The 128,747-nt window shown below is 46.5% G+C and overlaps 6 protein-coding genes across 10 annotated transcripts; 3 read left to right on the top strand and 3 right to left on the bottom strand.

Annotated features, from left to right (window-relative positions):
• Nucleotides 1–2,708: 2,708 nt before the first annotated feature.
• PRPF31 (pre-mRNA processing factor 31) lies at nucleotides 2,709–16,240 on the bottom strand. The gene is made up of 14 exons (XM_053604465.1): nucleotides 16,104–16,240; nucleotides 15,272–15,456; nucleotides 15,091–15,151; nucleotides 13,775–13,858; nucleotides 13,143–13,240; nucleotides 12,309–12,415; nucleotides 11,609–11,778; nucleotides 9,415–9,572; nucleotides 6,110–6,199; nucleotides 4,789–4,916; nucleotides 4,629–4,701; nucleotides 3,902–4,030; nucleotides 3,727–3,825; nucleotides 2,709–3,145 (listed from the first exon to the last, which is right to left on the bottom strand). Exons 2-14 carry the CDS (start codon nucleotides 15,446–15,448, stop codon nucleotides 3,020–3,022), a joined length of 1,500 nt encoding a protein of 499 aa, XP_053460440.1. The 5' UTR covers nucleotides 15,449–15,456; nucleotides 16,104–16,240; the 3' UTR covers nucleotides 2,709–3,019.
• Nucleotides 16,241–16,285: 45 nt separating this feature from the next.
• TFPT (TCF3 fusion partner) lies at nucleotides 16,286–24,731 on the top strand. Of its 2 annotated transcripts, XM_053604482.1 has the most exons (7): nucleotides 16,286–16,685; nucleotides 16,816–16,902; nucleotides 17,128–17,386; nucleotides 19,808–19,878; nucleotides 23,780–23,849; nucleotides 23,932–24,150; nucleotides 24,592–24,731. In XM_053604482.1, the coding sequence occupies exons 3-7, from the start codon at nucleotides 17,132–17,134 to the stop codon at nucleotides 24,709–24,711; spliced, it is 735 nt and encodes a 244-aa protein (XP_053460457.1). In that variant the 5' UTR covers nucleotides 16,286–16,685; nucleotides 16,816–16,902; nucleotides 17,128–17,131; the 3' UTR covers nucleotides 24,712–24,731. The 2 variants fall into 2 exon arrangements, with proteins under 2 accessions (XP_053460457.1, XP_053460456.1); XM_053604481.1 differs by lacking the exon at nucleotides 16,816–16,902 and having other exon boundaries at nucleotides 16,288–16,685.
• A 58-nt stretch (nucleotides 24,732–24,789) lies between these two features.
• NDUFA3 (NADH:ubiquinone oxidoreductase subunit A3) lies at nucleotides 24,790–27,474 on the bottom strand. Its single transcript, XM_053604490.1, has 4 exons — nucleotides 27,443–27,474; nucleotides 27,149–27,223; nucleotides 25,715–25,792; nucleotides 24,790–24,947 (listed from the first exon to the last, which is right to left on the bottom strand). The coding sequence occupies exons 1-4, from the start codon at nucleotides 27,450–27,452 to the stop codon at nucleotides 24,856–24,858; spliced, it is 255 nt and encodes an 84-aa protein (XP_053460465.1). The 5' UTR covers nucleotides 27,453–27,474; the 3' UTR covers nucleotides 24,790–24,855.
• Nucleotides 27,475–27,698: 224 nt separating this feature from the next.
• OSCAR (osteoclast associated Ig-like receptor) lies at nucleotides 27,699–66,489 on the top strand. 2 transcript variants are annotated; one of them, XR_008382969.1, is made up of 7 exons: nucleotides 27,699–27,738; nucleotides 28,217–28,312; nucleotides 29,557–29,589; nucleotides 33,444–33,743; nucleotides 34,660–34,941; nucleotides 64,534–64,630; nucleotides 66,380–66,489. XR_008382969.1 is itself a non-coding variant. In XM_053604480.1 (6 exons), the coding sequence occupies exons 2-6, from the start codon at nucleotides 28,276–28,278 to the stop codon at nucleotides 35,376–35,378; spliced, it is 789 nt and encodes a 262-aa protein (XP_053460455.1). In that variant the 5' UTR covers nucleotides 27,699–27,738; nucleotides 28,217–28,275; the 3' UTR covers nucleotides 35,379–35,763. The 2 variants fall into 2 exon arrangements, 1 of the variants encoding a protein (XP_053460455.1); XM_053604480.1 differs by lacking the exons at nucleotides 64,534–64,630; nucleotides 66,380–66,489 and adding an exon at nucleotides 35,242–35,763.
• Nucleotides 66,490–81,527: 15,038 nt separating this feature from the next.
• Nucleotides 81,528–92,652, top strand: VSTM1 (V-set and transmembrane domain containing 1). The gene is made up of 10 exons (XM_053604470.1): nucleotides 81,528–81,767; nucleotides 84,185–84,217; nucleotides 84,352–84,639; nucleotides 85,379–85,672; nucleotides 88,828–88,866; nucleotides 90,595–90,687; nucleotides 90,768–90,795; nucleotides 91,012–91,049; nucleotides 91,151–91,182; nucleotides 92,432–92,652. Exons 1-10 carry the CDS (start codon nucleotides 81,734–81,736, stop codon nucleotides 92,528–92,530), a joined length of 978 nt encoding a protein of 325 aa, XP_053460445.1. The 5' UTR covers nucleotides 81,528–81,733; the 3' UTR covers nucleotides 92,531–92,652.
• A 12,921-nt stretch (nucleotides 92,653–105,573) lies between these two features.
• On the bottom strand, nucleotides 105,574–125,783 carry CACNG6 (calcium voltage-gated channel auxiliary subunit gamma 6). 3 transcript variants are annotated; one of them, XM_053608136.1, is made up of 5 exons: nucleotides 125,761–125,783; nucleotides 124,419–125,105; nucleotides 119,488–119,562; nucleotides 117,417–117,554; nucleotides 105,574–106,189 (listed from the first exon to the last, which is right to left on the bottom strand). In XM_053608136.1, the coding sequence occupies exons 2-5, from the start codon at nucleotides 124,750–124,752 to the stop codon at nucleotides 105,951–105,953; spliced, it is 786 nt and encodes a 261-aa protein (XP_053464111.1). In that variant the 5' UTR covers nucleotides 124,753–125,105; nucleotides 125,761–125,783; the 3' UTR covers nucleotides 105,574–105,950. The 3 variants fall into 3 exon arrangements, with proteins under 3 accessions (XP_053464111.1, XP_053464110.1, XP_053464112.1); XM_053608135.1 differs by lacking the exon at nucleotides 125,761–125,783 and having other exon boundaries at nucleotides 124,419–125,294; XM_053608137.1 differs by lacking the exons at nucleotides 119,488–119,562; nucleotides 125,761–125,783 and having other exon boundaries at nucleotides 124,419–125,294.
• Nucleotides 125,784–128,747: the final 2,964 nt, after the last annotated feature.

A 128,747-nucleotide genomic window follows, 5' to 3' on the forward strand; every position in this document is an offset into this window, starting at 1 on the left:
CATTGGGGTGAAGCCTAGAAATCTGTATTTTTAAATTTTGTTTTTATTTATTTAGAGACAGGGTCTCAAGCTGTTGCCCTGTGTAGAGTACTGTGAATCATAGCTTACAGCAATCTCCAACTCTTGGGCTCAAGTGATTCTCTTGCCTCAGTTTTTCTATGTTTTAGTAGAGACAGGGTCTCACTTTTGCTCAGGCTGGTCTTGAACTCGTGAGCTCAAGCTATCCACCCGCCTCGGCCTCCCAGAGTGCTAGGATTACAGGCGTGAGCCACCGTGCCCAGCCTGTACTATTATATATTTTTTTATTTTGGGGGATTCATTGAGGGTACAAAGAACCAGGTTACATTGATTGCATTTGTTAAAGACTCTCCTATAATTGTGTCCTGCCCCAAAAGGTGTGCCCCACACTGTGACCCCTCCCACCACTAGGTCATTAATTGTCCTCATATCAGAATTGAGGACATAGGATTCTTGCTTCTCCATTCTTGTGATCTTTACTAAGAAGAATGTGTTCCACCTCCATCCAGGTTAATACAAAAGATGTAAAGTCTCCATCTTTTTTAGTGGCGGAATAGTATTCCATACTATACATATACCACAGCTTGTTAATCCATTCCTGGGTTGGTAGGCATTTAGGTTGTTTCCACATTTTGGTGATTTCGGTCTGTATTTTTAAACTTTGAAGGCGATCCTTGGTGTTCATTAGCATTTGAGAAATATTGAATAGTGTTCTCAACCTTCCTAATGCCACGACCCTTTACTACAGTTCCTGTGGGTCACGACCCACAGGTTGAGAACTGCTGATCTAGAGCTTTGCTATGCTGTTAAAATGCAGGTTCTGCTCTCATGTGAGGCTGCAGGTCGACAGTTCACGAGCATCAGGGATCCAGATTAGTGGTTCTCAAATTTGGCTGTACATTAGAATCACGTGGGGGAGGCTGGGCATGGCAGCCAGGAATTTAAGACAGCCTTAGCAACATAGGTAGACTGTGTCTCTACCAAAAGTAAAAGAAAAAATAGCTGGGTGTAGTGGTGGGTGCCTATAGTCCCACCTACTTGGAGGATGAGGGGGGAGAATCACTTGAGCCCAGGAGTTTATGGTTGCAGTGAGCTGTGATTGTGCCATTGCATTCCAGCCTTGGCAACAGAGTGAGACCCCGTCTCAAACAAACAAAAAACTATAAAAAAAACCACACCTGGTGAACTTGAAAAAAAAAAAAATCCAGATACCTAGGCTTGCACTAGACCAGCTAAATCAATTTCCAAGGGTGAAAGCCCAACATCAGTGATTTTTGAAACTCTGAGATGATTCCAATGTGCAGCTTATCTAAGAGTCACTTACAGACTTTTGCAGAGCAGTTCTCCAAATGTGGTCTTGGATGACAGCATAAACAATCATCTGGGAACTTGTTTAAAATGCACATTTCTGAGCCCCACCCTTGACTAATAGAACTCTGGGCCTAGCAACTATGTTTAAATAAGCCCTCCAGGTAATTTGGAAGCACATTAAATATTGAGAATTGCTGTTCTAAGAGTATGTATAATTGTAGTAGAGTCAGGTGACCTAGATTCCTTTCCTGAGATTCACACCTTCATGCCCTGTACCCCACCACCCACTGGCAGATGCCAGATACACTCTGGCCAGGGTAATGGGGGATTCTGAACAGAGTTGTTCACAAAGGGTTCTTTCCCGACAGACTATTATGAGATCAGCAAAGGTGGCCACTTTCAAAGAAAGCCGATTTAAAGGCTTGGGGATAAAACTGCAGAAACAGTTATGCAACCTCGGGTAGTTTGGTCATTAAAAGGAACCTCCCAGCTGTGTAGATTTGTTGACCTGAAGTAGGAGACTTAGAAACCGCCACCAAAGTTCAGAGACAGGGTTGAAGGAGGGATTGGGATCCAGAGACACAGAATGGTGATGGGGGAAGCCCAAAGGTGGGAACAGAAGGAGCAATCGCAAAGATAGTACCCAGGAAGCCAGAGAGACCCAGGGAGAAAGTGTGAGCCGTGCAGACTTGAAGACATCATCCTCCCATGACCAGTTCTTGTCTTTGCAGCATCTCTCTTGGGGAACGGAGAGAAGCCCTGGCCTTGCAGCCCTGGAATTGCTCTTCCTTAACCTACCAGGGAATTCACAGTTTCATGCCACCCTGCTGGGACTGCCCACTGTTCCCTCACCTGGAAGGCCTTATCCCCACCTGTCTGCAGGCCACATCCCCCAAGCCAAGTGAGGGCACCCCTGGCTGAACCTCAATTGCGAAGACAGGGGAGGTGGGGGAGGGAAGTAGCAACTGTTACAGCAATTAGTTCCCACCAAGCCAGGGGGCCTCCCTGCCTCATCCCTCGTTGGGCTTGGCACAGCCACTCCACAAACACTGGGTAAAAATAACAATAAGACCAGTTGTTTGGCCCCTACAGTGAACTCCTGGTGGAGGACTGGAAAGGTGAGGCCACTGCTTGAAGTACCAAACCATTGGGGTTGGCCTGCATTGAGAGCTGGGGCATTCCATGGCCACATTACTTGGGATGTTCTCCCAAGAGTAGAGAGGATTCTTCTCTTCTTGGGATCCCATGATGAGGAAGTGATAGGGCAAGGACTGGGCCTGGACAACACCTAGACTGGAAGCCCAAGCTCTTCCCCCCAAACCCCACAGCTTTGACTCCTCCAGCTGCCCTGGCACTTGAAAAATGATCACTCCCCAAGGACAGATCTTGATGATGTGGTTTTAATTGAACTCTTCTCTCCCCCACCTCCCAAAGCATCTCCTTTTCCAGTTAAAAAAGACAAGGCATGATGAAACCTTCTCTGTTCCCTCAATGGGGGGACAGTGATCTTGGTGCTGGGGGAGGCTTTCTGGGCTTCTTCCCAGGCCTTCCTCGATGGTGCCAGCACTGGGTGGGGCACACAGTGGAGCAAGGCAGGTTGTCCCCGCCAAACCTCCTGGCCCAATCTCTTCAGAAAGGCTGGGCCTCTGTTTCCCTTTAGTGGGCAGCCACCCTGGATGTGCACAGCCACTCAGGTGGACATGATGCCACTCTTCTCACCCTTGACCTTAAGGAACTCAGCCATGCTGGAGAAGTACTTCTGGTTGGCCTCAGCCACCTTTTTCTCTGCTGCTTGTGGATTCACAATCTCCAGGCCCTGTGATATGGGGGAGAGGGGATTCCCATCCAGTCTGAGAATCATTACAGTTTAGGAGTAATGCACCCCAGAAGTAAATCCTGACAGTCCCAGGCTTCTGGTGGGCATGAAAACAGTCGGTCCCCAGAACTTCCCTGCCTTGCGAGGTTCTGATTCACTGGGGCTAGGGGTAGCGGTGGAGGGGACCACAGGATCTGGACCTTTTACAAATTGCCAGGTGATTGTAAAAACACCAACATTTGAGAACAGATGATCCTGCCCAGTTTCTGGACAAGGAAACTGAGTCCCTGAGGGAAGTGGCTAATCTGGGGTGCCAGTGCAAATCACACCAGTCTTGGGCCTGACTCTCAAGCCAGTCCATGCTCACCAGAACTGTTCACTGCTCTTGCTGCTGCCAAGCTTGTGCCACTTCCCCTGTGCCAGAACCTGCCTCATCCCTTGTGGACACAACATCCTTGACACTTCTGAGGGGGCATCTACCTCAGCCCTGCTTCATAGGGAGAGGGGAAAGAGCTTTGCCAGGGCCACCTGGAGGGCCAGGGAGCAGAACCAGACTCCAGCAGTGCCAGGCTACACTGTACCTGGAGTGGGGTGAAGGCCACACTGGAGGCTGTCCCCGAGGAACGGTCTCGGATGGTGGACTTCCCGCCGTACACCACGCTCTGCTTCTGCAGGGTACGCTGCAGGAGGGGACAGAGCTGTGATCTGGGCTCACCTGGCCCCGGTGTCCCTCAGGCCCCCAGCCCTGGCTCGTACCTGCAGTGTCTTAGAGATCCTGGCCTTGGTGGCCTCGTTCACCTGTGTCTGCCGCACACGCCCACTCCCTGACTTGCCTAGGTGGCCCAGACTGAAGCCCAGGTCCTCCTGGTAGGCATCCTCCTCAATCTGGGGGAAAGACAAGGCATCCCACAGTTACACTGCTAGGTCCCGTCAGCCACTCAGGTACCCACTTAAGCTGGCTAAGGCCCAGGGCATAACCATACATGGGTGATGCTGGGGACCCCAGAGTCAAGTCCCTGAGCTCAGAGTCGAGAGGCCATTTCTCTCTTAGCATATGTGTTGAGGGATGTCAAGAACTGGAACATTTCACTGAAATGTCAGGTCAGGTGGAACTGAGCTACATCTTGCAGGACCAGCTGGATGATACTTGGAGTGTAACAGACCAGAGGTGAGACTGCGGAGGGTTGTGGGCAGGGCAGGACCAGCCTGGGGCTGCAGGGCCTGGCCAAGAGCTTGGGTCATGGGAAGCTATAGACTCTGAGCTTGGATATGAGCCTGAGCAACAGGCTCTGAAGGACACAAAGTTCACTTTGGGGCTGGATGGAAGGGGAGGGGAGAGAGCAGAGGCCAGAGGACCAGGGAGGAGGCTAGGGCCACAGGATCGAAAGGAGTGAATGCAGCAGGAGGCAGAGGGGCAGGACTTGGTGGGTCCCTGCCTGTGGGAGTGGGGAAGAGGGCAGAGCTGGCCAGGTGCAGGTCTAACCTCTCCGAAGCTCATGCGATTGGCCTGCTTCCGGATCTCTGTCAGCCCCAGCCGCTCCTTCATCTTGCGGTACCTGGAGAGGGGAAGACAGAGGCACCAGGGAGGGTGCTGGCCTCTACCTTTCCTGGCCCCAACCCCTGCAGACCCCTGGGTCTCTTACCTGCGGCCACCTCGCTTCTTTCGCTGGCCATCCAGGGGCGCAGGCAATGGCTTCACCTGCTTCACGGGCGGCGGCTCCTGCCACTTGTCAAATTTGCGCTCTATCTCATCCTTCAGTTCGTAGCCCACCTGGGGAGGGTGAGTCGAGGAGGTGGGTCCTGTAGTCACTCATGAGGGCAGCCCACCTAGGCCTCCTCTGCCCACCCAGCCCACTCTTTCCGTCTTAAGTCCTGGAAGATCTCATTCACTCTCTGGTTTTAAGTTCCATCTACGACCTGATGCCCCCCAAACTTGTGTCTCAGGCTCGGCAGCCTATAAACAACTGTCTCCTTGACAGGCCATGCACGCATAAGAGAGCCAGCAGAGCCCCTCTGCTTTGCCCCAGTCTGAAAATGGCTTGTGATCAGCCTTTCCTTCCCTCGCCACAGCCTCCAATAGGCACTTCCTTCAGAACAAACCCAAGTTGGTCCCCTAATTTCTTCTCTTTTGGGCCCCAAAGTTCTCCCCAGGGGGCAGAAGACTCCACCAAGGCCTCCTCTCTCCCCAGGGGCCTGCTGCACTGCAGCCTCCAAACCTCAGAGCAGACCATTCCCTCTGATTGGAATGCTCCTCCCCAAGGGGCCGTGTGACTCACTCCCTAACTCCCACCATGGTCTATGTGAAAACTTCTCATGGGAGCCGCCCTGACATTCCAGGCAAATCTGCATCTAACCTCTTGTTTACCCTCTCCTCATGCCATGGGGCCCTTGTTCCTGCTACTCACCACTGTACCCCCTGCACCCAGACAGCAGGGAGAGGAGATGGGAAAGAGATGAAGAGACAGAAAGGGAGAGAGATAGAGAGAGACAGGAGAGATGGAGAGAGACTGAACATCTGAATACTTGGAAAACTCCTTGGAAAACAAGTAAGATGAATAAGATAAGAATGAATAATAAGATATTCATTCATAAGATATGGCTACTTTCCTAAATATGTCTATTCAGGAGTTAACTGAACTGGGCTTGCAGCCAAAAGACTTAGGGTCAGCCTTCCCTAGAGCCCCTGAAGGAACACAACCTGCTGACACCCTGACAAGCCCAGTGAGTCTCATTTTGGACTGACTTTTAGAGCCATGACAAACCTGAGTTTTCACTGTTTGTACTCACTTGTTTCAGCAGCCCTAGAAACTAACGCACTGGTTAGGGAGCACCTGATCTCAGCAGAGTCATAGACACTCTACCTCTGCCCATTTAGGACAGCACTCATGGAGTAGGTTCCCTGCTGATAGAGCTTCCCTAAGATAGACCCTAGACTCACAGGGACTGACTCCTGGCCCCCCTCACCTTTCCTTCCGTGCTTTCATGGAAACTGTCCACACGGGCCGCCAACGTACACTTGGCGGCCACCAGCCTGGCTGCTTTCCGCCGGAGATCCTGGAGCAATGGAGAACAGGCGCAGTCTGTATGAGCTGGACAGACACTCAGCAGCAAAGACAGCCAAAGCAGCCACCTCTCATAAGGGGCTAGGACCCTTCCTGGGTCCCAAGAAGGGGGCTTTACACACAGGGGCTCATCTCCTCAACAGGCCTGAAAGGTGCACACTCTTAGCCCCCATTCCACAGGAGCAGAGCCACCTTCCCAGGACACCTTGGCCCATAAGTGGCTGAGCCCAGGTAAGGATGACTGTAAAACATACTGAGGATAAGGATAGCTGCAATCACAGAGTCACCAGCAGGCAATGGTCCCATGCATGTCCTGGATGCCGGCCCCTGCTAAGTGTGCCCTGCAGAGCATTTCATCAAATACTCAAACATCAGGCTGGTATGATCACTGTCCCCACTTTACAGATGTAGAATATGAGGCTCCAGGTCACATGACCAGGGAGATAAAGGCAGTAAGTGACAGAGCCAGGCTTCTATTCTAAGCTGTACCACACTCAGCTGACTACTCTTTTTGTTTTTTTCAGACCTAGTCTCACTTTATTGCCCTCAGTAGAGTGCCGTGGCATCACAGCTCACAGAAACCGCCAACTCCTGGGCTTAGGCAATTTTCTTGCCTCTGCCTCCCAAGTAGCTGGGACTACAGGTGCCCGCCAGAACGCCCAGCTACTTTTTGTTGCAGTTTGGCCAGGGCCAGATTCAAACCCGCTACCCTAGGCCGGCACCCTACCCACTGAGCCACAGGTGCTGCCTGACTTTTCCATTTTTATAGAGATGGAGCCCTTTTGCTTGGGCTGGTATCGAATTCCTAGTTTCAAGCAATCCTCCCACCTCAACCCAAATGAGTGCTGAGATTACAGGTGAGTCACCACACCCAGCCATACCAAATTTTCATCAATATTTTCTCTTAATTTACTTTTTTTTTTTTTTTTTTTGTAGAGACAGAATCTCACTGTACCGCCCTTGGGTAGAGTGCCGTGGTGTCACACGGCTCACAGCAACCTCTAACTCTTGGGCTTACGCGATTCTCTTGCCTCAGCCTCCCGAGCAGCTGGGACTACAGGCGCCCGCCACAACACCCGGCTATTTTTTTGTTGCTGTTTGGCCGGGGCTGGGTTTGAACCCGCCACCCTCGGCATATGGGGCCGGCGCCCTACTCACTGAGCCACAGGCGCCGCCCTCTCTTAATTTACTTTTAAAGACTGGAAATTCATTTAAATAAACCACTCAATTTCATTACCCTAAATGGGACATTATTAGATAATAAACACTTAAGTATGCAGTGATTAAAATAAACATTCATGGCGGTGCCCGTAGCTCAATGAGTAGGGTGCTGGCCACATTCATCGAGGCTGGTGGGTTCGAACCCAGCCTGGGCCACCTAAAACAATGACAACTGCCATAAAAAAATATAGCCAAGCATTGTGGCAGACGCCTCTAGTACCAGCTAATTGGGAGGCTGAGGCAAGAAAATCCCTTGAGCCCAGGAGTTTGAGTTGCTGTGACCTGTGACACCATGGCACTCTACCCAGGGAGACAGCTTGAGACTGTCTCTAAATAAATAAGTAAATAAATAAAATAAACATTCATCAGCTGGGCGCAATGACTTACACCTGTGGTCCTAGCATTTTGGGGGGCTGGGGTGGGCGCATCAGGACCAGCCTGGGTGACATAGCAGGACCCCATCTCTAAAAATAAAAAATAAAAAATAGCTGGGCATGGTGGTGCATGCCTGTGATCCCAGCTACTTGGGGGCCTGAGGCAGGAGGGTTGCTTGAGCCTGGGGGGTTTCAGGTTGCAGTGAGCTATGATCTCACCACTGCACTCTAGCCTGGGTGACAAAGTGCCACTTTGTCTTTAATTAAAAAAAAAAAAAAAATCCACTTTTGTGCCACTGAAATCCATGGTCTGTGCCCTTTAAGGGAGGTGGCCCATATTCTAGGAAACACCAAGAGGATGCATATAAAGCCCATACGCACAAGACTCAATTACTAATAATAATGAAGACAACAATAAAAATAATAAAACTAGCTGCAGCCACATTGCCCAAGAAGAGGCACAGCTGTTGCCCTGAGCATCAAAGTGGTGGTCTTTGTTGGCCTGGGGCCCTAAGCTGGCCAGATGGTCACAAGGTGGTTTAGTGTATGTGGGGCCAGGAAAGACCTGGCACACAAATAGGCAGGGGCCTGTGTCATGGGACGTCAGCTGACCAAAGGCTGAAATCAGCTGCACAGGCACCCACGTCGACATGGTCAAACCCCAGTGAGGACTCTGAACACTGAGGCCTGGGTGAGCGTCCCCAGCTGCCTGGCATTGATGCTGGGAGGGGACAGTGACCTGACTGTGGGGAGAAACTCCAACTGGTAACTTCTCATGGACTCTCCTATGTGTCACTTCTCCTGGCTGACATTAATCTGTCCTTTTTTTTTTTTTTTTTTTTGTAGAGACAGAGTCTCACTGTACCGCCCTCGGGTAGAGTGCCGTGGCGTCACACGGCTCACAGCAACCTCTTAACCCTTGGGCTTACGCGATTCTCTTGCCTCAGCCTCCCGAGCAGCTGGGACTACAGGCGCCCGCCACAACGCCCGGCTATTTTTTGGTTGCAGTTTGGCCGGGGCTGGGTTTGAACCCGCCACCCTCGGCATATGGGGCTGGCGCCCTACTCACTGAGCCACAGGCGCCGCCCATTAATCTGTCCTTATAACAAACTGTGACCCCAAGCACAGCAACTCTCAGTGAATTCTGAGCCATTATTTTTCTTTTTTTTTTTGGAGACAGAGTCTCACTATGTCGCCCATAAATTACCAAGCTTAAGGGTGCTTTGGGAACCCTGGACTCACAAGCTAACCCTGTGTCACTTGTGCTATGCTCAGCCTAAGGGGTGAATATTCGGTGTACATGAAGCCTCATCCCAAGCCTATGAAACAGATACTCTTTTCCCCATTTCACAGAGGAGAAGACTGAGGAGTGAGCTCTCTCACACCTCTTGCCTGAGGTCACCTGATTGGTGAATGTTGCTTCCAGAACCCCAGCCCAAGTGCTTGCCTGCTCTAGTGCCCTGGCTGTCGCTCCCCATGCTACCCTGTCTTCTCTTGACCATCGCTGTCAGCTGTGCCAGGGAGAGACGGTGGAAGGTGGGGGTGACCTATTTTGAGAAGAGCAGCGGTTCCACAGGAGCTGGGAGCCTGAGGAGACCCATGTCAGGCTCACCGGGGGCAGCGACTGCACGATGTCACTGTGGTAGATGTAGCCGGTGTGGGGCAGCACAGAGGTAGATGAGAAGCCAGACAGTGTCTTGCGCTGGGCGCCAAGAAGCATGATGTTGCAGGCAGGCATCTTGGAGAGATTGGTGAGGCCGCCAGCCACACCTACAGCCAGGGGAGGGGAGAGGTCAGCAGAAATGCCAGGGGACACTGGGAGGGAGTGTGGCATGGGTTGTGAACCTTTATGTGAGGTTCTGGCTGAATTCCTTTGATGGCCCTACCAAGGAGGGACAACATGTATCATTCCACTGAGGGGGACTGGAAGGAAGCTCAGAGAGGGGAGGCAACTTGCTTAAGGGCACACAGTGAGGCAGCCACCCAATGGGAGGCTGATCCTGGAGCCTATGCTGAGCCCCAAGCCGTGTTCTGGGAGTCATGTCTGTGTGTTTGGGACTGTTTTCACCCCCACCAGGGGCTCCTAATGGTAGGCCTTGGTCGTGATGCACCTTTAGGTTTCCAGTGAGCTTGTTTGTGGCTGGCACAGGGGAGAGGAAGAGGAGCCACGGGTAAGTGTCACTGCCACTGAGGGGTTGGCTAGGCATGAACCACCTCAGACAAATGAATCGCTAAAGTATCCAAATAGGCAGAGGAACATCCCCCAACTATGCACACATCCGAGTCCCAGAACCTGCCAATATGGAGCCTTACATGGCCAAAGACTTTGCAGATAGGATTAAGTTAGGACCCTGGGATGTGGAAGAGTGTCCTGGGTTACCTGGGTGGACCCAGTGCAAGCACAGGGGTCCTTAGTGGGAGAGACAGAAGGACTAGGGGCAGAGTGACTCTTGAGAAGACTTTAAGATGGTGGAAGAGGCCATGAGCCAAGGAATGCAGGCTCCTCTAAGAGCTAGAAAAAGCAAGGAAATGGACTCTCCTAGAACCTCTATGAGCAAACATGGCCTGCTGACGCCTTGACTTTAGCCCAGTGAACACCAAACATCTGACCTCCAGAACCACAGGAAAACATGTTATCATCTAAGCCACTATACATGTAAAAATCTGTTCCTGCAGCAACAGAAAATGAGTACTCCCCCATCCCCACTAGGGAAACTGAGGCTTGTGAAATCACTGCCCAAGAATGTGAGGTCAGAAGGGGAAGGCAGGGTCAGGATACACTCCCAGGTTCGTCCTGCCTCCAAACCACCACTTCTTTCTTCTATGCAACTTAGCACACACCTTCCCCTTCAAGTAGTTGTTATGGGCTGAACTGTGTCACTTCACAATTCATATGCTGATGTCCTATCACCCCACACCTCAGAATATAACTATATTTGGGAAAAGATCTTTAAAGAAGTGATTAAGTTAAAATGAGGGCCTTGGCAAGACATGATTGCAAGAGGGACTTTGCCTAACAATTGCAATCAGTGTAACCTGGCTTATTGTACCCTCAATGAATCCCCAACAATAAAAAAAAAAAAAATACTTAAAAAAAAAAAATGAGGGCCTTGGGGCCTGTTCTCCTGGTGTCCTTACATGAAGAGATTAGGACACAGCCGTACACATAGGGATGTGATGACACAGAGAGAAGATGCCACCTACAAGCCCAGGTTAGAGGCCTCAGGAGAAAACCAGCCCTCCTGACACCTTGATCGCAGACTTCCAGCCTCTATAATTTTGAGAAAATGTATCTCTGTTGTTCAAACTGTCCCATCTATGGTGCTTTGCTGTGGCAGCCCCAGCAGATGCATGCATGGAAAGTCTTCTTGGTTGCAGGGGAGGAACCCAAGGGGCACCTGGGAAGGAGGGGACCCATCTTTTAATCCCAACACAGTGCCAGGGTTAGGCCCCTATCTTGCAGAGAAAGTTGAGCCTCAAAGAGCTGATGTTACTGCACCCAGCCTGCCTCCTGGGTCTGCAGTATAGCTGGGAGCTGCCGGGGCCTATCAGCCTTTCCTCAGGGCCTGGTGCCTCGCTCCTTTACTGCCAGCATGGCCCTGATGCTGCAAGGACTTAGGGACAGGGACTAAGGATTTCCCCTCCCTCTATATCTGTGCCAGGCCGGTAACCCCTGTGGTCTCCCAGCGGATGGGGTGGGGGGCCCAGGATCCAAACTCCCATTCTATAGGAAAGGGCCATGGCTTTCCCGAGGTCACACAGCATGTCAAGACCCCAGCCTATGGGACCCAGCCCTGGAGCCTCACCCATGATCTTAGCAGCCGTGGATGCCCCGATGATGATGGACAGGTTGGGCGCAATGAAGGACATGCGGGACTCCACGTACTCATAGATGCGGTGCTTAGAGGCATTCAGCTCCAGCGCCATGTCACAGGCCTCCTCCAGCCGCTCCAGCTCCTCTTCTGACAGCTGCTGCCTGCAGGGGTAGGCAGGCGCTGACTGCCTGGTGCCAGCTGTTGCTCACTTAGCTCTGTGTGTACATGTTTTTGTGCATATGTATATGTGTGTGTGCACGTGTGTGCAGCTTTGAGGCAAGCCCAAGTCCCATCAGCCCCAGGGGCCTAGATGCAGGGGCTGCTGGGAACTTTGGCTCTCAGCCTGCACTGCCTCAGACAGACCATTCTGGCCTCTGTTTTTTTGTAGAGACAGAGTTTCACTTTATCACCCTCAGTAGAGTACCATGGCGTCACACTGCTCACAGCAACCTCCAACTCCTGGGCTTAGGTGATTCTCTTGCCTCAGCCTCCCAAGTAGCTGGGACTACAGGTGCCTGCCACAACGCCCAGCTATTTTTTTGTTGCAGTTTGGCTGGGGCTGGGTTTGAACCCACCACCCTCGGTATATGGGGCCAGCGCCCTGATCGCTAAGCCATAGGCGCCACCCCCATTCTGGCCTCTGTTAGACAGACCTAAGGCAGGCCTTGCACCTCCCCCGTGGGCTATGTACCCCTGAGTGGTGGAGGCAGTGACGCTGACAACCATGATGGTGGCATTGGTCAGGATCTGCTGTAGGTTCTCGTTGTTCTTGCATTTGTCCAGGCTATTGCCCAGCTCCTGGGGGTGAGAATGAAAGGGAGGGGAGGTCAAAACTCAGGAAGGTTCTGCCTAGAACCTCTCCTCCCCTAGCATCCATGTGTATCTCTAGGAAGTCATGGTCTGCATGCTGCAGGCCTTTCCTGCCTCCTAGCTGATCCAAAAACATCCCTGCCCAAAGCACGAACATCATCTTCCCTATTCTGGCTGACTCAGAAACAGAGCCTGAACATAAGCCTTGCTTCCCTGCAGGGGCCTCTCCAGCCACCATCCTAATTTCCTGTTTTCCTGGACACATGCAAAGACCTCCTCCTCTCCTTGTCTTTACTTGTACTTGACCCCCCCCCCACCACCACCACCACTTTCCCATAAAGTCCACAGCCTTAAAGGGTCCATGTGCTCTGAACTCTTCACTTCCCCCTCCTCCCACTGCTCAATTCCTCCTAGCTCCTTCCATCTCAGCCCTCAGATCTCAACTGGAATGCCACCTGCTCCAACCACAGGGGGGCAGCTCAGGTCAGCACAGCAGGGAAGTCACCTCAGGAGCCTGAGGTCAAGCAGGGGCCATAAGAAAGTCTTTTCCAGCCCCACCCTCAATGCTGAGTGGGTGGGAGCTGCTGAGCCTCTGTAAAGGCCTCTCCGTTTTCTCCTTGAGGGTTTTGGAATGGAGGTCTGAGGGCAAGACTTGCCTCCTCCTTCACACTGATGGGCAGTCAGTCAAGAAGCCCCAGTTCTTTCTTACGCTCACCTTGACCGTGCGGATGTAATCCAGTGCATTGGGGACCAAGGACTCCAGCTCAGGAAATCTCTTCGAGTACTTATCCCGAATAAACTTATGGATAATGTCTAGGGAGGACAAGAAGGGCAAATGTCCAGGGAGATGGGAGGCAGACTCTGATGGTTGTCCACAGTATCCACTTCCCCTTCCTTTAGAAACCAACCCCAGAGTTGTAGCTTGACACTTGGACACCTAGCACAGAGGCTACATTTCTTAGCTGCTGGTCGTGGCCATGTGAGTTAGTTCTGGTCTACAAGATGTTGAGTTGGAGTGACATCTTCTTAAAACAAAGAACTATGCCCTCCCCCTGCTGGCAAGGATGTGGAAGTGATGGCTGAAGACAGGGTGGTCACCTTGCATCATGAAAATGATGGCAGATCAACAAGATCAACAACCGCTCCCTCAGACTGTTACACAGAAAGAAAATGTGCTTCCTTCTTATTTCAGCCACTCTGTATGGCAGCTGAACCTGGACTTGAACTAATACAAAAGCATTATCATGAGGGCTTGGGGGCGGGACTCCTGGAAGGTCCTCTGGGAAAGGTGGAAGAAGGTGTGAGAACACCCACAGGCTGCCCCCACCTACCCCTTCCAGCACTCACTCAGCTCATTCTCGATCTCCACGGTCAGGTTGTTGGCATCCACAATGACCCGGTACTCAGGGGCTGCCTCCACTGGCCCCATCACTGTGTGGATGAGAAACAGCCCAGGTGTGAGGCTGTTTCTTTTTCTTTTTTTTTTTTTGTAGAAACAGAGTCTCACTTTATGGCCCTCAGTAGAGTGCTGTGGCCTCACACAGCTCACAGCAACCTCCAACTCCTGGGCTTAAGCAATTCTCTTGCCTCAGCCTCCCGAGTAGCTGGGACTACAGGCGCCCGCCACAACGCCCGGCTATTTTTTGGTTGCAGTTTGGCCGGGGCCGGGTTTGAACCCGCCACCCTCGGTATATGGGGCCGGCGCCTTACAGACTGAGCCACAGGCGCCGCCCCAGTGAGGCTGTTTCTAAACACCTATCACCTCCTGAGTCCCACAGGTGGAGGAGACTACACCACTCCTTTGCCCATGGCTTCCTGTTGCCAGTGGATTCCACTCAAGAATTGGAGTGGTAACAGGACTGCCCTCTTAAGAGTCAGTCTGAGGGGTGGCACCTGTGGCTCAGTGAGTAGGGTGCCAGCCCCATATACCGAGGGTGGCAGGTTCGAACCTGGCCCCAGCCAAACTGCAACAAAAAATAGCCAGGCATTGTGGCGGGTGCCTGTAGTCCCAGCTACTTGGGAGGCTGAGGCAAGAGAATCCCCTAAGCCCAAGAGCTGAAGGTTGCTGTGAGCTGTGACAGAGCACAGCACTCTACCGAAGGCGACAGAGTAAGACACTGTGTCTAAAAAAAAGAGTCAGTCTGAGTATTCGAGCAATAACCCAGCAGTTCCCAAGGCTGGAAGTGAGAAAAGATTATGGGTGATACTTTAATAATTACATAATTATTTTATATTGACTTGGTCTTTACCAAATGATACCAGTTTCCCATTCACAGTGGCAACTCCCTTACTTCTTAATTTGAGTAAAAAATGATCTGTGATTCAAATAAGTGATATACAAATAAGACAAGTGGTTTACAGATATGACAAAAACCCTATAAGAAGTGGTCATATAAATTACTGAAATTTGGGAAAACCTGAGATAAAATCTATCACAATTAGTACATATAAGAACTCAAAACAGTGTAAGAACTTAAATAGCATAGCTTTATAATGCAACATATTTGTTGGAGGAAGGGGGCTGGCTGGGACAGAAGAAAAAAAGAGGGCGCTGGAAAAGGCTGGGGGGTAATGATGTCCAACTTTGGAAGCCACAAGCAGCAAAGAGCCAAAAGGCCCCATAGAGGAGCACAGACAGGAAGGGAGGGGGAGAGGAGATGTACCTTCTGAAGCTTTGGCTTGCTTGCTGATATATTCCTCAATCTTCATCATAATCTCGGCAAACTGTTAGGGAAGGAGAGTAAAGTAAGAGCCCAGAGCTGTTCAAAAAAGAAGAGTTGTTGTCCATACCACTCTCTTCTAGGAGCTTCCATTTATAGCCCTGTGTGCATTATGTCCTCTTACCATCTTGCTGTCCCATAGCTTTGCGATGCTCTTGACTGAATCCCCAGAAAGATCCAGTTGTGTCTCTTCCTGAACATCCTCAATCGCTGGCTCCTCTTCTTCCTCCCCATAGCTTCCTCCTTCTTCCTCTTCTGCTGCCTCTTCTAGGTCAGCTAAGAGCTCGTCTGCCAGAGACATCCCAAGGCCTGTGGGAGGGACAGCAGGGTTCCCTAAAACCTTCCCCTAACCAAGTCCCTCCTTGTTACAGGGAGAGGCTTCTTGTTCTTCTTCATGAAGCCCACTAGTATGCAGGCTCCACATGGACAGGTACGTTGCTTTGTTCACTGAGATATCTCCAGCTTCTACCCATGCAAGACACACCACACCGCTCTAACCACCACCTTGCTAAGACTTACCAACCTCTTCCCACTTCCAGATCTTCGTGCAACCACTCCCCTCTCCTTAAAATGCCTCTTCCCCTCACTGTTTAGTAGCCCAACACCTTCTCAGCCTTCAGCTCTCATGTTCCACCTCCTTGACCTACACACCCAACTCCAGGCCAGAAGGAGTTGCTCTGTGATACACACTCCGCACGCCTGTGTGTCAACCCTAGGGCACTTCACATGTTTGTGGCTAAGTAATTTATTTTATTAGGCCTGTCTCCAGGCGTCAAAGCTCTGAGAGCGCAGGGGGACAACTTTTGTTCCTGACATAACCCCATGTCCACACCATAGTCGGAGCATATAAACCCCTTGGGGTGATTAATCTACGTGGTCCGCCTTTCTCTTACAAACTTCCTCCCTAGACCCAGGGCTCTGGTCTCCCGGCCCCCTCTCCTCTCCATCACACTCACCTCTTCTCTACCCGCACGACTGTTTCTAGGAAATAGGCTCCCAAGAACGGGCGTCGCTTACCGATGACGTCTCACATTCGCGCCGTTGTTGAGACAATGCTGCTCTTTGATTGGCCGACGCCCTGTGCGCTCTAAGCCGCGTTTGGAACAACAACTTTATTGGTACCTGCCTTTTGGCAGGGAAGCGGTGAGCAGGAAAGAGGAGCGGCGGCTTATTGAATTGACGGCCTTCGGTGGACTGAGCCTACTAAGCGAAGAATCTCAGTGGCTGGACGACGGGGTGATGAGACAATCATAAAATCGGTGGCAACTCAGACAGCTGGTGGTGGCGTTAAAAGAGAAAACAAGCCTTTAAGCAGGGACTGGGGTAGAAAGGGGGAGGTGGAAGGAAACGAAGGCGGAAATAGGAAACCACAACTCCCAGGAGGCCTAGCGCCGAGTCTCGGCGTCCTCGGCGGCGAAGCCGGATGAGAAGAGTAGTAGTTTTGCTTCCAACAGCTTAACCCAAAGTTAAGAGGTTGGAAGTTCTGAGGCCTGGTGCGTCCGGAGTAGGAGAGAGATGGAACTAGAGCAGAGAGAGGGGTAAGTGGCCGGCCTTTGTGAAAAATTGCGAATCCTGAAAAAGACACTGCAACTGTGTAATGTGCAGCCATCTGAGCTTTTACCTGAGGGGCTGATGGGGATTGTAGTTCATGCAACTGCTTTCTCTTAGAACCCTTGAGCGATAGAGGTCTGCACTGAAGTTTCCTGCGGGAAGAAAAGGCTAGGGCTCTGATTCCGGGATCTGACGGACGAAGAGGTTGAAAGCAGGGGCTCTTGGGTCTGAGGGAGAGGCTTAAATCCCCTACGTTATTGGTGATGAATGGTCTGGAGGTCTTGTCTCCAGGATCCTGAGAGAAGAGCTTCAGGGTTCGAACTCTTGTGGGGACTGGGAAGGAAGGGCTGGGGGTTTGACCCTGAGTCTGGAGCAGGAGGGGGCCTTGGGGCCAGGAATCCAGAATCTGTGATGCTTTCTCCGCCACAGGACCATGGCAGCCGTAGGCTTTGACGAGTTCTCAGCACCGCCAGGCTCAGAGCTGGCGCTGCCTCCCCTTTTTGGCGGTCACATTCTGGAGAGTGAGCTAGAGACAGAAGTGGAGTTTGTGTCTGGCGGTTTGGGTGGCCCAGGGCTTCGGGAGCGAGATGAAGAGGAAGAGGCAGCCCGGGGTCGGAGGCGGCGCCAGCGGGAACTAAATCGCAGAAAGTACCAAGCTCTAGGTCGCCGCTGCCGGGAGATCGAGCAGGTAGGTGAGTTCGGAGTTCCCCGGACTAAATTACTTCTCCCCCATATCTGCCTGTCCACATGCCCAGCACTCCTTGGCTAGCTGAATAAATCTTTCGTTTTTATTCACTATTCATTTATTTAGCATCCATTATGCATCTGGCCCTATGCCAGGCCCCTGGAGAGCCAAGTCCTCTGGAGCTTCCCTGACTGCCCAGGTCAGCAAACTGACTGATGGCCACAGGTGCCTCATGCACATCAGGATCACAGATTAAAGCCCAAACTCTTCGAATCTCCGTGTCCCTACCTTGAATCACTCTATGCTAGGCCTTTCTGCCTCTTGAATCTACCTTGGACCTTTCTCCAACTTCAGATCTCCATAGCTGCTGCCCTCAACTCAGACTGGGCTGAATCTTCGCGTTAGCCTCCTTGGTGAGAACAAGGGTGGAACAGTAGGTAGGATCCAGATTGTGGCAGGCCAGGAATACCAGGGTAGGAAGTCTGGATTTTTTTTTGGGGGGGGGTGGGGGGAGTTTCCTTTGAGAGTGAGGGGGAGCCACTGAAGGTTTTCAAGAAGGAAGGATCCGGTCTGGATGCTTGAAAGAGTCTCTGGAGATACTTGTATCAGTTTGCCAGGGCCTCTGTAACAAAGTACCACCAATTGGGTGGCCTAACAACAGAAATCTATGGTCTTGTAGTTCCGGAGGCTGGAAGTCCAAGATCAAGGTATTGGCAGAATGAGTTCCTTCTGAGGGTTGTGAGAATGTGCTCCAGGCTCTCCCCTGGCTCCTGATGGTTTGCTGGCAGTCTTTGGCGTGTAGAAACATCACCCTAACCTCTGCCTTCTTCACCTGGCATTCTACTTGTGGGTCCTAATTTCTTTCTTATAAGGGCCCTCCCCAGTGATCCAGCGATCTTGTTTTAACTTGGTAATCTTTGCAAAGACCCTCCTCCAAATCATGTCCTGCTCTGAGATACCAGGGTTTTGGACCCCAACATATGGCTTTGAGGGGGACCCAGTTCAACCCATAACAGTGGTGTTGGGGTATTCTGGAAGGTTGCAGGCTGAAGTCCAGAAGACTGGGGATATATTCCAAACCCTATTTAACAGGTGGACACCAAGGCCCAAAGGAACTCATTTTAAGTGTATGCTCAGGGGTCCTCAAACTGCGGCCCGCAGGCCACATGAGGCGGTGTGATTGTATTTGTTCCCGTTTTGTTTTTTTACTTCAAAATAAGATATGTGCAGTGTGCATAGGAATTTGTTCGTAGTTTTTTTTTTTTTTTTTAATTATAGTCCGGCCCTCCAATGGTCTGAAGGACAATGAACTGGCCCTCTGCTTAAAAAGTTTGAGGACTCCTGAAGCCCACCACCCTATGAATAGATTATCCACGTTTTGTGAATGCAGAAACTCACTGTTCAGAGAGGTGAAGTAATTTGCCCAAGCTCACACAGTTAAGTGGCAGAGCTGAAATCTGAAACCATGTTTTTCTGACCTGGGGATTTCATAAGGTTCAGCCACTGTCCTAGACTCCCTCTCTCGCATGTCTAGACTGGGGTCCTTAGAGACTGTGTGTGCAGGGGCTGTCTCCTCAGCCTCACTTGCTTTCCTTCTGGCTGTCACTCATTGTCTGCTTCTCATCATTCAGGCCTCAGTCCACAGAGAAGATCTGTAATCCCTAACTAAAGAAGCCACCTCCTCCCCGAATCTCTAGGATGCCCCATTTGGTGTCCTCTGAGCATTTCTTAGTATGCAAAGTTGCTCATTCAGCAGGTACCCATTGAGGATCTATGTGCCCAGTTCCAGTCAAGGAACTGTGGATACAGGCCCAAGCCAGTGTCCCTATGGAGCTCATGCTCTGCCTAGGGGGTTGACAATCAGCAAAATAAGCAAACAGGCTGTATCATATCTTGGGAGAGGAGCATTAAGAGAAAAATAAAGCTGAGGAGAAGGGATGGATGGGCAGGCTTACAGCAGGGGAATTGGGGTAGGGGTGCTGCCCCTTAGCAGGAGGTCAGGTGGCTCCCTGAGCAGGAGGTAAGACCTGAGGGAGCAGGGCAGCAAGTTCTGCAGACCGCTCAGGGAGAATGGCCCAAACCAAGGGAATAGCATGTGGAAAGCCTGGGACCAAGGGTATTGAGGGTTCAGGCCTCAGCCTGAGGTCCAGCATGATTGAAGGGCATGGGAAGTTGGGAAGGAGTAGACTAGGCAGGGCCTCAGGTCATGGGGTGGTCTTGGCCAGTTTCCCCAGAGCTTAGTACGGATAAAGCGCTGCATTAATTATCTGCTAAATTAGCAATTCCCAACCTGTGGGTCACAACTCACAGGAACTGTATTAAAGGATCGCGGCATTAGGAAGGCTGAGAACCACTGTGCTAAACAAATGAACAGGAGAGTGAAAGGCCACCTGCTGACGTCTGTTTTCTTCCCCCTCCCTACAGGTGAACGAGCGGGTCTTGAACAGGCTCCACCAAGTGCAAAGGATAACTCGGAGACTTCAGCAGGAGCGGAGGTACCCCTCCACACCCACTCCCCTGAGCCTCTGCTCCCAAACATTCCCACCACCTCTCGCCATCTTTACTGTCCACCCCGTCCCCATAGGTCATGAGGAGAGACGGAAGATGAGGGCATGGGGCTGAGGCAAGTGGGGAAGAGGAGTGGAATTGGATCTTGAAGAAGAGAGCAGACCCCCAGGACTGGGGCAAGGGCCGGGTGGAGTGGGTTGCTCCCTTTGAGAGGAGAGGACAGCAGAGGGGCAGGAGCATAAGCCTTAAGAGTCACAGACCTAGCTTTAAACATTTTTCATTTTCTATAGAGACAGGGTCTTGCTGTGTTGCCCAGGCTGGTCTCAATCCCCTGGGCTCAAATTGTCCCCCTTGCCTCAGCCTCCTGAGTAACTGGGATTACTGATGTGAGCCACTGTGCCCAGCCTGTAAACATCTTATTTTTGGCTAATGCGGCCCTGAGCAAGCACTGTCTTCTCTCTGAGCCAGTTTCCTGCCATCTAAGAGTGACATCATCACAAGGCTGCCGTGAGTGAAATTGGAGCTCAGAGGTGAGGAGCTTGGCACTCAGTTGCCCACTGTGTGCCTTGTGTTACTGCAACCACAAGGGGTAGGTCCTGCAGCCAGCCCTCCCTAGATGGGATGCTGACCCCAGCACTTATGTGTCCCCATCCCTGTGAAATGGAAACAGGCTCCAGGAACCCTTAAACCCGCAGCTCCCCAGGGCTTGGCCTCTGAACTTCTTCTGCCCGTACCTACGCTGTGCAGCCACAGCTGGAGACTTACATTTAAGTTTAATTAACTGAAATTAACATTTTTAAATCATTAAATTTTAAGTCATTAAAATGAACTTAAAAATTTAGTTCCGGGCGGCACCTGTGGCTCAGTGAGTAGGGTGCTGGCCCCATATGCCGAGCAAACCCAGCCCCAGCCAAACTGCAACAAAAAAATAGCCGGGTGTTATGGCGGGCGCCTGTAGTCCCAGCTGTTTGGGAGGCTCAGGCAAGAGAATCGCGTAAGCCCAAGAGCTGGAGGTTGCTGTGAACTGTGTGACGTCATGGCACTCTATCGAGGGCGGTACAGTGAGACTCTGTCTCTACCAAAAAAAAAAAAAATCTAGTTCCAATACAGTTTACAGTGAAATCAATTAAAGCAAAGTGAAATTAAAAATTCAGTTCCTGTCTCAGCACCTGTATGTAGCTCAGTGGCTAGGGCACTGGCCATATACATTGGCAGGTTCGAACCTGGCCATGCCTGCCAAACAAAGACAACTACAACCAGAAAATAGCTTGGTGTTGTGGCAGGCGCCTGTAGACCCAGCTACTTGGGAGGCTGAGGCAAGAGAATGGCTTAAGCCCACAAGTTTGAGGTTGCTGTGAGCTATGATGCCACATAGTTACTGTCTAAAAAAAAAAAAAAAATTCAGGCTCGGCGCCCGTAGCTCAATGGTTATGGTGCCAATCATATACACCGAGGGTGGCAGGTTCAAACCCGGCCTGGGCCAGCTAAACAACAACGACAACTGCAACAAAAAATAGCTGGATGTTGTGGCGGGCGCCTGTAGTCCCAGCTACTTGGGAGGCTGAGGCAAGAGAATCTCTTAAGCCCAAGGTTTGAGGTTGCTGTGAGCTGTGATGCCATGGCATTCTACCCAGGCTGACATAATGAGACTCTGCCTCAAAAAATAATAATAATAATAATTCAGTTCTGGAGTAGCACAAGCCATATTTCATGTTTTTTGTAGGCACAGGTGGCAATTTCCATCCACTTCAGTTAATGTGAAGTAAGTGTAATGGTTCATTCCTGTAACCCCAGCACTTTGGAAAGCAGAGGTAGGACTGCTTGAGACCAGTAGTTTGAGATCAGCCTGGGCAACATAGTGAGACCCTATACCTACAAAAATAAAAAAAAATTAGCTGGACACGGTGGCAGGCATCTGTGGTCCCAGCCACTCAGGAGGCTGCGGAAGGAGGATCGCTTGAGCCCTGGAGTTCAAAGCTACAGTGAGCTATGATGGCACTACTACATGCAGCCTGGTGACAGAGCAAGAGCAAGACCCTGTTTCTAAAAAAATTAAATGAAGAGCTCAGCTTGTCAACCTTGCCACAGTCACGTAATAGCCACAGGTGGCCGGTGGCTGCCGATTTGAACACCAGATACAGAATACACCATCCTTGTCACAAGTTCACCTGGACCATGCTGGGCAACCTCCTGGTCCCCTGTCACCTCCAAGCAGCTGACTTTCGAATTCTGTCCACAACTCTCCCCTGAACTCTGCATTCCTTTGGTCGTCTGCCTGCTGGGCAGTGGCTCATTATCTGAGAGGCATCCAAAACTGACCTTGATCTTCACCCAGACTTGCTCTGTGTCTCACTTCCTGTCTAGTTGCTTGGGACCTTTTGCTTGTTTCTCTAATCACACATCAAATCCATTGGAACTGAGCCCCATATGTCCTCACAATTCCATTGTCACCAGCCTAGGACAAAAGACACAGCCTCTCGCTGCATCACTGCTGTCACTGGTCTCCCTGCCTCTCCCTTATCCAGTCTCTGCTTAAAACAGCCTTGGTGACCCCTTCCCCTGCTTTGTTGCTTATTTGTACCTTTAGCCAAGATTTTATTTTCCAGAAGGATCAGGAGGGTTCATGAAAGGGACCAGTGGCCTCTGTGGCTGACACATCAAAAAGCTGAGAAATATGTGTATGCAGTAACCATCCCTAATACCTAGGACCGGTTGGTCAGGATGGTGATGCTTTCTGAGCTCTTTCCCCAGAGCCAAGCCCAGTGGTTCTCTAAGTGTGGCTTCTGGACCTGGGGGCTTATGGCAAAAGTAAGTTTTCAGGCCCTGCCTCCTCAGACCTGCTGTATCCGAAATTTAGGACTAGTCCTTCTACAATGTCCAGACTAAGTCACTCCTCTGCTCAGAACCCTGTGGCATCTCCCAGTGGACTGAGTAAAAGTGAAGGTCCTCACAGCAGCCAGCAGGCCCTATGTGATATGGCCCATCATCCCGGTTCCTTTCTTTACCAAGCAGTGGGGCCCCCCACTAAGGGCCCCTGCATCTGCCAGAGTGTCCCTCCTTCTGCCACCCTGTCATCCTCCCTAAGGCCTCCCCAACCATGCAGACCCCAAGTATCTTTGGCTTTCTTTCCACTTCCTGACTTGTTATGTTTGGTTGATTTGCTTATTGTCTCTCTCTCAGAAACCCTGAGTTCCATATGCACAGGAACCTTTGTTTTATCCCCTAACTTGTCCTCAGCACCTGGAAGAGAGCCTGTTGCAGGGAAGGTACTCAGAACATATTTGTGGAATGAGAGATTGTAAAATGCCCACCTAGGCTGTGGTATAGGAAGTACTCAACCAATCAGAACTTTATAAAAAAGAAACAAGAAGCAGAGATGGGGAAGAGAAGACAGTGTTAGTAGTGAGATCACCATGGGAACATTCTGCATGCACTGCTCACTTTGTAGCTGTCAACAAAAATCATCACTCATGTTTGAATGTTTACTAATGCTGATACTCCATCAAGTAAGGTGATTTCAGAGAAATCATCTAAGTGACATGTCACTACAGCAGCACCCAGCCCAGTCAAGGTGGTCATCTCTGATTACTTAGCACGAAAGTAAGGCTCAGGGCGGTGCCTATGGCTCAAAGGGGTAGGGTGCTGGCTCCATATGCCAGAGGTGGCAGGTTCAAACCCAGCCCTGGCAAAAAAAAGAAGAAGAAAGGCTCAGAAAGGTCACTTGGTCTAGCTAGTCACATACTTAGCATCCAGGCCTCTCCAACTACACAGCTCTTTGAACCACTTGGGTTGGGAACAGCTTTGGCTTCAGGTGGAGAAGAGCTGGGCTTCATTATTGTCCCTTTCCCCCAGCCTCTAGAAGAGAATTGATATCATTTCTCTGAGCAGGTTCCTCATGAGAGTGTTGGACTCCTATGGGGATGATTACCGGGCCAGCCAGTTCACCATCATGCTGGAGGTGAGTGCTGGGTGTCCAGGCAGATCAGGGGATGGGCAATCTGGGGCATGACCATCATCTGCCTCTTCCTCCACCCCACCAGGATGAGGGCAGCCAAGGCACAGATGCCCCCATCCAAGGCAATGCTGAGAATGAACCCCCAGAGAAAGAGGGGCTGTCCCCACCCAGAAGGACTCCGGTACCCCCAGAACCCAGCAGCCCAGCCCCAGGTGAGGGGCCCAGTGGGCGGAAGAGGCGGCGAGCACCACGGGATGGACGCCGAGCAGGAGCTGCACTGACTCCAGAGCTGGCCCCAGTACAGGTGGGAGGGGGAAGTCTAGGGCTCTGGGTTTTGGTGCTATGCCACAAAGGGCCCAGAGCTGGGGATAGTGTGCTAGAGAAAGCAGGTGAAGCAGAAGTCTGGGGTGGGAGAAGGCCTGGATTAAGGTACAGAAGGAGAACGGTTGAAGAAGTCAAAGGCTTGGGTAGTAAAGGAGGCAAAGTTGGAAACAGAAAGAAGGCCTGCAGGAAGAGAAATAAAACTGGAAGAGGTTGGGAATAGAGGAGGAGGAAGAAGAATCAAAGAAAATGGTGTGGAAAAGGAGGGCAAGGGGAAAAGTTGAAGGACCTTTGGACTTAGGAACACTGGGATCACTTCTGTGGTGCACAAAGGTAGTGGTTTGGCCTGGGAAAGCAAGAATAGCAAGGCCAATGAGCACTTTTCTAGATCCCAGGCCTACTCCTTGTTTCTTATCTCCTCCAGATTAAGGTTGAGGAAGACTTTACCTTCGAAGCCGACGAGGCTCTGGATTCCAGTTGGGTTTCTCGGGGGCCAGATAAACTGCTGCCCTACCCTACCCTAGCCAGCCCACCCTTTGACTGAACCACCAATAAACTGACCCCCGCACTTCATATTGCTTACTGTTCCCACCTCTAATCACACACAGCTCAGATTCTGGGGTTGGTTTTCACATTTTTATTGGGGGCCATGAGGGAGGGGGAGCCTCTTCCCTGTGGATGAAGATGCTCACAGTTTCTTCAGCCACTCCAAGCTTGGGCCCTGGGGGTCCTGGGGATGGCTGGGCACATCAGGCATGTTCCCATCATCTCGGACAGGCACTGTGGGACAGGAGGGTGGGCCACTGAGATCGGCAGATCTCTAGGGCCCTGTGAAGAGGTGGTCTGTCCATTTATATTCAGAGAGGGTAGCAGGACCACAGGGAGAGATGAGAGGAAAGGTCAGAAAATCATAGGCACAAAGAGAAGCAGGGAGGTTCAGAGACCTAGAGACAGGGAGGAACAGCAGGAGGGTGAGCACACCACCTACAGAGAACAGAGACTGGAGAAAAGGAGATCCAGATAGCAACAGAGATGGGAACCCACACAAGCATAGAGATCTGCAAAGATAATAGAAACTCAAAGCAAAAACAAGAATGATATGTGGATTATCTCTCAATCAAAATACTGGGCAGAGGGCCAGGCATGGTAGCTCATGTCTGTAATCTCAACACTCTGGGAGGCCGAGGTGGGTGGATTGTCTGAACTCACAGGTTCAAGACCAGCCTGAGGAAGAGTGAGACCCTGTCTCTAAAAATAGCCAGGCATTGTGGCAGGCACCTGTAGTCCCAGCTACTCGGGAGGCTGAGAGGAGAATCGCTTTAGCCCAAGAGTTTGAGGTTGCCATGAGCTATGATGTCACAGAACTCTACCAAGGGTGACAAAGTGAGACTCTGTCTCCAAAATATACAAATGAATATTGGGCAGGGAAAACGTCCAAATGCTGGTACTGAATCTCTGATCCCTGCTTAGGGAAAAGCCTGCCCATTACTGGCCCTCCCCAGCACAGGGTGGCCTATTCCAGCCAGCCCTGCCTGGCCCCTGCTCACCTGGATAGTTGTAGGGCGTGGCCTTGTTGATCATGCTAGAGTACTTGGTGTAGGGGCTGAGCACCGGCATAATTATAGCTGTGGAGAGACATGGGGGGAGGGGAGGTGAAGCCCAAGAGGAAGGTGGCTGAGTTGGGGGAAAAGATAGGCAGGTGCTGAGGTCAAGTGTGTTAGGGGGTGGGAGCAAGGAAGTAAAGCATATCTAGAATCCTTTGCTCTGGGAGGCCCCTTCATACTCTGGGATCCCTATTTGTAGGCAGAAGGGTTTAAAACTTTTGGGGGGTTCCTGGAGATGGGGTGGAGCCCAGCATGCACAGGTACATCTGGCCTGTGGGCAGAGAGGATGGAGCAAGTGGTGGTAGTGGAATGACTGCATTTGAGTTAGGGGTTGTCATGGAGCATGCAGTGGTGGAGTGTTTTGGGAACGTTCCGAACAATCAATACCGTTACAAATTAGGGGAGAGATGGTTGTACAAAGAACAGTCACTGATGAGTTATTTGGTTCTTATGGCCCATCTACGATGGGAGCAAGGAGTCACGGGGGTTAGGTAGGGTGCATAAAAAGGAATGTTCCCACATGTGGAATTTTATATCTTCTAATTAGCCACATTAATTTTACAAAGCATAAACTAGTATATTCAAAATCTTATTTTGACATGATCAACAAAAAATTGATAGCTTACATACTTTTTGTCACAGGAAGTCTTTAAAGTCTGGTGTCTTACATGACTTCAATTTGTACTGGTCCCCCCTTCAAGTACTCAGTGGCCAGGTGTGGCTACCACAGTGGACGACAGTGTTCTAGAACCTTAGCCAGTGCATGGCCACCAGAGTGGCAGTACTGACAAGACATGGGAACTTTTTAGAAATGCAGACTCCCAGGCCCCATCCTAGACCTGAGAATCAGAACCAACATTTTATTATTTATCCCAAGGGACTCCAGTGCACATTAAAGTTGGAGCAGCAGGTTCCTGAACAGAGGTTATCAATCAGGACGGCACATTAATATCAGTGGGAGCTTCTCACAAGATGCGGATTCCCCAACCCACCTCCAACCCAATAAATTCAATTCAATATGTAGGGGCTGGGGGACGATGAAAGGGGAGGATATGGGACGTTATTTTAGTTTTAGCACTCAAGTGTTTATGATGAACAAGTAGGATTGAGAACCTCTCCTTTAGAGGGATTAAGGGTGCCTTGGGTAGGTGTGCATGAGGCGGTGGTGGTGGTAGAGGGATTACAACGCTGGGGATGGGGGTAGGCAAGGGGACGTCGTGAGGCTGCTGACACACTAGTAGGGGGCGGTATGTCGAGAGCTGCGACAGGGCTCTGCGGGTACCGGGTGGGGCGAAGGTTGGGGCTGATGGAATGTTGGTGAGGGGCGATGGGACCTTGTTGGGGGCGGAGATGGAAGAGCCTGGGACACTCACGCACCGAGGCCCCCAACGGTGAAGGACACGACCAGCACTGGCTCGTTGGCCCAAGCATTCTTGAGGAAGGCGGCGAGTCCTGGAAGAGTGGGCGACAAGCGTCACTCCTGCAGGGGCTGCCCCCAGTGACCTCTAGCCTTCGTGCTAGCCTCGCCCTGTGGGAGCCCCTTCAAGGCTTTTGCATCCCCCCACCACCTCCACGAATTTTCCGCTGCGCCTTAGCCCGGGGACCACCCGGGGTGGGGTGGGTGTTCCCAGAACTACCCGAGTTCCGCGCGCCAGCGCTGCCTGCACTTACTAGCGGCCATCTTGGTCTCGGCGGCGGCAGCGGCGGCAGCGGCGGCAGCGGCGGCAGCAGCGGCAGCAGCGGCGAGAACGCCAAGCGCCCTGGAAGTTGTGGTACCTGCGCAAGAAGCGCGGCTCCCGGGGTTGCGCGTGCGCCCTGGAGCACGGGTGCTGAGGCGGACGCGAGGACTCGGAGAACTCTGGGAGCTGTGGTTCCTGCGCACGAGACTCCGCTGTTTGAGTCTGCGCGTGCGCATGGACGCAGAACCGAAGTCTCAGGCAGCCGCTAGAAGTCAGGCAACGTGCAAGGTTGGCTTTGCATAGCGGCCCTGATCCTGAAAGTCGCGCGGGAGGAGCAAATTGTAGTGCTCCTGCTGCTGCCCACCTAAGGCAGAATAAAATAGTCCTTGTTTTATAGTTTATATATGAAAGCCCAGTTTACCCTTAAAGAAACTGAGGCCCAGAGAAGGCGAAAGACTGACCTATCGAGAGCGCCCTATGTTACCGCCATTATACCTCAGATCCCTTAAAAGAAAAAAAAAGTCACCTGACGTCGTCTGACTCAAACTGGTGACTGCTTGAAGGCAATAAGGGGGTTCTCTCTGTGCCACCAGCATCACCCAGCAGGGATTGGGCACATAATGGGTGCTATTTTTTTTAACTGACGATGTCCACCACAGGTTATGACTACCCTCACTCCCAACTTTTTCCACAGCACCATAGGGCTATGACACAGTTCTCTTCCCTAAACAAGGCTCGGGCCTTCTGATGTTGCTTCATTTCCTAGGAGGGGAGAGGGCAAGTGAGCCCTGGTCCTACTCCAGCTCCAGCCGAGATCTGCCCACTATGGCCCTGGTGCTGACCCTCCAGCTGCTGACCCTCTGTGAGCTGCCCCTCCTTTCTTCTTGGGTCCCTGGCTGGGCTGGGAGCTGAGAGAGGCACTTTGGGGACCCAGACACCCTACCACTAGCTGGGGGTTTGGAATTTTAGTTTCAAATAAGGAGACAGGACTGGGGCCCTGAACCCTGGGCCCTAAAGCAAGAGAAGGACTCCTGAAAGAGAAAGGTGTTGGGGACAGATTCTCTGGATCTTGAGGTAGGAGGGGGTAGAAACCTGAATTTTGAGGCCAAGGAGGATAGACTTCTGGATTCTGATGTCGAAGGGGGGTGGAAATAAGAGTCTTGAATTCCTGGAGGAGGAGCGGGAGCTCAGGCTCTTGAACCAGATTATTAATGCTACTGCACTCTACTGAGGGCACAAAGTGAGACTCTGTCTCAAAAAAAAAGACTCTGTCTTCAAGAAAGGTGGAGCCTAAGGGCAGTGTAGAGCAGTATTTGTGACAGGCTCTTAGGTGTGCCTTAAAAACTTTTAAGGATCTCTAAAGACCTTCTTCAGACTCTGTTAGGTGAGAATTTCTGAGTCTGTGTTACTCTTTGAAATAAAACTTTTACCGTCCTTTTGTGCCCCCCTCCCCCTAAAAAACTTTTAAGGATCATTAATTCAATTATTTCAGAAGTTCAAAGAGCAGTAAGTATATTCTTTCTTTTACTCTTTTTTTCTCATCAACATGATTTTTTTTTAATTAATTTATTTTTTTATTGTTGGGGATTCGTTGAGGATACAATAAGCCAGGTTACACTGATTGCAATTGTTAAAGTCCCTCTTGCAATCATGTCTTGCCCCATAAAGTGTGACACACACCAAGGCCCCACCCCCCACCCTCCGTCCCTCTTTCTGCTTTTCCTCCCCCCCCATAACCTTAATTGTCATTAATTGTCCTCATATCAAAATTGAGTACATAGGATTCATGCTTCTCCACTCTTGTCATCAACATAATTTAAGTGTGTTGTGGAAGTTTAACTATAGGTTCAAGTGTACCATGAGATAAAATAAAGATTGAAAAACACTAGTGTAGAGGCAAGAAGGGTCTAGGTCTAGACTTCTGGCTTCTTAAGTAGATGGGGAGCAGAGTCTGGGTTTCTGGCTACTGGGAGAGGAGGAAGTAGGAATAGCATTTTTGTTTCCCAGAGGAAAGGGGAGACGGGGACTTACTTTCCTGGGTTCCCCACAAGATGGGACTGGTAGGCAAAAGGCTTTGAAAAAAACTAACCCCTCAACTATCTACAGGGTCTCTGTGTCATGCAGACATCACTCCATCTGGTGAGTAACATGCTCCATCCATCTCTTTTATGTTGCTGACACCCTGTTTCCAACTACCCAGATTTTTATTTTGGTAAACAACCACACCCCAAATTTCCTTACTGCTCTTTCTTCCTTTCTTCCTGCTCTCCCTTTCTTTTTTCCTCCCTCTCTTCCTTCCCATTTTACTTCCTCAGTCCTTTTAGTGACTACTATAGGTGAGTAGTGAAGATGGTAAACTTTTGAACTAAAGATTCCTAAGCTAGAACAGCCGTTTCACTATCTTATCATATGATCTGAACAGATAACAGCTTCCTAAGACTTCATTTCTTTCCTATAAAATGGGTTGTTTTGAGGATTTAAAAAAAATCACACGTGGGCGGCGCCTGTGGCTCAGTGAGCAGGGCGCCGGCCCCATATACCGAGGGTGGTGGATTCAAACCCAGCCCCGGCCAAACTGCAACAAAAAAATAGCCGGGCGCTGTGGCAGGCACCTGTAGTCCCAGCTGCTCAGAAGGCTGAGGCAAGAGAATCACATAAGCCCAAGAGCTGGAAGTTGCCGTGAGCCGTGTGACGCCACAGCACTCTACCAAGGGCAGTAAAGTGAAACTCTGTCTCTACAAAAAAAAAAAAATCACACGTGTAAATCCCTCATCTCACAGCTTGGCACAGTGCAGAGCTTTAGAGATAGGCACTTCTGCAATTATAATTAGTTCCCCAACTTTCCCCTTTTGGAACCTACTTTCTACAAAGTAGGGTCTCCCACCTTAGGATAGTTCCAGGTTTCTTCCTATGTTTTTTGATGAGTGATACCTTTCCTTTCTCTCAAACATCTCACTGCAACTTCAAATAAGAATCACCGGTGCATATCTTACAAGGGTATATGTGAAACTTGGTAAACAGTCTGTGAAGCTAGTGAATGATGCCCCATGAATATATCAATGTACACAGCTATGATTTAGTAAAAAAAAAAAAAGAATTACCCAAGCAACCATTAATACCTTAGAAATCAATTTATTTTATTTTATTTATCACAGGTTCTCGCTGTGTCTTCCAGGGTAGAGTAAGTGGCATGATCATACTTCACTGCAGCCTCAAACTCCATGGTTTAAGTGATTCTCCCACCTCAGCCTTCTGAGTAGCTGGGACTGTAGGCATATGCCACCATGCCTGGCTAATTTTTTTGTAGAGATGGGGTCTCACTAAGTTGCCAAAGCTGGTCTTGAACTCCTGAGCTTAGCTATTTTCCCATCTTGGCCTGCTGAAATGCTGGGCTTACAGGCAGGAGCCACAGTACCCAGCCTTATCCATTCATTTAAAATTAGCTTTTAAAAAATTGATAAAGCTAGTAAATACTAACATATATTCATGGTTTTTAAAATTTAGTCCTTACCTAAGGACGTATAACAGCCTCCTCCTTCCCCATGTCCCTTCTGAATCCTTACAAAGAATTTCTATGCATTTACACACTCACACACCTACTTACATACTTCATTTTTTTCTTGCCAATGCAAGATTGTTATGTTGTGAATCACACTACGCCACATCTGACATTTTTCACTTTATAACTTCTCTTGGAGATATTTCCATGTCACTATAGCTAGTTCTATTTTTTTTTTTTTTTTTTGAGACAAAGTCTCACTTCGTTGCCTTTGGTAGAGTGCGGTAGCATCATAACTCACAGCAACCTCAAACTCTTGGATTCAAGTGATCCTCTTGCCTCAGCCTCTCAAGCAGCTGGGACTACAGGCACCTGCTATAATGCCCGGTTAGTTTTTAGAGACAGGCTGCTCTTACTCAGGCGATCCACCTGCTTCAACCTCCCAAAATGCTAGGATTACCAGCATGAGCCACCGCAATGGCCCTATTTTTTTAAATTACTGACTAGCTTTTGCAACTATATGGCGGGATTTTAGTTTTTTTGGCTATTCCTCTCTTCATGTACATTTAAGTTGTTTTCATCCTCACAATCAATGCTACAAGTCCCTGTCTACAGGGTGTGCATCTGTCTAGGGTAGACTGGTGGAATGACTGGGTCCTTGGTCATGCTTTTTGTGTATCTTGCTAGAAACCTGGCAGACTGCCTTCTCAAAAGGTGAACCTCAAGTGCTTCTGGGTGCCTGTTTCACCATGAAAATGGAATAGGAAACATGGTTTTAATTTTTGATAACTTGATAGGCAAAAATATCTTAGTGCTCTGTTTTTGTTATTTTTAAAAATGATTATTATTAGCAAGGCACAGTGGCTCATGCTTGTAAGCCTAGCAGTCTAGAAGGCCAAGGTGAGAGGATCCTTGAGCTCAGGAGTTCAAGACCAGCCTGAGCAAGAGTGAGACCCTGTCTTTACTAAAAATAGAAAAACTAGCTGGGTGTCATGGTGGGTGCCTGTAGTCCCAGCTACGGAGGAGGCTGAAGCAAGAGGATTGCTTGAGCCCCAGATTTTGAGATTGCTGTGAGCTACGATGACACCATGGCACTCTACCCAGAGGAATGGAGTGAAACTGTTTCCAAAAAAAAAAAAAAAAAGATTACTACTAGCTGGCATCTGTAGCTCAAGCAGCTAAGGCACCAGCCACATACACCAGAGCTAGAGGGTTCAAATCCAGCCTGGGCCTACCAAACAACAATGACAACTACAACCAAAAAATAGCCAGGCGTTGTGGTGGACATCTGTAGTCCCAGCTACTTGGGAAGCTGAGGCAAGAGAATTGCTTAAGCCCAGGAGTTGGAGGTTGCTGTGAGCTGTGATGCCACGGCATTCTACCTAAGGTGACAGCTCTGTCTCAAAAAAAAAAAAAAATTATTATTACTAAGATTGAGTAATTTTTTCTTTGAAAATTGTGAATTGCCTCTTTTGTGAATTGCCTAATTATGTTTTGCCCAACTTTCTATTGGGTAGGTCCCAGGATTTTTTTCTGCACTCTCAATATATATGATTTATAAAGACGTGATGTCTGCCAGTACTGTCCTTCTCTTCTAGTTTCATTTGTTTATCTTTTAGCATACAAAACTTAAACATTTTCAAGTGGTCAAGTTAACCTTCTATAAGTATATGAAATTTGTTTAAGTTTTGTATGCTAAAAGATAAACAAATGAAATTTTAGCAAGTTTTCCCTACTCCAATACAAATATATTTTCTTATAGTTACTTCTGATTATTTTATAGTTAAAAAACAAAACACATGGCCAGGCATGTACCTATAACCCAAGTACTCTGGGAGCCCAAGGCAAGAGGATTGCTTGAGCTCAGGATTTTAGGACGAGCTTGAGCAAGAGTGAGACCCCATCTCTACTAAAAATAAAAGAACTATCCAGGCATTTTGGCGGGCACTTGTAGTCCCAGCTACTCAGGAGGCTGAGGCAAGAGGATCACTTCAGCCCAAGAGTTTGGGGTTGCTGTGAGCCTAGACGACATGGCACTTTACCCAGGGTGACAGAGTGAGACCCTGTCTCAAAAACAAAACAAAACAAACAAAAACACATGTAGGTGTTTAATTAGTCTGAAATTTGGGGGAGCGGAATGAAATAGGGTTCCAACATTATTTCCTCCCCAAATAGATAGCAAGTGTTTTGGCAATCCTGAAATGTTAAATATGTTGCAGTTATTCTGGAAAGCTATTTAAAATTACAGTGTTCTGGGATCCCACCCTTTGAAACTATGCTTAAAACCTATAGAGAAAACTTCAGAAGTTTATGTTCTGCTCCTCCAGTTTGCAACCTTGATTCTAGTCCAGTCCCTCTCTGATTTGACAAACAGGGAGCTGGAGCTGAAAAAGGGGCAGTAATCCCCCATGGTGATTTTCTTCCTTCCCCCATTTCCCCTTCACTCTGTTGGGCTCCCAGGAGGCCTGAGAACCCAGGAAGCCCCTTTATTCAGTTCCCCCAGCTTCATACCCCAAGCCATGGCTGGGGGCTGAGCCAGCTGCAGTTGTGACTCCTGGAGTCAATGTGACCTTGAGATGCCGGGCGCCTCAACTTGCCTGGAGGTTTGCACTTTTCAAGCCTGGAGAGATGGGCCCCCTACTCTTCCGGGACGTGTCCTCGGAACTGGCAGAGTTCTTCTTGGAGGAGGTGACTCCAGCCCAGGGGGGCAGTTACCGCTGCTGCTACCGAAGGCCAGACTGGAGGCCAGGTGTCTGGTCCCAGCCCAGTGATGACCTGGAACTGTTGGTGACAGGTGAGGTCCTGGGGCAGAGGAGGAGACAGGGCACAGGTTTGGTATAAGGGAAGGAAGGGAGAGAAGGGACAGAGAGAAACTGGCAGACAGAGAGGCAGTGAAACAGATTGTAGAGCTGAGAGTATTTCATACAGATAGATTCACAGAGACAGGTGCTCGGGCAGAAGGGACAGAGAGATGGGGGGGGAGAGACAGAGCTAGGGAGGCAGACAGATTCATAGATACATGGGAGAGAAGAAAGAGATACAGGGAGGGACAGAGACAGGCTTATACAGTGACACAGAGGGGGAAAGAAACAACGTGGAGATAGGGAGAGACTCCCAGGAAACAAGTGGGTCTCAGTGAGGGGCAGGTGCGCCCCCCAGGTGCTCTCTGTCAATATATGGAAACATTTTTAGTTTTCACACCTGGGAAGGGAGTGCGACTGGTATCTATGGACGAGAACCTGCGATGCTGTTCAATGCCCTGCCACACACGGGACAAGGGCCGCCTGCGATAGACTTCTCCAAAATGTCACCAGCTCTGAAGCTGGGAAACCCAGGGAAAGGCACAGAAACAGAATGGCAGGGTAAAAATCAGAAAGGCAACCAGCATCTGAGACCCTGGGGAGTGAAACACGATGGAAAGACAGAAAATTTAGTGAAAGACAGAGAATTTAGTTAGGCACAGACTGAGGGCAAGAGGCGTGCGATCCGAGGGGGACTTGCAGAGAAAGGCGTGTTTGGAGACAGACGCAGACGGCAGGAGGACGGAGGTGAACAGACGCAGAGACGGCACGGAGAAACTGGGAGAGACACTGGCTGAGATAGGACAGAGACGAGGAGACAGAGTAGCAGGCAGTGGCGGGAGGCAGAGAGGACGGGGATGGCGGCGGTGGCGCCCAGCGCTCAAGGGCCCCCTCGGTCCCTCCGCTCAGACCAGCTGCCGCGGCCGTCTCTGGTGGCGCTGCCCGGGCCGGTGGTGGCGCGCGGCGCCAACGTGAGCCTGCGCTGCGCGGGCCGCGTGCGGGGCATGAGCTTCGCGCTGTACCGCGTGGGCGCGGCGGCCCCACTGCAGTTCCAGGACTCCGAGCAGCGCTGGGCCGACTTCCCGTTGTCCGGCTCCCGCGCCCCCGGCACCTACAGCTGCTACTATCACACGCCATCTGCGCCCTACGTGCTGTCTCAGCGCAGCGAGCCGCTGGTCATCAGTGCGGAAGGTGAGAGGACCTTGCAGCCTGACCCCCAGAATCCCCCTTGAACCGGGGGTTTTGTCCCCAGCCCCTCACACCCAGGGGTCCAGGCCCCTTTCCCCCCCAACCCCCAGACTCAGGGGTCCAAGCCCCCATCCCCTCCTCCCTCGGACCTGAGGGTCCAGCCCCAGCCCTCCCTCGGACCTAGGAGTTGAAGCCCTCCTCAACTTGCCCTCAACTTTGGGGAGTCCGGTTCCCAACTGCACCTGGAGTGGAGGCTCAGACTTCGGGCCGGAACACTGACTGCCTCTCCGTCTCTGCCCGCAGACACTGGCTCCTCCGACTACACCTTGGGGAACCTCCTCCGCCTGGGGCTGGCGGGCCTGATCCTTATTTCCTTGGGTGCATTAGTCGCCTTCGATTGGCACAGCCAGACCCGCGGCCCTTGTGGTGTTGGGCCCTGAGCCCGGGGGGCTGGGTGTAGACAACCAGACACCTGCAAGGGAGAGGGGACATGCCTTCCCGAAGAGTGGAGGAGGAAAAGCTGGGATCCCTGCTGTTGGGCTGTCCTTTCCCTGAGCCCCACAGCCCTACTGGCTAAGCCCAGCTTAACCATCCTGCAAGACTCTGCGGTCCGGGGAAGCCTGGCTGAGTGAGAGGCGTAGTGCGTGGTTAAGGTGTCCAAGGCGGAAGGCCTGTGTTCTGATCCCAGTGCTGCTGCTCTCCTTGGGACATTTGGGAAGCGACCTTTCCCAAGCCTTGGTTGCCTTGACGGTAACGTGGGTGCCCAGATAATACCTTCTTCATAGAATTGTTGTAGGATTAAGTGCATAATACAAATAAGATGTTTAAAACAGTGACAGCCTGTAGAAAATGCTTAATAAATGTTACCTATTGTGTAACACCAATTTTGTGCTTTTGTTTTTGTTTTGTTTTCTTTGTTTTTTTTTTTTTTTTTTTTTTTTTGAGACAGAGTCTTACTCTGTTGCCCTGGGTAGAGTACCATGGCATGGTCCGAGCTCACTGCAACCTCAAACTCTCGGCCTTAGGTAATCTCAGCCACCTAAGTAGCTGAGACTATAGGCACCTGCCACAATGCCTGGCTGGTTTTTCTATTTTTAGTAGAGATGGGTCTCTTGCTCAGGCTGATCTCGAACTCATAAGCTCAAGGATCTTCCCACCTGGGCCCCCCCGGAGTGCTGGGGTTACAAGGATGAACCACTGCTCCCAGCAGGAATCAAACCCTTGAATACCCAGTTAGTATCTGCAGGGAACTTGGGAATGGCTTGGTGTGGGGGAGAAAACTCCATATAGCTGGTGTCAGAAGTATTGTGGGTGGAGAAACAGTTTTTCCTTTACTTCCTCATCTCCCTGGAAGGCTGACATGAGACAGTTTGTCATTGCTTCCTGGATTCTGATAAGGTGTGAAGCTTTGCACCCTGCCCATCAGATCAGAGCTGCAGAATATAAAAATGCTTAGCTGCAGTCTAGAAATGGAGGCACCTCAGAACTGGGGGGCTCCATATCCCTGGTGACAGCTGTTTGGCTGCTTTGTTTTATTGTCTTCCTTTTTTGTGGGATAGGGGTTCATAGGGAGCTGTGACTTCTTTTTGCTCTCCTTAAAAGTAATAGTCTGTCTGGATTTTTTGTTTGTTTGTTTATTTGAGACAGTCTCATTATGTCACCCTCGGTAGAGTGCTGTGGTGTCACAGCTCACAGCAACCTCCAACTCTTGGGCTCAAGTGATTCTTTGCCTCAGCCTCCCAAGTAGCTGGGACTATAGGCACCTGCCACAATGCCCAGCTATTTTTTGTTGCAGTTGTCATTGTTGGTTAGCTGGCCCAGACCGGGTTCAAACCTGCCACCTTTGGTGTATGTGGCTGGAGCTGTAACCACTGTGCTATGGGCGCCGAGCCTGGATTTTTTTTTTTTTTTTTTTTTTTTGAGACAGGGTTTCACTCTATCCCCCTGGATAGAGTGCTGTGACATCATTGCTCACAGCGACCTCAAACTCCTGGGCTTGAGCTATCCTCCTGCCTCAACCTCCTGAGTAGCTGGGACTACAGGCACCTGCCACAACACCCAGCTAATCTTTTTTCTGTTTTTAGTAGAGATGGAAGTCTGGCTTTTGCTCAGATTGATCTCAAACTTCTGAGCTCAAGCAATCCATCCACCTAGGCCTCTCAGAGTCCTAAGAATACAGGCATGAGCCGCCACGCCCAGCCTTAATAGTGACTCATTTTATCTTCCGTGGTTGAGTCAGTCAGCCCTGACTTTGGCTCATCTTGTGTGAGTGCAAGAGCTATGGTGTATGTCTGTATTGCGCTGTTATCAACTAACATCCTACTAATCTATTTCCTGCTTCCTAACGGTGAAATTAAGCTTTACGGGCGGCGCCTGTGGCTCAGCGGGTAGGGCGCCGGTCCCATATGCCGGAGGTGGCGGGTTCAAACCCAGCCCTGGCCAAATTAAAAAAAAAAAAAAAAAAAAAAAAGCTTTACAAGCCTTATTTGCGCTTTTAAGGCAGACTAAGAAAACTCTGGAGTTTAGCCTGAAAAATTGAAGTCTTTCTAATTAACCAAAAAGAGTTTAAGAAACAATTTTTTTTTTTTTTTTTTGAGACAGAGCCTCAAGCTGTCACCCTGGGTAGAGTGCTGTGGCATCACAGCTCACAGCAATCTTCAACTCCTGGGCTCACGCGAGTCTCCTGCCTCCACCTCCCAAGTAGCTGGGACTATAGGCACCCGCCACAACGCCTGGCTATTTTCTGGGTGCAGCCATCATTGTTGTTTGGCAGGCCCAGGCTGGATTCGAACCCGCCACCTCAGGTGTATGTGGCTGGCGCCTTAGCCTCTTGAGGCACCAAGCCAATAAACAATTTAAGAAGGTGTTGTCTCTTCTTTGCAGCTACAGGGAGGAAAAGAATGGGGAGGAAGGAAAAAACTGGGGAAGGAGGGGAAAGAGATGTTATTCAGTGCCATAAAATGAATTAAAGAATGTAATTTGATAAGGTAATAAGCTGAGAAAATTCAAAGGACTATAAATGTGTTTTGTAGTCCTGTGTAGTATAGGGATGTATGGATTTTTATTACAGTTGCCAGTGTGTTCTGTTCTCTGGTCCTATAAATCTTTGAGGTATAATTTTCACAAAAAAAACATGTTGGAGTCCAAAGGCATTAGGAATTATTGCCAGTATTTCAATAAGAATTTTCTAGGAGAAACCTTGTTGCTTATTGGTGGTTTTACTTGATATTTTGTTGCCTTAGTAACAATGTTATCAGTGGCATCTGAATTCCCCAGCAGAATAAATACTACATCAGTTCTGTTAAATCAGAGGCTGATAACTGGCCTGTGTCTCAGTTTGTTTTCTGTTGTTTAAAACAATACCTGAAAGTGGGTAATTTATAAAGAAAGGGAATTTATTTCTTACAGTTATAGATGCTGATGAGCCCATGTCTGATGGGGACTTTCTACAGAAAGAGGTTGCACAGGGCATCATATGGGAATGCCTCTTCTTAAAAAACCACCGGTCCCTTGGGCGGCACCTGTGGCTCAGTGAGTAGAGTGCTGGCCCCATATACCCAGGGTGGCGGGTTCAAACCTGGCCCCAGCCAAACTGCAACAAAAAAATAGCCGGGCATCGTGGTGGGTGCCTGCAGTCCCAGCTACTTAGGAGGCTGAGGCAAGAGAATCGCCTTAGCCCAAGAGCTGGAAGTTGCTGTGTGCTGTGATGCCACGACACTCTACCAAGGGTGACAAAGTGAGACTCTGTGTCTTAAAAAAAAAAAAAAAAAAACACCGTTCCTACCCCCTTATAACCTGTTAATCCATTAATTCATGAGCAAATTAATGCATTATAAGGGCAGAGCTCTTATCCCCCAGTCACTTCTGAAAGGCCCCACTTCTCAATACTGCCACATTGGGGATTAAATTTCAGTGTGCATTTGGAGGAGACAAATATTCAAACCATAGTACCATATTAAGATGTTTTTCTCCCACATTTATGATGAGGGAAAAAACCCAAAAGCCTAAAACTCTGCTATATTTCTTACTTTAATAAGACTTTGAGAGTCTTACTTCATTTTAGTTGAAGAATTGATTAATAGTTGTGATTTTGGCTATTGTGAATAATACGAGGCAAAGATATTAAAAAGACACAGTTACACAACTGATTAGTTCATTGCTGCTGTGGGGTCAGTGCTATTAAGTATTTGGGGGGACATTCAAGGGAGTCCTTGCTAATAAAAGGATTTTTTTTTTTTTTGAGACAGAGTCTCACTATGTCACCCTGGGTAAAGTGCCATGGCTTCACAGCAAACTCAAACTCTTAGGCTTGAGCGGTTCTCTTGCCTCAGCCTCCTAAGTAGCTGGGACTACAGTCATGTACCACCATGTCTGGCTAGTTTTTTTTATTTTTATTTTTAGTATATATGGGGGTCTCTCTCTTCCTTAGGGTGGTCTTGAACTCCTGAGCTCAAGCAATCCACCTGCCTCAGCCTCCCAGAGTGCTAGAATTATCGATGTGAGGGCGGCACCTGTGGCTCAGTCGGTAAGGCGCTGGCCCCATATGCCGAGGGTGGCGGGTTCAAACCCAGCCCCGGCCAAACTGCAACAAAAAATAAAAATAGCCGGGCGTTGTGGCGGGCGCCTGTAGTCCCAGCTACTCGGGAGGCTGAGGCAAGAGAATCGCTTAAGCCCAGGAGTTGGAGGTTGCTGTGAGCTGTGTGAGGCCATGGCACTCTACCGAGGGCCATAAAGTGAGACTCTGTCTCTACAAAAAAAAAGAATTATCAATGTGAGCCACCATCCCTGTACCAATGAAAGTTTCTGAGGGAAACAGTAAAAACAGTAAAAAGTAGCCAAGCAAAATTAGGAGAAAAATGCCAGACACAGGAAACAGCATGTCACAGGGCCTGAGATGGGAAAGACATTGTATATTCCAATCCACTGGTTCTCAAATAGTGCTATACATGAAAATCTCCCAGAAGTGGTTAAAATGTAGCATCCAGCCTTTATCCTATACCCATTACAAAATTTAAAATCTCTGGGTGTGGGATTCAGGCATTTAGTAAATACACATGTACATTTTTTCCATCAAATATAAATGGACTAAGACACATGCCAATGAGCTCATATTACACATGGGGTGGATTAAAGATGGCTCCCAATTCCTTGTCACTGTCCCTACAGAAAAGGAGAATTTATTTTCTTTCTTTGAATCTGGCCTTCCCTTCTGACTATAGAAGAAGGGCCATTGTACCAATTTCAGATTTAGCCTGTAAAGGGACTAACAGATTCTGGCTTCTCAATTTCAGGAAGTTTTTTTGGGACATCCTCTTTTTAAATCCAGATGCCATACTCTGAGAAGTCTAAACCAAATAGGCCATTTGTAGGCCTACCAATCAAAAGTCCTAAATAGCTCTCAGACAACATCTAGCATCAACTACTTGCCATTTGAGTGTACCACCTTGGAAATTCTGGCCCAATTGAATCCCCATGACTAAAGCCCCAGAAGACATTATGTTGAGCAGAAGAACCACCTTGCTGAGCCAAGTCAGTCCACAGAATCAGAAATAATTTTTAAAAATGATCATTACGGGCGGCGCCTGTGGCTCAGTGAGTAGGGCGTCGGCCCCATATGCCGAGGGTGGCGGGTTCAAACCCAGCCCCGGCCAAACTGCAACAAAAAAATAGCCGGGCGTTGTGGCGGGCGCCTGTAGTCCCAGCTACTCGGGAGGCTGAGGCAAGAGAATCGCGTAAGCCCAAGAGCTAGAGGTTGCTGTGAGCCGTGTGACGCCACGGCACTCTACCAAGGGCGGTACAGTGAGACTCTGTCTCTACAAAAAAAAAAAAAAAAAAAATGATCATTACTTTAAGGGCTGGGCCTGGTGGCTCACATCTGTAATCCTAGGAGATAGAGGTGGGAGGATTGCTTGAGGTCAGAAGTCTGAGACAAGACTGGGCAACATCACAAGACTCCTGTCTCTACAAAACACATTAAAAAATAGCCAGATGTGGTGGTGTGCACCTGTAGTCCCAGCTATTCAGCAGGCAGAAGGATCCCTTGAGCCCAGGAGTTGGAGGCTGCAGTGAGCTAACTGTACTCTAACCTGGGTGACAGAGGCAGGAAAGAAGGAGATTATTACTTTAAATCACTCAGTTTTTAAGTGGCTTGTTACATAGCAACAGATAACCTAAACAAAAGACAAACCTAAATAATGATGACTTAAAAACAATGCCAATTTATTTATTCCCCCATAAAAATAAATCTGGAGGTGAGCAGTGCAGGGCTAGCACAAAGGTTCCAATGGTCATCATGTCTTAAGTGACTTATGTCTCACCTACTACCATCCCTGGAATATAGCCTTCATTTTCATGGTCCAAGATGCCTCCTGGAGTACCAGTCATCACATCCATATTCTAGGCAGCTAAGTGAAGAAATGTGTGTTGTCAAAAGATGCTCTTGGGGGTGGGGCACGGTGGCTCATGCCTATAATCCCAGCACTCTGGGAGGGCAAGGCAGGAGGATTGCTTGAGCTCAGGAATTTGAGACCAGCCTAAACAAGCACGAGAGCCTGTCTCTACTAAAAATAGAAAAATTAGCCAGGTATGGTAGCAGGCACCTGTAGTCTCAGCTACAGGGGAGAATGAGACAGGAGAACCACTTGAGCCTAAAGAATCTGAGGTTGCAGGGGGCAGGTGGGTAGAGGGAAGGGGTTGGTGGGATTACACCAGTGGTGCATCTTACAAGGGCATATGTGAAACTTGGTAAATGTGGAATGTAAGTGTCTTGGCACAGTAACTGAGAGAATGCCAGGAAGGCTATGTCAACCAGCGTGATAAAGTGTGTCAAACAGTCTGTGAAGCTAGTGAATGATGCCCCATGATCATATCAATGTACACAGCTATGATTTAATTAAAAACAACAACAAAAAAAAAAAACAAAAAAAAAAAACAGCCCCGGCCAAAAACTGCAGGAAAAAAAAAGAATCTGAGGTTGCAGTGAGCTAGGCTGACACCACTGCACTCTAGCCCAAGTGACAGACCAAGACTCCCCCCAAAAAAAAAAAAAAAAAAGAAAAGAAAAAAGACACTTTTGGAAGCAGTCCACAGTATTTATGCTTGTATATCATTGTCCTAGATAAAGATAATGGCTATATCTACCTGCAAGTAAGGTTGGTGGCAATGGTCCCAGCTAAAAATCAGAATTCTCAGCAGCAAACAGAATGTTTTGAGATAATCATGTAGATTATCTACAGATACCTGCAGATAATTCCTGCACTCTCTTGCCCATTTTTAATTTTTTTTTTCTGGAGTCATTTAAAGTCAATCCCAGACATGATATTATTTCATCAACAAGAATATTTTATTTTGGTAATGTATCCATAAGGTTAAGTGTGATAAACATCTAACAAAAGGAACAGTAATTTACCACAATCATCTAAAACCCAGTCCCAGTTATCTAAAAACATGTTATTAAGCTATCCTTCAACAAAAGCTATTTAAACAAAATTACAGTATGTCTTGATGTTAAGATGATTTGTGATGCCTCTTTTTACTAATAAGAAGTGATTTTTTTTAGAGTGGCAAATAATAAGCATTTAATAAATATGAGCGAGTATATCATTATTAATTAAGTAATTTAACTCTTAATCAATGGAGTTAAAGAACAATGTTATTGGAAGAGTATTTCTATATGCACTAGGTTGGAAATGATTCTAATGTATATAATTATTTATCTTGTCTTCTCTAAAAATATTCTAATCAAAACAGTTCAGCCCACTCTATGTTATGTACTAGAATTACAATGTTGTACAATATTGATTTAGTAGTGTAAATGTAATTAAATGTAAAAGTGCAAATGTAAATTAAAAACAATTTTTTCTTTCTCATCTTAACCTGTAACACACGAAAACGAAGTGGCCTTAGGTCCTAGTCTAATAGAAGTGATTTTGATGATGTTCCTGAATCTGCAGTGCTCATTTGCTTTGTTATTATCTTCCATGACACTTGCAAAAAGACTTTATTAACATATATGGATAGTTGGGGCCACCTAATGGGAAGAGAAGAGACAAACACTTAGTAAGGTGAGGACATAGTGGGAGCCTGGTGGTACCTAGGACACAGGCAACTCCTAGCAGCAATGCCTCCCTGGTGATGCGTGATTGTAGGGGACAGTGTCTGAAGAAGTGGGCTTCCTATTCTAGAAGCATAATAGATCCTGTCTTCAGATCCATTGCGGGTTTTTCTTTTTTTGTTGTTTGTTTGTTGGATTTTTTTTTTTTTTTGAGACAGAGTTTCACTGTCACTTTTTTTTTTTTTTTTTTGAGACAGAGCCTCAAGCTGTGGCCCTGGGTAGAGTGCGACTGCAAGCACCCGTCACAATACCCAGCTATTTTTTGGTTGCAGCCATCATTGTTGTTTGGCAGGCCTAGGCTGGATTTGAACCCACCAGCTCAGGTGTATGTGGCTGGCGCCTTAGCTGCTTGAGCCACAGGCACCGAGCCCACTGTCAGTCTTGGTAGAATATCATGGCATCATAGCTCACAGCAACCTCAAACTCCTGGGCTCAAGTGATCCTCCTGCCTCAGCCTCCCAAGTAGCTGGGACTACAGGCACCCACCACAACACCTGGCTAGTTTTTCTAATTTTAGTAGAGATGGGGTCTTGCTCTTGCTCAGGCTGGTCTTGAACTCCTGAGTCAAAAGATCCTCCCATCTCAGTCTCCCAGAGTGCTGGGATTGGATTATAGGCATGAGCCACTGTGCCCAGCCCAGATCCATTCTTACATAGATATCTAAGTTTGGAGTGTTTGTATACATATAACCTGGATGTGGCAGTGGTCAGTGCAACTGAGCCAGAGGTTTCTCAGCAATTATAAAATACTATATGTAATTATAAAACACAATTATATGGCAGGTCTCAGTCTCCTCATATTTACAATGAGTGAGCTTAATGGCAGCTACTACTGGTTCTGACAACAAAGTGAGTTAATGTGTGTAGTTGCATAGAATGAGGACTTGGCGTATGGATGAAAGATTATTGCTCTTCATTCCCTATTTCACTGTTATTAAATCAAATCCAGTTTAGTCGTTCCTGCATTTCTACCATTGAAATGGAACTTTAACAGACCTTGACTCTTTGATTAATGAAATTCCAGAGCCTAGTTTTAAAATGCATATTTATGTAGTTAGCAAAAGATATGTCAGGAAGAGATGGACAAAATGTTCTCTTTGTCCTGATGCTACATAAGGAGGAATATTTTTTTTCTGAGTCATAAAACTAAATTAAGGAATCTGATCTGATAAAGTGTTGACTTGAGAAGATTCCCAAGAATATCAATCTTGTTTTCTGGTACAATATGGAGAATTACATGAATATTCATGACTGTTACTAAATTGTTTTTTGTCTGTTGAAGTTAAGGCTATACCAGAACTGTATTTGAACAAAAGGGTCGTGTAAGAATCTCAGGCCTTTAAAAATCATTGCAACATCTTATGAAAATAACTCTCAAAAAAAATCTATAATTAGAATTGTTTTTACTTGTTGGGTAATTTTTTGCCTAGTTGATTTTCCTGTGTTCCTAAATGATAAGACAAGTAAGCTCCATCAGGACAAAAATGCCTCAGGGCATTTTGATCTTCTTCCAAATGCATGATGAAAAAAATAATTAAAACCTATGCCTCTTAATACTTTGAAACAAAAAAACAAGAACAACAACAACCCCCAAACCCCTAAGACTTGCTTGATTTCTTAGTTTAACAAAGAGATGGAGAATTTTGTCTATTTAAATGAGCATATTTATGAATGCAGTTTGTGGGCTTTATTTGGATCCTGATAAAAATAAAAACTGATTAAGAGAAAATTTTTGTCTGGGCATAGTGGCTTGTGCCTATAATACCAGCACTCTGGGAGGCTGAAGTGGAAGGATTCCTGAGTTCAGGGGTTCAAGACCAGACTAAGCAAGACCCCATCTCTACTAAAAATAGAAAAGTTAGCCAGGCTTGGTGGAGAGTGCCTGTAGTTCTAGCTCCTCAGGAGACCGAAACAGGAGGATCCATTGAGCCCAGGAGTTTGAGATTGCTGTGAGTTATGATGCCAGGGCACTCTCCCCACGTTGCTCAGGTAAGACTCTGTCTCAAGAAAAAAAAAAATACAGCACTATATTGACTAATTTAAGGCATTCTAGGAAATTATTGAACCTGAGGGGGTAGTGGGAACTCCCACATTTTTAGATAATTGTTCAGAAGTACAGGTGGCCAATGGGCAAGGTGGTTCACACCTATAATCCCAGCACTCTGAGAGGCCAAGGCAGGAGGGTTCCTTGAGCTCAGGAGTTAGAGACCAGCCTGAGCAAGATTGAAACCCCATCTCTACTAAAAATAGAAAAATGAGGGGCAGCACCTGTGGCTCAGTGAATAGGGTGCCGGCCCCATATACCAAGGGTGGCAGGTTGGAACCCAGCCCCGGCAAAACTGCAACAACAACAAAAATATCTGGGCATTGTGGTAGGGCCTGTAGTCCCAGTTACTCAGGAGGCTGAGGCAAGAGAATTACCTAAGCCTAGGAGTTAGAGATGCTGTAAGCTGTGACACCACATCACTCTATTGAGGGCGACAAAGTGAGACTCTGTCTCTAAAAAAAAAAAGAAAGAAAGAAAATAAATAAATAAATAAAAATAGAAAAATGAACCAAGCTTGGTGGCGGATGTGTGTAGTCCCAGATGCTCAGGAGGCTGAGGCAAGAAGATCTCTTGAACACAGAGTTTTGAGGTTACTGTAGGGCATGACACTATAGCACTCTACACACGGTGACAAAGTGGGATGCTGTCTCAAAATAAAACAAAAAGTACAGGTGGCTTGGGAATATCTGAACTTGAAGCTGGAAGCTAAAGTGAGGGCAGGCTTGTGGGTCTCCATGCAACATGTGCAGGACGCTAACTCCAGGTAATTAGTGTCAGCATCACACTGCAGATTGGAATTTAATCCTTTCCCAAATGAGCTTTCAGATTAGACTCCAACTCTGGCCAATATCTTTTTTTTTTTTTTTTTTTTGAGACAGAGTCTCACTATGTTGCCCTTGGTACAGTGCCGTGGTGTCACAGCTCATAGCAACCTCAAACTCCTGGGCTTAAGCGATTCTCTTGCCTCAGCCTCCCAAGTAGCTGGGAATGCAGGTGCCTGCCAGAATGCCCCAGCTATTTTTTGGTTGTAGTTGTCATTGTTGTTTAGCAAGCCCAGGCTGGGTTCAAACCCGCCAGCCTGGGCATATGTGGGCAACGCCCTACCCACTGAGCTACGGCCGCTGCCCTCTGGCCAACATCTTGACTGCAACTCCTATAAGCTTCTACTAATGAGCATGGATTCTTGGCCCACAGAAACTGTGAGATAAATTAATGTGTGTTACTTAGCCACTATGTTTGTGTTGATACTGTTACATGGCAATATATAATTAGTACATTCACTTGGAGTCTTTTATGTACCTTTCCACTGAATGATGCCTGAGGCAAGGATGTACTTTTACCTCTGCAGGCTGAGATGAGGAGAGATTTAAGGAATTCTTTGGAAGAGAATGGCTTTTGCAACAGCTAGAGCTGAGTTCGGATTTCTGCTCTTTCTTCTCCCATTTCTGTGTCCTTTATTCAGCAAGGAAATCTACCCTGTTGTGCCTTAGTTCACACATCCCCGGTTAACTTGACCCAAATAATTTTTTGTTTGTTTGTTTGTTTTTGAGACAGAGTCTTACTATGTTGCCCTTGGTGGAGTGCGCGACATCACAGCTCACAGCAACCTCAGACTCTTGGGCTTCCACAATTCTTTTTTGCCTCAGCCTCCCAAGTAGCTGGGACTACAGGTGTCCACCCAACGTCCGGCTATTTTTTGGTTGTAGTTGTCATTGTTGTTTGGCAGGCCTGGGATGGATTCAAACCCGCCAGCTCCGGTATATGTGGCTGGCGCCCTAGCTGCTTGAACCACAGGTGCTGAGCCCCAAATAATTTTTTACCAAATAAAATTTGGCAGGAGGCACACTGGTTCCTTTGGGTGGTGAACTTGGCAAATTGGTCAACATTTAGGTAAATTGGAACTTACACTTTTAAGTTGCAGAGACACAAATATTTTTCTTCCTGAAAAATCATTGATAGTGATTCAGAAAGCTGATACAGAGGAAAAAGAAATAGAAACTTGCAGGTTTCAGCTTTCTAATAATCTTATTTTTGAGACCCACTGGCTAAAAGCCTACAATTTACATAGAAAATGTCTGGGAGACTAAAATATTTTAGATACAGTCACTGCAAATCCCAAAGAATTTGGCATAGTTAGACCGGATGAGGTGGCTCATGCCAGTAATCCCAGCACTCTGGGAGGACAAGGCAGGTGGGTTGCTTGAGGTCAGGAGTTTGAAACCAGCCTGAGCAAGAGCTAGATCCTGTCTCTAAAAATAGCTGGGCGTTGTGATGGGCATCTGTAGTCCCAGCTAGTTGGGAGGCTGAGGCAAGAGAATCACTTGAGCCCAGGAGTTTGAGATTTCTGTGAGCTGTGACTCCAAGACACTCTACTGATGGTGACAAAGTGAGACTCTGTCTGAAAAAGAAAAAAATTTTTTGGCATAGTTGTTCAAGGACTGTACTGTGAGGGTTCATTCCTGTAGGAAGTGATCTGTTCTACTTTGCTGACCTAAAAACGTACCCACAGGATACTGATCCCAGGTCATGGAATGAAACATGCTGATTAATAGTGTTATTTTGTATCCATGGGTGCTAAGCATTCTGGGAAGATTTTTTTTTTTTTTTTACGGCTTTCCAGCATTATTTATTGGTTACAGGGAGAGTGAAAATGTGTTACACTTAGTGAGAACCCCAGAGGGCTCTGCTGTTGGGATGGTAGTGCAGCAAGAATGTCAGGTGACCTTCCCAGTATAAGAAGCCCCAGCCACAGAGCCGCTTCCTGTTCTGAGTTGTTTTGTGGGCATGGTAATGGCTCCTGATTGTAAGAGACAGCACGCCCACACAGCCCTCAGGAAGAGGAGGAAATTGCAGCTCATTCCTGGTGTCTCAGGATCCTTTTTTGCTGGGAAGCATATCCTTACTTTAGTGCTATATGATTGCTATATTATATTCTTTTCTTATAATAACACTGTAGATTTGCCCCTATGGCCATTTTGGATTCTTTTTTAAAATGGCATCTTTGAATTATTTTTTTTTTTTAGCATCTTTGAGTCTTCAGTTTTTTTTGAGTCAAATGGTAGTATATGAGTCAACTTTTTTCTTTGTTCTTTAATAAATAGGTAAAAATCATTTTGATTCCAGGTGCCCATGTTATGTATGAAAAGCTACAGGGAAGATTTTTTTTTTTTTTTTTTGAGACAGAGTCTCACTTTGTCACCCTTGATAGAGTACCGTGGCATCACAGCTCACAGCAACCTCCAACTCTTGGGCTTAAGCAATTCTCTTGCCTCAGCCTCCCAAGTAGCTGGGACTACAGGCACCTGCCACAATACCCAGCTATTTTTAGAGATGGAGGTCTCACTTTTGCTTAGGCTCAAACTCCTGAGCTCTGGCAATCCACCTGCCTTGGCTTCCCAAGTGCTGGGATTACAGATGTGAGCCACTGTGCCTAGCCAGGGAAAATGATTTTTTTTTTTTTTTTGTAGAGACAGAGTCTCACTGTACCGCCCTCGGGTAGAGTGCCGTGGCGTCACACAGCTCACAGCAACCTCTAACTCTTGGGCTTATGCGATTCTCTTGCCTCAGCCTCCCAAACAGCTGGGACTACAGGCGCCCGCCATAACGCCCGGCTATTTTTCGTTGCAGTTTGGCCGGGGCTGGGTTTGAACCCGCCACCCTCGGCATATGGGGCTGGCGCCCTACTCACTGAGCCACAGGCGCCGCCCGGGAAAATGATTTTTGAAGTTAAAAAATCTGTTTGCTTTTAAGCTAATATTGGTTAAATATTCACTTTCCCATTTTATTTGCCATTTTGTTTCTTAAGAATTTACTTAGAAAATTCTCCTAATCATGAGAGAAATGCAAATCAAAACCAGTCTGAGGGGCGGCGCCTGTGGCTCAGTGAGTAGGGCGCCGGCCCCATATGCCGAGGGTGGCGGGTTCAAACCCAGCCCCGGCCAAACTGCAACAAAAAAATAGCCGGGCGTTGTGGCGGGCGCCTGTAGTCCCTGCTGCTTGGGAGGCTGAGGCAAGAGAATCGCATAAGCCCAAGAGTTAGAGGTTGCTGTGAGCCGTGTGACGTCAGGGCACTCTACCCAAGGGCGGTACAGTGAGACTCTGTCTCTACAAAAAAAAAAAAAAAAATACAGTCTGAGATATCACCTAACCACAGTGAGAATAGCCCACATCACAAAGTCCCAAAGCTGAAGATGCTGGTGCAGATGTGGAGAGAAGGGAACACTTTTACACTGTTGATGGGACTGCAAACTAATACAGCCTCTATGGAAAGAAGTACTGAGAATACTCAAAGAACTCAAAATAGACCTTCCATTTGATCCCACAATCCAGTTACTAGGCATATACCCAGAAGGAAAAAAAAAATCATTTTATCATAAGGACATTTGTACAAGATTATTTTGTGCAGCTTAATTGGCAATCCCCAAGATGTGGAAACACCTAAATTCCCATCAACACAGGAATGGATTAACAAACTGTGGTATATGTATACCATGGAATACTATTCAGCCATAAAAAAGATGGTGACTTTACATCTTTTGTATTAACCTGGATGGAAGTGAAACACATTCTTCTTAGCAAAGCATCACAAGAATGGAAAAGCAAGTATCCAATGAACTCAATACTAATATGAAACCAGTAGATGAACGAATACGTGCCCACACAAGAGAAAAAAATTCAACAAGTGGGGAGGAGGGGGACTGGGGGGAGAGGAGGGAAGGAAGGTGGGGGATGGTGTGCTCCCACTTAATGGGCTCAATGAAAGGATATATGGCATACCTCCTGGGTGCGGGACACAACTACAACAGGGACTTTACATAACAAGTGCAAACATTGCAACCTAATCATTTGTACCCTCATATTCATATTAATCTGAAATTTTAAAAAAGAAAATTTTGTCATTAAACATATGAAAAAATGCTCAACACCACCAATCCATCAGGGAAATCAAAATTAAAACCATAATGAGATGTCACTTTATCCCTGTTAGAATGGCTTTCATTTAAAAGTCCAAAAACAATAGATGCTGGCATGGATATAAAGAAAAAGAAAGACTTACACTCTGTTGGTGGGACCGCAAATCATTATGGAAAACAGCATGGAGATTCCTCAAAGAACTAAAAGGAGACCTACCATTCAATCCAGCAATCCCACTACTGGTGTATCTACCCAAAGGAAAAGAAATCTTTTAATGAAAAAGACACCTGCACTCAAATGCTTATTACAGCACAATTCACAGTTGCTAAGAGGTGGAATCAATTCATAAGTGAATTAATAAAATGTGGTATATTTACACCATGGAGTACTACTCAGTACATCCTCATAAAAAGGATGACTTAATGCCTTTTGCAACAATTTGCAGAAAACTAGAGACCATTCTCCTAAGTCAATTATCTAAAGAATGGAAAAGTAAAAAGCACATGTACTCGGGCGGCGCCTGTGGCTCAGTTGGTAAGGCGCCGGCCCCATATGCCGAGGGTGGCGGGTTCAAACCCGGCCCCGGCTGAACTGCAACCAAAAAAAAAAAAAAAAAAAATTGCCGGGCGTTGTGGTGGGCGCCTGTAGTCCCAGCTACTCGGGAGGCTGAGGCAAGAGAATCGCTTAAGCCTGGGAGTTGGAGGTTGCTGTGAGCTGTGTGAGGCCACGGCACTCTACTGAGGGCCATAAAGTGAGACTCTGTCTCTACAAAAAAAAAAAAAAAAAAAAAAAAGCACATGTACTCACTGTTGGGAACTAACTGATGAGCCCACATATGCACAGAAGAATGTAAAATTCGGTGGAAATCTGCTGGGTGTGGTGGTTCAGGCCTGTAATCCCAGCACTGAAGGAGGCTGAACTGGGAGGATCCCTTGAGCTCAGGAGTTCCAAACCAGCCTGAGCAAGAGTGAGACCCAGTTTCTATTAAAAATAGAAAAACTAGCTGGGCATTTTGGCAGGTGCTTGTAGTCCCAGCTACTCAGGAGGCTGAGGCAGAAGAATCTCTTAAGCCCAGGAGTTTGAGGTTGCTGTGAACTAAGGTGCCGCAGCACTCTAGGCAAGGTGACAAAGTGAGACTCGGTCTCAAAAAAAAAACATTTTTTTTTTTTTCAGTGGAAATGAAGCAGAGGGGAAAGAGGAAAAAGGGAGGGTCAAAAACCTACCTAAGGGATACAACGAACACTACCTGGGTGATGGTACACCTATAGCCAGGACTCAAATGTTACAAAAGCTATTCGTGTAACCAAAAACATTTATTTATTTATTTATTTTATTGTTAAATCATAGCTGTGTACATTAATGCAATCAAGGGGTACAATGTGCTGGTTTCATATACAATCTGAAATATTCTCATCAAACTGTTCAATGTAGCCTTCATGGCATTTTCTTAGTTATTGTGTGTAGACATTTGTATTCTGCCTTTAGTAAGTTTCTCCTGTACCCTTTCTAAGATGAACCATAGGTGTGGCCCCACCCGTTATCCTCCCTCCACCCAAACCTCCCCCCTCCCTTCCCCTTCCTTGACCCTTTCCCCATAGTCTTGTGCTATAGTTGAGTTATAGCCTTCATGTGAAAGCTATAATTTAGCTTCATAGTAGGCCTGAGTACATTGGATACCTTTTCTTATATCTCCTAAATATTTTGAAATTTAAAAAATTTACTAACAGGGGTGGCACCTGTGGCTCAAGGAGTAGGGCGCCGGTCCCATATGCCAGAGGTGGCGGGTTCAAACCTAGCCCTGGCCAAAAACTACAAAAAAAAAAAAAATTTACTTAGAAAACTCCACTTTCATGGAAATTTAACAAGTTTTTGCTCAGCCTGTGAATCTTTTTTACTAAGGCTCACCAACAATCATTTCTAATTTAAGCCACAATTCTCACTTCCATATAAACTCTTCTCTCCTTAAATATGAAGACATTTTCATCTTAACACAGCCAAGCCATTGTGGTTAGATCTAATATGCACTATTTTAAAATTATAAAATACTCAGGGATTTATTTTATGAAACAATGTTTTTCTTAAGCCCATATTTATGTTAAAGACAATTCTTTTGTTTCATGGAAACGGAATGATTCTACGTTAAAATATGTATAAATATTCAGAAAATAAATATTTTGGAGTTTTTAGTGTCAGTTACTATAAATTGGACAGTATATAGATTTGATGTGTTTCACAGTTTATCCTCCCTTATCAAGGAAAGATACTTAAGATAATGTTGAGGATTTTCTACTGAAGCAAGAAAGTTTCTACTAAAAAACTAGCTGGGTATTGTGGTGGGCGCCTGTAGTCCCAGCCACTCAGGAGACTGAGGCAAGAGGATCACTTGAGCCCAAGTGTTTGAGCTTGCTGTGAGCTGTGATGCCATAGCACTCTACCCAGGGTGACAGACTGAGACTCTGTTTCTAAAATAAATAGATGGATGGATGGATAGATAGACAGACAGACAGATAGATAAAGAAGAAGGAAACAATGTTGAGTGGTACCCTTGGAGAATCTCTAGATGCATCTTTATTCTGACTTCAGTAATAACTTTTTTTTTTTTTTTTTTTTTTGAGACAGAGCCTCAAGCTGTCACCCTGGGTAGAGTGCTGTGGCATCACAGCTCATAGCAACCTCCAACTCCTGGGCTCAAGTGATTCTCCTGCCTCTGCCTCCCAAATAGCTGGGACTACAGGCACCTGCCACAATGCCCGGCTATTTTTTGGTTGCAGCCGTCATTGTTGTTTGGCGGCCCAGGCTGGATTGTAACCCGCCAGCTCAGGTGTATGTGGCTGGCGCCTTAGCTGCTTGAGCCACAGGCGCTGAGCCCAGTAATAACTTTTAAAAATAATTTCAAATTACCTTTTCAGGTAGAATTTCAAGTGAATAAATTTAATTTAAAAAAAAAACAAAAACACCAAGGGCGGTGCCCGTAGCTCAGTGGGTAGGGCGCTGGCCATATATATATATATATATACACACTGAGGCTGGCAAGTTTGAACCCAGGCCAGGGCAGCTAAAACAACAACAAAAAATAGCCGGGCATTGTGGCAGGTGCCTGTAGTCCCAGCTACTTGGGAGACTGAGGCAAGAGAATTGCTTAAGCCCAAGAGTTTGAGGTTGCTGTGAGCTATGATGCCACAGCACTCTACCCAGAGCAACAGCTTGAGACTCTATCTCACACACACACACAAAAAAAAAAACCCACCAAGACAAAGACATCTCAAAAACAAGTCCAGTCTTTACTTCCTGAAGTCATGGATGTGGACTGTGGGTGAAACGTCACTTAGGATCTGTGCATCTTCCTTAGCAAAGGAACCCTGACCACAAACTCTGTTGAGCCAATGTCTAGTGACCTTAGTGTCTGCCCAGGGGGTTCTAGTACTCTTAAGAACGATGGTGCTTTCACTCCCTCGGCCGGAACCTTTCAGGCCCAAGTCTAAACCATTTTGGGGGGTTATCTGTTTAATGCCTGAAATTAGACTGAGGGTTTTCTGTGAGTCAAGCCCTTAAAGACCATGTCTGAGGAACATGTTGCAATCAGCAACATCAACAGGTTTGCTGAAGGTTGACGTGGGAAGAGGGAACTGAAAGGCAGGGGCTAAGCCGTTGTTGCCCACACACTGGGGTCGGGGAGGCAGACAGTGGACTGCCACGACTTTGGCTTTTCTCCCTTCGGTGGACTGCAAAACCCAAGAAGGACTCCAGGACTGGCTGAAGAGCCAGCATGATCCCTAAGCTGCTGGGCTCTTCACCGAGTTGGGGGAAATCCTGTGATGGGTGAGATATGTGGGCTAGGGATGAAAGAGGGATGATAACAGCAGCTTTGGCTTACTGAGGGTGTAGGAAGAATCAGAAATCTTGCTGAATGCATTACAGGCGTCACCGTGGAGCCAGCCCTTTGAACCCCTCTGCTCTTCTCACTTCAACTTTGCGATTTTTGCTGGGTGCCTCCACCACCTGACATCACCAGCTTAGCGTTTTTCTTAGTATCAACTCAGGCTTTTTCACTTAAGCAAAAGTATTGAATATAGAAACTCTATATCAATACCGTAAATAAAAATCCAGGGTCAAATACAAGGTAACCATAAAGTAAATCTAATGAAACAGAAATAATGTTAGAAGATTCTAACTATAGGGCGGCACCTGTGGCTCAGTGAGTAGGGCGCTGGCCCCATATGCCGAGAGTGGCGGGTTCAAACCCCAGCCCCGGCCAAACCGCAACAAAATAATAGCTGGGTGTTGTGGCAGGTGCCTGTAGTCCCAGCTGCTTGGGAGGCTGAGGCAAGAGAATCGCGTAAGCCCAAGAGTTAGAGGTTGCTGTGAGCCGTGTGAAGTCATGGCACTCTACCCGAGGGCGGTACAGTGAGACTCCGTCTCTACATAAAAAAAAAAAAAAAAAAAAAGAAGATTCTAACTATATACTGTTGCAAAACAAGATTTGGAACCTGAAACCTACTATTTCTTTTCTATGAAGGCAGTTGGTCATGACATCATGATGGAGATATATCAGAGACTAGGTTAAATAGACTTTCTTCTTATAATCAAAAGCACTATCAGATATGATAAAAGCTAATAATTTACTTATGCTGTGATTCAATGCCCGCCCCCTTTTTGAGAGGGCACCTCACTCTGTCACCCTAGGTAGAATGCCATGAGTCATAGCTCACAGCCACCTCAAACTCCTGGGTTTGAGCGATCCTCAGCCTCCGCATAACTGGGACAACTGTACCCACCACAATGCCCGATTTTTTTTCCATTTTTAGTAAGGATGGGGTCTCACTCTTGCTTAGCCTGGTCTCAAACTTCTGAGCTCAAGTAATCCACCTGCCTTGGCCTCCCAGAGTGCTAGGATTATAGGCGCAAGCCACCTCACCCAGCCTGCACCTAAAATCATTGTGCATAACACTAGGGGATGTATCCTGTGCCTGCGAAATTCCACTCTGATCCTTAAAGACAAACAAACAAAAAAAACCCACAGGAGGAAAATTAGGTCCATTTTTTATGGGTTAGGAATCAAATCTTAGTCTGCAAAGGAAAGTGACTTGCTTTGGATTGCACAGATGGTGTGCTGGGAAGCCAAATTTCAACCTAGGACCATCTAGCTCCAAAAACATGGCTATCTCCACTTGGCAGTGATGGTAATTTAAAAGGGACATAAATATGGGGTCTTTGGTATGGAAGCATCCTGAGGGTGTTTGAAGAGATATGGGATTGGAAAAGCCTGAGGAGGTTAAAAGTGGATCAGAATGTTCCCAGCTGTGAAGCCAGTTTGCAAATCAAAATGAATATATTTAGATGCAAATAAAGCTGGATATCCACAGAAGACTCAGGGAAGAAAGAGGTGACATGATGTCATTTGCACTTGGCTCTTTCCCATCACCATAATTCCATAGCCCCAAGACGTTAGGTTGCCTTCCTTCCTTCAGAGGCCTGTCTTAGGAAGAGATGTCAAGTTGTATTTTGGGAGGAAATTGTAGGTATATAGGGAAAACAGCACATTTCTGGAAGCACTAGTTGTGGAGTTTTACGAAAGGTGTCAATATTTAAAACTCAATATTTCCTCTTTTAGGGTTAACCTAACAATGAGGTTCACGTATGCATAATATGAGGCATGTAGGCAATGCTCCAAAAATGATATTTTTTATGTTTATCATTCCTTGCCTGTCTTGGTTAAGCACTGATTTTATTACCAATTCCTTTTAGGGATCTTCCTTGGGTGTCTGTATGAAGATTTCCTTCTTTTTTATGGCTGTAGGTACAGAACATATTTTATTTATCTGTCCATCTGTTGGTGGACACACACGGATGTTTCCATCTTCCCTCTCTCCAATGAGAAGATTAGCTCTTTCCTTTTCATTTTACCTTTGAGAGGCAGCAAGTCTTTCTTTCTTTTTTTCTTTTTTTAGAGACAGAGTCTCACTTTATCGCCCTCGGTAGAGTGCTATGGCGTCACACAGCTCACAGCAACCTCCAACTTCTGGGCTTAGGCGATTCTCTTGCCTCAGCCTCCCAAGTAGCTGGGACTACAGGCGCCCTCTACAACGCCCAGCTATTTTAAGTTGCAGTTTGGCCGGGGCTGGGTTTCAACCCACCACCCTTGGTATATGGGGCCTGCGCCCTACTCACTGAGCCACAGGCAGCGCCGCCCAGAGAGGCAGCAAGTCTTTCTTAATAAGCTCCCTAGCTAGGTGCAGTGGCTTACGCCTGTAATCCTAACACTCTGGGAGGCCAAAGTGGGTGAATCGCTTGTAGGAGTTTGAGACCACCCTGAGCAAGAGCGAGACTCCATCTCTTTTAAAAATAGAAAAACTAGCTGGGCATTGAACAGGCACTTGTAGTCCCAGCTCCTTGGGAGGCTGAGGGAAAAGGATCACTCAAACCCAGATATTTGAGGTTGCTGTGAGCTATGATGCAACAGTGCTCTGCCCAGGGTGACAGAGTGAGACAGACAGACAAGAAAGAAAGAAAGAAAGAAAGAAAGAAAGAAAGAAAGAAAGAAAGAAAGAAAGAAAGAAAGAAAGAAAGAAAGAAAGAAAGAAAGAAAGAAAGAAGAAGGAAGGAAGGAAGGAAGGAAGGAAGGAAGGAAGGAAGGAAGGAAGGAAGGAAGGAAGGAAGGAAGGAAGGAAGGAAGGAAGGAAGGAAGGAAGGAAGGAAGGAAGGAAGGAAGGAAGGAAGGAAGGAAGGAAGGAAGGAAGGAAGGAAGGAAGGAAGGAAGGAAGGAAGGAAGGAAGGAAGGAAGGAAGAAAGAAAGAAAGAAAGAAAGAAAGAAAGAAAGAAAGAAAGAAAAGAAAGAAAGAAAGAAAGAAAGAAAGAAAGAAAGAAAGAAAGAAAGAAAGAAAGAAAGAAAGAAAAGAGAGAGAGAGAGAGAAAGAAGAAAGAAAGAAAGAAAGAAAGAAAGAAAGAAAGAAAGAAAGAAAGAAAGAAAGAAAGAAAGAAAGAAAGAAAGAAAGAAAGAAAAGAAAGAAAAGAAAAATAAAATATATAAGTTCCCTGTTGCTCCTTCAGGAAATGAGGCCTCTAAGGCTCTAAGTGTTTCCTGTTGTCTTTCACACATGTCCTGCTGAAGACAGGGATCGATGAGGTGACAACTTGTGAGGCTGGGGAGCATATGATAAAAGCCACACCACCCAGGGCTGTGTCTGACCACCAACCACCTCCTGCCAAGCTCCCCAAGGCCCTGAAACCCCACAGGGCTGACAGAGCATGGGAGGCCACTGAAGAGACACCTGTCTTTCCTCCTGGGCATTTGGGATCTAGAGAAGGGGCCAGGATTGTGAAGGCTTTGAATCTTTGTAGATCCAAGAACATTCTACGAGGCAGGAGAGAATATATCCTGACTTCTGAGTCAGAATAACAACTCTCTTGTGATTGTTGTATGGCGTCCAGAACTTATTCATTTTCTTTGACTTTGTTTCAGTCAGATTGGGCTCCTCTGTCTCTCTTTTTTCTTTTCTTTTCTTTTTTCTTGTGACAGAGTCTCACCCTGTTTCCCCAGGCTAGAGTGCCATGGGCTCAGCTTAGCTCACAGCAATTTCCAACTCCTGGGCTCAAGCAATCCTCCTGCCTCAGCCTCCCGAGTAGTGGACTCCGACTCTCTTGGGGAAACTTGCACATCCCATAAACTTTCTAAGTCTTTAGGACTCTATAATCTCGGGCGAGGCGCGGTTGCTGACATCTGTAATTCTTGCACTCTGGGAGGCCAAGGCTAGTGGATTGCCTGAGCTCAGGAGTTCAAGACCAGCCTGAGTAACAGCGAGACCCGTTTCTAAAAAAAAAAAATAGCTAGGTATTGTGGCAGCACCTGTAGTCCCAGCTACTTGGGAGGCTGAGGCAAAAGGATGGCTTGAGCCCAAGAGTTTGAGGTTGCTATGAGCTCTGACGCCATGGCATTCTACCACGAGTGACAAAGTGAGACTCTGTCTCCAAAAAAAAAAAAAAAGACTCTACAATGTCTCACAGAGAAGCTTGAGTTCCTGCCATCCCCTTTGCTCTTTATCATGATGTGAAGCTAATGTGTACCCATGTGTGCAGAATGGCAGTTACAGGTGTGGGGTGAGATCAGGTGTGTACAGGTGTCTGTTCTCTCTCTCTAGCCTTTTTCCATTCCCTGTGGATTCACTGACTATAAGACAGAGTTTTCAACATCTCTAAACATACACATTCCTTTCCTTTCTTATTGTAGTAAAACATGCATCACATTCTAGTCATCATTTTTTTTTTTTTTTTTTTTGTAGAGACAGAGTCTCACTGTACCACCCTTGGGTGGAGTGCCTTGGCGTCACACGGCTCACAGCAACCTCTAACTCTTGGGCTTATGCGATTCTCTTGCCTCGGCCTCCCGAGCAGCTGGGACTACAGGCACCTGCCACAACGCCCGGCTATTTTTTTTGTTGCGGTTTGGCCGGGGCTGGGTTTGAACCCGCCACCCTCGGCATATGGGGCTGGCGCCCTACTCACTGAGCCACAGGCGCTGCCCCTCTAGTCATCATTTTAACCATTCGTAGTGTACAGTGCAGGGGCAGTAAGTTACATTCTTAATGCTGCAGAACCACCACTTCTGTCTATACCCAAACCTTTGCCTTCTTCCCTGTGTTAGTTCAGGTTCTCCAGAGAGACAGAACCAATAAGACATATGCCTATGCATCCATATCTTACGGATACAGACATACAGATAGAGGTATACGTCTAGAATGAGATTTAGTCTAAGGAATTGGCTCATGCAGTTACAGAGGTTGAGAAACCCCATGAGCTGCCATCTGTAAGCACAGGGAAGCCAGGGCATAAATTCCAGTCCAAGGCCAGAAGAAGACCAACTTCCCAGCTCAAGCAATCAGGAAGAAAGAGAGAAATTAATGCTCCTCCACCTTCAGTTCTGTCTAGCCCTCAACAGAAGGCCCACCGGCATCAGAGAGGGCAGTTTGCTTTATTTAGGCCACTAATTCAAATGTTGATCCCTCAGGAAACGCCTTCACAGACACACCCAGAAATTGTGTTTAACCAAATACCTGGGCATCCTGTGGCCTGGTCAAGTTGACACATAAAATTAACAGTCACAACCTCCAACATAAACTTTGTGCCCCTTAACCAACGACATCCCTTTCCCCCCTTTTCTATCAGCCCCTGGTAACCTCTATCCTACTTTCTACCTATGAATTTGTCTATTCCAGGTACTTTATATGAGTGGAATTGTACGTTTGTCCTCTTGCGTCTGTAAAATAATTACAGAGGATAATATCTTCTTAGCCTATGTCAGAATTTTCTTCTCTTTTATGGCTGAACAATATCATGATATATGCATAGATCACATTTTGTTTATTTATTCATCCATTGATGAATACTTTGGTTGTTCTATCTTTTGGCTATTCATTACTTTCTTTTTCAAAACATAAAATGTCCTTTTTTTTATCGATTTGGGCATGTAATACTAGCACCAAGGTCTAGCAACTTCCCTTTTTTACTACTAAGACAAAAAACTATTTACTCCCTACAGGGGAAAAAGAGGAAATCTCTTAGGAAGATGGCTGTAACCCACCTTCTCTGAGGTAGAGCAATCTCTGTATTATGGTGATGTTCATACTTGGGCTTAATGTTAATTTTAAAGAGATCTTAGCAACTCAGGTAAAACAAGTACCCACTACATGTGGGAATTTATGGCAGGGTGGCCATGAATGGGCACTTAGAGGTTTCTTAGAAAATTGATTTTGAATATTTATGCTGCATTCTTGAGACTGGGTGGGCAAGGTGGTGATGTGGCCCCAGGCAGATGCTTGGAGCTCATGAAGGATTTTCTTGCAGGGCTATGTGCTAGCCAAAGAGACACAAGGGGAGATGCTGAGTGTTTCTTCAATTAAACCCTCCTTGATCCTTCACCCCAAATCCCCCCTTCCCTTCTCTTTCTTTAAATGGGCTTCTTGGGAGCAGGTGAATGAGTCAGACCCAGCCCTGGGCTCTGCATCCTTCCAGGGTCACTGCCTGGCCCAGCTGGGTGCTACCTGCCCAAAGTAATGTGATCCTGCGATGCTGGACTCCTCCCAGGGGTGTGGACTTCATTCTCAGAAAGGGAGGAACTATATACAATTTGGAATGCTTTTGATTTCTTTCCCTCTGTTTGTGTGCCTTGATCTGTGTCTTTTTCCCATTGGAAGCTCAGTCAGGTGCCAGCTTGCCTGTGGCTATCCATTTGTACCTCTGTCTGAGGCACAAAACGCTATTGGGCTTGTAACTGCACCTCACTATATTATTATTATTATTATTATTATTGAGACAGAGCCTCTAGCTGTCTTCCTGGGTAGAATGCTATGGTATCACAGCTCACAGCAACCTCCAACTCCTGGGCTCAAGTGATTCTCCTGCCTCCGCCTCCCAAGTAGCTGGGACTACAGGTGCCTGCCACAACGCCCGGCTATTTTTTGGTTGCAACCACCATTGTTGTTTGGCAGGCCCGGGCTGGATTGGAACCCGCCGGCTCAAGTGTATGTGGCTGACACTTGAGCCACAGGCGCCAAGCCTGTTTGTTTGTTTTTTTAATCAGAGATGGTCGTTTTGTTATTCTGTGATTCTCGTTTCTTTTTTTTTATTATTTCAAAATATTCAGGGTGTACAAACATTTTTGGTTTCATGGATCACTTTTGTAATGCTTGGGTCACAGCTGTAAGTGTGCCCATCACCCATTAGTGTACCTTGTACCCATGAAGTAGGTTTTTGCCCTTCCTCTCCTCCCCATTCTGCCCTGCCTGATTTGCAATGAGCTTTACTGCCCTCTGTGCACATGTGTGCTCATTGGTGAGTTCTAATTTAACAGCGAGCACATGTGGTGTTTGTGTTTTCATTCTTAGGAGAATGGTCTCCAGTTCCATCCAAATTGTTGCAAAAGGCATTGAGTCATCCTTTTTTGGCTGAGTAGTTATCCATGGTGTACATATTCCACATTTTATTACGTGTAATCCACTCATGAATTGATGGGCACTTCAGTTGATTCTGTATCTTTGTGACTGTGAATTGTGCCACAATAAACATTTGGGTGCAGGTGTCTTTTTTATTAAAAGATTTCTTTTCCTTTTGGTAGACACCAGTAGTGGGATTGCTGAATTGAATGGTAGGTCTCCTTTTAGTTCTTTGAGGAATCTCCATGCTGTTTTCCATAAAGGTCTTACAAATTCACAGTCCCACCAACAGTGTATAAGCATTCCTTTTTCTCTGCATGCATGCCAGCATCTATTGTTTTTGGAGTTTTTAGTAAAAGCCATTCTAACAGGGGTTAGATGATCTCTCATTATCTTTTTAATTTTCATTTCCCTGATGATTAGTGATGTCAAGCATTTTTCATATGCTTATTGGCCATTTGTCTATCTTTGTTTTTGTTTTGTTTTGTCTGTCTTTTTTGAAAAGGTTCTGTTTATGTCTTTTACCTACTTTCTTTCTTTTTTTTTTTTATTGTTGGGCATTCATTGAGGATACAATAAGCCAGGTTACACTGATCTTTTACCTACTTTCTAATGAAGCTGTTTGTTTTTCTCGTGCTGAGTTGCTTGCGTTCTTTGTAGATTCTAGATATTAGCCCTGTATCAGACGTATAGTTTGCAAATATTTTCTTCCATTCTATATGTTGCCTGTTTGCTCTGTTGATGATTTCCTTAGGTATACAGAGGTTTTTTAGTTTAATCAGGTCCCATTTATTTTTTATTGTTGCTGTAATTGCCCAGGGGGTCTTATTCATAAATTCCTTGCCTAGTCTGATATGTTAGAAGTGTTTTTGCTACATTTTCTTCTAGAATTCTTATGGTTTCATGCCTTACCTTTAAGTCTTTTATCCATCTTGAATTAATTTTTTGTGAGTGGTGCGAGATGGGGGTCCTGTGTCATTCTTCTGCACGTGGCTCTCGGTTTTCCCAGTATCATGTATTGATGAGAGCTTCTTCTCCCTGGTGTGTGTTGTCATCTGCTTTGTCAAATATTGGTTGTGATTCTCATTTCTTCATCATTTGCACTATCATCTCTCTTGAAAAATCTTCCTTTTCATGATTTCCCCTACCTTTTTTGCTGTTGTTCTACATCCTCGGATAATTTCTATACTTCAAAATGATGACTCCCAGACTGGGCTTGGTGGCTCACTCCTGTAATGATAGCACTCACAGAGGCCGAGGTGGGTAGATTGCTTGAGCTCAGGAGGTGGAGACCAGCCTGCGCAAGAGTGAGACCCTCATCTCTAAACAAAAATGAAAGAACTAACCAGGCATTGTGGCAGGTGCCTGTAGTCCTGGCTATTTGGGAGGCTGAGATCACTTGAGCCCAAGAGTTTGAGGTTGCTTTGAGCTATGAGGTCATAGCACTCTACCCAGGGTGACAAAGTGAGACTCAAACAACAACAACAACAACAAAAATCCTGCTACCATCAGAATTCCTTCTACCATTCTCTGCATCTCTTACAGTTTTGATTTTTCTTGGTGCTAGAGATTTCTCTCCCAATAATTCTTTCTTATTTGTAGACCACGGTGTTTCACAGCCTCCTGCTTTGGTGTTGTGGCTGTGCCATCTACTCCTGTTTCCCTGTGCTTACTGCTAGAGTTCTTGTAAAATGACCTTGTGGTGCCTTCCCAGAGTTCTACCTCAAGACCGTGGTGCACATTCTTTTTGCTCAGCTTTGTAAACTTTCCTTTAAGCTGCTGAGGGTCCCCAGAGGGTCCAACTGTTTTATAGGAAGAAATGAAGGTCTGTCTGGTCCATGCTGAGAGGTGGAGAGAGCTTCCCTTTGCTTCACTTTCCTCCAGTAGAGGCATAATTACATATCTTTCCCTGTGGATTTTGCCTGCAGGGAGCACTGTTGTTTCTGGGTTTAGAGATGAACTTGGTGCTAATTGGTATGTCTGAGATGGAACGATACAAATGCCAGATTCCCTTAAGGAACTGGGGCCAATGCCAAGGTGCAGGGATGCTGAGATACACAGTGACCCTGGTGCTTAGCTCACCTAGATGCAAAGTGGCTTAAACTCACTGCCTGAACAGCATTTTGCACTGCAAGGAGGATGCTGGTCCAGCCACTGCATTTCAGTGTTCTGTGAAGCTCTGTGCTTGTTTGTGTTACTCCTAAGGCTAATTCCTAACACATGGACGGAAAAGGAAATGAGGAAATGAGAAGGCCAAATAAAATAAAAGAAGAGAGGTAGGGCAGAGTGAATATAAAGGAAAGGAGATACGCTGTGTATTCCACGCATTGTATCTATTAAATGGAATTAACCATATGTACCGTTATATATAATCTGAAATACGGCAGTGCTCATAGCTCAGTGGGTAGGGCACTGGCCACATACACCGAGGCTGGCGGGTTCGAACCCGGCCAGGGCCAGCTAAAACAACAATGACAGCTGCAACAACAAAAAAATAGCTGGGCGTTGTGGCAGGTGCCTGTGATCCCAGCTACTTGGGAAGCTGAAGCAAGTGAATCACTTATGCCCAAGAGTTTGAGGTTACTGTGAGCTGTGACACCACAGCACTCTACCCAGGGTGACAGCTTGAGACTCTGTCTCAAAAATAATGATAATAATAATAATAAATAAAATATATTAATCTGAAATAATAAAGAATTCAAGTAGCAAATATATAATTATGAAATTTAAACATGTTATCATATTTAATAAAAAAATCACCACAATTTTTCTTTCAAAATAAAAAAGATAAAGAAACATTCACTACAACTCTCATTAAAATATTTTGTTTTTGTGGATTGAAACTTTAAACTTTAGGCTGGGTGATGTGGCTCATACCTATAATCCCAGCACTCTGGGAGGCCGAGGCGGGAGGATTCCTTGAGCTAAGGAGTTTGAGAACATCCTGAGGAAGAGTGAGACCCTGTCTCTACTAAAAATAGGAAAATTAGCCTGGCATTGTGGCGGGTACCTATAGTTCTAGCTACTATGAGGCTGAGGCAACAGGATTGCTTGGGCCCAAGAGTTTGAGGTTGCTGTGAGCTATGATGACACCATGGCACTCTATCCAGGGTGACAGTGAGATTCAATCTCAAGAAAAGATAAAAACCTTTAAACTGTAAATTAAATTAAAGTTGAAACTTTATTTACTTATTTATTTATTTTTGAGACAGAGTCTCACTTTGTCCCCTTGAGTTGAGTACTATGGCATCATAGCTCACAGCAACTTCAAACACCTGGGCTCAAAAGATCTTGCCTCAGCCTCCTGTGTAGTTGGAACTATAGGTGCCCACCACAACGCTCAGCTATATTTATTTTTTTAGAGATGGGGGTCTCGTTCTTGCTCAGGCTTGGTCTCAAGCTCAGGCGATCCACCTGCCTAGTCCTCCCAGAGTGCGAGGATTACAGGTGTCAGCCACCGTGCCCAGCTCCAAGTTAAAACTTTAAAGTATAGTTTTGATTGGCCGGGAAATGCAAATGGGTGTGAGAGTCAGCTTTGGCAGATATATTTGGAAAGGAGAGGCATCCTTTACAGCCAGTGCTAATGCCCTTCTCTAGGTTTCCCTAGGTACGAACTCAAGTAACTCTTCCAGCGGCCCCTCCAGAGGCTCCTCCAGTGATTCCTCCACTGACTCCTCCAGAGACTACACCCCGGGTAACCTGATCTGACTGAGCTGGGCGCCCTACTCATGGTTATTATGGGAGCTCTCCTGTTTGAAGCCTGGTATAGCCCGAAGGAGTCTCCAAGTGGATCTAGCTAACATAACTGAGCACTTCTCTTTTTTATGGGCTGTTGTAGATATATGGGGCTCTCCCAAGTATAATGAAATATAATCAACAAATAAAAACTAAACTGTATTTGTGTATAATGTGATATAGTGATATATCCAATTTTTATTTGTCAATTATACCTTAATAAACCTCGGGGAAGGGGAACCTTCCTACTAAGTAAGTCAATAATTGTGTACCAAGTAAGTTCAGTTCACTAATTTTTTTATCCTTAGTTCAAACCTGCGTTTTATTGTCTATTTTCTTTTTTTTTTTTTAGACAGAGTCGCACACTGTTGCCCTGGGTAGAGTGCTATGGCGTCACAGCTCGCAGCAACCTCAAACTCTTGGGATTAAGTGATTCTCTTGCCTCAGCCTCCCAAGTAGCTGGGACTACAGGCACCCGCCACAACACCTGCTATTTTTGTTATTGTTGTCATTGTTGTTTAGTTGGCCTGGGCTGGGTTCAAACCCTCCAGCCTTGGTATATGTGGCTGGCGCCGAGCCTTTTATCTTTTGTTGTTGTTGTTGCAGGTTAATTGAGGGTAAAAAGAATTAGTTTACGCTGTTTGCATTTGTTAGGTAAAGTCCCTCTTATAATGTGTCCTGCCCCCAAGGGGTGTGCCGTACACCATAACATTATGCACCTGAAGTGGGAACAAGCCCATCCTGCACCCTCCTCCCCTCTCCCCACTCCCTTGTTCTCCTGTCCCCCCCCCGAATTGATTTGACTCTTTCTCTTTTGTGGGTACGTAGTATCAGAACATCTCCTGCCTTCATATTAGAATTGACTACGTTGGGTTCTTGCTTCTCCATTCTTGTGATACTTCACTAAGAAGAATGTGTTCCAACTTGACTAATTGTTAAATGATTGCCTCACACCAGCTAATGAACTTATCCATTTCAGGTCTATCTTCTTAGCACTTTTTTCTTTTTTGAGACAGAATCTCACTCTGTCACCCAGGCTAGAAGTGTGATGGCATCAGCCGAGCTCACAGCAACCTCAGACTCCTGGGTTCAAGTGATCCTTCTAAGTTGTTGGGGCTACAGGTTCCCACCACCATGCTGGGCTAGTTTTTCTATTTTTAGTAGAGACAGGGTCTTGCTCTTGCTCAGGCTGGTCTGGAACTCCTGAGCTCAAGGGGTCCTCCCACCTCAGCCTCCCAGAGTGCTGGGATTACATGCACGAGCCCCATGCCTGGCCTGCCTTCTTAGCACATTTTAACTACCCAATGAGGCCTTGTTAACTATAGTCACCACGCTGGCCACTTGATAAATACGGAGTTCTTTAAACACCAAATTCTACCATAGGGACTTCCTATGATCTCAACAGGGGCACAAATGATATTTTTAGGCGGGATATTTCTTCTTCACATGGGACTATTCATTACAGGAACATTTAGCAACTGTAAATTGCAAACATTTCCTTTCCCACTGAGCAACAGTGAAAGCCCCAATCATTGTGGAACAAGAAGAAAAAGCAACCACTATCACTCCTTTCCAACATCCCTACCGGGGGGATGGGAAGTCAGGGTGATGCTCCCCCTGGTATAGGACATGTGTTTGGAGGAGAGAGAAATGATAATCCTCCTCCTCTTCCCTTCCCTAAATTCAGTCTGTCCTTATATGCCCACAGGTCCCCCCAGGTCCTGCAGCCCGCCAGGGGACTGACCAAGTTCTGATCAAGTTAGATCAGCTGATCTGGTCTAACTGTGCTGTCTTCACTCCCCGCTCCATCAGGATTCAGCCCAGGAGAGGATGATGGCTTCTTCTCCCTGTACTCCTCACCCAGGACAGACTGAGTTTGGGGTGGGTGCAAAGACTCAATACATTTTTTGATGACTTGAATAAATACCTAAAACTTCAGAGTTGAGCTGGGTAGCAGGTCCACTCTCAGCTGTTGGGTGCTCTTTCTTCACTTAAAAGAGCATTCTATATAATATTTATTATCGCTGCCCTCCATTCTCTCTATTTTGTGCTTTTTTGGGGGGTCGGGGGTAGAGTGCATGGTGGCATCACAGCTTGCAGCAACCTCAAACTCTTGGGCTCAAGAGATCCTCTTGCCACAGCCTCCCAGGTAGCTGGGACTACAAGCACCTGCTACAGTGCCCAGCTAGTTCTATTTTGTGCTTGGACCAGCATTTACTCAAATACTGGAATATATATGTATAATACATGTTTTTTTACATTTTATTTCATATGTTTTCCACACTTTATCTAATTTTGGTGGGGGTGGGTGGAATTTCAGCCCATTCTGTGGCATTCATTTGCTTTTGACTGGTATCCAGTATTCCTGGTGCAGTTATAAAATGTCATCAGCTATATTTACATTCACTTATTTATTTGTACTTCAGAATATCAGGGGGCACATACATTTTTGGATACCTAGTTTGCTTTTGCATATTTTAATCAAAGTTATAAGTGTGCCCTTCACCCAGAAAGTGTGCAATGTACCCATTAGATGTGAATTTACCCATTCCCTTCTCCCTCCCACCTATTTTCCATATGGGCACGTAAGTGTTGATCAAATCGTTCCAGTTTAGTATTGAGTACATGTGGAGTTTGTTTCTCCATTCTTGTACTTCACTTAGGAGAACAGTCTCCAATTCCACCCAGGTTATTACAAAAGATACTAGGTCACCATTTTTTATGTCTGAGCAGTATTCCATGGTGTACATACACCACATTTTATTAATCCGTTCCTGCATTGTTGGGCACTTGGGTTGATTCCACATCTATGCGGTGTGAGTTGTGCTGCTGTAAACATTCAACTGCAATTATCTTTATGATAAAATGTTATTTTTCTTTTTGGGTAAATATCCAGTAGTTCGATTGCTGAATTAAATGGTAGGTCCACTTTTAGTTCTTTGAGGCATCTCCATAGTACTTTCCACAGAGGTTGTACTAGTTTGCTGTCCCACCAGCAGTGTATGAGTGCTCCTTTCTCTCCACATCTGTTGCTTTGGGACTTTTTGATAAAAGCCATTCTCCCTTGAGTAAGGTGATATTTCATTGTGGTTTTGATTTGCATTACTCTGATTATTAGAGATGTTGAGCACCATTTATTTACTTATTTTAAATTGGCTATTTCAAGTCTTTGAATCAACCTAAGTGTTCATCCACCAACAAATGAATAAAGAATATGTGGTCTACAATGGAATACTATTTACCCATCAAAAAAAAAATAAAATCCTGTCCTCTGCAGCAACATGGTGGAACTGGAGGTCATTATGTTGAGTGAAATAAGCCAAACCCTGAAAGACAAACATTGTATGTTTTCATTCATATGTGGGAGCTAAAAAAGTGGATTTTGTGAAGAGAGAGGGATGAAGACAAGTTGATTAATGGATACACAGATACGTTCTGACAAAGAAGTAAGACCTAGTGTTAGCTGGATCAGTAGGTGACTCCAGTTTACAATAATCTATTGCATATTCAAAATAGCTAAAGGAGAAGAATTCACATAGTTCTAGCATTAAGCAAAGACAAATATTTAAGGTGACAAATGTCTCAAATACGCTGATTTGATCTTTACAAATTATATGAATGTATTCAACTATCACATGTGCTCTAAAACTATGTACATCTAATATGCATCAGTGAAAAAAGAAAGAAGATGTGATATATATACACGAAGGAATACTATCAGCCTTTAAAAAGAGGAAAATCATGTTATTTGCAGCAACATGGATGAACCCAGAGTACATCATGCTAAGTGAAACACACCAGTCACAGGAAGTTATATTTCCATTTTAAAAATCTGTTGTGGTTTCTTGATAACAATATATCTCTTTTTCATACATACTCATTCTTACTTTGAAACTATTTTTCCTCTCTTATACCTCTGAGAATATGCTTATTAAAATTAAGTTCTGGTCAGAGCAGCGCCTGTGGCTCAAAGGAGTGGCCCCATAAACCAGAGGTGGCGGGTTCAAACTCGGCCCCGGCCAAAAACTGTAAAAAAAAAATTGAGTTCTGGGGGCTCTGGCCTCATATGCTGAAGGTGGTGGGTTCAAACCCAGCCCTGGCCAAAAACTGCAAAAAAAAAAATTCAGTTCTGGTCATAATATACACGATTCTCTTAGACACAAGTCCTCTTGTTGTGTTGGATTGTTGGGTCTTGTTTCTTCTCACATCATTACGGTTGGGTTCTCCCTTTTGTAACCACCAACCTATTCTCTATCTTCATGAGATCCACTTTTTAATCTCCCACATATGAGTAAGAATGTATGACATTTGTCATTCAGTCCTTGGCTTATGTCACTTAGTCTAAATAACAACCTCTGCTTCCATCATGTTGCTGGAAATGACAAGATTTCATCCTTCTTTATGGGTAACTAGTATTCCATTCTAGACTTCTAGTGCATTTTCTTTATCCTTTCATTGGCTGATGGAGACTCAGGTTGATTCAATAACTGAAAATAGCCAATTGAAAATAAATAAATAAATGCAAATATGAGTGATGACAATTTATACCTGTACTGAAAATACTGGGTATCACTTGAGAGCAAATGGATGCCACATGATGGACTGGAAATCTACCCAAAACTATGTAAAACATTAGAAAAATGTGAAATAAAATTTACAACATGTGTACGATATGTGCACAAATTCCAATATTTGACTAATGGCTTGTCCAGAATCACAAAGTAGGGAGAATGGAGGGGAAACAACATAAATATTATGTAGGAAGCAATATTTCCTCCACTTTCAAATGCAGGCAGAGTTCACATAGCTGAGATTGGACCTGCTACCAAGGCCAACTCTGAAGTTTTTAATATTTATTCAAGTGCACAAAAACATACCATGGTGGTCTTGTGTCCAGTTCTTCCCTCTGTCCCAGGCAAGAAGTACAGGATGAAGAAAGTTTTCACTTTCTGGAGCTGGGAATGCAGGTTACACATAAAAGTGAGAAGGGTCAGCCAGTCTAACTCATCACTCCCTGGGGGCTGTGAGGTCTCTTGGTAGAGGGGGACAGAGCTGGGGGCAGGGGAATGAGAGAGGGGAGCAACACTGTTTCTCCTGCCTCCAAAGACAGGTTCTTGACCAAGTGAAGTGCTGCCCCAACTTCCCACCCCTCCATCTAGGGACATTTGACTTGCTATTTTTCTTGTTCCAAATGATTGGGCTTTTAACCGATGTTTAAAGGGAAGGCAAAATATGTGTTCAAAGTTCCTAAGTTGAACAGGATGGTCTCATGTAGCAAAGAAGATCCTTCCTCAAATGCTATTTGTGCCCATGTTGAGAAACACAGGAAGTCCCCAAGGTAGAGTCTATTGTTTATAGAAATCCACCTCACGATAGCTGCCCACTGGAAAGAGAAGTGCTTACATTCACGACAGCCAAGACACGGAATCCACGTTAAGTGTCCACCCGCGGATGAATGGATAAAGAAATTGGAGTTCATGTACAAACAGGATATTATACAGCACAAAAAGAATAGTATCTTCCATTTTGCAACAACATGGATGGAACTAGAGAATATTATGTTTAGTGAAATGAGCCAAGTGCAGAAAGAAAATTCTCATGTGTTCTCACTCATATGTGGGAGCTAAATTTTTTTTTTTTTTGTAGAGACAGAGTCTTACCTTATCGCCCTTGGTAGACTGCCGTGGAGTCTCAGCTCACAGCAACCTCCAACTCCAGGGCTTAGGCGATTCTCTTGCCTCAGCCTCCCTAGTAGCTGGGACTACAGGCACCTGCCACAATGCCTGGCTGTTTTTTTGTTTTGTTTTGTTTTGTTTTTGACTAATGGCATCAAAAAAGTCTCACTTTATAGTCCTCGGTAGAGTGCCGTGGCCTCACACAGCTCACAGCAACCTCCAAGTCCTGGGCTTAAGCGATTCTCTTGCCTCAGCCTCCCGAGTAGCTGGGACTACAGGCGCCCGCCACAACACCCGGCTATTTTTTGGTTGCAGTTTGGCCGGGGCCGGGTTTGAACCCACCACCCTCAGTATATGGGGCCGGCGCCCTACCGACTGAGCCACAGGCGCCACCCAGAGCTAAATATTTTTTAAAAATTGATCTCATAGGCTTGGCGCCTGTAGTTCAGAGGCTAGGGTGCCAGCCACATACACTGGAGCTGGCGGGTACGAATCCAGTCCAGGCCTGCCAAACAACAATGACAACTACAACCAAAAAATAGCCGGGCATTGAGGTGGGCGCCTGTAGTCCCAGCTACTTGGGAGGCTGAGGCAAGAGAATCACTAAGCCCAGGAGTCAGAGGTTGCTGTGAGCTGTGATGCCATAGCACTCTACCCAGGGCAACATAGTAAGACTGTGTCTCAAAAAAAAATGTTTTTTATCTCATGGAGACAGAGTAGAATGATGGTTACCAGAGGCTGGGAAGGGTAGTGAGGAAGGGGGAGATAAGTGAGAATGGTTAATGGGTGGAAAAATATAATTAGATAATTAGGATAAACAATGTTTGACACACAACAAAATGACTATAATCAATATTAAGTTAGGATAGACTTTAAAATAAATAATAATTGGAATAAATAGGAATTGAAACACTTCCTAACAGAAAGAAATGTTAAATGCCTGAGGTGATGGATACTCCCATTACCCTGATTTGATTAATTCACATTGTATATCTGTGTCTAAACATCACACGTACTCTATAAAGATATACAGCTATGTACCCACAATAATTAAAAATCAAAAGAAAATAGATGCTCGCAGTTGTTTTATGCTGATCTATTTGGAGACTCCTGGCTGTGCCAGGCTTCAGCCAGGAAAGCTCCCATAGTGACCATGACTAGGGCAGCCAGACCCAGACGGTTGAGGTTCCCTGTGGTGTAATCGCCTGGAGAAAAGGAAAGAGAGAAGGGCTTGAGCATTGACCACAAAAGATAACCCCCCCTTCTCAGCTGATCTTCCAAGTCTGACTCTCACATGCCCACTTGAATGTCCTGGCCAGTTGTCAGCTGCCCCTTCATTGAAGTTTTGTGAGAGTTGATTGGCTTGTCTATCATCTTTCCTTTGATGTTCACTTTACCTCATCTCTATTCTCTCATTTAATGGCTTCTCATCTCCTGTTGGTGTGGCTTGAGGACTCAAATGAATAACACCTACTCAGTCCATTGCAATGAACTGAGCGACCCAGGGAGGCCAACACCAGCAAGCCCTCCACAACGAGATACAAAGGTGCAGCCCCCTCCAATGTTCCTCACTGGCTTTTATTGAAGTCTCCGACCTGAAAAAATACAGCACAGTGGAAAGCTCTAAAGAGAGTCAGGGTTAAAAAAACAAATAATTTTCCTTTAGCTGTGTGATTAAACTCCCAACACATCTTGTTTACTGCATTCCTTTCTTTTTTTTTTTTTTTTGTAGAGACAGAGTCTCACCTTATCGCCCTCGGTAGAGTGCCGTGGCATCACACAGCTCACAGCAACCTCCAAATCCTTGGGCTTAGGAGATTCTCTTGACTCAGCCTCCCAAGTAGCTGGGACTACAGGCGCCTGCCACAACGCCCGGCTATTTTTTTTGTTGTTGTTGCAGTTTGGCCGGGGCTGGGTTTGAACCCGCCACCCTCAGCATATGGGGCCCATGCCCTACCCGCTGAGCCACAGGTGCCGCCCTACTGCATTCCTTTCTTTTCTTTCTTTCCTCACTGCTAAAATATGGCTTAGGGTTGGGACAGTATGCTGTGTCTAGCAATTATTGTTTTCAGTACTCATGGCCAGGAGTGATCCTTTTTTCCAAGATTATTCTGTCCCTAGTGCCTAGCACTTTTAACCCTCCTACAATCTCCCTTCCACCTTCCCACATTTCCTTTTCCCGTTTTCCCTCTGTATACTTGGAATAGGGCTTGGGAACAACACAGAAGGCCTAAGGCACTCCCCAGAACACTGAAGTTCCATGGCTGGACCAGCAACCTCTTCACAGTATGAGATGTAACTTCTTGCATGCAACAAGCTTTAAAAAGAGTTTGAGGTTGAGTGTGGTGGCTCACACCTGTAATCCTAGCACTCTGAGAGGCTGAGGCAGGTAGATTGCTTGAGCTCATGAGTCTAAGAACAGCCTGAGCCAGAGTGAGACCCTGTCTCTAAAAAATAGTCAGGTGCTTGGGGGTGGGAGCTGTAGTCCCAGCTACTTGGGAGGCTGAGGCAAGAGAATCACTTGAGCCTGAGAGTTTGAGGTTGCTGTGAGCTATGACATTACAACACTCTACAGAGGGTGACAAAGTGAGACTCTGTCTCAAAAAAAACAAAAATTAAATGAAATAAAAAGAATTTGAGCTTTGCGGCTCAGCATTTGGACCACTGTGTATCTCAGCCCCACTCAAGAAGAGCTGGAGGTTGGCACAGGTCCTGGTCCCTCAGGAGGAGCCTGTGCTTCTCTCCTCCCACCTGGGGGTATACCAGTTTGTGCAAAGTTCATCTCTGAACCCCAAAACTACAGTGTTTCCAGCAAATAAGGCCCATCGGGAAAAATACTTAATGTCCCCTCATTCTTAGGAAGCCCTCTGCACCTCTCAATACTGACCAGACACAATGTCATTCTAATTACAGAATAGTCACAGGACGAATCAATGACCAGCAATGTGGATTTACCAAGCGGAGAAAGTAGAGTGTCTTGCATACATTGGCAGAGAATTCTGGCAGGAAACAGCAGGTAATTTGGGAGGAAGATTCTAGCAGTAAGTACCACAAGACATGAGGAGACAGCACGGCTGTGGCAGAGAAGCAGGAGTCTGTGAAGACATCATATCCTGAGACTAAGAAAGAGTTCTTGGGAATAAAAATCACTACTGCTAAGATGAGCCAAAACTTTAAGAGATGCAGAGAACAGTTGAAGGGATTCTGCGGATGGAGAATTGATAATTTTTATTTTATTTTATTTTTTTATTAAATCATAGCTGTGTACATCAATATGATCATGGGGCACCATATACTTGGTTCATAGACCATTTGACACATTTTCATCACATTAGTTGACATAGCCCTCCTGGCATTTTCTTAGTTACTTTGCTAAGACATTTACATTCCACATTTACCAAGCCTCACATATACCCTTGTAAGATGCACCACAGGTGTGATCCTTTCAATGCCCCTCCCTCTACCCACCTCCCACCTCCCTTCCCTCCCTTTCCCCCTTCCCCCTATTCTTAGGTTGTAACTGGGTTATAGCTCTCATGTGAAGGCCCTAAATTAGTTTCATAGGAGAATTGATAATTTTGAAGAACGACATGAGAAATTATCCAGGATGTACAGCAAGGAAGGTAAATGTAGAAATTGTGGAAGGAAAGATTTAGAAAGAGGTGACAGGGAAAGTTTGGAGAACTGAGATTCAGAGAATGACTGAAGTAATGCTCCCCCATTTAAAAAAAAAAAAAAACACGGGCGACGCCTGTGGCTCAAGGAGTAGGGCGCCGGTCCCATATGCCGGAGGTGGCGGGTTCAAACCCAGCCCCGGCCAAAAAAACACACACACACACAAAAAAAAAACAACACTTCCCCTAAATCATGCAAAACCTTACCTGTCACCCAGACCTCAAGATGATTGCTTGGCTATAAGGCCAGAAAAGGCGGACTTGACTGGTAGTACACACAGCTGTAGCTGCCAGTGCTGCCCACTGTCACGTTCTGGAGGGAGAACTCAACCCCGTTCTCTTCTGGCCCCCTCAGCTGGAGGGGGTTGGAAGTTCCTGTCTTCAGCAGAGCAAACATCACAGGCTGAACAGGGGGGTCCGGCTTCTGGCACTGAAAAGTCAAGTATCCTCTTGCAGATACTTTATGATTTTGGTGGATTTTGAGGGAAGGTTTAGGTAAATATCCTGTGAGAGAAGTTAAGCTCTGAGGTCATGAGTAGAAGCTTCCCATCCCCCACTCAACCCTTCCCCCTCCCTCCCTGCAGGAGGTCCCTGTGCAGTGTGGAGGCTACAGACCCCTGATCTCTCCCTCTGTCCACTCTGGCTCCAGGAAAGAGATTTTTCCTCCTCCTATGAGTCTTGGATGAAACCAAGCTATTCAATTCTTGTCTCTGTTCCTGTCTCTGTCCCTCTCCCCCACCCTCAATTACTCTGGAGATGGAACTCCTTTTGTCCATCCTCTCATCCCTTTCAAGGATCACCGTATGTCATTCTAAGGTGCCCCTCTTTACCTGTAACCAACAGCAGAAGGACATCACTGCGCTGGGAATTTATGTCAGGGGACCCTTTTCTGTAGTATTCACAGGTGTACTCTCCAGCATGGCTGCCTTTGAAACCATTGAGGTGAAATTCAGCTGGGCCCTCTGTAGACTCATGTGACTGCAGGGCGACAGACTAGTTTCTCCTTGTCTGAGAATGAAGTCCACACCCCTGGGAGGAGTCCAGCATTGCAGGGTCACATTGCTCTGGGCAGGTAGCACCGAGCTGGGCCAGGCAGTGAGAGAGGGCTTGGGCAGTGACCCTGGAAGGATGCAGAGCCCAGGGCTGGGTCTGACTCACTCATCTGCTCTCAGGAAGCCCATTTAAAGAAAGGGAAGGGAAAGGGGGACCAGGGAATTTGGGGAGAAGCAGCAAGGAGGGTTTTGTTTTTCTGAGATGGAATCTCACTCAGTGGCCCTGGAGAGAGTGCCATGGTGTCATAGCTCACAGCAGCCTTAAACTCCTGGCCTTAAGTGATCCTCTTGCTTTAGCCTCCAGAGTAGCTGAGACTACAAGTATCTGCCACAAACACCTGACTAGTTTTTCTGCTTTTAGTAGAGACAGGGTCTCATTCTTGCTCAACCTGGTCTGGAACTCCTGAGCTCAAGCAATCCACCAGCCTTGGCCCCCCAGAGTGCTGACATTACAGGTGTGAGTCACCTCACTGGGCCTCAAGGAGGGTTTAATTGAAGAAACACCTTGTCTTGTTAAATTTCTTTGGTCAGCACACAGCACTGTGAGAGAATCATCACAAGGTGTAAGCATCTGCCCAGAGTCCACATGAATGCTCTGCTCTGACTCCTGGGACCACCCGAGGCTCCTGCTGAGAACTGTTCCCACGCCAGACTGTGTGTGGCTCCAGCAATTCTCTCAGCCCCTCTGGTGTTTCTGGCAGAGATTTCCCTGAACCACCTGAGGCTGCTCTCATCTCCCCATGCTCCAGGCCCTTCCCAGGCTCCACGACGTCCCACAAATCTTTCTGTCTTCATCATTTATCCTGAACCATCTCAGTCTCTGTTTATATGACAGCCGTGCTGTATTTCCTAGGTTTTCCAACCCAGAACAGAAGGCACTAGCCATAGGGAGTTAGGGGAAGCTTGAGGACTTGGGCCACCTGGTGTTGCTCCTGACTTTCACAAAGGCTCAAAGGGACCATCAGGAGTCCCTAACCGTGTCATCTTGGAGTAAGGCAATCAGGAACCATCCCCAGTGACGTAGATTTGAGCCTTGAGTGACACAAATTAAAACAGAAACCGTTTAATTGTAAAATCTTTGTACATTAATGCAAACATGGGGTACAATGTGCTGGTTTTATATACAATTTGAAATGTTTTCATCAAACTGGTTAACATAGCCTTCACGGCATTTTCTTAGTTATTGTGTTAAGACATTTATATTCTACACTTAGTAAATTTCACATGTACCCTGGTAAGATGCACCGTAGGTGTGGTCCCACCAATTATCCTCCCTCCACCCATCCTCCCCTCCCTCTCCTTTTTCCCCTTCTTCTTATGTTGTAATTTGGGTTATAGCATTCATATGAAAGCCATAAATTAGTTTCATAGTAGGGCTGAGTACATTGGATACTTTTTCTTCCATTCCTGAGATACTTTGCTAAGAAGAACGTGTTCCAGCTCCATCCATGTAAACATGAAAGAGGTAAGGTCTCCATCTTTCTTTAAGGCTGCATAATACTCCATGGTGTACATATACCACAATTTGCTAGTCCGTTCGTGGGTTGATGGGCACTTGGGCTTCTTCCATGACTTAGCAATTATGAATAGGGCTGCAATAAACATTCTGGTACAAATATCTTCATTATAATATGATTTTTTGGTCTTCTGGATATATACCTAGTAGAGGAATTACAGGATTGAATGACAGGTCTATTTTTAGATCTCTAAGTGTTCTCCAAACATCTTTCCAAAAGGAATGTATTAGTTTGCATTCCCACCAGCAGTGTAAAAGTGTTCCCTTTTCTCCACATCCATGCCAACATCTCTGGTTTGGGGACTTTGTGATGTGGGCTAATCTTACTGGAGTTAAATGATATCTCAAAGTAGTTTTGATTTGCATTTCTCTGATGATTAAGGATGATGAGCATTTTTTAATGTCTGTAGGCCGTGCGCCTGTCTCCTTCAGAGAAGTTTCTCTTCAAGTCCCTTGCCCAGCCTGAGATGGGTTCACTTGTTCTTTCCTTGCTAATATGTTTGAGTTCTCTGTGTATTCTGGTTATTAAACCTTTGTGGGAGACATAACCTGCAAATATCTTCTCCCATTCTGAGGGCTGTCTGCTTGCTTTCCTTACTGTGTTCTTGGCTGTGCAGAAGCTTTTTAGTTTGATCAGGTCCCAGTAATGTATTTTTGGTGTTGCTTCAATTGCCTGGGGGGGTCCTCCTCATTAAAATCTGTTTTTGTTTTGTTTTGTTTTGTTTGGTTGTTTTTTTTGAGACAGAGTCTCACTTTGTCACCCTCGGTAGACTACCACGGCATCAGAGTATAGCAACCTCAAACTTTTGGGCTGAAGAGATCTTCTTACCTCAACCTCCCAAGTAGCTGGGACTATAGGAACTTGCCAAGGAGCCCAGCAGTTTTTAGTAGAGACAGGTCTTGCTCTTGCTCAAGAAATCCACCCACCTCAGCCTACCAGAGTTGTAGGATTACAGTGTAAACCACCACACCTGGCCTCTGGTTGTAAAATCTTAACAGAGTTTGTACAAGTTTATGCACCTTGTGCCACAGGAGACACACAGTGTCATCAGCCTGTGACATCTGGAGCCGCATCTCAGCATCCCTGGTGCCTGCATAGTTCCTGGAACATTGCAGGGCTTCAAAATGCATATTAACCAGCTGCTGAGATGCCGCAGTGTAAGATAACTCAGGGTTTACCAGGCTGGCACTAGATGCAGACTCACTATAACAGTCTTCTTTCCTTCCACTGGTAGACCAGTCCTAAGGGAAGGAGATCCCTGCCCTTGAGTGTAGGGATCAGAAAATATGGCAATGACAGAAATATAACACTCTGACCCACACCCTGTCCCTTTGAGGAAAACAAAGGCTTCCTTGGCTCCTGCAAACAGACATCCTGAGGTGCGCCCCAACTCCATCCTGAGGTGCACCCCAATTCCATCCTGAGGTGCGCCCCAATTCCACACTTTGACCTGCTCCTCTTAGGTCTCCTTAGACTTTTCCCCAAAGCATCATCTTCTCTCTGACCCTAAGAGCCTTTCCATTCTGAAGACCCATGCGAACATCCCTCTTAATTTCTCATTATGACCCAGCGAGAACAGCAGTTACTTTAGAGCCTGATGGGTCTGGGTTTAAATTGTGACTTTTCTGTTCATTCTTTGTGTGATCCTGGGCAGGAATTCTCAGCCCTCAGTCTTAGAGCCCTCGTTTATCTGTGTGGGCCTAATTTTTGTCATGCAGGGTTTATTTATTTATTTATTTATGAGACAGAGTTTCGAGCTGTCACCCTGGGTAGCGTGCTGTGGCATCATTGCTCATAGCAAATTCTAACCCTTGGCCTCAAGCAATCCTCTTGCTTCAGTTTTTCTATTTTCAGTATAGACAGGGTCTCAATTTTTGCTCAGGCTCGTCTTGAGCTCATGAGCTCAAGCTATCCACCTAACTCGTCCTCCCAGAGTGCTAGGATTACAGGCGTGCGCTACTGTGCCTGATATGCAAGGTTTTATTCTTAAGGATCAGAGTGAGATGTGCCGCTCTGATGGGGTGGTAGGGTAGTGACACAGCCTTGATCGTAGCATCAGAAAAATCTTACCTTTTCAAATTGGTTTAATCTCTTTCATCATAAGAAGGAGAACTTTTCAAATTAGAAGGAGACTTTAGAACACACCTCTAAACACCTCTGGCTATTTGTCCTGGGTAATAAGCTAGTAGCTGATCACAGTCTCAGAAACTTGATCAACGACAGTACATAACTAGAATGTCCTAATATGGTCTTCGTTTTCATTGTGTTTAATACATTAACCTTCTAACTTGGGGAGGTAACATTGAATTTTCTTCTAAAATTTGCTTTTTTATTTGTTTATTTTTTGAGATAAGTTCTTCTGTCGTCCTAGGCTGGAGTGCAGTGATGTGATCATGGCTTACCGTAACCCTGAACTTTGGTGCTCAGGTGATTCTCCCATCCCAGCCTCCTAAGTAGCTAATATTGCAGGTGCACACTACCACATCCAGCTAATTTTTAATTTTTTTGTACAAGTGAGAGTCTCACTATGTCACCCAAACTTGTCTCAGATCTCTGGCCTCAAGCAATCCTCCTGCTTTGGCCTCCCAAAGTGCTAGGATTACAGGTGTGAAATCACCATGCTCGGCCTTAGATTTGTTTTTTATTTAAATGATTGATATAAAATTTCAGTCTTATGATAAGTATACTTATTTAAATAAAAAGGTTGATCAAATAAACACATTTAAAAAAATAAAAGTGATATCAGCATATAGGATAGATCTTGGGTACAGAAGATAAATATTTACCTATTGAAAAATGTAAAATGGGTAAAATGTATCTACAGCTTCCAGTAAGATCCCTAACCCCATGAAGCTATCCATAAAGACAAGCCAATGTTATTAATTCTTGTTAGAATTTTCACTCAATCCACCCTTGTATAGATGTATAGATCCAGGGAACTTACCCCCAAAGCAGAAGAAGGATGGGAAACCAGGAATCACACTGTTCTAAGGACCCGTCTTTAATTTCAGCCACAAGAGGGATGACTGCACAAGTAGGCAGTAATATATTTGCTCAATCCCTTGTCTTCCTTCCTGTCATGTGACCTACAGGTTTGGTATCACAACTACACTCAGGATACGAGAAGCCATAAAACCCTCCGTAGGTCTGAATTCACTTAAAATCTTGATCTGAGCATAGTCAAAACAAGGCCTCCAACTCTAACACATTCAAATAAGCCGGAAATTCCTAAAGCCATATTGTGGAAAAGTACTCATTAGCATAAAATGCTATTTATTGATCTATTTTTGAGAGAGAATCTCACTCTGTCTCCCTGGATAGAGTGCCATTGTGTCATAGCTCACAGCAACCTCAAACTCCTGGATTTGAGCCATCCGCTTGCCTCAGCCTCATGAGCAACTGTGACTGGTACAACACCTGGCTAGTTTTTCTATTTTTAGTAGAGATAGGGTCTCACTCTTGCTCAGACTGGTCTCCAACTTCTGAGCTTAAGTGATCCACCGGCCTCAGCCTCCCAGAATGGTGGGATTACAGGCATGAGCCACTGTGCCCAGCCTATAAAATGCTATTTAAAATGGTAGGCCAACCTGTTATCTCAGCACTCTGGGAGGCTGTTAGGAATGTTAGGAAATGTTAGGAATTTGCTAGTTTATGTAAGAGACTAACATGTTTGGGGCAGACCCCTCTGGAAGGTAGTTTCTTCGTTTCTTTATAACAGCCCCAAACTGGAAACAGCTCAAATGTCCTCCAGTGAGGGGACGGACAAGCCAACTGAGGCAATGAAAAATACTCCACATCGGCAAAAAGGGAATGAACTGTTGATACACACAGCAACTTTTTTATTATTTGTATTTTCTTTTATTTGTGTTTTTTTTTTTGTATTTTCTTTTAAATGGTATATTCTTATGGCTAGGGATTCAATCCTGCCAAAGGGAAAACCAGGGGCAATTGAGAACAGAAAAACAGAGCAAACAGGAGGCGATGATCAGAAAAGAATTCCAGGGATTCTTTTTCTTTAAGAGTCATTGAGGTATAATTGAAATAAAAATTACATATATATGTATATGTGTATATATATATATATATTTTTTTTTTTTGGAGGCAGAGTCTTACTATGTTGCCCTCGGTAGAGTGCTGTGGCATCACAGCTCACAGCAACCTCAAACTCTTGGGCTTAAGCAATTCTCTTGCCTCAGCCTCCCAGTAGCAGGGAATACAGGTGCCCACCGCAATGCCCAGCTATTTTTCGGTTGTATTGTCATTGTTGTTCTGGAGGCCTAGTCTGGGCTTGAACCCACCAGTCATTGTGTATGTGGCCAGCACCCTACTCACTGAGCTATGGACGCCGCCAAAAAAATTACATAAATTTAATATATACATTTGGAAATGTTGGACATATGCATACACCCATGATCCCATCAGGTGCTAAACACAGCTATCATTTAATTTGAATTTCCATTATGTTAACACACAACAATTTGGATGAACCATCCAGGTATTATGCTGAGGGTGAAGGGCCAACCTGAGGGAATGTATGATCCCAATTTTTTCTGAGACAGAGTCTCACTCTATCTGTCATCCAGGCTATAGTGCCATGATGTGATCATAGCTCACAGCAACCTTAAACTCCTGGGCTCAAGCGATCCTCCTGCCTCAGCCTCTTGAGTAGTTGGGACCACAGGGGCCACCACAATGCCTGGCTAATTTTTCTATTTTTAGTAGAGATGGGGGTCTTGCTCCTGCTCAGGCAGTCTCGAACTCCTGAGCTCAAGAGATCCTCCTCCCTTGGTCTCCCAGAGTGCTGGGGTTACAGGCATGAGTCACTGCTCCCAGCCAATCAAAATTATTTTTAAAAAACTATCTGGGGCAAGACTTCAGCTGGGGCAGGGCCCACCTCAGAATGGGTGGAGGCACATGCAAGGTTTAAGGGGAAGGTACAGTCATTTCTGCCTCTTGCTTCCTGATTTGGTTGCAAGAAGGAAACCACCCACTGGGGTTGCTGAGAACCAACTGACCAGAGCAAAACCTTACCCCTGCCGTCCTGTGGTGAAATGGGCAGGGATAGGGCTGTGTGTGTCCAGGCTTGCTCCTCCTCTGAACTGCAAAACTGAAGACAAGATCTAGGTTCCGGCAGAAGGGACGCTATGGTCACGGAAGTCCTGCCCCTGCTTTGCCTTGGTGAGTTCCAGGACTGGGACAGAGGGGCTTGGACTGGGAAGTGGAAGTTAAGTGGGGAAACATGGCCAGTGCGGAGATGGCAACTCACACCTACCTAATGCGTGTGATGGGTTGGAATCTGTCACCTGCATTGGTTCTGGTGCTGACACATAAGAGCTGAGGCCCCAGCATGTGCTCAGGAAATGCAGAGCTCTGAAGGGAATTCCAGCGTCTGTGCCCTCTAACCACCGCAACACTGCCAGGGATATTCCATTGGAATGTGAGGAAGGGCTGGGTTTAAAGATCTACAAGGTGAAAAGCTATGAATGAGAAGAAAAAAGTTTCTGTTTTTTGACACAGAGTCCCACTCTGTTGCCCTGGCTAGAGTGTGGCGGCCTCAGTCAATCTCATGGCAACCTCAAACTCCTGAACTCAAACCATCCTCCTGCCTCAGCCTCCCTCGTAGCTGAGACTGAAGGTACCTGCCACAAAGCCTGGCTAGTTTTTCTATTTGCACTGGAGAAGGGGGCTCGATCTTGCTCAGGCTGGTCTTGAACTCCTGAGCCCAAGGGATCCTCCCACCTCAGCCTCCCAGAGTGCTAGGATTACATGCTGAGCCACCATGCCTGGCCAAGAAGAAAATTTTCTAACCACTCTTGCCCTTAGGCTAATTTTAGCCATTGTCAGTGTGAACCAAATGTAATCAGACCTCAGCTTGTAAAAAGGGAGACCTGCATGATAATCTTGGCCCCATCATAGAGGCCCTGTAGACTTTGCACCAGCAGCTCCACCTCCCTAATTCCCAGTTCCTGCTTGCGCAGTGGGCAGTGTGGTGGACATCAGTATGCTTCATCGCCCCAGTTCCTTCCTCCCCTGGGGTAACACTTGTCCTCTGCACACACTTGTGCCCTAGAGGTGGCTTTCGATCTCCATAGGCAAAACCTCCAGCCACAGCACAAGTAAACCAAGACACTGACCTCATCCACCTCATACTCATTTCCTGCAGTGGTCACACCAAAGTGCCACAAGCCCGGTAGCTTAAAACAACAGAAATGTATTCTCTCTCAGTTGTGGAGACCAGAAATCTGAAATCAACATGTCAGTGTTGATTACCTTTTGGGGGGGAGCTGTGCAAGACAGTCTGTCCTGAGTTTCTCTTCCAGTTTCTACTTGGCGATCTTTGGCGTTCTTTAACTGGTAGAGGTGTCACTCCACTCTCTGCCTCTGCCTGTGCCTGGCCATCTCCATCTGTGTGTCTCCGTCGCTGTGTCTCTTCTTTCCATCAAGGACGCCGGTCTTATTGGATTAGAGGTTAGCCTACTCCAATTAGCTCAGCTGATTATACCCGCAAAGTATGGTTCCCCATGTTGCCACTCCTCCCTGCCAGAATTTTACTAATACCCCAAAGAGATAACCACAAGCCTATCTTTATTCTTTGTCTTTTCAAGCTAACCTAGACGCCAGCGAGCCTCTTGCCCTGAAGACAGACTTTGCCATTGCACCCAGCTCTCTTTGACTAAGCTCATCGTGATCATTTAGTAAGAACATAGGAATTGTTGGAACAGAAACTTGGTTGATAGTAGCAATGAGATGACTGACTCTAAAAGCAGGACCCTGACCCCTGGGGCCCCTGATCACCCAGAAACTGATGTCCTCCCTATCAATCCAAGACAATCCTGCTACTAACGCAGCCTCAGCCCACGGTCAGACCTCCAACTCATTCCTTCTCAGTGAATCCCGGGGGTCCACGTTCCATGTCAACACTGGGTCAAAACAAGGGACAGATGTCCTTCAACAATCTTGGGGCTCTATAGAAAGTGTAGCTTCCCCCAGAAACGACCCCCATGACTAATGTCCCCCCCAAAGCCCCATGACTGATGTCCCATTTTCCTCATAGGTTTACACAGTTCCACTCCCAGAGGGGAATTCAGGAAACAGAGTACAGAAGAGGGAGGGGATGACATCTCGTACAAATCAAAGCCACAAGTGAGGAGAGCGTCTGGGTCCAAAAATACCGTGAAGGGAGGGCAAATTCTCTCTGTTGGAATGAAGGAGATGCCCACATGCACACGCACACACACACACACACACACACACTCCATTGTGAAATATAACCTTTGCATTCATGAAGTGGTAAAGTTAAAATCTTCAATCATGGAAAATCCGAGCAGAAAACAGAAAGCGATGTTAAATGATGTATAGATGGTGAAAGAAAGATTAATCATGAAAGCAGTTCAAAAAATCAGAAAAGGTTACTGGAATTTTCCGCATACGTATAACATCTGAATGTCAAACACTGGAATAAAAGTAAAGGATAAAAAGTAAACCTTGGAAAATATCTGCAAGGAATGTGACAGGTCTTCAACAAACGCTTCCTCTGCCTGATCTCTACTCCCAGACAGGCATGTGATTGCTCTTCATTGTGGTTTCTCCTCCAGGGCTGAGTCTGGCTTATGAAGATGAAAAAAGTGGTGAGTCCTCCCACTTACTCTCTATTTATTCCCGAATCTTGCATTTCGTGACTTTTTCCTTGAATCCCCTGAATTCTAAGAGGGGCTTCACTGTCACCAAGACACTGTCACCATGACCTCTAAATTTTTTGCAGAGAAGCTTCCCAAGCCTGTTCTCAGTGCCTGGCCCAGTTCAGTGGTTGGATGTGCCAGCAACGTGACTCTGAGGTGCCAGGCTCCTTTCCACAATGCGACGACATTCGTGCTGCAGAAGCCAGAGGACTCGGAGTACCAACAAGAGCAGAGCTCAGCAGGAGAGGAAGCTGGGTTCCCCCTCACCGACGTGGGGCCTGGGGACGCTGGGACGTATGTCTGTGCTTACAGGACAGGAGCCTCCCAAGCGTGGTCTGACAACAGTGAGCCCATATGGCTGGTGGTCACAGGTGAGAAGGATGCCCCAGTCTGCCATTTGATGCACATGTTCCTTCTCCTGTGGCAGCACCTGACTGAGGAAGGAGAAGGCATCCAGGAGATAAAAAGATACACACAAGACCTCGAATGTAGGGAAATGTAGGAATTGAGTGTGGAGCAACATTCCCTTCTGGTGTTCTGAGTGGGCCCCAATGATGTGGATGTGGGAGAGTGTTTTAGAGTATAGTTGATGATGGAAAATTTGAGGTAGAATATAGCCACAGGATCGAGAGGTGAGTGCCACTGAACCGTTCACAGTTCCTGAGAAAAGGGGGCATGCCATGCTGGAAGGGCCATGTGGGGAGGTAGACGGAGGGGGAAAACCATGGGTGAGAGCTTTCATTGCACTTTTGTGGGAAGTAGCAGGCTTAGAACTGTCTCTGGGAATAAAAGCTGTCCCAGATAGTCTCCTATGTGGTCCTCGGGTGATTTGGGCAGGAAAATGGTAGCCCTGAATGTGAGAGCCCAATATAGGAGGTGACTGGGAGTTTATTTGAAAAAAACATGCTCAAGGGCAAGTTGTTTACTAGCTCTACAAGTTAACTAACCCTGGAAGGACAGTCTCTTCAGCAAGGCCCCAAGATGTCAAAGCATCATTTACAGGAAGCAAGAGATGTGGTTAATAGAAAAATAGATGAGAAAGTCCCTAAGGACGGGGGGCAGAGGAAGCCCTGGCCCTTCCCTTTACCTCCACTGCCTTGTCCCCTTTAGGATCACTCCCAGAACCTTCCCTGTCAGTCCACACAGACCCTGGCACAGCTCTAGGTCTCAGGACACTCCGATGTCTGACTCCATACAATGGAACTGAATGCATGGTAATTGTCCTGCTGAAAAATGGGATCCCAGAACCATCGAAAGTCAATGAAGTAAGAAAAAACCAAACTGGTTTAACACTCTGGAATATGACAAGCAGCGACAGTGGGAACTACAGCTGTGTATACTACCAGTGTGATTCCCCACACTTGGGCTCCTTTCCCAGCAACAGCCTGGAGATCTGGGTGACAGGTGAGGACAGGGTGACAAGACTGACTTTTGATACATACACAGCATTTTCTATGTTTCAGTCTCCATGACAAGTAATTTATCCTGTTAACTCATTCAATCTTTACTTTCTCTGAGGATGGTTGTGTTGTTAGCTTCTTTTTGCTTATAGAGGTGAGGTGACCTCCCTAGTGTCATGAAGACAGTTGGCCTCGTAGTTACTGTTCAAACATAAATGCAAAATTATTTCCTTTTTATGCCAAAGCATAAGAGCTAGAACTCTGTGAAGGATGCAGGGAAGGCAAATAATGAAATACATGGCTAAGAGAACTTGTTGCGTGTGAAAGTGTAGCAGGAATGGTGCAAGTGGGTGGGAAAATGATAAAAAAAAGTGAGGAGGGTACATGTGAGAGGGTTGTGACATAAGCGATTTGAGATCACAAGAGGGGGACAAGAAATAATTGTGCATCACTTTCATCTATTGATCTACTTACCCACCCATCCACACATCCATCCACCCACTCACTCATCCATCCATCCATCCATCTATTCATCAATTGCTCAACAATATTTTTAATGACTACTGTTATTCCAGCAGGACAGGCTGGCTGCTGATGGGAAGCCCCTGGAGAAACCTTAAAATCATTAGTAGAAATAGCCATGTGTCTACACAATGGCTAAGCCTGGGTCATTGTGAGAAAGTGAGCACTTAATCGTATTTCGCCTCTAATTACCCTCTTTCTAAGGTTCATGATTAATGATACTTCACCAATGTGCTCATCACCCTGATATTCATTTCACATCCAACAGCTTTTCCTTCAAGTCTTAAGAGTTGTTATACCCATACCTTAACACTAAAACCTCAGTGATGAGTTGCCACTTCTTAGTTACATTTTCTGGCATGTCATCAACTCTTTCCTGATTCTTCACCTCTTCCTGGCTGTATTACATTAAAAGGTGGGCATAGTATCAGTATTCAGGGGTTCATTTTCCAAGTCAGCTTTCCACATACAGACTGTTTGCTCCTTTACAAATCACTTCATTATACTACTTCTTCCTTATTATGAAAAGGAAATATAAATTCTTCTGCTACCAAAAAAAATTAATGTAAACACCTGGCAGAAAATGACTGTCCATTTGCCCTTCAGAGGCAGATGATTTGGTATGTTCTGAGCATACTGGTCTCTGACCAGTAGGAGTTCACAATCTCTTTTGGAAGAAAGAAAGAAACAAGAACAAAATATTAAATTAATTAGAAAACACATTATAGGCGGAGAATAACCAAGAGACATTATTTTGGGAACCTATGGCTACATAACAAAATACCAAAAATTTAGGAGCTTAAAACATCCATTTATTATCTCACAGTTTCTGTTGTCAGGAGTCCAGACACAGCTTAGCTGAGTTCACTGCTTTAGGTCTCACAGGATGTGGTCAAGGTGTCAGCTGGGACTGGGTTCTCATCTGGTGGCTTGACTGGGGAAGGGTACACTTCCCCACCCCTGTGGTTGTTGCAATATTTGATTTTTGCATCTGTAGGATTTGGGGCAAATTGCTTCTTCGGAGCTTTTAAGGAGAGAGAGGGAGACAGAGAAGGAGAACCCTGGCAAAACAGAGTATTACATAATGTCATATAAACATGGGAATGACAGTCCATCCATCATCTTTGCCTTACATGTTGGTGGGAAGTGAGTCACAGGTCCCCAGGTTCAAGGAGAGGGGATTACACACAGGTGTGAGCACCAGGAGGGAGGGCTCATGAGGGCCTCTTTGGAGTCTGTCCACCACAGCATTGAAGAAAGAGAATGTCCCAACCACACTGACATCTGGAGAAGAGCCCTCCAGGGAATGAGAAAGCAGAAGTGTGAGTGATCCTGGAAGGACTGAGATATAGAAAGGAGGACAGAGAAAAGGGAAGGAGATCTAAAGGAGGTTGAGAGGGAGAGCAGGACCTACAGCATGTGGGGTTGCATAGGGGTTTGACCTGGTCGTGGATTCTACTCTGAAAGAACAGAAATCCACGTATGGAGTTGAGTTAAGCGTGGCATGGCTTTATTTACATGCTGTCAGAGTCTTTATGGCCACTTTTGGAAAATAGGGGGTTGGATGTAGCAAGAGTTGCTACATTTCAGGCAACAGGACATTTTGTTTTATTTTAAGGTATTTAATTGACAAATAAAGATTATACACAGAGGGTGACAAAAACATGTATACGCATTTTAAGAAAGGGGAAAAAACTGTATTAAAATTGTAATACTCAACTCATACTTGTCTTCTGCAATTACAAGAGATACAAGATACAACATAGAAAATCACAAACATTACCGGTGTGTGTCAAGTATAACAATTTGAATTCAGTTTTTCCCTTTCTTAAAACGTGTAACATTTTTCGGCACCCTCTGTATATTCGAGGTGTATAAGTGGCGATTTGGTATTCCTCTGCATCCTGTTATGGCTATGATGGTCAAACTATCCACACGTCCACGGCCACCCACACACTGGACTTGCTCATCTTGTAAATGAACATTTGTGCTTTTGATCAACATCTCCCATACTTTATGCTAAATAAAATATGCTGGACACAGAAAGACAAATATTGTACAATCTCACTTATACGTGGAACCTTACAGAGTGAAACTCGCAGAAGCAGAGAGTATGGTGGTTGCTACGGGCTGAGGGATTAAAATCATTTTAGTTTAGACTAGATGGTGCCACTGGGAGAGATAGATGGGAAGGGAGAGATAGGGATGGATTCTTAGGTATATTTCGAGATACATCTTTCAGGTAGAACTTACTGCTCTTGCTATGCCCTGAGCACACTATTCAAGGGATGGCAGAAAGGCATTTATCACTCCTGGAGTTTTGAATTTAGAATTTGGGTAAATGGAGGTATTCTTTGTTGAGATAGGGAAGATTGACAAGGAATAGAATTGGAGGGAGACACAATTAGTGGTGTCCTTCATAAATATTTTTGTTATTGAAAGTATTAAGAAGGGTAATATGATGCCCTGTCCCTGGTCTGAGGACCCAGGGAACATTTAGGGAAATGGAAAAGATATTCTCTTTTCTGCTTCCCAAAGAGGGCTCTAAAGGTCCCTAAGTAGGACATAAGGACTTACAGACAGTCTAAAGGTTCTCACATAATTACTGTGATCTTATTCTTGCCCCCTGTTTTCTAGATAAACCTGATGAACTTGGAGGTCTTTCAATGAAAACAGGTAAGAGAGGCCGGGTAAGGTGGTTCACACCCTGTAATCCCAGTACTCTGGTAGGCCAACATGTGTGGATTGCCTTAGCTCCAGAGTCTGAGACCAGGCTCAGCGCCTGTAGCTCAGCGGTTAGGGCGCCAGCCTCATACACCCAGGCTAGTGGGTTCAAACCCAGCCCGGGCCTGCCAAACAACAATGACAACAACAACAAAAATAGCCAGGCACTGTGGTGGGTGCCTGTAGTCCCAGCTACTTGAGAGGCTGAGGCAAGAGAATCACTTGAGCCCAAGAGTTTGAGGTTGCTGTGAGCTGTGACACCACAGCATTCTACCAAACATGACATAGTGAGACTCTGGCTCAAAAAAAAGAGTTTGAGATCAGCCTGAGCAAGAGCCAGACCCCATCTCTACTAAATATAGAAAAAAGACTAGGTGGGTATTGTGGCAGGCCCCTGTATTCCCAGCTACTTACAAGGCTGAGACAGGAGGATCTCTTGAGCCCAAGAGTTTAAAGTTGCTGTGACCCATGACACCACAGCATTCAACCCTAGGGCTGTCTCAAAAAAAGAAAAAAAACATACTTTTTGAGTTCAAATTTGTATCATCACAATTCCAAACAAAATAAAATATCTTTAAGCACAGGCACGATGTCCCCAGCCTATACTGTTATTCTCCAAAGCCACCAGAAAAAGACCCCACCCAATTGCTATGTAGAGACAGAGGTGAAATTTATCACCTAACCTCAAAGCAACACTGGGATTTCTTTCTGGTATCTGTGACTTCATTTATGCCCCACGTCAAGCTGTAGTCCATTGCTGAGTCTGATGCCAATAGCATAGTACATTATCACATTCTTGCAATTTGTAAAGAGTGATCTACTATTTGGCCAGACATGTGGACATTTCAGGGCGGACCCAGTTCAGCGGCTTATGGGGCCATATGAGGAGGAAAGTTTTGCAACAACTTAACTTCTCATTTCTGGTGAACTCCTGGGTGAAAGAAACTATGGGCTAGAAAAGGGGAGATTGAAAGGGCAACACTTGTTTTTCTGGTTTCACTGAGGGACCACTAGGATTCAAAATATCATCTGTCTCGGCGCCTGTGGCTCAAGGAGTAGGGCGCCGGTCCCATATGCGGAGGTGGCGAGTTCAAACCCAGCCCTGGCCAAAGACAAAAACAAACAAAATATCATCTGTCTTATACGCCCACCTGCAGGGCTGAGCACAGAGGGCCCCTTACCCTAGCTTAAAAAGTTGTCTAACTGAATTAAAAACCCATAATGATTGTGCGGCTTTGGGCAATTCTCTTTATTTCCTAGTACTTAATTTAGTTATGAATTTTCAATATGGAGATAGTTAATCCGTCTTGTGTGTTGAAAACCAATACATACAAAGCAACCAGCACAGAGCTAGCTCATGATAAATGATCAGTATTATTGCTCTGGATGAAAACATTCCTTGGGAATTTCCCACGTGCAAGGCAGGGTTCTATTCCTCTCTAGAGGTACTGACCCCTTTCGTCTCCCTACCTTCTGATAAAGTATCTACTATTGCTACCCTCACTTTACAGACTGGGAAACAGAAAGGAAATTCCCCTGAGGAGTCAGACGTTCCAGCTCAGAAGCTGCAGACCCAAGTTTGGAAGCCTGGCTGGCTGCCTGGCTCCTCTTGGCTGCTCTGCTAAGCCCTACCAGTGTTTTTTAGGAGCCGTGCTGATCTCTGACCTGCCCTTCCCCCAGCAGACACCAGAATCGTCTTTGTCACTGTCAGCTGCAGCTCCCTCATCCTCCTCTTCCTCTCCGTGGTCTTCATCTACAGGTGCACTCAGCCGGGTGAGTTCAGAGAAGAACGGGAAGCGGGAGAGGGATTTTTTCAGTAGGTAAATTCCTCCTGGTATTTTTTTTTTTTTTAGGGTCATCACATGAGGAATCTGCTGAGAGGTAAATAGCTGACACACCTCACGCTCCCCTTAAATCCCCTCCTTTCTTCAGAGACCCAATCTGTACACAGATGGCTGACACCCAGACCCACCCTGAGCCCCTGACCCCGGCTCATTCTGTGACCTTCCTCCTTCCTCTCTTCTCCAAAGCCCTCATTCTCTCTCTGCCCCAGACCTTTCAGATTCCTTACTTTCATGCGCTTTTTCTCTCTCTCAGAACCAGCCATTCCAAATTTCCTGAGCAGGAGGCTACAGGTCAGTGATAAAGGAAGTTAAGAGAATCACAGGACAGAAAGACGTTCTGATTCCTAAAACATGAGAACTGATTTTTTTTTTTTCCACTCCTTCGCATGTAGAGTTTTCCAAGATGGAAAGGACATCTCTCTCGGTGAGTTCTGCCCTCTAGAGGTCCCCCCAAGAACTCACTGACCACCACAGGCTAGTTAAACTCATTCTCTGGTTCTATCAATGCCCCTAACTTAAGCAGAGGAACTGGACTCCAGCTCCCAATGTCTGCTAATCATCTGTCATATGTGTGGTCTTAGGCAAAGGAGGATTGCTTGAGTCCAGGAGCTTGAGGTTGCTGTGAGCTATGATGCCACAGCACTCTACCTAGGGCAACAGAGTGAGACTGTCTCAAAAAGCAAAACAAAACAAAACAAAACAAAAAAATGTTGTCAGGGTGGCACCTGTGGCTCAGGGAGTAGGGCGCTGGTCCCATATACCGAAGGTGGCAGGTTCAAACCCGACCCTGGTCAAAACTGCAAAATAAATAAACAAATAATGTTGTCATTAACAATATTCACTGTACTATGCTATTGTATGCTAGAAATTTATTCCTTCTGTCTATCTGTATGTTTGTAAGATCTTGTCTATTTTAAACGTTTGGTTTATGGCATCGATGAATAAATTGTTGATAATAATATTGCAAGAATATAATATTACATGATCAGTAGCTGTTAGATGGTAGTTTTTTCCTCAGTACTGTATACTTGCACTAATTTCAATCGATTGTGTTGTTCCATTAATACTATAGTCAAACCTCTGAAGCATGACCATTCTAGAATGGTGCTATCCACAGAGCTTCCTGCAACAGTGGAAATATTCTTTATCTGTGCTGCCTAAGGCTACAGCCACCAGGCCACATATGGCTATTATGCATTTGAAATGCATCTGGTGTGACTGAGGACCCAAATACTAAATTTTATTTGATTATTTAATTTTTTTTTGAGACAGAGTCTTACTCTGTCATCCTGGGGTTGAATGCCATGGCATCATCATAGCTCACAGCAACCTCAAACTCTTGGGCTCAAGTGATCCTCAGCCTCAGGCTCCCAACTAGCTGGGACTTCAGGTGCCTGTCACATGGCTTGACTAGTTTTTCTATTTTTAGTAGAGATGGGTTCTCACTCTTGTTAAGGCTGGTCTGAAACTCCTGAGCTCAAGGGATCCACCTGCCTTGGCTTCCAAGAGTACTGGAATTATAGGCATGAGCCACCATTAAATTAAATTAAATTAATTACTTAAGATTAAATAATTAATTTAATTTAGATTAAATAACCCTTCATGGCTAGCAGCTACCATATTAGACCCCTCAGCTCTATACACTCATCCATAACCATCTCTTTTCCCCAAAGACTGAAGACCTGGCCCAAGGAGTGACCTATGCTGAGTTAAACGCCAATGTACCAACCAAGGCAGCTTCTGTCCCCGCTGAGGAGCCACTGAAAGTATAGAAAGAAGATGCTGAGAGCCACTGGCAGAGGACGGAGCCAGGTGGGGTGACTAGAAATGTGGAAATCCAGAGGGCTCTGTGTTCCTCACCCCTAATCCATGTCAATAAAATTAAGCTTCTCATCTTTAAAAATTCTGACTTATTTATGGATTACCCATGCCCAAGATCTCTACCACACTGTCTCTCACCCCATGTTTCCCCCTAGAACAATTCAAGGAAATAATCAATAATTATTGATCCAGAAAGTAATGACTGAACACCTCCAGGAAGCAAAACTAGCAAAACAGAAAATGGCCAGATTGATTCAGTTCAATTCAATGACCTATTGTACCCAATGAGTGGAAAATAGAGAAATTGAAATACAAAGATCAGGCCAGGCACAGTGGCTCACGCCTGTAGTTCTAGCACTTTGGGAGGCCAAGGCAGACAGATTGCTTGAGCTCAGGAGTTCAAGACCAGCCTGAGCAAGAATGAGATCTCATCTCTGTTAAAAATAGAAAAACTAGCCAGGTATTGTGGTGGGCACCTGTAGTCCCAGCTACTCAGGAGGCCAAAGTAAGAGGATCACTTGAGCCCAAGAGTTTGAGGTTACTGTGAACTATGATGACACCATGGCACTCTACCCAGTATGACAGAATGAGACTCTGTTTCAAAACACACACACACACACCTTGGCAATAATTAGGCAAAAATAGAAAGCAGACCTTGAGATGATTCATGAGGCCAGGCACGAAGCCCAGATCCTTCCTTACAGTCCTCAGAAGGAACCAACCCTCCTAACAGCCTGATTTCAGACTTTTGGCTTTCACAACTGTGACATAGTCAATTTCTGTTGTTCAAGCTGTTCAGTTTGGGGCACCTTGTTATGGGGGCCCTAGCACACCCATAATGCTACACAGATACGTTATTCATGCAGAGACACAGGGACAGGTGCACAACACATGGCTCCCAGGCACACCTACAATCTTAGAGATAGAGCTACCAGCAGTGTCAGAAACACAGACTAAAAGACACATGTAGTCATGTGAAAACACACAGACACATACACCCCCTGCTGTTCTGTATCCACAGGGGCCCCACACTCATAGTTCCTCATCCAGAGGCTCTGAATGTTTTCTAAGATGGATTATCCAGGATGTAGACCCCCTGGCCATTGCTCCAACCAGATGACCGTCCAGGATGATGAGAGGCAAGAGGAGAGTGTCTTAGTCCATCCCTGCTGCTGCAACTAAGTACCACAGACCGGTGGCTTATAAACAACAGAAATTTATTGCTCACAGTTCTGGAGGCGGGGTCATCCAAGATCAAGGCGCTGACTGACTCAGCGCTGATGGTGGCTTCCTGGTTCATGCATGGCGCCTTCTCCCTGTGTCTTCACAGTGTGGAAGGGACTAGCTATCTCTCTGGGGTCTCTATAGGGGCTCAAATCTCATTCATGAGGAAACTAATCACTTCCCAAAGTTCTGACCTCCTAATACCATTACCTTGGGGGTTAGGTTTCAACCTATGAATTTTAATGGGGACACAAACATTCAGTCTATAGCAGCCATGTAGTTGAACCTGCCTGTATCCAGCTTTTTTTTTTTTTTAATTGTATTTATTTTAGATACATTCCACTTTAGGCAAGCCCAGCCTAACCAGGAGCTCCCAGGAATGCAGCATTTTGAGGAGGCCACCTCTTTGCCCCACAGCCCCACTGCACAGCCCCTGGTGGATGAAGTACTGAAGTCACAGCAGGGAGCAGCTGGGGGTGGGGGAGTATCTTTCTGCTTTTCTAGCCACAGAGAGTCATTCTTTTTAAAATTTGGAAGTTCTTGGTGACCATCTGTCCCACCATGTGGAGGAAGCCAGTCTTTAAGGAGAAACACAAAGATGACTCAGAAAACATCCGGGAAATGAGAATGAGTAACAGTGCCTTTCAGCTTTTGTTTTCTTGGTTCTAATTGCTTCCAAAACTCAGCATTCCTTCACTCCCTGCAGTTTTCTTGTTCAATCATTCTTGAACCCAAGAAAAGGGAAAAAGCCAAAGAAAAAAAAGAAAAAAATAAAACAGAGTCCTCCTTTGAGTCTAAGCTAGTCTGAGAACAGATTTTGTTTTGATCAAAGAGTGCTGGCAAATATCAAAATTGAAATTGATGGTCCTTGTTGAAATTGATGGTCCCAATAGTATCATTCATGGACACCTACCCATACTCCTTTAATAGTTACTACAGGAAGTCTTGATATGTGCCAGTTTTCTTTTGTTTGGTCCTTACATTATATATCTTCTCTCTATGCATTAACTTTTAACCTTTCTACGTCTTTGTTTTAAATGTGTCTCTTGGAAATGAAATGCTAATTCTTTTCAGTTCAATCAAATGTTTTCTTCTTCTAACCTGATCCTTTAGTTCACCAACATAATAACATTGGCTGCTTTCAATGAGCACGTATTCTAGGTTGGGAGGTTGTGTGTTTCTAGCACATCGAAGCTACCTGCACTGTTCATTGCTTACTGTCATTATTTTACTCTGTACAGCTGCCATTCCTTTGAATATTATCTATTTCCACCTGGTACTTTAATACTTTTCACTGTCTTTTGATTTTCTAGCTTCATTGTGATGCTGAGGTTGAAATCTATTTGAACTCTTGGAGTATTTCCCGGGCCTCTTGAATCTGGGGATTGGTATCTTTGGTTGGTTGTGCAAGATTCCCAACCACTGCCCTTCAAATATTGTCTCTGCCTCATTTTCTACCTCTTCTTTTTCTAAAACTATAATCAAATTTATATTAGTCCTTCACATTTCTTTTTTTTTTTGAGACAGAGCCTCAAGCTGTCACCCTGGGTAGAGTGCTCTGGCGTCACAACTCACAGCAACCTCAAACCTGGCCTCAAGAGATCCTCTTGCCTCAGCCTCCCAAGTAGATGAGACTACAGGTGCCTGCCACAATGCCTGGCTGTTTTTAGAGAAAGAGTCTTGCTCTTGCTCAGGCTGGTCTCAAATTCCTGAGCTCAGACAATCCACCCACCTCAGCCTTCTAGAGTGCTGGGATTACAGGTATGAGCCACCACGCCTGGCCTGTCCTTCACATCTTCACATCTTTTACCCTCTCTTTTGTACATTCCACCTTTTCTATATGTCTCTTTTTCTTTTTTTCAGATTAATACAAGGGTACAGATGATTACTTTACATTGTGTTTGTTAGGTAGAGGCCAAGTTGTATTTGTGGCCCTCACCCAGGAGGTTTGTTAAGGTGAACAATCCATTCAATCACTTTCCCTTTCTTTTGTTTTTTTGTTTTTGATACAGTCTTACTTTGTCACCCTCGGTAGAGTGCTGTAGTGTCACAGCTCACAACAACCTCCAAGTCTTGGACTTAGGCAATTCTGTTGCCTCAGCCTCCCAAGTAGCTGGGATTACAGGCACCAGCCACAATGCCCAGCTCCTTTTTTAGAGATGAGGTCTCACTCTGGCTCAGGCTGGTCTCAAACTAGTGAGCTCAGGCAATCCACCCACCTCAGCCTCCCAGAGTGCTAGGATTACAGGAGCGAGCCACCCCGCCCAGCTTCACTTTCCTTTTGCATTGGTAACTTTAAAGATGTAATTCCTGACTAATTTATTTTCTAAAATCACAAATGCAGTAGCAAGTTTTGTCCAGTTTTTTTTTTCTTAACTTTTCTCCTCCACATGAGACATGCTGGAGGAAGAGGCTTAGAATCATGGAAAGAAAAGAGTGTTGTGCTTTTCGTGTTGGACACAAGGTCAGGTTGTATGAACTTGGGAAAGTGTCATAAAATGTCCAGGACTCCATGTTTTTCCTCATGGTGGAGAGACAAATCTCTAATAGGGTTGCTGTAGGTAGTGTGACCAACTGTCCCAGTTTTCCCCAGGATTTGTGTGGGTGTATATGTGTCTCAGGGTGTGGGACTTTCAGCTTTTTAAATAGAAATGAGAGATTTCCCCGGACGCAGAAATTGCAGGGCTAAACCTAAGAAAATCTTGGACAAATTTGGATGAGTTGATTACCCTAGTTGTAAGCATATGAGTTGTAAAGATGTAGGTGTGATCATTCCATTGATTCAAAAAACAATTTTTTTCTTTTCCCTTATTTCCCTCATACACACCTTCTAGGTCTAATTCTTTACCTGTGTCCTTGGGTGACATCTAAGACAAGTCCCGTGACCTTTATAGTTATCTTAAGGACTTCAGGCACTTTTTAAAAAATCACGTGCAAGGGAAAAAATATAGCTCACTGTATAGTGGACTATATAGTCCCCTCACTGATACTTTGCAAAGTGAGCACGGTCTGCTTTTTCTTTATTTTGTCACCTGGAGCTCCTACTGCTCCCGCTCCCATTGTCTCACAAGGCTGCGGATCTCTTACCTGACCTTCCTCAGATGCCTGTAAATGCACCTCTTCTAGATGGTTCTGGTAAGGACACCTTACTCATTCCTTGGGGATCCATTAGTACATTTCCAGCTTCTCTCTGAAGGCGTCACTTTCTGCCTCCAGGTGGCGCTCTTGCAATGGATATAAGATACCTTGCGATTCATTCCCCCTCTCTCTTTCTCTCTCTTTCTCTCTCTCTCTCCCTTCTCCTCCTCGGCTTCCCATGACCCCATTCCGTCTCTGGGCCCTGCGCCTCCCCCCATATGAAGTACTCTGAAAGGTCCAATTGAAGCTTTTCGCCTTGGCTGGAAAAGACTACAGGAGAGTCCATCATCCTTTATCATACCCCACTGGTGGAGAGGGGATAGAACCACTCTAATCTCAGCATCCTTTTCATACCTTCAAGTAGACAAAGAACCAGGAGCACTGGGAAATTGCAATTGTTTCCAACATCTTCTCTTGACGTCATGAGGAATGGTCCTAACTTATGTTCTCGTTGGCAATCCATAATCTTTGGGCCTGGGCAGGAACTGCAATTGCCATGATTCCACTTTGACATTCGGTTATACAAATCTCCAAACACCTTGGAAATATCGTGCATGGGCAGGTTTGGAAGAAGAATGGATGGCAGTAGTCTATTTTCAATCAAACAAACAAATAACCTTCCCTATACCTAAGAGTTCAAGAATAGGTGCATGAAAAATGTAAGATGACATTCACCAAAATGTTGACAGTGGTTGGAAACTTAGGTAATTTCAGTTCTTCTTCTTCTTTTTTTTTTTTTTTGAGACAGACCCTCAAGCTGTTGCCCTGGGTAGAGTGAGGTGGCATCACAGCTCACAGCAACCTCCAACTCTTGGGCTCGAACAATTCTCTTGCCTCCACCTCCCAAGTACCTGGAACTACAGGCACCCGCCACAGTGCCCAGCTATTTTTTGGTTGCAGCCGTCATTGTTATTTGGTGGGCCGGGCTGGATTCAAACCCGCCAGCTCAGGTGTATGTGGCTGGTGCCTTAGCCGCTTGAGCTACAGGCGCCAAGCCTCAGTTCTTCTTTTAATTAGATGGATGTACTATTACTTACACGAAAACAGTGCCTGTGTAATAAAATTTGCTGCATGTAACCACTGATAGATGATGTGTGCAGAAGGCTGGCATACCATTCATTCCATGAAAGGTCGCTCTTTTTAGGTTCTTTTGTGGCATTGATTCACTGCCTTGGGACAGTTTTTTCTATATCCATTTGATTGCTTGCACCACAGTTAAAGACAGTTCCTTTTGGAAGGGAACAGAGCATTGGAGTTTAGAACTGTGGATTTGGGGAAGTAGCTATTTGTGTGCTTGGAAACCAGTTCCTCCCCACCACGAGGAAACATCCGGAATGGCACCATTGACTCTATAGTTAAACTTTTGTGGCACACTGACATTATGTTGATTTAAAAAAATAGTAAAAAGAAGAATATACTTACTGTGCTTTGAACTTCTTTTGAAAAGAATTGAATTAATGATCTTTAAAAATTTTCTTGGCACACCCATTTAAGATCACTGGCCCACGCCAAAACATGAAGGATGAAATTTTATGAAAAGATGCCCTCCAATGTAGGTGCTTAGCATTATGTGTCATTTTTAGCAACTTCTTCTCCTGAAAAAAAAGCTTTTGGATAGCCAAGTGTGGTGGTGCTCGCCTGTAGTCCTGATGACTTGGGAGGCTGAGGAAGGAAGACTACTTGAGCCCAAGAATTTGAGGCTGCCGTGAGCTATGATTACGACGCTGCACTCCAGCCTCCGTGACAGAGCAAGATCCTATCTCTAAAATAAATAAATTAATAAACAAGCAAATAAATAGGCTTATGGAGCTAAAGGTGAGTGATGACAATGTAATGATATTCTAGGGATGATGTTCAACAGCTCCATGTTACACCCTGATTAGTATATTAAGCCCGAATTTAACGTATAAGGAATGATTCCAATATTTCATATCGTCAAATTCTTGGGTTTTATTTCTGCCGATTCTTACCTTTTTTAGTAAGGCCAAGGGTAGAAGACAGAAAAGGCAAAAATAACATGTCTTGCTATGGAAGGATGACCCAGTTCCATCTGCATAATGAGGGCAACTGGTCACCAGGGTCAGTCTGGCAAACCAGATGGCACAAATAGTGGAGCAGTGTGGAATGAGGGGTGCAAGGGGACACGGTACCCCTAGTCTTCTCTGAGCACTCCCTGGGCCCTGCTGTCCTGAGGGCAGGATTGGTTTAAATCACCCTTGGAGATTCATGTCTTTCTCTCCCATCCAGATTCCAATCTTTCTAATAAAATCAAATTGCCTTAAATTTCTTCTTCTTCTTTTTTTTTCTTGAGACAGAATCTCACTCTGTCGCAATAGGTAGAGTGCCCTGGGATCATAGCTCACAGCAACCTCCAACTCCTGGGTTCAAGTGATGCTCTTGCCTGAGCCTCCCAAGGAATTAGGACTATAGCCCCTGGCCACAATGTCCGGATAGTTTTTCTATTTTTAGTAGAGATTGGGACTCAATCTTGCTCAGTCTGGTCTTGAACTCCCGACCTCAAGCAATCCAACCACCTTGGCCTCCCAGAGAGTTAGGTGTTAGGATTACAGGCATGAGCCACCTCACTAGGTAAGTTGCCTTAAACTTTTTTTGTTTGTGTGGGACAGAGTCTCAAGCTGTCACCCTGCATAGAGTGCCATAGTGTCATAGCTCACAGAAATCCCCAACTCTTGGGCTCAAGCTATCCTCTTGCCTCAGTTTTTCTATTTTTTAAGTAGAGACAGGATCTCACTTCTGCTCAGCCTGGTCTCGAACTCATGAGCTTGAGCTATCCACCTATCTCCCAGAGTGCTAGGATTACAGGCATGAGCCACCATGCCCAGCCTTGCCTTAAACTTCTTAAAGAAAAACAATTGCATTCAGGATCTGGAAGCCCTCTTCAAAGAGAAAGTTTTCACAAACAAAAACAAATTATTAAAATGGTAAATTTTATGCTATGTATATTTTACCACAATTAAAAAATTCTGACTCAGCTCAGCTCCTGTGGCTCAAGTGGCTAAGGTGCCAGCCATGTACACCTGAGCTGGCGGGTTCGAATCCAGCCCAGGTCCGCCAAAGAACAATGACAGCTGCAACCAAAAAATAGCCGGGTGTTGTGGCAGGCGCCTGTGGTCCCAGCTACTTGGGAGGCGGAGGCAGGAGAATCACTGGAGCCCAGGAATTGGTGGTTGCTGTGAGCTGTGATGCCACAGCACTTTACTCAGGGTGACAGCTTGAGGCTCTGTCTCAAAAAAAAAAAAATTCTGACTCATATAGATGGACTGAAAATGTTTTAGGGGCTGCATCTGATGGAATAGGGTGGAAAGGTCATGAGCACTCTGGTCATAAGAATATTGAAAATTGCAAAGCAAACCCATGGAAGCTGAAACCTTTAACCAAGTATGGTTATCACTGAAGGACCTCGAATGCCCACTGTGGAATAACTCCTGGCTTTGGGGCTTTCAAAGAGTGGGTGAAGCCCTTGCTCTTCATAAGTGTTGGATCTATCAAGAACTGAGCACTAGATCCTGGTCTGGGGGTCAGGAGACAGATGGCAGAGGATCCATTCCGAGCAAGCCACCACTGCTGTCTGGAACTGCTTTGTTCACCCAGTTAGTTAACAAGTATTTACTGAGCATGTACTATGTGCCAGGCATTTTCAAAGGGCCATCGCTGTTTAAGAAAGATAGCAAAGATCCTCACTTTATGGGTTCTTATATTCTTTTGGAAAGACAGGCAAAATCAAATGAATAAATATTTATAACTCGTAGGGAGTGACAGGCTAGATATGAACAGGATGAGGCAATACATTAATGACAAAATTAATTACAAAGGTTTGAGCTTTCCTTTGGGAAATGAGTCAGCAAAGGCTTGGAAGAAAATACACTGAGGCTGAGAATTAAAGACTGTGAAATATCCAGGTGTGAGAAATGCTGAGGGGAATGACATTTCAGGCAGCAGTCACCAGCTTGTGCAAAGGCCCTGGGATCAAGAGGAAGCTCAGCATATGCCAGTTCTAAGAACTGACATAAGGCTGTTGCCTTTTCAGCCAACTGCATGGTTGATGCAAAGTGAGCTGTGAGAGCATAGTGCAGGAAGAGAGGTGCTGAGCCCAGATTATGAAGAACTTCACAAGCCACAGTAATGAGTTTGAATTTTTATCTAAGTGGAAAGGGAAGTGCAATGTACAAAAAGGCCTCCAGGACCCTGATAAAATTTTTATCTTGTGGCTTTTCACATCTCCCATTTCAGTGCTCCTGTTTTCCCTTGCACATGAAATGAGAAGGCGGTGAATAATTTTTAGAGCTGATATTGTCAGATTCTGTTCCGTTCCCCTCCTCTAACTGTCCACAGACTTCACAAAGATTCTGTAGCATCAGGTAAGGCAGGATGGGTCCTCAGCCTCACTGGCACCCTCCTTTCTCACCTAGATTATCACAACAGCTTCCTAAATGATTCCCCCCCCCTACCTTCACTTACTGCCTTGACCATCTGGTCTCAACGCAGCAGACAGAGGGATCCTTTTAATATAGAATTGCTAGACTTACCAAACTAAAATACAGTATGCCCAGTTAAATTTAAAATTTCAGATAAACAAACAAAAAAAATTAGTATAAATATATCTCATAGTGTTTGTGGGCTATACTTATACTTAAAATGTATGTAGTGTTTGCCTGAAATTGGAAGTCAACTGGGCACGGTGTGTTTAATCTGGCAAACCCATTTTAAAGCCCAAGTCATATCATGCCCTAAACTCTGAAATAACTCATTTCATTCAGAGAAAAACACCAATGCCCTTAAATGACCAAGGCTTCCTTCCCACTATTTCCTCAATATCCTGGTTTCCTGCTTCTCCTCCCTGACCTCTGCTCCAGACACCATGGCCTGCGAGGTCATTCCTCAAACACACTGATATGCTTTGCCTCAAGCCTCTGTAACTACCATTTCCTCTTTCTGAAAAGCCATGACCCCAGATAAAAAGGACAGCTAACTTTCTTCACTTCCTTCAAGTTTTTGCTCAGATGTTACCTTCTCAATGAGGCCTGCTCTTCTTAGCTGTGTGTCTTACTCTATTTGGGATGCTATAACAAAATACCAGGACTGGGTGGCTTATAAGCAACAGAATTGCATACCTCAACAGTTCTGGAGGCTGGCAAGTCCATGATCAAGGTGCCAAGAATTCAGTGTCTGGTGAGGGCCTGTTTCCTGGTTTGTACATGGCACCTTCTCACTGCACCCTCACATAGTGGGGGTGCAAATGAACTCTCCAGGGTCCCTTTTACAAGGGCACCTCATCTTTGAGAGCTCCACTTACATGGTTCAATCACTTCCTCAAGGCCCAACCTCTTAATACCGCCACCATGGTGGTTAGGTTTTACAACATATTAATTTGAGGAGACACAAACATTCAGACCATAGAACTGTGGTAGGGAGAAGAAGGATCCCTCCCCACCACCAAAATGTCCAGGTCCTAATCACTAGAACCTGTGAGAATGCTGCCTTATCATGGTAAAAGGAAAAAGACTTGACTGGACACGGTGGCTCATGCCTGTAAATCCTAGCACTCTGGGAGGTCAAGGTGGGTGAATAGTTGAGCTCATGAGTTCGAGACCAGCCTGAGCAAAAGCAAGGTCCCATCTCTAATAAAAAAAAAAAAATAGAAAAATAGAGGCAAGAGGATAGCTTGAGCCCAAGAGTTGGAGGTTGCTGTGAGCTATGATGCCACAGTGCTCTACGCAGGGGGACAGCTTGAGACTCTGTCTCCAGAAAGAAAAAGACTTTACAGATGTGATTAAGTTAAGGAGCTTTGGAGAAGTTTATCGGTGAGGCCAAATGTAATCACAAGGGTCCTTGTAAGAGAGGAGGTTTTGGGTCAGAGAAGGTGGTGTGACGATAGGACCAGGGTTGGGGTGTATGCTTCTGAGAGGGAGGAAGGGGCTACAAGCCATCAGCTTCTAGAAAAACTGAAAAAAGCAAGGAACCAGATTGTCCCCAAAAGGATCCAGAAACTCTGCAGCCCTGCCAACACCCCGAGACCCTTGGGGTGTGCCGAAACCCAAAACTGCATAATAATAAATTTGTACTGCTTTAAGCAACACAGTGTGAGGCTGTTTGCTGCAGCCACAATAAGAAACTTCCACACTGCCCTACTGAGATGTGCAAAACCCTCCTGTGCTTCCTACCACCTCTCCTTCCACATCCTTGTCTTGCATTGCGTCTTCTAAAATTCTATTTTTCAGCTTCCATAATACAAAAATACAGAAGAGAGGCCGGCTGAGGTGGCTCATGCCTGGTAATCCCAGCACTCTGGGAGGCGGAAGTGGGTGGATTGCTTGAGCTCACGAGCTCAAGACCAGCCTGAGCAAGAGTGAGACCCTGTCTCTACTAAACATAGAAAAACTAGCTGGGGCAGGACCCGTAGCTCAATGGGTAGGGCACCAGCCACATACACGGAGGCTGGTGGGTTCGAACCTGGCCTGGGCCTGCTGATACAACAATGACAACCGCAACGGAAAAAAAAATGGCCGGGTGTTGTGGCGGGCGCCTGTAGTCCCAGCTACTTGGGAGGCTGAGGCAAGAGAACTACTTGAGCCCAAGAGTTGGAGGTTTGCTATGAGCTGTGGTGCCATGGCACTCTACCCAGGGCAATAGAGTGAGACTTTATCTCAAAAAAAGAGTTTTCAGAGTGAAGACCGCACTGGCTAAAGAGACATTCACCCAAGACTAGGCCCCCTCTTCTGCACCCCACGACCGACATCTCTCAGGGTCTCCTTGAGCTGGCTGGGCACAAAGTCAAAGAACAGAAAATAATTGTCGAAGATCTCTCCTAGCACTTATCTCAGTTTATAATTACGTGCTTATTAATGTGATTATGTGATTAACATGTTTCCATTCCCAGACTGTCAGCTGATGGGGTGGGGTGGGGGGTCCCTGTTCGCCAAATGTCATTTGATAAAAAAATTATAACAGCAGAGATGGATGTCACTGCAGCCATGTGCCAGGCAGCCTTCTAGGAGCTTCTGGGGGATGATCATCACATTTGCTCCTCACAGAGATGCTGGGAAGTGCGTGCTATATTCAGCCAATTAGCCATCTTTAGGGATGAAGAAAGCAAGGAGGGAAACTGTGAACGATGGACCCAGGGCTGACACAACAGGAATCTGTCGTCTCACAGTTCTGGTTTCAAGTCAGTCTGCCTTCCACATGCTCAGTCGTTGCCCCCAGGCACCCCTCTGTGTGTTGAGAGAAAGAGTGGACAGACTCCCCAGCTCTCTCCCCAGCACACAAAGAGAGGCAGAGGCTGTGCCCTGATCAAGAGGCATGAACCTGGGCCCATCTACTAATCTACTAATAAGTGAATTTTTTTCAAGTGAATGAAGATCAGAGTATTCCTAGGAAGTGAAACCCATGTATACCAAGAGTCAACTTTCTATATATGTGTACATGGGTTCAGCAGGGCCAATGGCCACATGTGGGTATGCATGGATTTGGGTATACTCAAGAGTCCTAGAACTAATTCCCTGCATGTACCAAGGGGCAACTATAATTATAAACTGTACTAGCATTGAAAGGGACTTCCTCATCGGGGAGATAAATTTGTCATCTAGAAAGTGTGTGGTTCCCCTTTCCTGATAACTGAGACAGTACCTGAGTGTCAGGTTTATGCCTTTATTTTCTGAGACAGATTCTCACTCTGTCACCCTGGGTAGAGTCTCATGGCCTCAGCCTAGCTCACAACAACCTCAAACTCTGGGCTCAAGCCATCCTGTTGCCTCAGCCTCCCGAGTAGCTGGGACTATAGGCATCTACCACAATGCCCTGCTAACTTTTCTATTTTTAGCAGAGATGGGGCTCTCACTCTTGCTCATGCTGTTCTCGAAATCCTAACCTCAAGCGATCCTCCACCCTCGGCCTCCCAGAGTGCTGGGATTATAGGCATGAGTCACAGTGCCCGGCCAGCTTTTTCTTTCATGAACCTCAGAACTTATCCAGATTCTGCTTATTACTCACTTTCAAGGCCACTTCCTCATTTTCAGGTATGGGTTATAGCAGCACCCACTCCAGGTACTAAATCTGCACCACTTTGCTGGGGCTGCCATAACAAAGTACTACAGCTCGGGGGGGCTCACACAACTGGAAGTCCGAGATGGAGGCACTGGCAGTCCTGGCTCCTTCTGAGGAGGGAGAAGCTGCTCCTGGTCTCACTCCTCAGCATGTAGGTGCCACCCTGCCTGTGTCTGCGCATCATCTTCCCTCTGTGCATGTCGGTTTCTATTCAAATGCCCCCTTTTCACAAGGACACCAGACGTACTGGATTATGACTCAACCTAGAGACTTCATTTTAACTCGATGGATTTTGCAAAGAGCCTACCTCCAGATAAGTCACACCCCGAGCTCCTGATTGTCAGGAATCCAACATGCATGTTTTTGTGGGGAGACATGATTCAACCCTTCACAACGGTGTGTTTTCCACACTCTCAGCTGTTTTCCAGGGGTTCATTTACACATGGTAAGTGGCATGTTTCCTGAGGGGATGTAGAGTCTCTTTTCTCTACTCCAGAATGCACAATCACATCACAAATGGAGTCCAACAAGGCAAAGTTGTTAAGTTTTCAAACCTTTAATCCCAAAACAGATCACAGCCAGGTCAGACCCTGAGATTCTGCCCCACTTCCCCCAACCCAACCGGAGCTCCAGAGTGAGTCAATCCATACCCAGAAAATGGAGACCTCCCTGGCCACATCCCTACAACCTACTTACTCATCAGGTCCCACCAGCCTTCCCTGGGGACCCTCGTTTGCAAAAAGCCTCTTCTCAGGCCCCCCCACCCCCACCAGCCCCCAGGCAGCTCAGATACAGCCACCTAGAAAACCATATTTACAGAAGGAAAGGATGTGGGTGCAAAAGGCAGGGAGAACAGTTTCTCTAGGGGATGGAGAGAGATTTGGAGGATATTTTGGAGAGAGTAAAAGGGCTTGGCAGCTGCTTAGAGAAAGTTCACTGGTTGCTCTAGGTGGCTTGGTGACCCCTCTTGGGACAGAGGGATTCCCAGGGCCAAGAAGACAGGGTGAGCCCCAGAAAGCAGCCACCCCCCAGGAGCAGGAGCAGGCTGGCCCCCACACCGCAGCCCAGAGACCAGGAGTATTCATAGGCCAGGGGCGGCACCGGAGGAGGCTCAGGGTTGACCCTCTGCAGCAGGGCACGCACGGAATGCCGGAACACCTCCAGGCTTACCAGGAGCAGCAGGCCTGCAGGGAGAGAGGACGGGGTGGCCCTCAGGTCCCAGCATCTCCCCCAGTATGCTCCTTTATATGCCCACTCAACCCAGAAGCCCAGGAGAATCCTGGACACCTCTCACTCTTGAATTTGAAATACCCAACACCTGCAACGTGACAGGCACCATTTTTGAAGCTAGTGATATAGAAGGAAACAAGACACAAATTCACAGAGAAAGAAGGAGGATTGATGGCTGCCAAGGGAGAGGAAAAGGAGGAGTTGGTGTTTATTGAGTATGGAATTTCAGCTGGGAAGATGAAAGGAGTTCTGGAGAGAGAGGGTGGTGGTGGCTGTACGACAGTGTGAATGTGACGCAGGCCCCAGAACTGAAACCCAGGTAAAAGGCAGATGCAGAATCGCAGCTAGCCAGGAGGAACGAGGCCTGTATTCTGCAGCACTACAGGGTAGAGAATATGCTCAACTACAACTTAGTGTATAGTTTCAAAAAGCTAGAAGAGGCCAGGCCCAGAGGCTCACACCTGTAATCCCAGCATGTTGGGAGGCCAAGGCCAGTGGATCACTTGAGGTCAGGAGTTCGAGACCAGCCTGAGCAAAAGGAAGACCCCTGTCTCTACTGAAAATAGGAAAACCAACTGTGCATTGTGGTGGGCACCTGGAGTCTCAGCTACTTAGGAGGCTGAGGCAGGAATGTCCCTTGACACCAAGAGTTTGAGGTTGCTGTCAGCTCCGATCACACCACTGCACTCTAGTTCAAGTGACAGAGCAAAACCCTATCTCAAAACAAACAAAAAGCTAGGTGGATTTTGAATGTTCACAACACTGAGAAATAATTAAAGTTTGAGGTGACCGGTATCTCAATTGCATCCCATAAGCATGTTCTGTTATTATATATACATCAACTAAAATTAAATGGGGAGAAAGGAGGGAAATGGTAAACTTTATGATTGGCATATTTTCCTACTATATATATATATTTTTTTTTTTTTAAGATAGAGTCTCACTCTGTCACCCTTGGTAGAGTACTGCGACGTCATAGCTCACAGCAACCTCAAACTCCCGGCTCAAGAGTTCAGCCTCTCAAGTAGCTGGGACTACAGGTGCCCACCACAATGCCCTGCTAGTTTTTCTACATTTAGTAGAGGTGAGGTCTCAGTCTTGCTCAGGTTGATCTTGAGCTCCTAAGTTCAAGCGATCCACCCACCTCGGCCTCCCAGAGTGCTGAGATTACAGGTGTGAGCCACTCCACCCAGCCTGTCCTACAATTTGTTTTTTTAAAGCAAACACAGGAATTAAGAAACACAAAATTCAAAAAAATAAAAAATTAGGCTCGGCGCCTGTAGCTCAAGTGGCTAAGGTGCTAGCCACATACACCACAGCTGGCAGGTTGGAATCCAGCCCAGGCCTGCCAAACAACAATGACAACCGCAACCAAAAAATAGCCGGGCATTGTGGCAGGCACCTGTAGTCTCAGCTACCTCAGCTACTTGGGAGGCTGAGGCAAGAGAATTGCTTAAGCCCAGGAGTTGGAGGTTACTGTGAGCTGTGATGTCACATCACTCTACCCAGGGTGACAGCTTGAGGCTCTGTCTCAAAAAAAGAAATAATAATAAAAATATAAATAAATAAATAATTTTAAAAAGAGAAACACAAAATTCAAATTAAGATTCCATCAAAGTTTTCTTTTAAAAGAGTGGTGATGGTGGTGGGAGGGTTACAAAATAAAAAGAAAGTCAATCTGTAATGCAATTCAATGAAAACAAAGAAAACAGCAAATGAGAAGAAAAAGAAGGAAATAGGTAAAGAAAGCCACCACTCTCATGGAGCTTATATTCCACTCGGAGAAGACAGATGGTCATCTAAAAACGAAGGCTTGGTCTCGGTGCCCATTGCACAGTGGTTATGATGCCAGCCACATGCACCAAAGTTGGTGGGTTCAAACCCAGCCTGGGCCAGCTAAGCAACAACAAAAAAAAACCCTGCAATGACAACAGCAACAAAAAAAACAGCCAGGCGTTGTGCGGGCGCCTGTAATCCCAGCTACTCGGGAGGCTGAGGCAAGACAACTGCTTTAAGCCCAAGAGTTTGAGGTTGCTGTGAGCTGTGATGTCACAGCACTCTACTGAGGGCAACATAGTGAGACTCTGTCTCAAAATAAATGAATAAAATACAATACAATAAAATAAATAAATAAATAAATAAATAAAAACTAAGGCTTGCAAAACTCAAATGCCTACAAGGGCAACACCAAAGCATAAATATTACACGTGAAGCACTAAAGTGTGGTGAGAACAATGACAAACAGAAGCATCAGTCAACTGCAGCCCTTCAGAAATGGGGACCTAATTTGCCAGCCCTCCTTATTTCTCAAGAATAGCCAGAATTGCTTAAATAAATGATTATTACTTTTATGGCAATTTGTCCAACCTTTAAATGTTGATGCAGAGAAAGCTCTATACCCTGTCTGCCAGACGAGGCACATCTCCTGGCCAGCGCTGGCCTGCAGGCTGCCAAGCTCCAACTTTCAAAGTCAACAAAGGAGGAGACAGGATAACTTCAGAGAATGACACATGATAGAAAGAAAACAAAAACAGGGAGAGTGACACCTGGGGTGGAGTGGGGACATTAGATGCTGTCATCAGGAAAAGTCATCTGAGCCCAGACCTGAAGGAGCAAGGGAAGCCAGCTGTGCACAAAACTAAGGAGTGGCTGGTGCAAAGGTGGCTGTGGTAGTCCAGAGTGCGGTATGTTGAGGAAAAGAACAAAGGTCAGTGTGGCTGGAGCAGAGAGCACGGAGGTGGGGAGAGAGGTGGTTAAGTGGAAACGCAGAGATGGGTGGGACTGAGGTTGTGTAGGACCATCTGAGGGATCCCAGCTGCCCCTGGGATCTGAGGTCCTGGAGTCTGGCCCCAACCTCAGTTCCTGAGCCTCCTTCCTCCCTGCACCCCATTCCCTGTAGTTTTCAAGCAGGCATCTAGAGAATGTAGCCTGGATGTTGTGGTTCAAAGTCCCCTTTATGAGCCCTTTTTTGCTCCATTCAACTCAGCATTAAGGACAGGCAGGAGGCACCCCCCTGCCCCCTTTATTCTTTTGCTAGTTGATTGTGTTCTTCCAGTCATTCAACCAATCTCCACTGAGCTCTTGTTAGAAAGTATATCTAGACAAGACTAGCAAGGTCTCTGTGCTTCTGGAGTTTCATCCAAGAAAGGGAGGTGGATAATAACCACCTAATTGCATTGTTGTGGGCTAAATTGTGTCCCCCCCCAAAAGTTCATGTGTTAGGGTCCTGGCCCCCAGTGCCTCAGGATATGACTGTTTGGACCTTGGTCATGGATGTCTAGCCTCCAGAACTTTGAGGAAACCAATGTCTGTTGTTTAAGCTGCCCAGTCTGTGGTACTATGTTAGATCAGCCCTGGCAGACGAGTACAGACATGAAAGTACGTAATTTCAGGTAGCGATCAATATTATGAAAAAAATCAGGCAGGGTGAGGTCCCCACTGGTCACGAGTCTACTTCAGAGAAGGTGGCTAATGATGGTCTCTCCAAGGTCGTGGCATCTACCGGAGATGTCAATGGTATGAGGGAATGAGACATTGGAGGAGCTGGTGGGAGAACATTCCAGGCTGAGGGGAGATAGCAGTGCAAAAATGCTCTGAGAAAGGAATGAGCTTAGAGGGTCTGAGAGACAGCAAGAGACGGAACCACCGGAAGCCAGGAGCCAACCCACAGAAGCCTTGGAGCCATGCTACTCTAATAGCAGGCACTTCGGGGGCCTTTATCAGGGGAGGAATCAGGATCTGATTTATTATTTAAAAGTCTCACTCAAGGCCCAGCCAGGTGGCTCATGCCCGTAATCCTAGCACTCTAGAGGGAGGCCGAGGCAGGTGGACCCTTTGAGCTCAGAAGTTTGAGACCAGCCTGAGCAAAAGTGAGACCCAGTCTCTACTAAAAATAGAAAAACCAGCCAGTTGTTGTGGTGGGCACTTATAGTCCCAGCTACTCTGGAGGCTGAGGCAAGAGGATTGCTTCAGCCCAAGAGTTTGAGGTTGCTGTGAGCTATGACACCACGGCATTCTACCCAGGGTGACAGAGTGAGACTCTGTCTCAGAAAAAAAAAATCTCACTCGAGCTGCTCTGTGGAGAACTGACTTGAGGAGAGTGAGAGGAGAAACACAGGGGACAGTGAGGAGGCCACAGAAATTACCTCAGGGAAATAAGGTGGTGGCTTGGATCAGGGGGATGGTGAAAATGGAGGGAAGTGTTCACGTGCAAAATCTATTTTCAAGGTAGCACCAATAGCATCTGCTGACTGAATGGACGTGAGGTTACAAAGACAATAAAGTGACCAAGAATGACTTCTAGATTTTTGGTTCAAGTCATGAGTCAGCAAACTGCAGCCTCTGGGCCTCATTGTAGGTATTTACAGTTTTCTGGGCCATATGGTCCCTGTCACAACCACTCGACTCTGTAGTGTGAAAGCAGCCACAGACGGTACGTGAATGAATGAAGTGGCTGGAGGCCAGTGGAACTTTATTTTTGGACCCTGAATTTTGAATTTCATGTAATTTTCATGTGTTCCAAAATAGTATTCCTTTGATATTTTCCCCCCAACCATTTAGCTCACAGTGGAACAAAAACAAATGGCAGGTGGGATTTGGCACCTGGGCCATAGTTCGCTGACCCTTGGCTTTAAGACATTAGTTCTGTGGCGAGAAGCTAACTAAACACCTTCATAACTTATCGCCCCCTCCAGACCTTAGGAGGTGAGGGCCATTGTGATCCCCGCTTTATGTGGAAAAACTGAAGCCTGGAGCTTGGGTCTGAGCCCAGCTGAGTCCACATTGTGGACTATTTTCTTAGCCACTCCATGAGACCCCTTCTGTGATCCAGCCTGGCTTCCTCAGCATGAGCTAAAAAGCCACATGACCCCACCGCTTCTGCCTCGTCACCAGCTGCTCTTCCCACACCACACAAGTGAAGTGGGGCTTCTTTCAGGTCTTTCAATGCACCAAATTCTTTCCAGAGTGAAGCCCCCCCACCTTTTTTTTTTTTTTTGCAGTTTTTGGCCAGAGCTGGGCTTGAACCCGCCACTTCCAGCATATGGGCTGGCGCCCAACTCCTTTGAGCCATAGCGCCGCCCCACCCCCCCTTTTTTTTTTTGAGACAGAGTCTGACTCTGTCATCCTGGGTAAATTGCTGTGGCATCTTAGCTCCCAGTAACCTCAAACTCTTGGGCTAAAGCAATCCTCTTACCTGAACCTGCCAAGTAGCTGGGTCTATAGGCACGCACTACGACACCCAGCTAGTTTTTCTATTTTAAGTAGGGACAGGGTCTCACTCTTGCTCAGGCTGGTCTAGTACTCCTTGAGCTCAAGAAATACACCCTCCCAGAGTGCTGGGATTACAGACATGAGCCACAGCACTGGCCTAATATTAAAGGTCTTATATTAGGAATAAGACCTAATATAATTCCTGCTTGGAATAATTTTCTGCTTACCCCTCCCTGAGCCTACCTTAAGCATCATCATTCTTCTCAGCTCTGCTTAAATTAAAATTCTTTTTTTATTTTTGAGACAGAGTCTCACTCTGTTGCCCTCAGTAGAGTGCTGTGTCATCATAGCTCACGGCAACCTCAAACCCTTGGGCTCAAGCAATCCTCCTGCCTCAGCCTCCCGAGTAGTTGGGACTACAGGCACCCACCACAACTCCTGGCTATTTTTAGGGACAGGGTCTCCCTCTTGCTCAGGTTGGTCTTAAACTCCTGCGCTCAAGCAATCCACCCGCCTCAATTGCCCGGAATGCTAGAATTACAGGTGTAAGCCACCAAGGCCAGGCCCTAAATTTAAATTTTTTTAAAAGGCTTCCCTGACCACCACCACCTTGAGCCGACCTGTTATGTATTTTCCTCATGCTCTTTATCTTTTGTTTGTGTGTGTAGAACTCGTGTACAGCAACACTCTTTACTTTTTCTTTATATCATTCATCGCAGTTGGTAGTTATTAAAATACATTGATTTAGATGAATATTGTCTCTATCTCACTTCTGTCTTCCCACACTGGACTATAAATCCATGTGGGCACAAACTTGTCTGTACCATAGCTCTAAAACACAGAAGCGTACCTGACATATACATCACAGGGAGAGAGACAATATAACTGGAACACATTCTTTTATCTAGGGAGATTTCAAAAGCCCAACCTACTCCAATCCCTGACACCCAATGTAGCCACGGTAATTACAAAATCAGATCCACCATCACTCTCATTTTGTTGTACAATTTGTGGATATGCTCATCCCCAAGACTTCTATTAATGCCATTTACATTGACAACTTCCTGTGCACCCCAAGGGGTGATGTACGTGTGACTGAAATAACAATGTCAGCACCAACTTTCTACCAGGCTGTAAACTCCGTGAGAATATGGGTCATCTTTACCTTCCTCTCATTCTGTCCCCCGGGGTACCCAGCATGGCATCTAGCATTTATTAGGTATTAAAAGAATACTTGTGGCTGGGCATAGTGGTTCATGCCCATAATCCCAGCACTCTGGGTGGCTGATGGGGGCGGACTGCTTGAGAACAGGAGTTTGAGATTGAGCAAGTGTTACTCCCTGTCTCTACTAAAAAAAAAAAAAACTAGCTGGATGTGGTGGTGGGTGCCTAATCCCAGCTACTCAGAATACTGAGGCAAGAGGATTGCTTGAGCCCAAGAGTTTGAGGTTGTTGGCTCGGCGCCCACAGCTCAGTGGCTAGGGTGCCAGCTACATACACTGAGGCTGGCGAGTTCAAACCCAACCTGGGCCTGTTAAGCAACAATGACAACTGCAACAACAACAACCAAATAGCCGGGCGTTGTGGTGGGCACCTGTACTCCCAGCTACATGGGTGGCTGAGGCAAGAGAATCGCTTAAGCCTAAGAGTTTGAAGTTGCTGTGAGCTATGATACCACAGCAATGTACCCAGGGCAACAGGGTAAGACACTGTCCCTCCATCACCACAAAAAACAAAACAAACAAAAAAAAAGAATACTTGTGAATTGAATGGGTGTATGAACAGATGGATAAATAGATGGTTCGAGAGAGGGAAGAAGGAAGAAAAACAGATGGAAGGAAGGGAGGGAAAAAGAGGGAGAAAACTGCCGTAAGAATGAATGGAAGGATAAGTGAATGGCATACGCTTGATAGTTGGATGCATGAGTTCAGGCCTAGTAAATTTCAGCCCAGGGATATAAACAATGTATTTTTATATTATGCAGCTTTTAAGAATTTGGGACTCAGCTCGGCACCTGTGAATCAGGTGGCTAAGGCGCCAGCAACATACACCTGAGCTGGTGGGTTCGAATCCAGCTCGGGCCCAACAAACGACAATGACAGCTACAACCAAAAAATAGTCAGGCATTGTGGCAGGCGCCTGTAGTCCCAGCTACTTGGGAGGTGGAGGCAAGAGAATCACTTGAGCCCAGGAGTTGGAGGTTGCTGTGAGCTGTGATGACAGGGTGACAGCTTGAGGCTCTATCTCAAAAAAAAAAAAAAAAGAATTTGGGACTCGAACCAGATCTTTTTGATTCCCTATTGATTTCACAGGGCCATATTTTGCACCAGCATCCCTGTCACCATCCAAAGAACCCTTTCCAGCTTGGTTACCTAGACTTTGACATTTTCTATGTCACCTTCTCAGAGTGGACCCCTCCAACTCCCTGCAGTAAATCAAGGCTCTCATCGTGCAGCCTCACAGCACACTGCTTCTCCTTCAGAGCAATTCCTCCAGTTTGTAATTGTGAGATTATTGTGTTATTTCCACATCTTTAATCAGGGGGTAATCTCTACGAGGCAGCTTTCTGTTCTGTATTACTCTCCTAATATTACACATACATATATATACACAATCAGCCTTCTGTACCTGAGGGTTACATAGCCAAGCATTCAACCAACCATGGATCAAAAATATTGGAGAAAAGAAGGATGGTTACATCTGTGCTGAACATGGACAGACCTTTTCTCTTATTATTATTTTCTAAACAATACATTGTATCAACTATTTACATAGCATTTACATTGTACCAGGTATTAGAAGTAATCTAGAGATGACTTATAGTACACAGGAGGATGTACAGGGGTTATATGCTAATCCTACACCATTTTATATAAGGGACTTGAGCACCCATGGATTTTGGCGTCTCTGGAGAGTCCTGGAACCAAACCCACAGGGATACCCAGGGGGACTCTGGAGATCTGTGTGTGTTCCAGTGAATTAAACAAACAAATGAATAAAATGAAAGGGTATGACTGGATTTTTTTTCTCCTTTATCCAGGGAGGTCTCTAAAGCAACAATAATGTTGTCATTATAATTTTCCACCCAGGTATGCCTTCAAAACGCCTAGCATGTCTCTAGGGCTTCATCTTGGGTTAGGCCTCTACCTCATTAATCAAAGCCACCATGTACACTTCTGCAAGCTCACTTTGCATTAGGCTCTGATCTTTATTCTTTTCCTCAAAGTTGTGAAGTCTTTCAGTCTTTGCACATGCTGTTTCATCACCACCATTACCACCACCGTCACCGTCACCGTCACTATCACCATCACAGTCAACATCACCACCACCAATGGCAACATCAACATAATCTGTTGCCACCACAATGGTCACCATTGTACTTTGGATAATTCCTATTTATCCTTCAATTCTCAGAGCAAATGACACTTCATTGAGGAGCTTCTCTGACACACACTCCCACCACAGTGTGAACCCTTAATATACTTTATCATAACTCTCACCACAATGATAGTTGAATTATTATTTGTGTAATTATTGGTTACAGACTATGTCTGGCTCTATGAGAACAGACACAGTGTCTCTCCTATTGGATCTTGGATCTCTAGCTCTTGGAACATAGTAGGTTCTCATAATACATCAAGAATAAAGAAATGAAGTTTCTATAATTAATGATGTTTCTATCCACGAAGAAAATATTTAACCCAATAAGGAAAGCAAAGCCCAGAAAATAAAAGGTACCTTCCTAAGATGATGACACAGGGCACAGCCTAGGCTAGAATTTAAACCACATGGCTCCCAGTTAAGCATTCATTCCATAAAACCATTCTGAGCTGACAAAGATCCTGCAAAAACATAGTTTCCAAGACGCAATAATGAGGTGAGATGATAGACATACTTTGACATACGAAGACCTAGTTTTAAGTCCCACATCTTCCATCACTGATTGTGTTACCATGAGGATTTCTTTTTTTTTTTTTTTTTTTTGGAGACAGAGTCTCAAGCTATCACCCCAGGTAGAGTGCTGTGGCATCACAGCTCACAGCAACCTCAAACACTTGAGCTCAAGTGATTTTCTTGCCTCAGCCTCCCAAGTAGCTGGGACTACAGGTGCCCACCACAATGCCCAGCTATTTTGTTGTTGTTGTTGCAGTTGTCATTGTTTTAGGTGGCCCGGGCCAGGTTCAAACCCGCCAGCCTCGGTGTATGTGGCCGGCGCCCTGCCCACTGAGGTACGGGCACCATCCTACCATGAGGGTTTCATCTGACTTCTCTGAGTCTCAATTTTCTTATCTATCAAATGAAAAATAGCAACCCTTACCTAGTAGCACTGTTGTAAGGATTTGAACTAGATGTACAATAAATTGAAATTTTTATTATTGAGGACTACATTTCACAAGATGTAGCATTTTATTTAAACCCTCAACTCCAAGAATATAGTAGTCTTTGCAGACCTTAGCTACTGAATCTAAAAGAGTATTTGAAGACAATCCACTTCTGAACCAAAAAAATAAAAAACAGGGGCCTGAAACTCTTCCTTATTTGAACCTACTATAGCTGATGGGCTTCCCTGTCCTCAGAGCATGAAATAATGTTCAGAAACCTCCCCAGCATGCTGTAATGTTTGGAGTCTCCAGGTCCAATTCTAAAACAGGGTCTGGAGAGCCTCCAATTCCCAGCTAACAACATGACTCAGAATGTTCCCATTTTTGAGACTTCTGTGGTCCTTGAGTTTTCTCCAGCTCCTAGCACTCAACAGTGCTTGGAGACCCCAACTTCTAGCATGCAGCAATCCTTGGAGACCCCAGGCCCAAATCTCAAGGAGTATTTGGAGACTCTCCAATCCTCGGCCAACATCAGGGCTTAGAATTCCCCCATCTTTGAGCCTCCTATAGACTCTTTTTTTTTTTTGGTAGAGAGAGTTTCACTTTATGGCCCTCGGTAGAGTACCATGGCATCACATAGCTCACAGCAACCTCCAGCTCCTGGACTTAAGCGATTCTCTTGCCTCGGCCTCCCAAGCAGCTGGGACTACAGGCGCCTGCCACAAAACCCGGCTATTTTTTTGTTGCAGTTCGGCCGGGGCCGGGTTTGAACTCGCCACCCTCAGCATATGGGGCCAGCACCCTACCAACTGAGCCACAGGTGCCGCCCCCTCCTATAGACTCTTGAACTACCCCACTCAACTCCCAGCGTGAAACAGTGCTTGAAGATTCCACTCCCATTGCAATGGTGCATAGAGATCCCATGTCCCATCATGCAACAGTGCTTGGAGCCCCTACTCCTAACTTGCAATGATACGTAGAGATTCTATCTCCCAGCATGCAACAGTGCTTGGAGCCCCTACTCCCAACTTGCAATGATACATAGAGATCCCATCTCCCAGCATGCAACAGTGCTTGGAGCCCCTACTCCTAACTTGCAATGATACGTAGAGATTCTATCTCCCAGCATGCAACAGTGCTTGGAGCCCCTACTCCCAACTTGCAATGATACATAGAGATCCCATCTCCCAGCATGCAACAGTGCTTGGAGCCCCTACTCCCAACTTGCAATGATACGTAGAGATCCCATCTCCCAGCATGCAACAGTGCTTGGAGCCCCTACTCCTAACTTGCAATGATACGTAGAGATTCTATCTCCCAGCATGCAACAGTGCTTGGAGCCCCTACTCCCAACTTGCAATGATACATAGAGATCCCATCTCCCAGCATGCAACAGTGCTTGGAGCCCCTACTCCCAACTTGCAATGATACATAGAGATCCCATCTCCCAGCATGCAACAGTGCTTGGAGCCCCTACTCCCAACTTGCAATGATACATAGAGATCCCATCTCCCAGCATGCAACAGTGCTTGGAGCCCCTACTTCCAACTTGCAGTGGTGCAGAGAGAGCCCATCACTCAGCATGCAACAGAGCTTGGAGATCTTCCCAGTCTACAATGTCCTAAGCCTCCAGGCTCTCAATCCTCACCTGAGAGGCCAAAGCAGACAGCTCCAACTCGGAGCAGGAACTCTGCACCTTTGCTGAGCACCATGAGGATACAGAGGCATCCTAAGGCCATGACTGTCAGGCCAAGCACTGCTATCACGGCAGCTGCCAGATTCACTTCTGTAAGGAGGAGAGAAGGAAGAAGCAGAAAACATGGAATGTAGGGAGTGGGGAAGACTCATCTATAGGGACTCAGAACCAGACAGATGTAAGATTCAGGACCAGAGAGGAATTTTCAAGCAGAAGATCATCCAACCCAACATTTTATTTATACTGTTTAAAGAAGTAAGACACAGAGAGGGTTAGTTATTTGCCTAAAGACACAGAGCAAAAAGGAGACAGAATCAGGATTATAAAAAGGTGGGAATTACCAATCATTAACTTATGATCTGGTCACCATTTGTTTACAAGGAAGAAACTGAGGCAGTGGGGTATGAAGGAGACAATGGTGAAGGAAAGTGGTGTATTAAGTGGAATGATCCAAGTTGGAATCCTCCCCGACCACTTCCTAGGTGGAAGACTCTGGTAAAGACTCTGCTTCAGTTTCCTCGTCTAGAAAATCAGGAACAAAATCTCTATCTGGGTGGGCTGTCATAAGAATTAGAGGTCACTAGCCGGGCGTTGTGGCGGGGGCCTGTAGTCCCAGCTACTCGGGAGGCTGAGGCAAGAGAATCGCTTAAGCCCAGGAGTTGGAGGTTGCTGTGAGCTGTGTGACGCCACGGCACTCTACTGAGGGCCATAAAGTGAGACTCTGTCTCTACAAAAAAAAGAATTAGAGGTCACATAGTAAAGTGAGTGCCCAGTGTGTTTCACTACCTCAGAGGCACACAGCAGCTTGCCCAACCTCACACAGGGTAAGAGCAAGAGAAAAAGAAGAAGGTAAAGAACCACCACCATTTATTGAGGACCTACTATGTGCAGGCTCCACACCAAGTATCTTAGGTGCATCATCCCATTAAATCTCTACAAAGGCCAGGGATTCAGGACATAAGCCAAATTCTCTTACTGGTGGAGACACTGAGCCTGTGCCGTGATGGGGAGTCAGGGGTTAGAGCTGAAAGGGCAAAGTCTTCAGAGCTGCATTGTTCATTACAGTAACCACCAGCCCCATGTGGCCACTTAATTCTAAATTGACTCTTCAATTAAACCAAATTTAAAACTCAGTTCCTTCAACACACCAGCCACATTCCAAGCGTTCGGTAGCCAAGTGTGTCCAGTGGCTCCCAGATGGTTCAGTCACAGAATATTTCTGTTTTCACAGAAGAGTCTGCAAGAGAGTGCTGCTTTAAAGTCAGAACTCTTTAGAGTCAGAATCCTGCTCCAGTCTCTGCCACTTCTTGGGGAAAAATAATTGTAACCATTTCTGGACTTCCATTTTCTCATCTGGAGGGTTATAGAAAAGACTGGTGAGCATATAAACGAGCCCCAAGTGCCATGCTTACCACGTGGTACATGCGCATTTGTGACATGTTAAACATTTGCCCAAAGTCCCACAGCATGTGGCATAGGCAGAACTAGGGGTAAGAGTGTAAGGCACAGGGCTTTGGAGAATAATGTCCCCATCATTGACTCTCCTGCCACCACTCCCCAGAGATGGGACATCTGCAGACTAAAGAAGCCAAGCCCATCCTAGGATAAGGCAGAGGAAGGGACAGTGCTATCAAGAGCTCACTCCTCCACCAGCTGTGGTGGCTCATGCCTGTAATTCCAACACTCTGGGAGGCCAAGATGGGTGAATTGCTTGAGCTCAGGAATTCGAGATCAGCCTGAGCAAGAGTGAGACCCCATGTCTGCTAAAAGTAGAAATATTAACTGGGCGTGGTGGCAGGTGCCTATAGTCCCAGCTACTTGGGAGACTGAGGCAGGAGGATCTCTTGAGCCCAAGAGTTTGAGGTTGCTGTGAGCTATGATGATGATGCTGGCATAGTACTCCACCCAGGGATGAAGATTGAGACTGTCTCAAAAATAAATAAATAAATAAAAGGAACCCACTCCTCCAGCATGGTCAGTATATCCTCTACCCCTCACCTAGCACAGGGTGAAAAGTTCTCACCTTTCTTTGTGGTTCTCTGGAAGATGTGTGCATTCTCTCCTGTGGTGAAGAATTTAAAATAGGTGCAGTTTGCTTCTGTGGAAGCAGAAGAGAGAAAAGAGGAGGTGATGATACGAAATCCCTGGTGCCAGCGCAGGGCTTGATGCTTATGGCTTACAAAAGCCTAAAACTAGGGCCTTAGCACCCCTGATACACAGAGGAGAAAACCGATGCTCAGAGATCTAAAAGCCACGTGTGCCACACCCCATTCAGGAGTTGGGATTCCAACCAGGAGCTGTGAGGTCCAGATCTGTGGCCTTGCGTGGGCCCTAAACCTCTCTGGGCCTCTGATTCTAGGCCTCCCTCTTTAAAATGAGATAATAATCTCTTTCCTGGCCCCTTCACATGGGATTGTTGAGGGTAAAATGAGATTAGAAATGATAATCGTGGGCGGCGCCTGTGGCTCAGTGGGTAGGGCGCCAGCCCCATATACCGAGGGTGACAGGTTCGAACCCAGCCCCAGCCAGCTGAAACATCAGTGGCAACTGCAACAAAAATAGCCAGGAATTGTGGTGGGCGCCTGTAGTTCCATGTACTCAGGAGGCTGAGACAAAAGAATTGTTTAAGCCCAGGAGTTGGAAGTTGCTGTGAGCTGCGGTACCACGGCACTCTATCCAGGACAACAGCTCTGTCTCAAAAAAAAAAAAAGAGTGAGACCCTATCTCTACTAAAAATAGAAAAGCTGAGGTAAGAGGATCACTTGAGCCCAAGAGTTTGAGGTTGCTGTGAACTATAATGCCACAGCCCTCTACCTGGTGCAACAGAGTGAGACTCTGCCTCATGAAAAGCAAATAAAAAAGAAAGAAAAGAAATGATAATCACTTTATCCAACAAAGTACAGCAACATACAGGGAATATAAAAGCTAAAAGACTCAGGAAAGATTCCATCTCAAAATGGACTCCTTTCTTGGGCAGCGCCTGTGGCTCAGTGAGTAGGGCGCCAGCCCCATATACCGAGGGTGGCAGGTTCAAACCCGGCCCCAGCCAAACTGCAACAAAAAATAGCCGGGTGTTGTGGCAGGCATGTAGTCCCAGCTACTCGGGAGGCTGAGGCAAGAGAATCGCCTAAGCCCAGGAGCTGGAGGTTGCTGTGAGCCGTGATGCTACGGCACTCTACCGAGGGCGATAAAGTGAGACTCTGTCTCTAAAAAAAAAAAAACAAGGACTCCTTTCTCAAACACACACACAGTACCTACAGATTAGCAAGAAGAGAGGGTAAAATGGGGAAAGGATGTGAATGGTCATTCATCAGGGCAATCCCCAAGTACATGAAGAGATGCCTTACTTCACCAGGATCACAGAAATGCAACTGAAATCAGCAGGGAAGCACCACTTTTGATAAATTAGGCCGGCAAATTTTAAAAGGGTAATATCGAGGATTTGGAAGGATAAGAGGAAAGAACTGGAAGTGTAAACTCGTATTAGTCTTTTTGGAAGCCACTCTGAGGTATTTTATGAAATGACCCTACAACTCAAAAATCTCACTCCTGGGTATATATCTGAAAAGAAAAACATATAGGAACATATATGCAGATGTTCACTGAAGCATTGTCTATAATTAATGTGGAGTCAAACCAACTTAGGTGTCCATCTCCAGAACAGAGAAGTAATGTGATGATTCTCCCTGTAAAAACCTCCCCATCACATAATAGCCATGAGCTAGGATAACATGAAATGAGATGGAGAGATTTGAGAAACACAATGTTGATCAAAAATAAAAAAAATTAAGGCCGGGCGCAGTGGCTCACACCTATAATCCTAGCACTCTAGGAGGCCAAGGTGGGTGATTGCTTGAGCTCAAGAGTTTAAAACCTGCCTGAGCAAGAGTGAGACTCGGTCTCTACTAAAAATAGAAAAACTAGCCAGGCATAGTGGTGGGCAACTGTAGTCCCAGCTACTTGGGAGGCTGAGGCAGGAGGATCACTTGAACCCAAGAGTTTGAAGTTGCTGTGAGCTATGATACCAGCATGGCACTCTACCCAGGGCTACAGAGTGAGACTCTGTCTCGAAAAAAAAACATTCAAAAACAGACAAAGTGGCATGAGGGAAAAAAATTCAAAAACAGGACAAAATCTATAGCATGATCTCATGTATATAAAACATGTACATATATAAGACCATATATTTTTCAAGTCAGAACATGAATATACATCAAATATATTACATGAGTTAGAAAGAAATTTAAAAAGTGTAAAATGAAGTGCAAGGAAGATTTTGCAAAGGTTGATAATGATTTTGTGACAAAACTGAGGAGTGTGATTTACCCAGCTTTATGTTTGTAAGGGCCAAGAAACCCTAACTTTATTAAGATACTTTCTTAACTGCATTTTAGAGCTAGAACTTCCCTCAGAACTCACCTAGCCCACCCTACTCTCTTATCCTACAGATGGGAAAACTGAGGCACAGAAAGGGGAAAAAGAGATCGAGAACAAAAGGGGTAAAGAAAAATAGGAGAGGGAATAAGATGTCTGGTCAGTAGCGGGAGGTGTAAGTTACTACCCTGCACCAGCAAGAAGTGAGGGATGTTCAGTGTCACAAAGGGAAGAGTGAGGTTTTTTGCAGCAGTCAGTTTGAGAAACATGATCTTCTTCCACGAAGGAAGTGTGAAGTCCCTTCTGGGACAAGATGGAGTGTCTGGCATCCCATTTTGGCTACGAATGACTAAGGACATCCTGCCTCTTGACCCCCAAAGGATATGGCGTATCCCATCTAAAGAAGTATAGAGTATGGATCAGCCCTCTTGAAGCCAAGGGAGAGAGGGAATGTCTTCTGATGGGCAGTGGGAAGTGTGGGCTGTCTCTCTGAGATAATGAAGATTGTGAGATGTCCTCTGAGAGGCTGGGATTGTGGGGTGACAGTAATAGCCCTGTAAGGAGATTGAAGTTCTTTCTAACCAATAGAAAGGACAGCAAGCGATGTGAAGGACTCCACATTATGCAGTGAGGTGGGATGGAAATTCCCCTCCAATGGGGCAAGAAACTTTGGGTCCACTTTATGGACTAGTGAGATGTGATGTAATGTAGCTATTAAGAACAAAGACAATCAGGGCTCAAATCCCATACAAGCAGCCTGGGTACATAGACCGAGGGACTGAAATGTCTTTCTCCTCATTTTTCTCTTCTGTAGATTGAGGGTGATAACTATTCATGGGGTTGCCATTATGGTTAATTAGTTAAAGCATTTAGAATAGAACCGAGCACTACATAGGCATCTAATATTTTTATTATCAGGTCATCTGTTCTACAAAAGTTGGGATCCCAAGGGGCAAAACCTAGCCCATCTGCAGCAGTGAAATATTTCCGAGAGCCCACCTGGACGTCGCATGAGTAGCTCAGGCAGCGAGGGGTGCCTGACACCCTTTGGTGTTACGGAGGACCTGAAACACACTATCTGGGGCCCTACAATGCAAGACATCATATCTGGAGAAGTGAAGGATGAGAGAAACACCATTTGGATCCCAGAAAAACAGGAAATACTCTCTAAGAGGGGTACTGATTATAGGACATTCTTTGGAGAGAAAAGAACAATAGACATCTCATATGGGTAATCAAATATATGACAACCTGGATAGGCTCTGAGGGGCGTCAGATATTTTCCTCGGGTCAGTAGAGATAGAATGAGATGTCATCCAGTTCCCAAGAGGTATATAGAATGTTCCATTGGCGAAAGTTCATGGCGTGTCCTATTGGACTATGGGATATCTCTCCAGCAAAGCCAGGAGTATAAGAAAGTGAGGGCCATGGAGGTGTCCGTAAAAGAAAATGAGAAGGGTTGGTACGCCCAGCCTGGACATTTAGAGGCAAGAGGGACAGGAAATGAAGGAGAGCATTTCTAGGAGGCATAAGGTCTGCTCTGGGATTCTTTAGGAGGTCTCTGGTGAGAGTGTCATTTGGTGGAATCAGTGGATGGGAACAGGCGGAGATTCTACTTAGGGGTAAGCATTAAGCTGGTCTATGTCCCAGGGCTCACAGGGTGGGAGTGCAGACTGTCTCCAGGGTGGAAGTACAAGCTGGCTGCAGGAGCCCAGACTGTCTTCCTGGGGCACAGGCTGCCTCAGGGGGTGCAGAAGTTTCTGGGGGATGCAGGCCATCTGGTGTGGGCACATGCTGTCTGAAAGTACCAGCTGTGTTGGAATAGCAAATTGGGTCTAGGGACACAGCAAGGTTTATCTAGGGACATCGGATCTCTGGAGCTACTGGCTTGTTTAGGAGGACCCAGTAATGCCTGGGAACACTGGCTGTGTTTGGCAGAAGGGGCTTTGGGGTCATGGAATGATCTGGGAGCATAGACACTGGTCTGAGGGTACAAGTTAGTCTGAGGGCAGAGGCTATAATTAAGACACAGGCTGGTCTGGAGGGTACAGGGTAGTTGGGGGGTTTAGGATGCTCTTGGGGCCCAGGCTCTCTTTGGCAGCATGAATAATGGAGGGATACAGCCTGGTCTAAGGTCACAGGATGCAGGATGGGGGTGCAGGATAACCTGGTAGTTTACGCTAGTCTAGGACTACAGCCATACCCAGGGCAGAGGTCATAGCTGATTGCAAGTTCTAAGGCACAGTTGACATGGAGGCACAGGTTTGCTGGGGTCCCAGACCCTAGCTGAGGGTACAGGCTGGTTGGGGCACAGACTAGTCTTGGGAAGACAAGCTATGATGTTCTCTGGGGGTAAGGCATAGGGCTCAGCTGGGTCTGGGGCTCAACCTCTCTCTCCTTTCTCTCCCTCCCCAGTTTATGGGATCAGAGGCTGATGTGGGCTCTTTCTGAGGATGCCAGGTCTCTTTCTCTGAGGGCATGGGCAGTTTCTGCGGTGTGGTTTTCTGAGACACGGGCCCCTTTCTCACACCCTGTCTGCCTGCGGGACACAAGCCCTGGCTCAGGGCGGCGGCCGCTCACCTCCGGGCAGCTCCGCGGGGCCGCAGGTCTCTCTGCCCGCGGGCACATCAGCCTGCCACAGTCGTTTGGTGCACACCTTCCACAGCCCCAGGTGGGCGGCGTCGCAGACGGCGCTGCCGTTGGCCTTGTAGGTGTTGAGCTCCACCCAGAACTCGGTGCCCACGGACAGCACCGCCAGCGTGGCGCCCACGGTGGCCAGCAGCAGCGCCAGCTTGATCTTCCCCTCGCGCTCGGGCGTCAGCTCCGACGCCTTCTGCCCGCGAGCCCGCCGGCGGCCAGCGGCCCCCCGCCGCCGATTCTCCTCTTGCATGAAGAAGTTGGACCACATCATCATCCTCGCGGCCTGCCGGCTGGGCTGAACAACTCAGAGGAAGCAGAGCGGAGCAGGAGTCCTGGGCGGCTGGAGGGGCTGAGTCCCTGAGGACTATTAAAGAGCAAGGTGCGACCGGGTCCACCCTGCAACCTCAGTTGGGAAAGTTGAGGTGGCCTCTGGGATTTAGAAAAGAAAAAACTGGATCCCTGAGCTGGGGGTGCCTGAGGTTCAGAAGCCCTGAGGTGCCCTCAAGAACTTAGCAAAGAAAATGGGGCCCAGAGAAAAAGCAAGGTCCCCCTGAGGCCCAGAGAACCTGTGTTCCCAGGAGGAAGAATGAGCGCCCAGCCGAAGCTCGGGGGGGGTTGCTGGGGTCCCTGGAAAGATAAAAAAAGGGAAACTGGTCTTCCTGAAGGAAGTGTTTGGAGCACCCCACTAGGGCTCAGAGTTTGGGGGTGCCCAGGAAGGGAACTTGAGTTTGAAAGGAGAGGTAGCTTGGGTTCCTTTAGGCGCAGGGTTTGAGGACAGGGGACTTGGGATTCAGAAAAGGAAACAGCAGGTCCCCCCTGGGGCTCCCAGAGGCAGAGAGACCCCAGCCTTCAGGGAAGAGCAGTGGCAGAGTCCTGGCTGGAATTCAGGAAAAGGGGTTGGGGGGTCTCCCTGGCCATTTAACACAAGAGATCAGAGAAGGTCTCTACTGAGGCTGGGAAACACAGGGCAGTCCAGAAAAGTGCTATCTCCCCTGGGGCTCAGAAGAGGGCCTGGGGCCCCCACTAGGGCTCAGACCAAGGGTCACAATGTACCCCCAGGGTTCAAAGGACAACTGGGACCCAAAAGGGGCTCTGATTCCCTTTGGGATTTCTGCGGCCACCTCCCCCAGGCTCCCAGGGCCTGCCGGGCCCCGACGGCTCCAGGCTCAGCTCCGGGTCAGGCTCTCCCCTCAGACCTCCCACCCCCGTGTCCTGGCCAGGGGCCCCTCTCTTTGTCCTGCCTCCGCCCCGCGCAGCCCCCAGCTCCGCAACGCCTCCGAACCGTCCGCCTCCGGCCGCCAGCGCCTGCTCCGTCGCCGGGCTGGCCCCTCCGCGCCCTCCTGGCCTCGCCCCCATCCGCCCACCCCCTTCACCCGCCTGGGCTATTTCGGGCGCGACCCGTAAATAACACCCGCACCTGTCGCCTGGCGCCTGTTGCCATAGGGATCCCGGGTATTTTAAGGGGACAGAGAGGGTAGGAAGGAGGCCGCCCAAGGAGGAGGGGCTGGGGCCGGGTCCTGAAAAGCCTGATGGAGACTGATTCCCGTAAGGCACAAGAGCAGGGGCTGAGAAGCCCAGGTCTAGAACACGGAGCCCGCAGAGAGGGGGCAGGTGGGCCAACCTGAACTGCTGCGTCCCCAGGAGAAGGGGCTGGGGCCTGGGTCCCTGTTCTGGGAAAAGAGGGGCAGGGGCCCCAGACCCCTGGCATTGAAGGAGGAGAGGCCCAATTCCTGGGCCTGGGGGCCGATGGGGCTGGGGGATTGGGCCCCTTGGTCTGAAGGAGGAGAGGATTGGGTATGAGTCCTTGGGTCTGAGAAAGATGGGGGCTGGGGACCCAGTCCCTGGTCTGAGGGGGGAAAGACCAAAGAGGACTCCTGGGCCTCTAGGGAGGAGCCTGGGGACAGAATCCCAGATTCTGTCTGGGATAGAAGGACCTGGTCTCAGGTTGGGGTTCTCAGCCCCCCAGGAGATAGAAAGGGCAGGCCCCAGGTAGCTGGCTGTCAGTGGAACGGGAATCAGAGCAGTAGTCCTCTTCATCGGAGTTTATTAGATGGGGCATCCCCAGGGGACCTTCCATGCAGTTTCAGCTCCCCCAGGAGAAGGGACAGAGGACAGCCATGTACCGTGGCAGCAGGGCCTGGTCTTAAACCCCTCATCCCCTCCCTCAGCCCTTCTGGGCATGGCCCAGGTGGGAACCCACCTTTCTCTAACTCCCTCCATGCTTGGTTGCTCTAGGCAGGCCTGGTGCCCGACCTGAGCAGGGCTCTGGAGCACCCTGGGCCTGTCTGTCCACCCCTGCCCTGGACTTTCTGTCGGAGTACATGTTTGCCTGGGCTGTGATTGTGTCCATGTCCTGCTCTTCCACCAGACTGGGGCCGGGGCCAGGTGCAGGGAGAATTCATCTTGGCATTCTCAGCACTACACAGCACAAGGCCAAGTGCACAGGCAGTCTTAGAAAATATGAATCAGGTGACTGGGATGAATGAATGAGCAGAGGAATGACCAGATGGCATGAGGTGATGACACACAGACACCCCCTCCGGAGCTAGGTACAGCACCTGCTGTGTTTCCTTGGGGCCTACCTGCCCAGAGCACACCTCACTGTGTTCTGTCTGCCCTCCATGGGTAGAGACAGGGCAGAGACTTACAGGGCCTGACACCGGAAAGTCTTCAGGAAACATTTCTGAGGACTGAATGAATGTTCATTGCTGAAAATGAATGAAGAAAACTTGTTCTTTCCTTCCGCCTCACTGGGTCTTCCCAGGACTAGACAGACGTTGAGAAACTCCAGAGCATGCCGGGTGCTGGCAGCAGTGAAGAACAGGAGCTGGGCAGGGCAGCCCCGGGCCTGCTAGTGCCTGTCCTGGGGCATCACCTCTTTCCTGCCCCTGACCTTGTCTTCACCTCCTGAACCTCTGTCTCTCTCCGTCCTGCCTGTGCATCTCTAATATGATTTTTCTGTCTGCCTCCCTTTCTCTACTTTCTGTGTAGAGAAAAAAATTACCCCCCCAAAATTGGCTAGATTCCCTTTCCCTCTGTCTCCCCCCACAAGCTCTTTCTGCTTCACTCTAGCATCTCCACTACTGTGCTGAAAAGTCCTGTTGTCAAGATCATCAGCCATGTCCATGTCATCAAACCCAATGATCACTCTGCTCTCAAGATCTCTCTAGTTTTCAGCATAGCTGGCCATGTTCACCCTTTGAAATGCTTTTGTGCTCTTGTCATCTGTGGTGATTCTCCTGGATTCCGCCTGCCTCTTGCTCAAAAAAAAAAAAATTTTTTTTTTGAGACACTCTGTCACCCTGGGTAGGAGTGCTATGATGTCATAGTTCACAGCAACCTCAAACTCCTGGGCTCAAGGGATCCTCCTGCCTCAGCTGGGACTACAGGTACTGGGCACTACACCCAGTTTTTCTATTTTTAGTAGGGACAGGGTCTTGCTCTTGTTCAGACTGGTCTCAAACTCCTGATCTCGAGCAATCCACCTGCTTCAGCCTCCCAGAGTGCTGAGATTACAGGCATGAGCCACCATGCCTGCCCTCTCTGTCACTGTCAGTCACTCTTTCTCAGCTCCCTTCATTGTACCCTCTTCACTACTCCACTATCATGCAGATATCCCCAAGCCTCTGGCCAGGGTTACTTCTCTGTCTGTACTCATCTGCTAGGTCACCTCACCCAGTCCTGTGGCTTTAAATGTCTCCTATATGCTGACATTTTCAAAACTTATATTTCCAGTCATGACCTCACCCCCAAGCTCCATCTTATGTATCCAGCTGGCTACTTGATACTCTGACTTGGGTTTCTCACAGGCATCTCCAACTTGACACATCCAAAAGAGAACCCTTGCTTCCTCCCACCCATGTCCTGCTTCCTTGCCCATTTCCCCCTTCCTGGCCACAATACACAGCGGCCCCCACCCAAGAAGCATGAGCCTAATTTGAAGAATTCCTCTCTTCCTCTTACTGTGGTTTCTTATTCCCTCTCCTCCAGCACCCAACACACCACCACTGCAGACTACCTCCAAAATTGCACACCAGTACTTCCATTTCCCTCCCTCTCACTAACGCACCTGGGTCCAGGCCACCTGCAGCCTCGAGTAGATGAAGACAACCCCCATCTCCTAGGACAATCCCATAACTCCTGGCTTCCACTTCTGACTCTTGAAGTCTATTCTCAGCACAGCAAAGGGATTGTTATTATTTTGTTTAAATAAAAACATGATCTCAGATGCATGCACTCAAAACCCTTTAAAGGGCTTCCCTTCAGATC

The sequence above is a fragment of the Nycticebus coucang genome, chromosome 10, assembly GCF_027406575.1.
Source record: "Nycticebus coucang isolate mNycCou1 chromosome 10, mNycCou1.pri, whole genome shotgun sequence".
NCBI classification, from domain to species: domain Eukaryota; kingdom Metazoa; phylum Chordata; class Mammalia; order Primates; family Lorisidae; genus Nycticebus; species Nycticebus coucang.

Bases quoted from the DNA above. Each gene is read 5' to 3' on its own strand.
- PRPF31 (XM_053604465.1), bottom strand. From the start codon at position 15,448: ATGTCTCTGGCAGACGAGCTCTTAGCTGACCTAGAAGAGGCAGCAGAA. The intron at 15,152-15,271 runs GTAAGAGGACAT...CTTCCCTAACAG, and splicing joins AGCTATGGGACAGCAAGATG to TTTGCCGAGATTATGATGAA. The intron at 4,031-4,628 runs GTTAGACCTGCA...TCTTTCCCCCAG, and splicing joins ATCGCATGAGCTTCGGAGAG to ATTGAGGAGGATGCCTACCA.
- TFPT (XM_053604481.1), top strand. From the start codon at position 16,663: ATGGAACTAGAGCAGAGAGAGGG. The intron at 16,686-17,127 runs GTAAGTGGCCGG...TCTCCGCCACAG, and splicing joins GAACTAGAGCAGAGAGAGGG to GACCATGGCAGCCGTAGGCT. The intron at 24,151-24,591 runs GTGGGAGGGGGA...TATCTCCTCCAG, and splicing joins CAGAGCTGGCCCCAGTACAG to ATTAAGGTTGAGGAAGACTT.
- CACNG6 (XM_053608136.1), bottom strand. From the start codon at position 124,752: ATGATGATGTGGTCCAACTTCTTCATGCAAGAGGAGAATCGGCGGCGG. The intron at 117,555-119,487 runs GTGAGAACTTTT...TCCTCCTTACAG, and splicing joins CCAGAGAACCACAAAGAAAG to AAGTGAATCTGGCAGCTGCC. The intron at 106,190-117,416 runs GTGAGGATTGAG...CTCTCCCTGCAG, and splicing joins TGTCTGCTTTGGCCTCTCAG to GCCTGCTGCTCCTGGTAAGC.
- VSTM1 (XM_053604470.1), top strand. From the start codon at position 81,734: ATGGTCACGGAAGTCCTGCCCCTGCTTTGCCTTG. The intron at 88,867-90,594 runs GTAAGAGAGGCC...CCCTTCCCCCAG, and splicing joins AGGTCTTTCAATGAAAACAG to CAGACACCAGAATCGTCTTT. The intron at 91,050-91,150 runs GTCAGTGATAAA...CTTCGCATGTAG, and splicing joins TCCTGAGCAGGAGGCTACAG to AGTTTTCCAAGATGGAAAGG.
- OSCAR (XM_053604480.1), top strand. From the start codon at position 28,276: ATGGCCCTGGTGCTGACCCTCCAGCTGCTGACCCTCT. The intron at 28,313-29,556 runs GTGAGCTGCCCC...AACTATCTACAG, and splicing joins CCTCCAGCTGCTGACCCTCT to GGTCTCTGTGTCATGCAGAC. The intron at 33,744-34,659 runs GTGAGGTCCTGG...CCCTCCGCTCAG, and splicing joins CCTGGAACTGTTGGTGACAG to ACCAGCTGCCGCGGCCGTCT.
- NDUFA3 (XM_053604490.1), bottom strand. The intron at 25,793-27,148 runs GTGCGTGAGTGT...GTCTCTCCACAG, and splicing joins CTTCACCGTTGGGGGCCTCG to CTATAATTATGCCGGTGCTC. The intron at 24,948-25,714 runs GTGAGCAGGGGC...CCTGTCCCACAG, and splicing joins CACGCCCTACAACTATCCAG to TGCCTGTCCGAGATGATGGG.